This window comes from Cyprinus carpio, unplaced genomic scaffold, assembly GCF_018340385.1.
Source record: "Cyprinus carpio isolate SPL01 unplaced genomic scaffold, ASM1834038v1 S000006753, whole genome shotgun sequence".
NCBI classification, from domain to species: domain Eukaryota; kingdom Metazoa; phylum Chordata; class Actinopteri; order Cypriniformes; family Cyprinidae; genus Cyprinus; species Cyprinus carpio.
In genome coordinates, this window is record NW_024879352.1 from 1,459,337 (window position 1) to 1,603,515 (window position 144,179).

Consider the following 144,179-nt stretch of genomic DNA (forward strand, 5'->3'; position numbering starts at 1 on the left):
TGAGTAAATGATGACCGAATTTTCATTTTGGTCGGACTAGAATATATTTGTGCCATATACTGTAAGTATCTTACACTTTTCCCTAATGAAGTCAGTCTGCAGCCATCTCTTCTCAGAATATTCCCTGTAGATCCAAATGGGCTGCAAGATCATTCACAACGCTGGACAAGGGGGAATATCCTCTAGTCTAGTAGTAAGTATGGAATGGTCAATTGGGACATAAGTACCACCTAATTAGGATTAATATCTCACTCCATGCGAGCTCACAATAAAAATATCAGCTCTCAAGGGACATGAACCAAATCCGACAGGACCAAAGGCATTCCAGCTCTTCCATGTTGACCCAGAAGTATCAAGACAATTGCAAGGTTGTCATTTTTTGCCCTACTGCGCAACGCATCGCATCGAACAGAAGCTGGAGGTCTAAGTGAGGACAGCTGTGCACACTATTAACTAACCGAATGAGTGATCTCAGTGACCTCTCCAACAAACAGCCATGCTTTTTTTGGACATCCATGGGACGGGCCAAAAGTTTAGCTCTAGCCTATCTCAATATGTCTTGTTTGAGCAGCTCATTCCCAGGGACTTTGCCATGAGCGCTTGGCATGCTGAGCAAGGAGCTGGCAGGGACCAGACTGAGGACAAATAGCAAAGAAGAGACAGGTTAGTCTTTTCTCGTCTGGCTAGATCTTAACACTCATTTCTTGCACCCATTTGTACAGCTGGGTATTGACCTGGAAGAGATCCGCAAGCTAGTTGCTTCAGGGGTTGGTCCACAACCACAGGAAAGACTGCCAGGGGTCGGACACCAAGACCCTCTGGTCCCATTTGACCCACTGGTGTGTCCCACACTTGTTCCTCACTGCCTTTTTGAGAAGGCCTAATAGCACAACAATTGTGTAGACATGGAGTCAGATAGAGCTTTAAATCTGTCTTCTCTTTTTTTTCTGCCTGTGCCACTTGCCTTGTAGGTGAGCTGTCACAAATTGAACAAGGTTTCATTTTGACAAAGGCAACCAGCCAAGAAAGATGGTGTGGGGACCATCACGCTGAGAAGGTCTGAACAAACAGGAGGGAGGAACACCCGATTAAAGTTTGTTAGATAAAAGCCCACAGCTCTCCCCGTAGGTTCTGCCACGAGCAGCGTGTGAACATTAGCGGAACTGTCACAAACACCATAGTGCATTAATTGTGAACCCATCACCAAGAAAGTTAATTACAAGCACCCGGGACGAGTCGGCAGTTGAGCACACCCCTTTTCTCTAACTCTGAAGTGTCACCTCTCGTTTCAATCTCCCAAACATTTAAATAGCACACCATGCTTGTTGTCTTTGCAGCTCTGTGTCAATGTCAATGCACGGCACAAACATTACAAGTGCTCGGCTTTCCCCAAACGTACAGCCCAGACCTAGCTGTGCATCACATTGCCGCAAACTTAATTATGGTCTGTAATTACAAGGATCTTGGGGAGTTTGACTGAAAGTCAAATTACAAAGGCAACAAAACACAGGCTGAATTGCGGGAGTACTTGATAGGGGTCATTAAACCGTCATTCACATTCAAATGTCCAAAGTGTTTCGACATCGTTGTTTGGGTTTCGGCACTTTGCCTCCCTCTTCTTGGGATGTTTGCTCAAGGCCTTTGTGGTAGGATTGAAAAAATGTTTTGTGGCCTTTTCTCTGCAGGTCATGAGAAAAACAGAAGTCCAGCCAGCTTCTCCCAAACTCTTCCACCCACCTGCAAGGGCAATTACCATATTGTTTTGTTTTTGTAAGAGAATAGCCATTTAAATAGTATCACACACTTTTTTTGGAGAGGGTTGGCTTGCACAGAACTAGCAAGATCCTTCCAAGAAAAAGACAGAAACTGTGTGTTGATACAGTATAATCTACAGGGCTCAACAATTAAGGATGGCCCTCTGTCCCAGGGCCAGTGTGAGAGTATGAGGCCAGCTGATGGAATGATTGCTTGTTCTTTTGGCCAATTTTGCATTCATTGGTCTTGTACTTCAATTTTTTGGTGTTGAATTGTACTCTGTTCTGCTGATCACCAACACGATGTTAACTAATGAACTAATGACAAATGAAGTTTGTTAAATTAGCAGAAATTAAATGTCTTTAAAGCATCACTAAAACTTTTGAAAATTACGGAATTGTCAGTAATTTTTCGCATCAGTTTTTCATCAGGTATTTTTGTTGATTTATGGAAGAAAGCAGCTATAGGTTAGTAAGAAATCGGTATAATAAATTTCTTAAAAACATATAAGTACAATGAGTACATTCATTATTAGAGTGGTTTCCCACCATTTGTTTCTCAACTCTTTTAACATATATTAAAGGGCATCTGTTATGCCCCTTTTTACAAGATGTAACATTAATCTTATGGCTCTCCACAATAAGCCTCAGAACAAAAAACCATAAATACCATACAGATCGTTTATTATTATGGGTTGAAAAGTGTCGTTTTTGGGGCAGGTCTTAAAAGTGCTGTTTCAGGGGTGTGTTCCCTTACATGAAAATGAGCTGCAACTTCCTGCCCAACTCCAGAAGGGGCGTAGTCTAGATGTCTCTGCTTTGCGTATGCCAATAAACAGAGAGGAGAAACAACATGAGCGAGAGTGAGAGGACTGGTATTCAACCGTACATTTCCTAATCGGACAGCAGAAGAAACAATTTTAGGCTCGTTCGAGATGCATTGGCGCATGACATTAAAGTACCATTAGTGTGAATAGAGAGCAGACGACTCTATGAGGTTTTTTAGCGGTCTGTGCAGTGACGATGCATCTCGAATGAGCCTAATGTGAATGAATCAGAATGTCTTGGAAAAGTAGTTTGAATCATTTACTTACTTGTATAGTTTTTCACAGCCGCTCTGAAACGATGGATGCGACACAGCTGATCGCACACAGGCAAAACGGCAGACATGGCACAACACACCGAGAGCTGAGGATATGGTAATAGGCCCCTGTCAGTCAATAGCGGTGGGCGGGGCTACCGCAATATGATGTCATATTGTGGACAGGATCCAAACTGCTCGTATTTTGATCCTGGTTTGGGTTTATGAAGATTAAAAAAAGAAAAAAAAAAGACTGGATGGATTTTTATCATCCTAAGATGGTTATGTACACACAAATCAAACACACATTTCTGTCCAAACACCTTGTAAAAGTGAATTTTGCATAATAGATGCCCTTTAAGCTTCAGGTGAACTGCATCTTCGAAAAGGAGGGCCTGCTTTGTGATAATTCAGCCGTTATGTTTTAATTGCAGGAATATTAATGATGAAGAAACTTGAGTTGCCTATAGGGACAATCTCTCAAAAGAATAACAGAAAATGTGTTTTTCAACAAAGTAACATCCCTTAAAAAAAATCTCAATCAGTCCCTGCAACTTCCTTCCTGAGTGTCCCAGGACCGGTATTAAGAAATTACATTTTTCGTCATTATGAGAAGAAAGAAGTGTGTAAAATTAGGACCAATTTTCTCTCATTTCCTGTTAATCCTAAATGTAAAGAGGTGCACTTTAAAATTCTGAAACATATATATCCAACAAAAGAATTTTTAAGAATGAGATTTAATGTTGGGGATTCAAATTTATGTCAAATATGTAAGGTAGAGATAGAAACGGTTGAACACTTGTTTTTTCAATGCAGTTTGGTAAACAAATTTTGGAATGATGCATTGAGATGGATGCAACAAAGAATACCTGTAAATACTGTCGTGGGAATTTATTAAATTTGGGCTATTAATAAAGGATAAAAAGGTATCCTATGTAATTAATAATGTGTTGCTTTTGCTGAAATTTTATATACACAAATGTAAATTTTTCAAAATCCCTCCAAAATTAGTGTTTTTTTAAGGAGGAGTTTAAAGTATATTTGGAGACCGTGAGAAGGATGAAAAGTCCTAAAGCAGTGTATTTGTACTCCTTATTGGAAGACTTTGATTTTATAAATTGAATATTGTCCAACTCCCCTACTTTATATATTTATTTGTTCATTTAATTTTATTTGTATTTTATTTTAATTTTTTTTCTTTTTCTTTTAGTTTTATTTTCACCTAGGCTTCAACTTTTCTTGCCTGCTGATGTGAATATGTATATTGTGTTGTAATATTTGTATGTACGCTCAGGTTTGATTGTAAATCTGAAACTTCGAATGACTTTTTTTTGTTAAGGTTCAATAAATGTCAAAAAAAAAAAAAAAAAAAAAAAAAAAAAAAACCCCATTTTAAAACTATTAAAAAAAGCTTTCATCTCTTCCAAGATTTGTGGCTCCCATTGTATTTTTATTTTTTTTTTTGCCCATTTTAAAACTATAAGGCAATATTCAAAATAGCAGGGACATCCACATCTCTAAACAGCTACTGCATTACAGTCATTGTGTTTCTCTGAACTTTTGAACTTTTCTGTCTTGATTATATGATGTTCATTTTAAAACAAGCACTATGAAGAGCATAGAGCAATTGATTATTTATTTGTATGTTTATGAATTTTGGCAGACTCCTTTATCCAAAGATATGCATTTTATCAACTCATGAATTTCCTGGGAATTTTTTATAATAATTGGTGCTGGAATTTATTTGTGCTTTGAGTGTCATGGTGGGCTGACAGGCTGACGACTTTGGTCAAAGAAATATAAACTATGCAGAGTTTAGTAGTTTGACAACTCTTGGATGTGGCGTGCAGCATTCCTCCAGAGTAACTGCACCCTTACACTTCTGTCTGTTCTTAAACTAACTAACAGCCCCACTTTGGGCTTTACAGAACACCACATCCTTCCCACTGCCAACCAGACAGTTTTTAGAAGCAGGGCTTGTGGTTAATTCATTATTCTTTCGAAATATCTCTTAAATGCACTGGAGGAAAAGCAAATACTAAGGGAGTCTTTTTTTGATCCATTGTAATTTACTTGCCAGTTGCCATATTTGAAAGTAACTAATCTTGTGAACCTATCAGATGTTTGCTTCCCCACAGCTGTTGCTGCTCTTGTAGGTAAGCTCACCTATAAAAACTTGACAGCCCACCAGGGACCAGATGGCTTATCACCTTATGTTTTTCTCTTTTTTTACATATAATATAGCTCTTTTCTGCAGTAACAGCTTTTAATGAGAGAGACACATACAGGTGTTCCCAGAGGAGCAAAGTAAACTGATTTATATGCAGCTCGCTGGGTCATTACCACATGCTAACCGCCGCAGAACTTGAGAGGAAGTGATTTTCAGTACATATAGACATAACATGCAAAATGTATCAATCTATACACAGCCAGGCATCATTGTGCTGAACTAGTACTGCTGCTGCAGCAGCACTTTTTCTGCATCTGTTTTCAAAATGCAGAGATCCATGCAGCAGTGTGGCAGTGGCGGCAGCTGACTGACCCAGTTTCCAGACTCCGGCAGAAATTCAAAGTTTTCACTCAGCACTTCTCAGGTGGCCGAGGGGCAGGGAAAAGATCCCAATTCCTATGAAATCCATCCTTCTCTCACTGATTCTGTGTCTTTCCTACAATGTTACTAGGAACTGAGGTATTGTCCTCATGACTAGGACAGGAATTTGTGTGGTCCTGCAGGAACACTGTAGGCCGTTGCACTATGGTTTTGTAACTTCCCTTTATAGTATGCAGTGACCATTCCTCTGCTGTTCTATCCTCTGCGTAATGAGAATAAAGTAACTGGGGGATGGAGACCTTTGTATCATTTGTTGTAATATTTTTGTCAAGATTGTCAATTTAACACTAATTTAGTGCTTAGAATTAATTAGTATAGTAGTAGTAGTAGTAGTAATATAGAATTTACATAAGATATCTGCATTTACATAAGTTTTTCATTAAACATTTATTAATGTTTTATGAATGATAATAACAATAAATATTTACATACAAATGTGGGGCATAATTAACTTAATTTAAAAAATTGTTAATAATAATAATAATAATAATGTCATTGTTATAATTATCACTAATTCTCAGATGTGGTTTAATTGTGTTTATTATTTATTATTTTCATAATTTTCAAAAAAATGGTTTATTAAAATATTTAATGGTTTATTTAAATAATTAATTAATGAGCATATGGGGCGATTACTTCTATTCAATCTTAAATTGATTGCGAGCCCAAGTTTTTATTTGTTTTTAATTAAAAGCTGTAGGGGATGTTAATTATATTCCTTAATAACTAAGCTCACGTTGATTCATTTATCTATAGTTGTTTGCTCAATTCTGTTAATTCTTAGATGCAAAAAAAAAAAACTAATTTAAAAACTTTATGGCTTGCTTGCCACTTGAAAAAATACCCAGGTGCTCCATTTTGAGCTTCTGAGCCGAGCGAAATAGTAATTGAATAACGTCCGAGAAATATTCAAATTAAGTCTTCTGAAGGATTACGCAGGGGCATGTCTTTAAAACGAATCCGCCTCCCCCTCAAACCTATTGTAGAGTGAGGGGCCTCCGCAGGGAAAAACAAGGCTGTGTAATTACGTCTCCTGCAGGCAGGGCGAGTGTGCCTTTGACAAAAGGCCGATTCTCTAGGAGAGATGTGAGGAACTTTGGGGATCAGAGAAATCCTGGGCTAATTATCCCAGTTCTGCCTGGATGTGAGGGCTGCGGAACGCCCTCTCTCATTGGTCAGCTCCGTCGGTGAAGCTGGAGATTAGAGTGAGGTGAGAGGTAGGTGGAGTCACTCCTGCAGTGGAGAAGATCATAATTGAGGACATTCTGAAATTTTCAAGGAATCAGCGGCGCAGTGCCGGACAAAAGTCTGGGTGTGGACAATAACGCTCTGGGTTTGGCTCCATGTACGAGTATGAGTACAAGTCTCTAGATGTGAGTCTGAAAAGGCTTTTGTGAGGAGAGGTGCATGCTGGTAGCAGGGTCCCTGGGTCTTGTCTATGGTCAGCTACTATCCCCTCTTTTGTTGACGGCTTTAGAAAAGGAAGCGGTTACAGAGCGGGTGGCTATGGATTTTATATTTTAATATTCTTGGATATGGCTAATTCGAAATGGGCTTGGAATCCATCAGTGTGCCTGACATCTTTATTCAAAGGCCTCATCCAGACTTCCATCTCCAGCGACCGAGAGCTGCAGTCCTGGTGCTGAGCTCGCTGGCCCCGCTGACCCTGACCCACTAAGCTCCACAGCTGTAATGAGCAGGGAGCTCATGCTAGCAGGTTAATGTGCTTTTATTGTCACGGTGCACCTGTTAGAGCTGCGATGCCTTTCAACCCACCTCCCTCCATTTCTCTAGTAAATGGAGGACAGGATAGAGGGAGAAAAGTCACAGTGAAATCTCCCGGAGGGGATGGAGGCTGTCTTTGGACTGGAGTGATGGATAAAACTGTTTGACAAAGATACATAGCTCTGGGAGACCTGTACAAATTATGAAAAATTTAAAGTGAAATCTCTCTCCCTCTCTTCCTTTCCCATCCATCCAGTGTTGCTGATTTTGGGTTATTGGTGAATATTACATTGCTCAAAGAGAGAATGGACAAATGACACCTCTATACATCATCAATCCCAATCTAAAACTTGTCTGTTAATGATTTTAGCCCAGTCTCGAGCTTTGATACCGAACTCCCACTCATATGAGCACACTGAACTTTTACTCTAATGCACTATTGATTTATCATAATGATTTGCATTAGCTGAATCACAAATATATGCTTCTCTGATGCCAGTTAATGGGATGAACGGGAAAGCTGCAATAACTGATCAAATAAACAACTTTTGAAATGTTCCAGAGGCACATTCATTGCTTCAAATGCCTTGACACTGATAGACTGATTTATGTTAGTTATTTATCTGGAAATGCTGTGGTTATTAACTATCATGTCTAAATACAGGATTATTTACCATAGTAAATATACTGCAACATTATAAATCGCCATAACCAGGGATCCACATAGTATCAAAATTATGGTAGATATGATAATTATTTTGATGTTATAGCTGATAACAATAAATGGCTGCTGATATAAAAAGTCTGTGCTATTTTGTAAATAATAATAATAATAAAATATAAATATGAATTAAAAAATAAATAAAATTAACTTAATATTTGATGAATTGCTCAGGTCATGATCAATTGAAAATGGACATAAACATCGCTTTTAAATAGTTTCCTAGAGAATTAATGCCACAAAGTTAATTGTTAATCACCTAGTAATACAACTCTGACTTTTGTAAATGAGATGCAGAGTAAAATGCTCTTATACATAAAAATAAAGCATGTTGTTCAGACTGAAAAGCGTGGTGCAGCACTATGCAGATGGTGGCTAGGTTAATTGACTAAGATGCAGGTATTTGTCTTGCAATAGTTGGCTGTTCAGTGACTTCATCTCATTATGTTCCATTTAGCTTTACCCATGGAATGCTTGCAGATGTCCTACTGAGATCTACTGTAGCTCAAGGTATTGTCTCGATCTGAACATCTGACAACATTTATTTTTTATTTGAAAAAAAAGGAAAAAAAAGTGTGCATAGAAGTAATAAAATGTTTCCTTAGCCAGTATTTTTGTTGTTACTGTAGTCAGATTGGAATGTATTTAATTTGAGGCTCACAGGGTGAGTGGTAATATGCATTCCTGTAATTAAAGCAGCTCCTGCCAAGAAGGACAGTGTTGTGCATTCCTCTTCCAGCTGTCTTACAATGTGTGTCCATAGACCTATGATTCTCTTGCACACTCATCTGCCCTGGAAATGCATGGAATATTTAAGAGACACTGGTATTCCAAGCCATTCACCCAAACCAGTGTCTGAGCCCAGGAACATCCTCTAATGCTACCAAAACCCCAAATTGTATGAGTTGTGTCCACACCAAGAGTAGTCATATTTTTCTGCAAACTACTCTGATGATCTTGGCTAGTGTTTTGCCATTCAGACACTGGGTTCACACAAGTGTTTACTATGCCTAATGTAAATTCCCAGATATTCTCTCTGGGAAAAGAAATCATCACTAATGCTTCTGAAAGTTAATCATCTTGCAAACATACATCCAAACATTGTGTGCTCAGTTTAATCTCTGCTATCAGTATTGACCTAAAACTTTGACATTTGCAACTTTTTGAGGTATTAAAATCATTCAGTTATTGCTAGCTGTTGCAATATGCATATCACCATTTGTACATTTGTGACATTTCAGTAATTTCAATATATCATGAAGCACTACCCAAATTTGACAAAAATGTTTTTCAAAATGTCATTTTGTTCAAAGTCATATAGGTTTGAAATAACATGAGGGTGAGTAAGTGATGACAGAATTCTAATTTTTTGATGAACCATCCATTTCAATTAAATTCTTATTGCTACCATTTTATGTCTAATCTCTCAAAGCAGAAAAGTTTTATATCCACTTTGCATTCTGACACCTCGATCTCTCTCTGCAGTGCCCGAGCTTCAGTCTACTGAGGAATTCCTCTGAACTGAAGTGGCATTGAGAGTGGTAATTGTGGGAAGAGAGGAAAAAAGGAAAAGGAAAAACAATGTCGGTTTCTCTCGTTTGCCAGGAGTCTCCTGCTCCCTTGCATGCACTCCTGTCCAGAAAAGTAGGATTACGTGTCCACTGAGGCCAGTAAATCTCTAAACCCCAATTACTGTGCTATTTGGTGATTTATGGGTTTACTTTAATGACACATTAAAATGCAATTAGTATTAGTATCCAGAACAAACTATGTGCATCCAATGAAATTCCAGCACTGTAAATGACAGCCGCTCTCTCTTTACACATCACTGAGTGGCTGCTTGGCAGGGTGAATGGGGCTGTGTTTTGCCCATTGGCTGCAATCAAACAACACTTAATAGCTGATATTTTAAACCTACCGGGTAATACTTTCATGGATTAGTTTTATTTTATTTTATTTTATTTTATTTTATTTTATTATTTTATTTTATTTTATTTTATTTTATTTTAATACCTTAGACAGAGAATTCATTCACCCCAAAATTAAAAGTCTATAGTTACACTGGTTAAAAAAAGATACAAAAGCACTATAAAAGTCATAAAAGTGGTCCATACCGTATGATTATTATTATTTTTATTATTTTTTTTTTCTCAGTTGATTCATCCAATTCACAAAACTGGTCAGAATGAATAAATTTCAAAGGCTGATCCAGTTCTTGAGTTCAATTCACTGGTTTGTTCTGGTTGCAGCGGTTAACGGCTGAAAAGAACATTTTTAGTGAATAACATCATATGGACCATTTTTATAATACTTTTATGTCCTTTTTGAAGTTTGAAAGCTTGTGTATTCCATGGAGGAAAAACTCTTACAGGACAGGTTTGGAGTGAGATGTGGGTGGGTAAATCAATTCAGGTTTTTCATTTTAGGGCGTACGATTCCTTTAAAAGGAAAACTGTCCGATTCAAAAGAAAACCAATTTCAATCTCCAACTGACACATTACTATTTGGTAATACAGAGGCAGAGGTGTCCTCTGGCATTGACCTCTGAAATGGAGGAATTAGCTGTGGTTATGTGTGAGGAAACATTTTCTGTCAATATCTCCTTGACCTACAGATGCTGAACCAAAGACTGTCTCCCCGTAGAATGATAGTCATCTTTACATGTGGCAACATACAGAAATTGCTCAGAGATCAGCCGATTGCATTGTGAGATGCCCCACAGCATACTGATTGCTATTCCCGAGCTCCTGTCTGAAAGAAATGAGTTCCCTCAGCATAAACACAAGCTTGCAAAATTAAAGCACTGTTTGTCATGCAGGATGGCTGCTATGATATATTTTCATCTCACTCATCTCATTGATTTCACAATGTGAGAACACGCACATACAGATGTTTACATGCAAGAAGCTGGAGGAACTCATGAACATCACATTAAAATACATTACCGTGATGCAATAAATGGCAAATCATATGAATAAAATCCAAAACACAGTACACCAATTTCCTGTAAAACAACTATTAAAGGAAAATATATCACAGTTTCCAAAGAAAAAAATAAAAAAAAAAATAAAATTTCCAAAGAAAAAAAAAAAAAAAAAAATATATCACAGTTTCCAAAGAAAAAAAAAAAAAAAAAAAAAAAAAAAAAATAAAAAAAAAAACAAAAAAATAAAATAAAAAAAGAAAACTAAAATAAAGACACTAAAACTTACACATACAGTGTAAAAAGAATTCTATTTCACACAGCCACAACAGATACCAAACTCACACCACCAATCGATGGGTCAATATGTTGAGCCTGCTTGCATTTGTTGGGACAGTGTGAAAATGACAGTTGCATTCAACTTGCATACTCAATGAGTATGCCAAAAATCACCAAATATTACAGAAGCACAAAGAAAAAGAAGAAAAAAAAACTTATCTGGATTATTTGACATTGACCTATGAGTATCCCATTGTGCAGGAGAAACATTTATGAAAAAAGGCTGGACTAAATGCAGTCAGGTCAAGGTTTCTTTAGAAGGATAGGTAAGATCTGAATGGATAAATGAAAGAGGACAGTACAGAATCAACTACATGGGGTGAGGGGAGCGTCAGACACTGAGCACAAGGGTTCAGCTCACCCACAGTAACAGCCTGGATGAGAGAAATGACCAGCAGCCAACAGCCCCGTCAGCACAACTGACCAGTCCAGGGATAGAGTCTGAAAAAGTGTTTTAGTTCCATTTATAAAACCCCACACCTACATGTTTGTCAGGATGGCTTCCTGGACAGCAAATTGTTCCCTCGTAGCGATTCTCTCCCACTGTCTCTCTCCCATAAAATAATTAACGCACGCAGAACATATGGCCGCAAGCACAGGGAAGTAATCATATCATATGCAAATCTCAGTGATGTATTTTAGGGGTTTCATTTTGCCTGGGACACATGCCATGAAGCCTGTCACGACAATACGATGAGGAAATATCCGACTCTGCAGTATTGTGTCCATGGAGACTGCAAAAAATATCAAATTATATTTCTCTTTTCCATGGATGGTAAGCCTAGGCCGTATTCTTTAGTGAGAATAGGAAACTATTTCACTAGCCTCTGCACTTATTATATATAGTCTTGTGGAACAAAAAGTGTTTAGTTTATTTCAGAGGATAATGAATGTGACAGTAAGCGCTACATTCGCGACTGTTCAATGATCTCGCTGGCCTCGTTGATAGATGTGTGAGTTCTTGATAAATCTCTGCTTTAAGTGCCGTGGATATGTCAAACTAACATTCCTCCGTTAAGAGCGGTCACTAAACCATTTTTATCATTTTCCAGAACACTCTTCCTTGCTGTAACGCTGATGCACTTACCCTGCCTTGACAGATGTACAACACAGCTGACAGCTGCATTACTCACCAGAACAGAATTAACAGTCATAAACCAAATCAAGATTTCTCCCAAACAATTACTTCTGAATGGAGGCCAATGGGTCAATTTACTAATCATGAAATCTGCATAAATGGGAGCTGTAATGAATTATGTAAATTTGGCAATATTTGCGACACACAGGATGCGTTTCAAGAGGGAATATTTATAGTTGTCGGCCCCTTAGGCATATATAGACATAAATATGGCACCCCAAAAAATAAAATAAAATAAACATGAAACAAAATTAGTTCTTTAACAGGAACCTTGCCTTTCTTTTAGAAATGCAGAGTAATAATGCTGTTTGTACATGTAAACAATCTGCAAACTTACAAAGCATGAAGTCCATGCCAAAGGGAGTTAATTTCTCCAACAGAAAACCTTTGACTGAAACGCCTTGTTTTTAGTCCTGCCATTATTTACGTGACTTAGCAATGTCTCCATGTTTCACATTTGCATAATGCCCCTCTATGGTTGCTTTGGTCTGCCCTCAGTGAACAATTGGATATGTGATTTACATTTTTTTACAATACAGACACCATAGTTAAACAAAAGGGGTTACATTTCTTACACATGCTTTAAGTGGCTTGACCAATCACAACAGACTGGGCCAGCTGACCAATCAGAGTAGACTGGGCGTTTTGGAAAGTACGGCTTTAAAGAGACAGGAACTAAAACAGAATGTTTTTTAACGTTTAGCAGCTGGGGAAAAAAAATCTTCTAAAAATAACTTCAATGACTTTAATGTTATCATTATAGTTATCATTGGAGTGAATGTGCCTTGCGAGTTTGGGAATGTGAACTGCATTGCTTGAAAATGTATCTATTTTCTTCCACAAGAACAAGTTTTGCTGCAACTGTGTTGCTCAGGTTGTAATGCTAGACCTAGAACATCATGAGCTTTGGTCAAGGGGGACGTGGTTTCCCATGATCCTTATCACCACACACAATGTTCCACAGGTAAAGGTGACAATAAGCTAACCCAGTTTACAATAAACACACCACATGAGGTGAGGAGGAGACATGTACACCATATATCATCAAGGCAGTTTTTCAAACAAGGACAATACACTGGAGGTCGACTAAGCACTATAGAGAAATACAGGCTTTTTATGTTGTTGTGGAAGTATAGAAACCTTTCAAGCCAGAAGCATTATATTTTAGTCATCTTAGTCTAGTCTGTTAACATTCATCTTCTTTGGAAAACAAACCCAAGAAATGACAGAAACAGAAATAATGCACACTTACAGAGTCATTAGTTTGGATTTCAATAATAAACCATAAAAATGATTTATTTGCTACCTACTGCTGTTGCTTATCAATTAGCCAATGCACTTGCATACTCTCTATTAATCATGGAAGCATTCATCATTGATAACAACGAGGGCTAAATCTGTAGTATATACGCCAGCAGCGAGAGCCATAATAGTTCCTCCTTGATCTTGAAGATAGCTCAATTAAGGAGAATTTTCTGGCAAATTCCCTCGTGCTGTGGTGGGATTACACTGCCTCATACCCCTGGGAGTAATCGATACTGAATGTCTGTTGTTGCCTCTCAGAACTCCGCTTCACTTCTTAAAGTTCAGCTGTGTTCCCATTTAAACACATCAGTAACACACTGGGACCCAATCAATGGCGTCAGTATCACCACCCCCTACAGAGGCATCAGGGTATCGACCCGCTCCACTCACCGGGTGCTATACAGCTCCAGTAGCCTGTTCTTTTCTTTTTCTTCGATTTTTGTTTTGTTTTCTTATATATATATATATATATATATATAATTATTTTTAGATTGAATTATTAATAATGTTTTGAGGGGTCGCACCACATGACATTTTACAACTAATATGCCTTAGTCAAATTATCTAATATTTTAAGAGACTTAAAGTGAGTGTGAAAATAACAATTCATCAGCATCATTATCATGTTATAATCCTCAATCATCATCATAATAATTTATAGAAGGAATAATAATGAAAGATCATAATATCAAAATGAAGGAGAAAAAAAGCCTCATTAAAAGAATGAAATTATCAAAAAGAAAATCTTAAATTTGGAATAATCCTTTATATAATAACCATAATAACAGTAATAATAATAGTAATAATCTTCCTTTTCATTTTTTCCTTCTTAATTTTTTTATTTTTATAATAATATTTTATATTTTAAATCATATTTTAATTTTTTAAATAATAATAAAAGATAATGCCAAACTACTTGACCTTTATATATATATATATATATGATCAAATAAAAATATATATATATATATATATATATATATATATATATATCTAATAACAAATAACAATCAATCACAAAATCAATCATCAAAAAAAAAAGTTGCACCACATGACATTTTACAACCTGAACTAATGTTGCTTTGGTCAAATTATCTAATAACAATTCATCATCATTGTCATCCTCAATCATCATCATAATAAATAGATTTTTCCTGTAAGAAATAATATAAAGATTACTCCAAGCTTAAGATTTTCTTTTCTATAATTATTATTTTTTTTTTAATGAGCCCCTTTTCTTCATTATGATATGATCTCACCTTGACATTTTTGTCTTTAAAAAACTAAATGAATTTTATATAGAAATGTATCCTAACGTGTATTCAAGTTATTGCATGGATGAATTGCATATTTATTTTTTATTTTTTTATTTTTTAAATAAAAAAATGAATTTCTTTCTTAATGACTGGCTCTTCATCATGTGAGCGGAAGACTGTGATGTTCAGTTGTGATTATTTGCTGCAGTTGAGTTGTTATCAGCTGTTTTTATCCGAACCTGCCATCGGTCCAGAGCATCAGCCAAACATCTGTTAGCACCTCTGCCTCTACTGCTGCTGTGCAGATAAATCATTACACATTCAGCAGATCTAACTTATGTCTGTTTTCCTCCATGTTACTCATTCAGGCTGATTGTCATGTGGTTTTTCGAGCAATGTGTAATTACTGAGATGAGTAAAACAAGGCAAATTGCATAGGGATAGGAATAGCAATACAAAATTGTCAAACAGTTCAGCGTCGGTGTACCAGATGTCTTTCTCAGCGCTATTCAGAGGAATGAAACTCCTCAGTTTGGGCTTTCATCCATAGCTAAACTTCACATGGCGGTATGGTGAAATTCAAGAAGAACGTTTGCCAAGTGCAAGATATAAGATCAAAGAATTGATTGCAAAAATGTGCTTTGTGAATAATTAGCATGGTAACAAGTGATTGGTCAAACTGTTGGGGTCAGATACTGAGTATGTCAACCATTAAAAGCCTAAACACATCAGAATGCATGAAACCTTTACTGTTGAAATGTGAATTTTTATGTATTGATTTATTTGTCTTTCTGTCTATCTACCTTAGTCAAAGTATAAAAAGTGCACTTCTGTGATCAGACTGTCAGATTTTCTTCATTCATCTAGTATCCCAGACCATCAAAGCCTCTGGGATTCTCTGTTGTGCCTATTTTTATTAGTAATATCCCACATCTTTTGCAAGATGAACTGATAATGGTGTCACAATGCTGTCACACATCTCTCCCAAAGCCTTATCCACAATGGGCTATTCTCCCATCTGTTGAGTATGTCATGCTTTGCATGACTGTGCGGTGAAGTCTGAGGCTGAGCCTCCATCTCTGACCCTCTGCATCCAGAAGAGCCCACGCAAATCCAGCACTCAACCTGCTAGACTCCCTTTTCATTTAAACACTGTAAATTCAATTGAAACTAAAATGAGTTTTGTGCTTTTATGTATTGTGGTCAAACTTATTTACGAATACTTAAATATTATGTCATACCCATCGATGTGGCCTGTGCACCCTCATGTTATTAAATTATTTCAAAATAAATGCAAAGGAAACTTACATTCTTCTTCTTCTTCTTCTTCTAATAATAATAATAATAATTACATTTATTTTACTAAATATTAAATTTATTACTATTATTATTATTATTATAAAATGAAATAGTCAGTACTATCTATATATTTATTTGTAAAGCCTTTTTATATTTATATTAAATTACATTGGACACCAGTCTCCTCATATAACAGTAGAAGTTGTAACAAACAAATAAAATAATAATGATAATATGTTTCTTACAACTTTTTCTTTTTTAATTGGTTAACCTGACACAGTCACACAATAACAATCGTTCACAATATAAAGGCAAGGACGAAAATAATGCAATATTTTCAAATTAAAACCAGTCTAAAATTCATAAGGGTCTGTTTTGTTTCTCTGTTCTGGAAATACAGTGCTAATCCATTTATCTTGCTGACCTTTGAAATTTCTTCAGGCCTCAGATGCTGTAAACGCCGTGGTCGCCGCCGTCATTTTGAGCTCTATCCGCACCTGCAGTCATTTCGTCATCATAAATGAAATCTCTGTCCTTCCAAATATGAGCTGTCCATGCCACAGGCCAGCTAATAGCTGCACCCTATTACTCATCCTGCTCCCGCATGCCTTTGAGGAAACCATAATGTCTGCCAGATCCATCAGAGGAGGCATCAGCCAGCCTGTGAAATTGATCATCTGCTCAGGAGATGGGAGAGGATGGCTGAGAGGGGACATATTTTACTGGCTCCTTTAAATACTTAATGCCATAAGGTGCCATGAGCCCGGCCGTAAAATAAAAAAAAAAGGAAATGTTCAGATCCATGGCAGTCAAAGCGCTCAGACTGAAATTGCCTTTAGGTGTAGCAGGGATATGATAAAGAGCATCTGAAAGGCTTTTAATAAACAATACAATATCCCAGAGTCCAGTCACACTATCACTCTCCATTCACCACTAAACCTGATATATAAAAGAGCAAAAGCCATAATATTGACTTTGAATTCCACAATATGTTTGCATTGGAAATGGAGATACCGGTGATCTTGAGCCTAGTGCCATCGGTCAGCGTGTGACCGAGGGGGAAAGATGTCTCCATTCAGCATGTTGATAAGAATGGCTGATTATTAATGTTATTATAACAGGCGCGCTGGATCCCCTGGCAAAGAAAGCGCTCAGCTATCATTATTGCATCACAGTGCAGGGGATGGTAATTACTACCCAGAAACTTTTCTGCACCTTTCCAATTATACGGTACATCACGTTCCCATGGGTATTGTATAACCAGCAAGGAATGAGTATATTAAAAAAGGAAAAAAAAAAAATAATAATAATAAAGGAAGAATGGACAACACACACACATGCACAATAGATGCACACATATATCAGAATGTGTTAGTGTAGCTGCATGTGCTGGCAGTACCATTACTGTAAAAGAATATTCTGGGCTAAGTACAAGCTAAGCTCAGTTAAAGGCATTATAATGTTGATTACCGCTAATAAATAAAATAAATAAACTCATACTTTGTTTTCTTTAAAAACAGAAATGTAAGCATATAATAATAAAAAATAAATAATAATAAATAATTTAAAAAAAACTATTAATCTTTGTTAAAACTTGAGTATTATTTGAGCTGTAAAGCTAATTAAATAATCATTTTTAGAAACATTTTAGAGCTTATGGCATTGTAATGTGAAAAAAAAAAAAACGTGTAAAATTAGATATAACTTCACATAAGGAAAGTTACCAATATATATATATTTTTTACTGACTAAAATCATGTTAACACATTTCTTTCTTTCTTTCTTTCTTTCTTTCTTTCTTTCTTTCTCTTTTTCTTTCATTCTTTCTTTCTTTTAATGTTTTGTTGCTATGCTAGTGTTATTTTAATATCATTGGCAAGTTCATATAAAAATAAAATCATTGACAACTTTTATTTTTGTATGAATTTATGTATTACATTATATTTTAGTTTTAGTAATTTTGGTATATCATTTTTATTATTGTTATTATTTTTAAATATATTATTATTAGCAGTAGTAGTAGTATTTCAGTTATTTTATTATTATTATTATTTTGTAAATGTTAATGTTAATAACCTCAGGCTGTACTATTGAAACGGTGAGTATTTTAACATTAATAGTTTGGCCTATTATTATTTATTTATTTATTTATTTTTGACAATGAGGGACAATTGGAAATTAGTTATTGTGCTATTCAACATCATGCATAAAGGACTGACCTCAGCTTGTACTGAACCCAGAATATTCCTTTAATGAAACAGAATGACTGCTAATCAACTGCCTTTAGTACAGTTTATTCTAACTTTCAATGTCTTAGTGTTGTGTTGTAGAGTGAGCTGGATTAAATCTCTTGGGAAACTTTGAGCAGGTTTCACGCTGAGCTGTTTTCATTAGTGAAAGCTGACATCTGAATGCGTTCAAGTCATGTAGAGCTTGTACACCTGACAGAATGAACGCTATATGACAGCTCCCTCGTTCATTAATGTCAAACACACACATAACTCCACATATGCACTCAAGCACAGTGGGCAGTGTCTAATCTTTCCCCTCACTTTCTCACCTTTATATATATGCGAGGACACTCAGATGTCACATACTGTATACAGAAACTCACAGGCTACGTTCTTAATGGACAATCTGTGGAAGATCTGTGTGAGGTGTTTGATGAGTGTGAGGGAATATGGCACGGATCAGTGTTCAATCCCTACTAAAGTACATCAATTAGTGAAGGTTGGAAATGACACCTGGCAAATTTGTCTATCAACATGATGGCAGGAGCAAAAGAGTACAAGGACTAACACAGCAGTCTTAATCTGAACTTTAAAAGGTATTATTTAAAAATTTTCTGTTAATTCATGTATTTATAAGTCAAAATGTATTTATTCATAAATTGGTATATTTATATCATGTTATGTTTAACAATTATAATTAGATTTTGTCATTTTAAATAATATTAAAGTAGAAATTAAAAAGTATTTTTTTTTCAGGTTTTTTTTTTTTTTTTAAGAGGTCTCATGCTCACTGAGGCTGGACTTATTTGCATTTATCAAAAATACAGTAAAACCATAACTGTATTTTGAAATATTACAACAACAACAACAACAACAAAAAACAGTTCTCTATTTTAATGTTTTTTTTTATTTATTTCTGTGATGGCAAAGCAGCTATTAATTCAGTCTTCAGTGTCACATGACCCTTTAGAAGTCATCCTAAGATGCTGATTTGCTGCTCAAGAAACACTCATTTTTATTATTACAGTATCAATGTTAACAACAGTTGTGCTGTTTAATATTTTTGTGATACAGTTTATTCAGGATTCTTTGATGAATCGAAAGTTCAAAAGAGCAACATTTACTTGATAGAGAACTCTTTTGTAACATTACCATATATATATATATATATATATATATATATATATATATATATATATATATATGTGTGTTTTCTTTCACTTTTGATCATTTTTGTGTGTGTGTGTGTGTGTGTTTTCTGTCACTTTTGATCAGTTTAATCCTGCTAATTCTGTTGTTTGAAACTCTGGATGACTTTACAGAGCTGCATTAACGTCTAGTCAAACTGTGCAAACACAGTCTATTAGTGTAAAGGACAAAGAAACTTGAGACAGACTGTAGTGCACTTTGGAGTACTTGAAATTTGACAGAACACACAAACAACATCTGGCTTAAAACAACAGCTGGGCAACATCTCGATTTGGCTTTCAATCAACTTCCTATCAAAAATATTCTAATGAGATTCAGCAAATCTAGTTTTTCATTACATGCAAATTTATAAAGTTTATAGGGTACTTGATATTGACCACTACAGAGTTCTTCGAATAGCTTAATGAACAGATCGATGTGTACATTAGTCATCTAAACCAGCGGGTCATAATCCTTCATTAAGTGGGGGGGATGATGGAGAGAGATTCCTTTTCTCAGTATTTACCAAGCTGTTTTATCTTGAGGAATTATTTCATTATCAAGGGTTTTATTAAATGTAAATTGCAGGATTATTGAAGCTTGATCTTATTGTGCAACTATTTTTCCTCCCTAAATCTTTCGCAATGCTAGCATTCTTCTTGACCCCTTTCATTTAGTTCTTAGGAAGTATAATCTCAAATGAACAAACACTAAACTGTAAATGTCATGGAATCAGCTGCATTGTTGTGTTTCCATCAAAAAAGCACAACAGCTTGGTAATTGTTTAGCAGGGATTAGGGATGTTCTGTCATCAGAGAAATGGCCCCGCTTGTCCAGAGCCTATCAACTTCTGCCAAAGTCTTTTGTATACAGCTTTTGAGAAACGATGAGGTTAAGATTCCCCTCGAGTTAATAAAATAAATATCAGAGTATCTGCAGAGATATAATCTTCATAAAACCATTAGGGCCTCTTTGTTTAACTCCCAAAGGGGCCATGGCTTAACTTTCCCATGTTGGAGGCTTTGGGTAATGTCTTTTTAATGACACTATCCAAGATCCTGTCATGAGCAGGGTCATCAAACAAATCTCCCACCCTCTCTTCCTCTCACGCTCTGTCTTGTCATAGCATAATGTTAATATTAAAGTCATAGCGCTTTAGCGGGGGTCCAAACAATTCTCAAGGGTCCCATTAGCTCTTTCTCCCTGTTTGTTTGGTGAATCACATAAAAAATACATGAGTTACAATGCAACATTTAAATCATCGAAAATTTGGGATGTGCAAAATTCAGAATTGAAGAATCTCACTTTCATGTGTAAACTTGAACTGAATTGGCTACGCCGATCAGGAAGCTCATTTGAAATGAAATAAGAGGGATTTACTGAATTGCAAATCCAGCCTGGCTATAAATATGATCTTAAATATATTAGATATAGAGTTGAAATCTTCATAAAAAAAATTATAGAAATGTTAATTCTACTACTTCACATTCAAATTCAAAATGCTATTATAGTATCTGGCTTGCTACCTTAATCCAAGAATGTATATATCAAGAAAGTTCAGAAATATGTTAGAAAAAAGCAGAATCAACATTTATGGTCATTTCATGACAGATGTTGTCATTTAAAGTATGTTAATTACATGTGTTAATAATAATGTGTAAAATTGAATTGAATTTGAATTCAGTTCTGAATGGCGCATAACCCTGTAAATCATAGAGCCCAGGCTCATCATGGAGAAACAGAAATTGAAGGCACAGACACCGCTATAAAGATTGCATTATATTTCCAAAAATATATGTACAGTCTATTACAAAGGTTACAAAGCAAAAGCAAAAAAAAAAAAAAAAAAAAAAGGTCTATGTAACAAGAAATCATCTAGGTAAATGACCATACAGTTTCTCAACTGAGGAAAATACTTTTTTTGACCAATGAATACTCTCCATACTCTTGTCACAGAAAAATAAATAATAAATTGACAATTCCTTTGTACTGTACATTTTTCCAACCTAAAAGACAAAAAAAACAAAAAACAACAAACTCTTCTAAAATGGAAACCTATTAGCTCTCTTTGGTCCTAAATGAGAAATTATGTACAACTGAAAGAGTGAGGGTGACGAGAATCAGCTGCATGTGAGATAGAAAAATATAGTGCATTTTCAATGAGCTCACTACAGAGTACTTAAGTGAAAAATAAAGAAATGAGAATTATAAATAAAATATACAAGTTTTACAGCTAAAACATATACAAATTGTCCTCTGGTTTGTGATTACTCTGACACAATCAACAGTGCTGAACTCTTTGGAATATTCCACTTCACTTTTTGTCTAGGTGGGCTCTCTGGCATCTTTCGAGAAGTCTTTAATACCCTGCTGCACCGTGAACTCAATCAATCCACAGCACAAACTGTCTTGACTGAAAACTTCGCTATATCAAACCAGAAAAGTTAGAAACGGCACAAAGCAGAAAAATTGTCAGATTTGTCATTGACCCGTACGGTGGCCTCAATGTGGGATTGATTGAATCCAGGCGTTAATCTCAAATTGGCTCAAATTGCTGTCTCTACAGGGGCCCCGGATCTGAACGGAGAGGGTAAGGGCCTGCGAGGGGCCCCCAGGAGGCCGGAGTGTGAGATCAGAGCGTGCCGGGAGGCTGATCTGAGTGGCTGCAGTTACGAAGCTCGGGAGGTTTGTGCTGACCGAGAGCCTTTCCGCTCGCATTCAATTCAAAGGCCTGGCGTGGGCTCAATGCTGAGGTTAGCGAGATGGAAGGATAGTGGAGCAGAGATGGGCCTCTAACCAGGGTACGATATGATCCGGATGAGACGCACACACAAACCAGCTGGGTTCACAATGGAGACGGCATCGTAAATGATGGCTTTTTTGAAGCACCAAACGTTTAGCTAAATCCTCCAGTGATGCTGCGCTCCAACGGCTCCACTTTCGCTTTCTTTCTAATAAAGAAAAATGCCACGTGTTGGCACGGCTGTTGAGGTTAACATGGCATTGGTTCCCCAAAATAATGAAAAACGTGTTGTGTGGGTTTAAAATGTGTCACATTAAGGTTTTGTAGTAAATAAAACAAAACTGTAAATGGTAGAGTTTTGTGGCAGCCCAGTAAAGCAAGTCTAAAAGGGTCTACAGCACTCCTCAAAGTACTTAACACTAAAATGCGTAACATTTAATTGTCAATGAAACATTCAGTTGAGAGTGGAAGGCTGTTATGGCACTAATACTTCAGTGTAAACCTCATCTTTGAGCTCAGCACAACAAAAGGGTGGAAGAAACACACTGAAACATCGCAGTCTGGGTGAAGAGATCCTTGTATATAAATTCACCAACTCTCTTTGATCAAATTTCACAGCACTGCTGCTGATTTCCAAGCAGTACGTGAGTAAAAGTCTATACAGCACCTCAAATTATTGCTCATATTAGTCAGTCTCTTCCCAACTTAGCTGTGATCTCACAAAGAATCTAAGTACCTAAAAATAAGAGCAATAGTTGACTTGTTTTAAGGCAGTATTACTCCTTTACACCACAACATTGTATGATTTTAAAGTCAGTCACCTGCTAGGAAACCAACTGATACTGAACAAAAATGTAACTGTTGCTTAAACAATTAAATCAAAATAGCCTAACCTTTTTTTTTTTTTTTTTTCATTTTTCCATTCTTTATGGAAACGTATTTATGGTAAGTAATATCAGTAATAAAAAGTACACATTCAACAACAGCACTGATAAATCCATTCATGTGGTAAATATAAAGAATATTGCCACCGTAATAGTTCTTACATAAAAAAAAAAAACACTCCACCTGAAGTGGTTACCAATTCTCTTTGTACTAATTCACATCTGAATTGTCATGTAGGATCATAAAATATACCTAACCATCTGCTCAGGCTGTTCTTAAACACAACCAGCCACTCTCAGGAGCTTGACGTGACCGAGCAGTGGGATATTTCTGCTCGATATAAAAGACCAGGTCGGCCTGACTCTCTGCCAATGCTTCAGTCTGGAGAGAGCTTCATGTAGATAGTGCTGGCTGGAGAAGACAAACCTCCTCTGTCGACTTTCAGCCTCTGGTTCTGTCTCTTTCTCTCCAGATGAGACATTTTACCCTGTTGTCAGTTCCGTAACACAATCCGAGAAAACAAGCTAACACAAATCAATCGAGCAGAAGAGTAACGTCCCACACTGCCTTAGTGTGGATATTACAAACCAAAGCAAATGAACTCATAGCAAATTCACTCCTTATGAACTGGATTTGCTTATTTTTGTATTCACCCTTGATTTAAAAAAGGAATCAGTGAACTTTATAGCAACTATGAGCAAATCAACTTTTTGTGACGATAAAGACAGTCCATACAAAGCATAAAAATCCTCTAGAATGCTCCATCTCAATCACGCGATGAGTTCTTTAGAGCATCCTGAAGTCACTGTCTGTTTAAGATTCTCTCCCTCTCTCTCCCTCTTGCCTGTTTGCATTTTTCATGTCTCTCCATCTCTTGGTTTCCAGCACCTTCGCCAAAATCCTTCGCCGAAAATAACAAAGGAATTATTCTGTTCTGTCAGTTCTTGGAGGTTAAAAACAGAATGTTTTTTTTTTCTTTGTCGTTGAGTTTTTGTTGTTTTTGTTTTGTTTTATTTTGCTGTGTCACACACTTTGCGGTGCTGTGCTGGAGAGTTCTGGTTCATCTGTTCGGGGAGCGCTGCAGACGCCCATCACACTTGAACGCCCGTCCCGTGAAGATGTAGCATCTGGGCTCTCATAGTCTGTATACTGCTCATGATCTTCTTCTGATGGCCCACCAAGGAGATTCCCAAACTCATTACATCCCTAAAGCAGAAACACAACGTTCATAAATCACAGCAATGGAGCATGAAACGCCTGAGAGGTATTTCATTACCTAGGCAAAAGGAAACTGAGAAAAGGCCATATTAAACACAACACGATGAGTCTGAGTATAAGTCAAAGAGATCTGATTAAAATGCAGCGCAATGTCTGGATCGTATTGTGAATGAGAGCTGAGGGCAGAAATTACTCCTAGAAAGATCATGCATTTCTATAGAGTGTGGCAGTGTGCAAGAAAGATCATAGCAAAGCGCTCTTACTCGATAGTCATTCTAGCGACAGATTCGAGCGAGCTGTAGCCCGCAGCTGTGAAGCTGTCCACGTATCTCTCCATCTTGATGGCTTCCAACCACTCACTGACCAATCGGAAAGAGTTGAAATCTGGAGTGTTCTGGTCAAGCAGTGGGCTTATGGGTCTAAGGAAAAGGAAGAGACAAATATGAATGTTATGTAGGCACAGAACCATTATTTTTAGGTACTGGTATATGATACTGTCCTCAGTTGACCTTTTATGGCAAAAGTATATATGTATGTATGTATGTATGTATCTGTCTGTCTGTCTGTCTGTCTGTCTGTCTATCTATCTATCTATCTATCTATCTATCTATCTATCTATCTATCTATCTATCTATCTATCTATCTATCTATCTATCTATCTATCTTATCCTGCCCAGCTAATTTTAATTTCATGCCTTGGCCAATGTATTATATTGTAGAAGAATGCAGTATAGTCCATGCCAATAATGTCAATAGTTTTATATAGATTTGATTACTTTTGTGTTTAATTGTTTATTTTGTTTTTATTAATATTTTTTAATAGTTGATACAGCTGTTATTAAATAATAATAATAATAATAATAATAATAATAATAAAACATTGCTCTGCATCCTTCATTTTTATCTGTTATACTGTTTGTAAATAGTGTCTAATTCAATTACATTAACAACTTTAAGCTGAAAAACTGGAATCTTTACTTAATTGAGAAATATTTGCAGGCTACATGACATTGTTATAGTTTAATTTGTTAAATTAATAAACATTTTAAATAAGAGGTTTTCAATAGCATAATATTCTTGTAGCAGTATTGAAACTGAGAATATTGAAATCTCACTGATATTGGTTTTGTGCCAACCCTAACTAACATTCCAGACAAAGACACATGGTTTATTGTATTTATAGTGATTTAGCGAACTGTTGCTTTGCATTACTTGTGAAAGATGGTTAGGTGGACCAAGGGCTTTCCAAAGTTTTAAAAGTCATATCTTCAGTGTGAGACACAGATCCAGTTATGACTGTAAACACACTTCCTCTGTCTAATACCACACTGGGGACTGGAGTTCCCACAAGGCTTTAAAGTCTCAAACACTCATTATGACAATTGATTTAAAGTCCTTGTTATCGAACATGAAGGCATGGAGGCTGTTTCACTTTATTGATTCCCCGGGATTTATTTTTCATCAGTAAACCCTAGCAGATAAATCAAATGCCGGACAGATAGAATTGTTCACAAATTTACTCGTGAACCTATAAAAGGGCTCAAAGAAACTGCAGGGAGGTGCAGGAGTATAAAACATAACAAGCAACTTTCATGCGTCGTAAAAGCAAAGCTGGTCTGTGAACAGCATCATTTTCCTTGAGCAGAGATGGATAACGGCGGGCAGTAAAAAAAAAAAAATCTGAATGGGCGTCCTCACCTCGTACATGTTCCCATTGGTGTTTTTAAGGTGTTAGGATTTCGGATCATTTTGTCCAGGATGCCGACGATCTGATCGAATTTGGGTCGGTCTGCTCTGTCTTTCTGCCAGCAGTCCAACATGAGCTGATGGAGGCCAGGAGGGCAGTCCATGGGGGCGGGAAGACGATATCCCTCCTCGATAGCCTTTATGACCTGCAAGATCAGAGGCAGAGATGGAAAATTAGAAAAGGCTTGAAAGGAAACCAACAGGTTTAGAGACAGAGATACAAAAAGGCAACGGAAAAACAAGTAGCTTAGCCATTAGCATCCAGAACGAAATGCACACAAAGCCCTGCCTGCAACTCCAGCTCTCCATTTGCTCATCCTTTAATCAGGACTCTGTAAGCAGCAGCTTTGCTGGATAAATCTGTTGTGGTTTACCTCCAGTATTACAAACTACAAAAGAGGAAAAGTAGGCTAACCAGATGTGATTATTCTTGCACTGGTTATTAGAGGGAGCCCGAGTGCAATAAAAAAGGGCACTGCCAAAACTGGATGTGAATGAAGCAAGTGCACTAAAAGCCGTCTGCTCAACAGCTGCTTGTGACTGGCATACTATCATGAGTCTATGTAATTAACTAGCTAACAGGGTTACGGTTAAAACCAAAGATGAACGCATTGTCACTTGGGTGTCTGTGCAGATTACTAGCTCCACATGTTGGAGTTTATGAATGTAAAGGGACCATAAAACAATAAAACTACATGTTCTCTTACTCACTCAGCATGCTGGGCCTAAGAGTTATGTTTACACTAAATATACAGTACCATTCAAAAGTTTGGTGTTAATTTTTTTTAAAGACATCAATTCTTTTTTTCAGTAAGGATGCATTAAATTCAAAAGTGACATGCTCTAAAAAAATCTATTTCAAATAAATGCTGTTCTTTTGAAATTTATACAGTGTATCCTGGAGAAAAAAAAATCTAAATATTAAGCAGCACAATTGTTTTCAACATTGATAATATTAGAATGATTTCTGAAGGATTATGTGACACCGAAGACTAGTGTAATGGCTACTGACAATTCAACTTTGCCATCACAGGAATAAATTACATTTTAAAATGGAAAACAATTTAAATTGTTGTATTCCACAATATTATCGGTTTTACTGTATTTTAATAAAAACAAATGCAGCTATAATGAGCAAAAGAGACTTTCAGAAATGTGAATGGACAACTAGCAGCTAAACTGATAGGATTACTTATATCTGAGTTGACTAAACTAAACAGAGAAAAGGCTTGTCCAGATCTATGATTTTCCCCTTCGTCTACTCCCAAGGAATAGTAGAAGCAGACTGTTATTTTCCCCAAATCCTCATCTGCTATTCTTGTCATGTCTCTCCAAACAAGACTCGAGCTACGGAAAGAAAAGTGTCAAAACAGAAAGAGTTGAAGAAATGTAAATATTTCCTTCTTTTTTAGCAGCCCTCAAGGAGTTTTTCGCCTCCCCCTCAAAAGGGTATAAAAACATCTGACGTTGAAGCCTGACAAGTATCAAGACTCCACCGATGCAAATGTTTGAACGCAACAAAAATAATAACATTAAAGATTGATACAAGCTAGTCACTACCATGGAGAGCTAACGTTCACTAGTGAGCAGAGAATTATAAGTCATCATTAGTCTCACTGATAAAGGTTGTTTACCTTCTCTGAGGATGTTCAAGCTTGTGTAATTTTGACAAAGAATCTGCCTAACAGTGCAGCGTACACAAGACAAGTGCCTACATACAGCGGCAGATTAACAACACTTCCCCTCATACATCTCGTTAGCCGTGACCATATCTGAATTTCAATCCGCTTCAACTTGAAAACCATGCACGCATGTGATCAGAATGATGAACGGCACTTTGCTGTCCCAATTTCTTTGAGACAAAAGCTCGACCCGTCAGAAAGGCTGGGCTTGGGAGATCACTCAGAAGGTTTTGCATGGCTAAGCAGATATCATTGAATTGACTGAACTCTGCTAATGATGAATTTGGCTCGCATTATCATTTCTCATTATAAAGGTTGAAAGTGTAGCAGAATACAAAAAGGAATTCTACACGCAAAACACTATTCGTTTCCGCAGATCCATTAAACCTTTTTATCCTCAAAATGTATCATTAAAACAAGGTCACTGCTGACACCTGTGTTGATATCCAGCTAGAAAATTCAAAGTGTCAGACGTGCTTAACTGTCCTAATACTTGAATACCTACAGATTCTGTTCGCAGAGTAAAAACAGGCCTTTTGGTGCAAGCTGTGGTTTTACAAGACTATAAAGTAAGCTGAACGAATAAGAGACTTGTCTTTTCTTCTAAAAGTGCCTTGATGAAGTTGAAAGGACGTGGAAAGAATTTAAGTTTCCGACTTTTTAAATTAACCCGCATGAGAAACATTTGAAACTGATCAAATATGAATGATGGCTGCATTAAAAAAATATGAATTCATGTAGAAGGAATTTAAAACAAGATGATCACAGAACCAACATATGCCTTGATGCACTGGAGCAGTGAAGACTGATATTGTGATGATGATTGGTTTACTGATGATTTAGTGAACTGATATAAGCATGATTTAAAAATAATTATATTAAATAAAAAATAAATAACTAATACATGGAGTTAGTACATTTTTATTGTATTGTATAATTTTTATATATTTTTAAATATGTATTTTTATATATAATTTCTATGTATTTCTATTATATTATATTTTATATATTATGTTATATTTTATTCAGAAACCATTTGATTTGAATGTACAAAACATTCATCTGTACAAAAAAAGAAACTTACATCTTGATTGGACATGTCCCAATAAGGTCGTTCCCCGTAGGACATGACCTCCCACATGAGAATCCCGTAGCTCCATACATCACTAGCTGATGTGAATTTTCGATACTGGATGGCTTCCATTGCTGTCCACCGAACTGGGATCTTTCCACCCTGTGGAGTAAAATTCGCAATCACTACACTCTCCGTCAACCAGAGAAATCCTTCAAATTCCTTGTGTGTGTAAACATACTTGGTAACAAAGCTTTTTCTGACTTCTGACTTCTGAGAAGAGTTAGAGAGCACTGTATTGATGTTCAGTAACATTCTAGCATCACAATGCAGCACAGACAGTATATATATTTGTACTCCTATCTGATGCACGGATTGATTTGTTTATTCTGAGAGCGCCGTGGGCTTCCAAGGCAGGTACGATGAGACAGTGGTTTAATTGACTCACCGTCGTTGTGTAGACAGCTTCGGGATCGTCGTCAATCACTCTGGACAGGCCGAAGTCAGACACTTTACATACGAGATTGCTGTTGACAAGGATGTTTCGCGCCGCCAGATCGCGATGGACGTAGCCCATGTCTGAGAGGTATCTCATGCCGGCCGCGATGCCGCGCAGCATTCCCACCAACTGAATCACAGTGAACTGCCCATCATGTTTCTGTGCAAGCACAAACAGAGAAACGTTGTCTATCCATCACCAGCACACAACAGACACACACTCCAACCACCACGTGGGGGGGCTGACAGTAACACGGCATGAGAATGAGCAATGAAATGGTAAATCGCAGTGGGTGTAATGAACAGAACAGACAAGATATTGTATTCACTGACCAGATTTTCTAGGGTGGTTTATACGTACCCTGAGGAATGCATCTAATGAGCCATTTTCCATGTATTCAATTACTATCATGACTGGTTTTCCTGAAAGAGCAAAGAACAGACTCCATTAAAGTGAAGTGCGGCCAACACACACACCTGTATAAAAGCAGTAATGAGAAACAATTCACAGAAAATTCTACAACACTGGATTCTCTTTAGTCTGTCGGTGGGGCTTTTTTATAAAGAGTGTACGCTCTCCAAAAATAATAATAAACGACCCTGAGCCACAAATAATATTATCCAAATTACAAGATCAAATCATAACAATATGACTTCACAACTGAGCTTACGGTAAGTCATAACTCTCTTTTAGAAGTTTAGAAGATTAATAGTATGCTTTAAAAGTTCAGTTTCAGTCGGACTGAAACAATGATTTGTCTTGTTTAAATGTCACGTAAACACTTTAGTCTGACTGAAATCGCACCAGTCTGGTTTTTGCAAAGTCAGATTAACAGATTTAGATCACGTCATTCATCGGACTACAGTTGGCCTTGTCATTTTTGATGTGTGTTTAGATATTTAATTTTGCAACCAACCATTCATTTCTTGACCAACCTTTGTGAAAAAGGAATACACTTCAGCATATATTGCTGACAATGAATCACTCTAAATGTAATTAAATGAAAAATTATACTTTAAATTCATATTAAATGCATTGGTAAAAGTAATCAACATTACTGTGATTATTTGATCCATTAAACATTACAGTGCTTTTTTTAAACTAGGATTTAAGTGCATCTTTTATAAAAAATCCAATAACACTACAAATAAAATTAAAAATGTACTGACAAGCATTTATGGTAAATTAAAATATACTTAATGTAACTAATGTAACTGTTATAAAATAGCGTGTCATGTATTTAAATATATTTGTGATTAGACATTTGTAATTAAGCTGCAGTTTAGTACGCTAAAATATTTTACTTTAAATATAATACCAAATAACACTACAGTGCAAATTTATTACAAAGTGCTGTACATCTGTTTTAGTATGTTTGTCAACAATCAAAATAAATGTACTTTAAAGTGCATTTTAAAGCATTGTTGTTGTGCTTTACAGTAAAACTTTCAATTTGATATTATTACAAAATGTACTTGTAAGTGTACTGTAAAAGTGTACTTAAGGATGTCGAGAAACGGTCATGAAGTGAACTTAAACACACTTAAGAGGCTTTTTATTTCATTAATAATATTTTATCTGCATGTACAGTTTTTAAAAAAAAATATACTTTTAAAATTTGAAGTACACTAAAAGTTGAATTGCCCACCTCTGGTGACGACACCCTCCAGATGGACCACATTCGGGTGATCAAACTGGCCCATTATGCTGGCCTCGCACAGGAAGTCCCGCCTTTGTTTTTCAGTGTAGCCTACTTTCAGCGTTTTTATGGCCACCGACACATCCCTCTTTCCCGGCAGCTTCAGTCGTCCACTGCACACCTCTCCAAACTCTCCTGTGAAGCACACAACCACCCGCAAGCTGAGTTCCAGAGATCCGGGCCACATTTGACACCGTTACCTATACCTGTGCTGCTTAATACATATCAGTCACACTAGCAGCAGGATTCAGCATTATATGATGCCATGCATCTGTACACAGGGGAGTGCAACCAAGAGAGCAGATAATTGGATATGCTATATAGAGGACACTCTAACACACTTATGCGGTTTGTAACTCAAAGAGTTGCGGCAGCAATACATCAATGGCAATGCATTTATGAGTATCCTGGCCTTAGGAGAAGACATATTAATTATAAACCAATCCTACAGCAGCACTATCAATAACAAGGGGCTGGAGAGATGCTCCGGCCGCTATCGAGAGTGTAAATATTTGGTTGTCATTGTGATAAATGAGAGAGGTGTGTGACTAAAGCGAGGCAGCGGAGAAGACAAGGGAAGAGCTCACCTGCGCCGATAACCCTCTCAATCTTAATGCAAGAGGCATCCAGCTCCTTTGCGAACTGATGGACAGCCCTGTTTGGGTCTTCGTAGGTTTCAGGGTCAATGTATGTTTTGGTGCCTGGAAATTTAACTGTAGAAGGGTAAGAGGATTACTGTTACGATTAAATATGGATGCCACACTCACACACACAGAGCCCTTGATGGAATGATGCGATTAATGGAAGGTAGAGACATGGGGGTGTGGGCTAAACAGCACACTGTGATGGAAGATAGCATGTCAAAAGGTCTCTTTCATCAAATAATAAAAGCTATGCTTTTATTTTTCCCATATATTTCATGAAAGCGCTATTACATTTTCTTGTTAACCTTCTCACAATGGAGCCGAAGGTGTATTAGTGGTACAGCATGGCAGCAACATTCGTAGCTGTCACTCACTGGATAATGGGTTTCACAAGACTGAACTATTAGTCTGAATGCCGAGGAGAAAGAACATTTTCACTGCGTATGACCATGAAACAAACACAATTAGACTATTCTTCTACTTCTTCACATTAATACTATTAACAGCTATCAATGTTAAGATTGAGTATTTTTTAATGTCATTCATGGAATTAATTATTCATTGTAAAAACTATTATTATTGTTAATAATAAAAAATAAAAAATATAAAATATAATATTTAAAATCAACAACATTAAAAAAAATTAAGTATTATTATTAATTAACATTATTCATTATTATTATGATTGTATTAATAATTGTTATTATGAATAACAATAATACTGATTAATTAATAATTCATAGTAATACCTAAATCATTAATTGTATTATTGTTAATAATTAGTAATACATATGAATTGTATTGTTAATAATAAATTAACAATGTTAATAATTATTTTAATAAAATTATTAATAAAACACTAGTTATATAAATATATTTAAAAAGCCCAGTTAGCAATATTTGACTTTCTTTTATCCATACGCAACACTTTAGGCCCAATTAATGTGTTCAACCAATTTTTTTAAATCTAATCAAATCCTATAAATACATTGCTACCTGTCAACTTCAACATTAAGCTCCATTTAATGAGATGCAAAAACTAATAGGCTACATCACGCTGGGATGAAAACGACTAAAATGGACTGTTGCTAACGAGTAATTTAAATAACTAATTTGTAACAAAAGCAATGCTGAGGAAACAGGGAGAGAGCTTTTTCCTAATATCCCCCAGCTCCTTCACGGCCGTGTCAGACTACACGATGACATAAGCAAACGGTGCTCCAGTCATATGCAACGACAGCTGATATTTCCCTTCTTCTTGCTTGCTATAATTGCTTCGTCCATCTAAGCTGTCAGTAAATCTGATAGAATGTGTTTATCACTGTTGCCCGCACAACACGAGCAACAAATTGGGCATACGAGAATGGTGCATGCCTTATCTGCCTTTTGTCAAACCAGCCAGCATATTGTGCTTTTGCGTAGCTGAGCAGGTTCTCTTTATAAGCAGATGTTGTCTGTAGTGTCTGGTGCTGTTTTTGGCAGGGCTGCGCAGCGGCGAGAAATATGGCAAGCTGTAAGCCTTAGCGTGTGGGCAAGAAACACTACTAAGGTTGAGCTGCCCCTGTAAAAGCAAGCTGTGCCACCTTGAACCTTTGTTTCCAAATCAGCAGTTTGCCTACAGCACTGATCATTAGCAGAGCAAGTCTAGGAGGCCGTCGCCAGTGATATCTCCAGGGGATTCATTAAGGACTGCTGAGAGAAATAAACATCTTACTGGCCGAGAGGCCTGGGTGCAAGGGTTCAGAATCCAAAGAAGTCAACCACCTAAAGGAATATCTTAAAACTGACAGCTCTGGAAGCTCTCTTTAGATGAAGATCGGGAGTTGAGGGCATGTTTCTGTAGGATTATGGCCTAGCTTTACACCACAGGTGATGCTAGACATGTATTATAGTGATTATATTAATATTCATGTATATAATTTAATATTCACTTTATCAGTAAGACATTCATCATTCACTACACCTCACATTGACATACTGTAAGTGTCAACCTGTTTGCACATTTGCCTCTTGTACATTCCAGTGTATCTTATTATTTAAGACTACAGTTTTACTTTCATGCACATTATTTTCCACTATATATTTAATTCTACAGTATATACATCTCTTTATATATTTTTATATTTTTATTCTATATTTTTAATTGTTTACTTTTATTTCATTCTTTCATAGCTATATTTATGTATATTTTCATCTGTGTTGTATTCTTTAATAATTGCACTGTCCATGGAGCGGACCTGACTCACATTGCATATAGTGTATAGTGTATAGAATATAGTGTATGTGACAAATAAAATCTTCTCATCTCTTTAATATAGTGATTATGTAACAGTTCAGAGCATCAGCTGTAGGTCCATACAGTTATTGGTGGACCTAGACAAAATTTTAACACTGGTTTTAAGGGGGAAAAAATGTGTAATGGATTCTCTTTCTCATCTCTTTAATAGAAGTCCATCTAACAATAGGTTTTAGTGTAATTTTATTTTATTTGTATTTTTTTTAACAAAGTAGTACAGATCAGGCTCATTATACTACTTATTATACTGCTACTTAAGAGAAAATTCACAGCTGAAAAGAGGGATAAAATAATAAACACTTGGCTGTCAATGCAGGAGAAAAACATTTGTGAAATCGAAGTTTATGTGACTAGAGAAAGCAGAGAAAAAGGGCTGCGGTGTTTGGCGTTTATCCAACTGTCTGTGGGTGGAGATATAAAAATGCAAAAGTTTGATCTGTAGTAGTTTTAAGAAACCCCTGAAGCGGTCAAAAGTCAGCAAAAATTGTCTGCAAAAGTCAGCTGGATGGTGCAAAACCTATATATTATGTAATTATATATTATATTTATATTTATATTTATATTTATATTTATATTTATATACATAGTTGAAAACTTCTAAGTATTCAAAGGTGCAACCAACTGAAATGCAACTTGAAGCACTAAAAAAAAAAAAAATTAAACTTAAACAGAACTGAAACAAACAACAACAAAAAAAAAGACAATAAATAATATTTAAAAAAAGCACTACAATTTACTAAAAAATAACAAAAAATGAAAACTGAAAATATGAATAAACTGGGCTGTTTGAACTTAGGGCTGCAACAAACTATTATTTTGATAATCGATTAATCTTAAAACTATTATAAATAAAAAACTAGGGCTGCAACAAACTATTATTTTGATAATCGATTAATCTAACAATTATTAGAATGATTAATCGACAAATCATCAGTTATTTCGCTGACTGATCAGTAGGCATTTACTGATATTCAGCTTTTGCAATTAGTTAAAATATTGAGTTTACATATTCTAACAAATAAATTACAGTAATCACTTCAGCTTTTGAAAGTCATTGTATGTAATTACGGTTATACAATTAATTTATACAAATAAATATATTTTGGCACACAAAATGAGATGGCAGGAGCAACTCTCTTATTCACCATTTAATTAGCTATATGAAAAAGTAGCTGAATGACACATCATTCTGCCCTAAAATATCTTTTTGTAAGTCATATGGATAAGAAATAAAATAAAGGTTAGGTGATATAAGACATTTTATTTTGGGATAAACTAATATTCACAATTTGATCTCTGCAAACCAAATTATAAATTTAATGAAATGTTTCCCCCCCCCCCACCACTAATAAAAAAAAATATTTTATCATTTGCTAGCTCCACACTGGACAGCTGCTTTATAACAGAAAATCAAGCTGTAATTCTAAACTGAAAGTTTTTTCATGTTTAATAATACTGTAACGCTGCTTGATTTAAGGTTATCTATTGCATTAAGTACTATATAAATAAACGTGACGTGACGTGACGTGACTGAACTTTACTGGAGTACTGAACTGCAGAGCTCGTGCAAACATCCACATCGTTGTACTCAGATGCATTTAAACTGCTGCTTTCTCACTACCGTCAGTTTTTGATGTGTTTATTTTGTTAGCGTGCAGTATATATTTACATATTCATCCAAATGCTGCTCAGCAGCCTCAGGTTTGGCTGCGTTTCTCTTGATTTGCATCAGGAGAGCTGAATTACAGTCTTGTGCTACAGCGCCACACTGGTCAAACCGTGTTATTGCAGGCTCTTACATTAGGTCATATGAGATCAAACGACTACTCGACAACAGAAAATTTTTGTAGACAATTTTTTTCTTTTCAACATTGTCAATAATGTCGACTAATCGTTTCAGCCCTATTAACAACAGGCCGTTTTTCAATTATCGAGCATAACATGAAAAGAATTATTGACCAGAATTTCGATGTTGGTACATCCCTACTCTTATCGCTAGCTGAAAGCATTAACCTAAAAATTAACTCTGTATATGAGGATTTAAAGGAAAGGTTCTAGATATTTCATGAGAAGGCACAGCTGTAATAGGTGACCAGAACATGATCAATGATGTACAGCATGGCTCAGTCCTGCTCCTCCCCTCCTGTAAAGTTTAGTTCCAGTCCTGCTTTAACACACCTGCCTGTAATTTTCAAGCGTGAGCCCGAAGACCTTGATTAGCTGGTTCAGGTGTTTGATTAGAGTTGGAACTAACTCTGCAGGACGGTTCTCCAGGAGCTCGGCTGAGCACCACTGATGAGCGTGTGTATAATGAGCTGATGAAAGCTGGCACTCACATTGAAAGTAGAGCTCCTCGTCCCCTTCCTGATCGGCCTTACTGTAGCCACAGTGTCTACAAAGGGAACAAAAAGAAACTAATTAAAGGCCTGCAGTGATTTCAAACATACGATTTCAAACATAATAGGACTATGGAGGGCAATACATGTTGGCTCAACCTGAAGAAATGGTGAAATTGGAAAATGTTAATCAGAATGTTTTTCTTGACACGGAATAGAAATGCCATGAATTCCTGTTCTGTTCTGTTCCAAGTTGGAGATAAATTAATCAATTAGATTAATTGTGTGATTGTGTGTGTGTGTGTGTGTGTGTGATGTGTGTGTGTGTGTGTGTGTGTGTGTGTGTGTTTGTGCTGGCAATTTGTCTTTCAGAATGGCTTGAACGAACAGATTTAGGAAAAACAAATCAAGAATAAGTAAGTGATCTGCATTCTGGAATTTCTAGAAATAACATAATGAATTTAACTGATATGGAACACCAAAGCATTCAGAGCATTCAGTGTTGATGGACATGCAGGACAGCAATATGTGTTAGGGAAGGATTCATGAGAATTAGTTTATTCCAGTAATATGACAAACACCATGAGTGAAGTCTTCAGATGGAAAAAAAACACTGGTGTTCTAGGTTCAGTCATGACAAACAGGACAGGTGATATTGAGAAGGGAGGGTCTGCAGTTGTGAATCCCCAATTCTGGGTGTATGCTAGCAGCATGAGCTTGTGAGGGGGGAAATGTATCAGAGGTCACATTCCCACAGTGTACAACATGATGGTGGGTGGGTGTGATCACACGCAAGTGGGCGAGGGTGTGAACTCCACAGCTATGGTGGCCTTTGAGGGACAGAAAGGCAAACTGAGAGAGCATATGAGACTCACAGTAGCGGAGAGTCAATGGGGGCCGCGAGAGCGTACCTTCTCCCTATGATGAAACCAAACACCATGAAGACCAGGATGATAGTACCGGCTACCGCCACCACCGCAATGATGATGACTGGATTCTGCTCACTCGATATGACTGTAGCTGCAATTAAAAGACAAATAAACAACACAAGATGTCAAATCTACTACTGTAAGTTTGTTTATAAAATACAGGAATTCACAACATATAGGTACCATGATGTTCTCAACAGCCAATATTCAAGATTTTTATAAATGTATCATTTTGTATTAATATTTCATGCTCATTTCCCCCATTTTTTTCAGTTGGGTTACCTTTTCTGTCATCTAACACTCAATTTGTCACTTTTTAACAACACTAACAATTTAATAATACTATTGAATGGAATGTGTAGCAAATCTCAAAATTTATATCCATTTTCATACTGTACAATTAAGTTGGGATGCATAAATTCACTTGTTGAAGTAAAAACGATTTATAAGATAGGTAAATAGAAAATTGACATCGCATTTCATGTGTTGGGCTTCATGGTTTTTAGTGTTCTATTTTGAATTCATTTACACAAAATAATCTTGACGTTTTAAAATCAGCTAAAATCAGTCATATATGATAACATGAAAACAATTATCTGCTTACTACATTCAGAATTGCAATATTTGTTCATCTCTAATTAACTATTTAGCAAAAGGAGAAGCAGAATAGCTTAAAGCAAAGCTCCATTGAAAAGGCATGGGGTGGTTGTAACCCCACCTTACATCCTCTCCCTGCTGCAGGGAGGAGCTGGCTCTATTTTAGGTTCTCGCTGAGTGCACGGTTCTACTGTTTCTGAAATTGGGCTTAACAGTCCCAGATGGTAATACAGTGGCCAGCATTTGAAACAATGACACGTTCAGGTTGGACTGTTTCTCGTTAGGTTTGTTTCTCCGAATTGAAAATACTGTGCTCATTGACAAACTGCAGCGGGAACCGAAACAGAACAAAAAGCACAATGTCTTAGGTATAGTCTGGGTCAGAGATTTTATCTGGAAGAAACTGGACCTTGCCTTTAAGTGTAATAGGATAGATCATAATGAAAAACCTCACTAACCTAGAGATAAACTAGTGGGCCAATTAACAAAAAAATAGATTTAAAAAAATAGCTTAAAATAGCTGTTTCACATACTGATTTGCTCACCAGATCCAGTGGATTCTTCCTTGGTGGTGACCTCTACTCTGGGACCGAAGGTGCCGTATCCCGCGGCGGTGAATGCTCGGATCTGAAAGATGTACGCTGTACTTGGCTTCAGATTATTGACTGTGGCTGAAGTAGACTTTGACTTCACGGTGGAGTAAATGCGATTCTTCTGGTCCTTCAGGTTCAAAAGAAGAAAACAAAGTAACAATTTTGTCACAGGGTATCAAAAGCACAAATTGTACAAAATTCTTTACAGAGAGGGGTGGTTACGCTGAAGTGTTTGGCACGCAGCGAATACTGCAGCATTTGGCCCTTTTCACACGCAAAGAGTTCAAGCAGAGGCAATATCACAGTATTTCATCCGTAACCTAGGTAACCAGAAGCAAGCTGTTCGCAAGGACCTGGAGCTTCATTTACAATTGAAATGTCAAAGAGAGCTTGAGGAAACACAAATACATGCACACCCACACAGAGTATATGGCTGATCCCAATGTGCATGCTATCCGTCCTATATAGTAGGCGAGATTAAGATTAGTGTGTCACAATGGAATGCAAAAGATGCCTGAAGATGTCTGTTCTATTTTTAGTAGAATTTTTTTCCACCATGCCTTCTTTTTTTTTTTTTTAAATATTGCCCACATCCACTTGCACAACAAAAAAGAAAGCAGGTTGTACTGTATCTACTACCACAGCTTTTTTAAATATTTGAAATTAGATAAAGAATTTAGTTATTTTCAGATAACATTAAGAATGAGAAATCAATCGTGAGGTGTAAAATCATTAAATAAACTTGAAATTGTAAGATGCAGAGTGGCTATTATGGAAAAATAAAGTTGCAATTAATTGTAAAAATGTATTAATTGTGATAAAGAGGTAATTCCAATATAGTCACATTGAAATATCACATTTGTAATGGTGAAAAAAGTTAAACTTGTTTCTTGAGCACCAAATTAGCATAATTTGAAGAATCATGTGACACTAAAGATTGGAGTGATGACTGCAGACAATTCAGCTTTACCATGACAGGAATAAATCACATGTTAAAATTACATATTAACAGAAAATAGTTATTTTAAATTGTAACAATATTTTATAATATTACTGTTTTATTCTATTTTTGATCAGATAAATGCAGCCCTGGCCAGCATAAGAGACTTAAAAAGAGAAAACATGAATAATAATAATAACTTGGAAATGGGCCTTCCATGCTGTATATGCAACTGATTCAAACCTGCATCCCCTTTTTGAACACCATAGCTACAACATAAGAAAATCATCTGCACCAATGTTGAACCACAGCATTTTCCCACTGATCTGTAAATTATCTCTCATGGACTTCAGAAGAGAAGAAAAAGAAAGAAAGAAAAAAAAAACTCTTAAATGGAATGCCACAGGCTGTTAGGAGTGAAGTCAAGCTTGCTTCTAATTTTCAAACAGGATGGACTACAGCCAGAGAGCACTGCTCAGGAGACTAATTCTGCTTTCACATTGCCTAAGAGACCAGAACCCAACAGGCCGAGTGAACGCGCTGGACCTTTCTGCTCATGCCTGACTAGCTGACATATGAGTCTGAAGGTAGACACTATGAAGCTGTGCTTTATAATGGATGGGAGGGTGGGATTGACAAGAGAAGGAGCCGAGGTGAAAGAAATTAATTGTGTGTATGTGTTTTGTGTTCATGTTTTTTTCGGGAGTACAATTCTGATGAATGTTTTAGTTTGCAGCGTGTGCATGCCTACAAAGGGTTTGGTTTTGGGTTGTTTTTCATTGAACAGGTGCTCAGGTACAATACCAGACGTATGTGTGCTGCTCTTGTGTGTGCATGTCTGAAGTGGTCTTACAAGTGTGGCTGTGGTAAACAGAGACGGTCCTGTGTGTGTTTGTGTGGGATTAGTGAAGGACCTCAGTCTAGTCTAATTAAAATTTTATGAGTGTCTCATTCATTACAGCAATTAGAGGGGAAGGATCCACTCAGACCGGAGCATTTGACTGCGAGCTTCGTGCTCAGAGAATGCAAATCATGAAAAAGACAAAAACAATACAGGATAGGATGGGTTAAAAGGGAATTGGGATGCTGACAGACAGATAGACACACAGACTTCTTAAAAAAAAAGACATAAAATACTCATTAATAGCTTATGCTCTGGAGCAGGTGGTATGTACTCACTTTCTCATAATACTTGATCTCGTATTCGGTGATGACACCATTGGGCTGCTCTGGTTCCTGCCAGGAGAGCTGAATGCTGTGCTGCTGAACTCGCTCCTTTATTACCTCACTCACTTGCGATTGGGGCTGAAAGAAAGGAAACAGGAAAGATACTGAGTTCTTTACACATATTCACCTAGTACAATTTAAAACAAAACAGTATCAAATTGACATGCCGTGCATTTTATTTTATTTTATGAATTGATATTTGTTCAGCTCAACAAAGCTTAGTATTTTGTATTTTTAGCGATTCATATTTAAAACTGCATTAATGTAAATTTTAAAAATGTCTAATTGTCAAGTCAAGTAATTACCTATATTTAAGATAATGTGTTAAAAACTTGTTAACAAAAACATATAAATAATGATAAATAATAGGGAGGATTATTACTTATAGTATTAGATGGTGTTTGGATCAAAGAACTTAAAACAAATCAACCTCATACTGAGTGAACAGCACCTTAATATATTCATATATGCATAAAAAAAACCCTATTCCCTTGCTTTAATGCAAATTCAGTACCTGGCTGGCACAAATACACACAGACAGAATCTTGTGTCACTACTGCTCCTGCTGATGAATATTCACTTGGTGGCTGCTAAATGTTTACATCTCATAATGGAAATTTCAATTACTGAGCAAACAGCAGAAGACAGCCTTATCCCACTCAGAGTAAAACTCCAACGTCTGGCTTATGAATGTCAATTAAGTCAAATGAATTCTGCCAATACCTGCGGAAGCGCATTTTAGAGAAATGTACCCTAACTCTGCCGCTGACTTTCCCGGTGTCTCATTTATTCCCTCCCTTTAGCCTGATCCATGTGTGCCTCCTATACAGTTTCTTATCCAGTGTGCCATAATTGTCTTTAAATTACAAAGTTATTGCACACTTTGTACAACTCGGTATACTATTTCTAAATGCTGTGTGAATTTAAAACGAGAAGCTTGTAGGTAACCCAAATTAAATTCCTTGTTTTTAATAACTTCAGAAATAAGATCCATTCCAATCTCAGAAGGTAACCTTCGTATAAGGACGTTCTAGAAGAAGTGTATGGAAATGTAGCATTCATGCATACACCATTAATGAGTGTCCATTCTCAACGGACGTCTGTTAAAGTAAGAAAAGACTTTACTCAAGTAGACGGGAAGGAAAAAGTGAATAGGCTTCAAGAGAAATTTAACTGATCCAAGCGCAGTGAGGAGGGAGTGAGAGAAAAGCCTGGTGATCTGCAAAGGGCAAGGTTTAGGGTCACAACCTCGTTTGACTCAGGATTTTGTTTTGCGCTGACCTCGTGGTAATGAGCGATTCAGGATTAAAACCTCATTACAGGAGCACGGATGGCAGCACAGATCCAAAACCGCAACAGTCAGATTGTGTTTTGACATATCTAGCGTAATCCACTAAGATAATCTAATTTCCCATCCAGATCTAAAGGTCGGCCAGACCGACTCAGACATGAACGCACACCACACTGTGCCGGCCTACATGCTCATTTGTAACAGCAGCCAAATTCCTGGCTCTCCTTAAGAGGCTATTCAATCCAACCACAGCAATCGTACTGATGCATTTAGGGATGTTACATACTCAGTGTTTTAAACTCCCTCGGTTGGAAACTGTGCTGATGAAGAGGCTGGCTTTTTGAACAGGAGTGATTTCCTACTTTCAGCTGTAGTCAAAGCAGTCCGAACATCTCAGAATCTGTGTTTGTTTTTCCTCTCTGTCCACATTCATTGTATGCAGAGAGTGTCAATTACCCATGAGGAGTGAGGTGATGCAGGCAGGACATAACAATTTAAAGAGCACACTTGTACAGCATAGAACCAGTTGTACTGGAGTAATTGGACTCTTTTGCCCCTTTCAACTGACCGTTTCTTCTGTAGTAGTGTGTATGAGGTGCTTGACTGTCTCTTGGAGTAATAGCCTCGGTCCTTTTAACCTGATCTGGGAAATGAAAGTTGTGACTGTTTCTCTGGAGTTACTTTTCCCACATGAAGTGTTTTCTTGTTATTTTTGTATATCTATTTCCATATCCAGCACACCCTCTGACTTTTGAATTTAGTTACACTATACAAACACAAGTACACTGCTTTTGGGATCTCAGAGGCACATTTCCGTTGACAAGTCAATCTGTTAGTCACTTGTATTTACTTGTAAAAGCACTAAACTTTGGCCCCAAGATAAAAGTGAAAAGAAAGTGACATGACATACACCCAAGTATGGTGACCTATACTCAGAATTCGTGCATTTCTGCAGTTAACCCATCCAAAGTGCACATACACACACAGCAGTGAACACACACAATGTGAACACACACCCGGTGCTGGGCAGCCATTTATGCTGTGGCACCCGGGGAGCAGTTGGGGGTTCAGTGTCGTGGTATTGCCAGCCCGAGACTCAAACCCACAACCTTACGGTTAGGAGTCAAACTCTCTAACCATTAGGCCATGACTTCCCCCTTTAGAGACGTTTGCTAGTTTTGACAACAGCTGGTGGCCACTTGTTAAGAATAAAACCAAATAATAGGACGTTTGGCTTTAAATATGTTAGTCTCTATGTAGAAAGGTGGATGGGTAAATGTTTTTGTAGAGAAACTAGACAAGAAAGAAGTTCTTAAAAACCCTTTCAGATCCAAATAGTCTTTTAGTCCAAGGCTTTTAATCTGTTAAATTAAAGACTATAAGATAGTGAAGAGATAAACTGAAATTCTGTCCGATAATTATATTGAAGTCATGTCTGATAACTGATAATTTTGTCAAAATAAATATAAATATATATTTAAAAGAAAAATAATGATTTTTAATGCTACAAGTGAATTTTACTAGCTTGCTTAAGATTATACTTAAGAGTGTTGATACATATTAAAAAAGTAATCAATATGTAAAAATAAAGGAAATGAGAATAAATATTATTAATTATAAATATTATACAATATCAGCTGCTATTGATTTAAATAAATAAAATAAAAATCTTATATTGGGCATTAACTGATGATACCAAGACATACTGTGTCCCTTCATTGATAACTGAAATTTTTAAATAAATAAAATATTAAATACAATTTTAAATAAAAAAATCCTCAAAATAGAATATTATTTATTAAAAAAAAAAAAAAAAAAAAAAAAAAACATTAAATACTTTTTTAATGGTGTTTTGAAGCTTTTAGAAAAGATAGAAAACTGCCCTCATAAACCAAATTTTTATGGGGTCTGAGACAAAAAAATAAATAATTACATACTTCTAAGAACAACCCTACCACTTTCAAAAGCTCTCCAATGCATTTTATACAGTATATGCAGAGGTATATTTATGTGGTCCAAAATCTTCAGTACATCCCTCTCATGAAAGCTAAAACAAAAATCTTACTCCTGTTCGCATTTTTTTTTTATGTTTGACATCATGTAAGGCAGAGTTCAAATTTTTCATCATAAAGAGCAGCCTCCGTTCCAGCAATGTGGGACCGGCTGCCCTCCCTCTCTCTGCTGAGAACCAGCTGGGTAATTGAGAATTGAGCGTAGTGACAGCCCTCATATCGACTCGAATCTGCAAACTGGAAGAGAGACCCTGAGTTCAGTGTTAACATGGAGGAAATGTGTCCCTCACCCCCTCTCCGTGGAACCTTCCCCATGGTATGTTTAAACACTGCCCTGTAACATCCATTAATGACATGCTTACCTCAGAGCGAGTCAACCCACTCCCACTTTTATCGCACTCCTAGCGCAGAAGAAATTGTATAATTGTTCTGTCTGTCCTGAAGCGGCTGTGCGGGGCGGGGGGCATTTTGTGTGTAGTGGTTGGGTGACATAAAAGCAGATATAGTGACCTTCTCGAGCATCCTAATGCATAAGTTAATTCAAGCAGAAGCAAGTGTCTATCATGTCCTGCATTAGAATACAGTAGGGATACATTATGCATGGATGTTTTTATATACTCTCAGCTCCTTTCTCTTTTTACCCCTTTTGGCTGACTGTGGCGTTTCTAGGGTATCTGAAAGCGCAGAAGCACTAGAATGCCATTATATAACAAAAATCATTTTCTCTGGTTTGCTTGCACAGTATTAACTTTGAAGTATTTTAATTATCCAGCCACTTAAGTCAAGGCTGACACTCTCACGTCACTGATTTCTTTTCATCCACCTCAAAACTATCGAACAACTCTGAGCTCTTATCAAGAGACACCGACTAAAACCGCACCACAAACATGTTCTTAAGTGCTGCATTGCAGTTCCTATTCTTTGACAGAAGCCTGAGATGTAAGAATGGAGGTTTAGCTTTAGCCAAGGGCGTAGGAACGATCTGAGAAGCATATTATAATCTTATCAGCCCAGCTCATGAATATTAATGAGGCGATGTAATGTTTGACCAGTAGTTCTAACTGGTTTGCCGTAAAGCAGATGGTTACTGAGTTTATTTGATGAGTTTGTTTGCTGATACTACTAACATTCGGCAGATGCTTCTGATTGGCCATAAGCTGTCCTTTTTAGGTGGCTGGCTAAATTATTAGTGCACAAAAATCCCTTTCAGGGATGAGTTTTGAACTTTCTAAGCATTGCTATATTCAATAGCAATGGCTTTAAGTGTAATGCAGTGCAGTTTAATAATGTGTAAATTAAATATTTCAGAATATTGATGGGCCTATGAAATTTAGTCACAAAGTCAGTAATTTATTTAGCACAATTTAACAGAGGCTGATGCTAAGTACTGTACAATTTTAAATAAATAAACTAACAAATAAATACTTTTAGTAAAAGTCTGTATTAAAAGTTAGTTAATTAAAGGTTAAATAAAATATAAAATGTATTATAATTTTTGGGGAAAAAATATTAAATTATATTATAATAAATTATAATAAATAAATAACCGTCATTGGCTGTAATAAATAAACAAACAAATAAATACTTTTAGTAACAGTCTGTATTAAAAGTTAGTTAATTAAAAGTTAAATACAATATGAAATATCTTATAAATCTTGTAAAAAAAAAAAATAATAATTATATAATAATATAATAAATAATAATAAATAAATAACCTTCCTTGGCTGTAATCTGTCATTTCATGTGGTCGGCTACATTTATATATATTATTTTTATTTTTTTTCAGTAAAAGCAAATAATCTAAAAATCAAAGAAAGTGACAGGGATGAAATTTTAACTTTCTAAAGTGTTACAATAGTCAATATGGCTTTAAATGTGGGACAGTTTAACGCATGACACACCTGGTGGATGGGACAGCCTCTACCGAATCTACCGATTCCTGTCATTCATTGGATATTTTTTATATTTACGGTCATTTCTCAGCTGGAGCGCAAGGCTTTAATAGAGCTGGGCCTCCCACAGACGGCTTTTCCAGAGCCCTATAAAAACATCAAGATCGGCTACAGAGCTCTCGTCGGACAAACACTAACGAGGACTGACATAATCAACATTACTTAGCTTGACATTTTGACTCTGAGCCGGAAAAGAAAAAATTCCCACAGAAGAGATGGAGCAGTATAAAAAAAACTCAAGGAGAGGCTGAACCAATGTCTGAGAGTGTGCAAATGAATATGTGAACGGAGACAGAAAGAAAGCGCGGGTGTTAGATCTGCCTCATTATTGCCCCTGGCTACCAAAAAAAGTGTGTGTGTGTGTGTGTGTGTGTGTGTGTGTGTGTGGAATGTCCTCTTGTTCTGCTGTCTGCCACTGTTTCACAAGGCCAAGAAAATGGTCTCTCTCTCTCTTTCTCCCTGTGTGTGTGTGTGTGTGTGTGTGTGTGTGTGTGTGTCTGTGTGTGTGTGTGTGCGTGTGTGCGTGTGTTTGTGTGTGTGTGTGTGTGTGTGTGCGGGTGCATACTTATTTAGACTAGATTAACCTGCATAATGAGTCTGTGTGTATATGTGTGTAATTTATATCAGAGGGTCTAAAATGGTGCAACATGACCCCAAAATGATGGACAACATCATTCAACTTTTCAACAATTTTTTTAAATGTTTTCTATTCAGAATGTTGCAGATTACAATGATAATCAAGGCAAGTCAGAGTTTATTTATTCAGCACATTTTAAAGTAAAGAGTTTGACCCATAGTTTTAAATGCTGCATACTTTAAAATAAATAAATAAATTACATAAAAAGTCAAATGAATCAAATAAAAAATATTGAATAATATAATTTTTTTTTTACTATTAATTAATATGATTAAATTCTAATAAACTATGTTATAATAAACAATAATACATAAATAATATATTACATAATATTCATAATATCACTTGATTTTTACTTTGTTTAATTGTGTAAGGTCAAATATAAAATCTGGGTCCTGAAGTAAAACCAGTTGAAGAATGTTGATGTACATCATCATTTGCTCGTGGCTGTGCATGCTGGGACTGGCCTTACAGTGAAGGTTATTCACTCACTCAGTTGACAGTGCATATAGTTGAGTGCAAACATTAGAAAAACTGAGTGGGAAAGAGAAAGAGAGGACAAAACTGAGAGAAATAAAGAGACAGAAACCAGAAAGGGAAAGAAAGCAAAGAGAGGAGAATTCACTCCGTCAGTAGAGGCTCAGTGACTCAGAAAATAAAGTAGGTAGAAGATGATGGCCCGCTGTTTTGATGAATGTTGAGGGAACCGGCAGAATTGCCGTGACAAGGATTTCTCTTTTGCCGTCTTGTGCTGTCTCTCCCTCTCTCGCTCTCTGTCCCTCCACCCACACCCAGCCCCGTCCTCCTCCTGCACAAAACAAAAAAAAAGAAATGTGCTTTTCCAACCACTGTTACCAAATTTGTCACTTTCAGTTAGAGCAGGGCCAGGGGGATGCTCCGATTTGGCGCTCCACACAGGAACCGCTCAAGCTGCTAAGTAACACTTTCATTTCTCTCAGGGATCAAAACCCGAGCTTTTCGGCAAACCGTGAGATGCTTTAGAAGTGAAAAGGCCACTGAAACTCACACTTACAGCTGAATCTGAAAGTATAAAGTACAGTATTGGGTCTAGTCACATTTAGTTTGCTTGGTGTTTTCTTTAAATGATGTAAATGTAAGTAACTGAAACGCTTTCGTCTAACAAACTGTAATATTTTGCTATTATATATGAAAAGCTGAAAGCTTTTTCCTCACTTCTCTCTCCTTACTTTCAGTTCTTCTTGAATACTAATGGCAAGAATTCCTTATGAGAGTCCCTTCTGACACATCCTCTGCTTTAGAGGGGTGTTTTTGCTATTAGGATAGCTGGATCTCAGGATTTTAAACTCTCCTATATGGCTGTAGAGAGTAGTGGAATCCAGTTCAAAAGCAGCTACTGTACCCAGACAGCAAAGGCTGTTTATTCTGGACAGCATGCCTCTAATATCTCTGAAGGAATTCTGATCGGAAAATCAAGCTTCTTTAAATTAAAAAAATAAATAAATAAATAATTCAAATGTGTAGCAGACACTGAAATGCTTCATGCTTAAAGCAAAGCTGGTGAAGTCCCTCTCCAGACTTCCAGACATAAATTAGAGTCCAGCAGTGGCAGCCTATTATCAGCCATCACTGCTCCCGCTGCACCTTATAACCCCAGACAGGGTCACCTGACCCGCATCTAAACCATTCATTTACTGACATATAATCATACACTATTACTCACACAAGATTGCCACTCTCCATATACTGTGAGGTCCATATGTCAAAGATCACTAATGAAAATGCTTCTATCATGCTTTATATTATCAGCATAGCCATTTTAGTTAAGAGTTCAGAATGTCCTAGTAGTTAGTTTCCACTTTAGTTTGACACTCTTTTTGCTTTAATGACAGCAGCACACATGTTTGTGTCAATCCTGATGATCCGAAGAGGATCAGTGGATGAACTAGAGGTCGACCAATATATCGGTCGGCCGATATATCGGGCCGATATTTGTCATTTTTTAATATATCAGCATCGGCCGATATCCGTGTTTAGTAGCGCCGATTTAAATTCAGGCACGTCGGCGGGCAAAGCCCCGTGTTATTGGTGCGGTGGTGGAAAGTGCTGCTACCGCATGTGAAGGACCCCAAGCCAAAACTTTTGGAAGATTCAACAACAGTCCTGGGAGATAAAGGTAGTCAGAGAATTTCACTCTGTAAATGGAGTGGAGAAGGTGGCAGCTCTCACAAACACTGCAGCGTGATTTGAGGGCTCCGTTACTCCGCCCCGCTCACAGACAGCACCGTGCTCGGAGAAGACAGCTGTCCTGGAGCAGCACAGAACGGTGAATGACATTTGTTCGGGAAGCATGGTTTGATGCAGACAATAGCCAGGTTTCCATCCAACTCATTTGCATTTAGGGATGTCAATATTTGATCGTTTCCATGATTGATCGTCGTTTAAATTAACGATTAATTAATAACCTTAATGCTGCAAAATGCGTCTGCAGCGGTATTATGTGCAAAAGCCACTCGGAAAAAAAAAAAAAAAAAAAAAAGCTTTATCACCCGAATTAAAGGGGGTTTAGTCTGAATAAAATGCTAGTAACAGGACTGTAAAATGAATTATGTGATTATGATCATTTGATAAAATGAAGGGAGCGCGCTGTACATTTGAGATCATTTTACTTTGTTGACTGTTTCTCGTCAAGGAGACCGCTGAATGCGCCTCTTTAAATGGTTTCGTGGTGCCAAACGTAACTGTGGCGCATGTGGCTGTGCTGCGCAGTCAGTGAACCGCTTTTTTCACATTAAACATTTTATGTGAGTATTAATGACCAGTACTGTATTTGATCATGTTCTGCAAAATGTTCGATTTTGAATTTTTGCATTCCGGTAGGCCCTTTTTGTTTTTTTAAAAAATCCTGCATTTACATTGCATTAGATCGTGAGAGTGGGTGTGTGCGTGCAGACGAGGACGAGCGAGCGCGAGTTTAACTAGATGTATTTGGAGGTTGTTGCTCACGTCTCGTTCTGCACATATCCAAATGTTTCCATATTCGCAATGTATCTGAATGTTAAACTATAATATTTTTAATTTGTTTAATGTAAACTAGACGGAAAAGATCATCCTCTTCACAAGAGCAAAAATGTCCTTGGCATAACAGCAGAGTGGACCGGTATACTACGGTCTATTTAAACTGACCAGTGTAACCTTTTATATGTTTGTTTGGTTGACTGTACTTAATCTTAATAATAAACAGACTGCGATGTAAGTTTGAAGTTAGAATGCACTTTAGATGTTCTGTGTCATTTATACCAAACACAAATGTTGTTGGTTGCTAGTGTGTTTGCAGCACTACTATTATTTATTTTTTATATATATGATTTTTTTATATTTTTCAGTTTATTGAATTGATTTTATTTATAAAATTGTATTTCTTTTATTTAAATGTATATTTAAGTTTACATTTATGTTCCAACAACTTGAAAAATTATGCTTGATAAATGCTCTAAAACTTTTATGTAAATGATTGACTTTTATATATATATATTACCTGTTTTATATATTTAATACTTGGTCAGTTTATTGATTTGTTTGGTTAACTTTAGATATTTTTTTTATTTGCAATACCGTGCAGTGCACAAAATTAAGATTCGAGAGATGGTTCAAGTCAGTGCTCAATAAATGATGATAAGTTTAGAAATGTTGTGCATTCACTTATTATTAGTGTGACATTTAGCATGCAAATGAGGGGGAAAACTTCAAGATATCGGCCCTAAAAAATCGGCAGCACATATCGGCCATCGGCTGACCCTGACCTCTAAACATCGGCATCGGCATCGGCTATAGAAAAACCCATATGGGTCGATCTCTAGGATGAACACTGGACCATCTGTATAAAATATCACTTTGATTAAATACCTTGAAAAAGAATCTCGAATATTTTGTATTTATTTTACATCATATACAGTTTCTTTGTTTTCTCATTTTTAAAAGTCCCAAAACTTTGTTCTAAATTTAATTTATACCTTGAATGTCAGACTTTAAAGTGGTCTCAGACTTTTGGGCCTCACTGTATATTAAACAGGATTCGTGCAGCACAATCAAAAGTTTTGCCCTCTAGTTTCACACTTTTTGGTCTTTGTAATGTATTATTAGTGTTATTTCATATTTCCTGTAATACAAACACCCATACATCTGGCCAATAAGACTTAATAAGAAAGCAAAAAAAGATTTGGAAGATAACATAACATAAACACAATGAGAAACCATTATCAACACAGATATTACAAAACAAGCAACAGCGGAATTATGTTCTCATTTCCTAAGATGAGTAATCATTAAGGGAGAGAATGAGAGACATCCGTGTGCATCCCTGAGTCTCCACTGTGTGTGAAGAGAGAAGAAATAGAAATTGTGTGATTATGACTTGACTCCCATGTGCTAGAAAAGACAGCACTCCAGATTTTAACAGGCTACCCAGCATCCCCTCCACTCAAGCATGATTACCCAAAACAAAATCACCACATCATCAACACAAAAAACACATCACCACACCAAATCAACAACCAAACCCACCGCAGCTTCCGTGAGCGCTTCTGACATTACACTCCCCACCCGCTGCCACGAGCCGCCCATGTGACTTACCAGCAAATCACAAATCAAAATCAAATGGTTGAAGTTGCATAAATGTAAAACGATGATCTTGATCTTTGATCAGGATTTCTGCTGAAATAAAAAGGTTGAAAATATGTAATAGAGTTTGAGAGGCTTTTTTTTGGGAAATTCGCACATGCTTAGACTGGCCTAATCCTAACCCACACCATAACTCTAACCAAGTTTCATTTATTTTTATATACCACTTTTACTGACGAGAATCTCCTTAAAAGAAGGTCAGGTCAGGTTAAACTCACAAATTTGTTTTCGAAAATATGGTTAAATAGGTACACACACACACACACACACACACACACATACACACAAGCAAGCTTCACTCTAATTACAGACTTTTCAGGAACGCAGAGTGCAGTGGTGGGGTTAAAGGTTGTGATGTAATCATAAAAATATGCCACAGACCCCTCTCTCACTGGGCGTTTCATACAATGATCCTGACCACACGGCCCGTTGGAGCGAACAGCCGACCTCAAAAGTGATGCAATCCAAATGAGGGTTGAACATCCTGGGACAGAGGCCAATTTTGTCCCACACTTCCAGTTTATCTGCTGCCAGCCTGACCTTTGGCTATACAAGAAGCTACATGACTACAAGACATTCTCTGAGTGTTTACACGTGCCATGCCTTTTATCGTTTGTCTTAATAAAGCGGAGGATACGTGACAATTCGCATTTGAAAGCCTCACTAAACAGGCAGAAGGACCTCAACCTTCTCATCTCAGTGAAATGTCAAAGTAATGCCTCAGGCCTGTGCAACACATTCACACTCACATGCCGTGATGATTGCATATCTGAGCCACGGCAGAACTGAAAAGCGAAGATTATTCACCAAACAAGCTGTGCTTTAAACTGATGGGTTTTTCAGGGTCAGAGGCACATAGCAAAAGCTATTATTTTAGATTTTGCATGCATTCAAGGCTACTTATCTTAGTTTTACCATCAGTTCAGTTCCTCTGACTATCTCTTAAAGAAAGTTCAACCATAAATGAAAATCCTATCATTTACTCAACCTTGTGTCATTTCAAACCTGTAGCCTATGAATTTTTTTTTTTTTTTTTGTGAACACAGAAAAAAGATGGTTTTGGATTAGAAACAGACTACTTTTATGAGACTTTATGGTGCTTCTATCCCTTTTAAGCTTGAAAACTGTAAATTAAATTTGTCATTTTATAAAAAAAATGAGCAACCAGAACATTCTTTATAAATTCTCCTTTTAGGTTCCACAGAAGAAAGAAAGTGTCATGCTGTTTGGAATAACAAAAGTAAATGATTTTTGGTGAATTCATCCTTTTTTGCACCACTGAATAACTCGTAAATTTTGCACCTGATCGATGAATTTTAAAATCTCAAACTAAAACTGCATGAGCACTTTGGAAAATGATGCTATCGTAAATAGCCATTTATCCCAAAGTATCTGTCATCAGCAATACGAGTGTATTAATCAGTCATCATATGCTCTTTAATCACAGCTTTGGATGCCGTCCACATGGGTGGAACCAAATCCACCGCTCCGTTTTCGGTATTTTCACTTACATGCATGGCTCTGATCAAAGCTTGTGTAAGTGCCAAGGGTTAGTCACTCACCGAGAGCTGACTAAACTAAAAATCACAGTCATTGATCTTAAAAAAAAAAAAAACGGAAAACATGCAGAATGACTTGAGTCAAGTGAGAAAAGTCACAATCGCACACACCCAAATATGGTAAGATTAGACTCACAGATATATATTTATATATACACATATGTGTGTGTGTGTGTGTGTGTGTGTGTGTGTGTGTGTGTGTGTGTGTGTGTGTGTGTGTAATAACTTATTTTTATATATTACACCACTCTTTTTATATAAAAATACAGAACAACTGTATTTTTAGATTAATTTTAATCTTCCGATTCTAATGGATGCTCTTTCTTTTTTGCATCCCTGCTTTCTAAGACAGTGAGTGATGAGGAGAAAGAGGAGAAAGGCAGAGAGAGAGAGAGAGATAGGCTTGTATGTGATGTTTTATTTGGCCTGAACGCTGCAATCAGAGGCAGGGAGAGGGACACATCTGCAAAAGCCTGGACATGCTCCGCTCCAGCCAAATTGGCATCAAAGCGAGTGAGAGAGGTAGAGAAAATGAGAGAGAGACAGATGAGAGATTGAAGGGTAAGAGAGAACTGCTCTTGTTCAAAATACACTCCAATTGCGCTTGTAGCCTGAGAAAATATGAAATGAAAAACAGAGGAGGCTGCCTGGGCCTTAAAACCAAACAAAGAAAACACTTTTTCTTTCCACAAAGAGGCCAAATTTATTTTCCAACCTACAGTGTCGACCCTGCCCTTGCAGGTCTTCTAGTGATGGAGAGAACATTTGCTTAGGTTGGTGTCACTGTTATACCACACAGATAAGCTCGGACACTCTCTCAGGTTTCGTGTTTAACATATCTGCACAGTGCCATGCCTTATAGGCACTCATTCAGCCGAACACACCTGGCAACAAACAGATACATACCATACAATATGTATGCGTGTTTCCGCTCTGTGTGTGTGTGCTCAGCTGGGCTCGGTCAAACCTTGTTAATATTTGTTCTGGTTATTTAAAGTAACACTCCCGTTAACCATTTAAACAGAGTTACAGCTTCAATAACATATGCCTGGTGTTTTTTTTTTTTTTTTTTTTTTTTTTTAATGTGCACATGAATTAATAAAACATATAAACATTTAAGTCACACGCATATTAAAATAATTTGAAGACAAAATAGGATCTTGATGTATTATTATATTAACTAGGATAATAATAATAATAATTGTATTAATAATAATAATAATAATAATAATTATTATTATTATTATTATTATTTACAATCAAATTCCTTTAATATGTTTCTAATAATAATGATTATTATTATTAATAACATTATTCTCATTGTGATTAACAATAATTTGATTTTATTATTAATATTATTAAAATAAACATATTAAAGGAATTTGATGGTAAAATAAGATCTTGCTATATTAGTAAACTAGGAATTAAATAATTATAAAAATAGTAAATTATTGTTATTGTGATTAACAATTTATTATTATTACTATTATTATAAAAATGACAATTTTGAAAACATTTGTATTATTTTTACACATATAGCATTGGGTTCTCTAGAACTCAACTGGACATGTGTAAATCACAAAATTGCAATACTCCTTATGTATATAAAACATCAAACATGAATGAAGAGAGACTTCAAGTTATAAATCCTTCCAGCCACAACACGCAGTCCCGTGTGGTATGTGCTCTTAGTTTGCATTCTTCAGTTGTATGAGAGTGATCAAAGAGGGAACTGTTCTTATTGGCTGTTTTGTGATTGACTGTTTCACGGCACGCCTTACTTTCATGTTCCGTGTGAACAGACAAATTGCTTGGGAGCAGAATTCTTGTTATCATAGTCAGGCAAAATGGATGACTCAGCATTCCAATTGGCTTGTTTGGAGATGCGTCTGGTTTTGTTCATCTGTGCTGCAGTGAACAGACTTTGATGGAGGTCATCTTAACTAACATGAAACTAATTCCAGACACGCACACCAGCACCAGCTGTCTGTCAGCCACTGTGGCGAACGTTGCGCAAAACTTCTGAGTCATGCGGATGCGGATCGTGTTTGTTTGCATGTATCTGTCATTGCAGGTGAACAACCCTATCATTTTAAAGTCTCATCTGGACTTGACGTCTTCTTTACAGACGCACAGAACCCAGCGTGAAGGTACAGCTGTGTATGAAAAGCCGCCACATCTTTCTTTTTTAGCGTGTTTAGACAAAGCCCTTGTCGGTACTTACAGATGTATTGCCTCCTGAAATGTATTCCAAGTGCTCTTGCTTCTGTTGGCCTGCAATATTACTGTTACATTACAAATAATGAGGCCCAGAAAGACCCACTGCTCTGTTTTGTTAGTGAACAGAAAGTTGTGTTGATTGTGATTAATGTCGAGTTGAAATGGAACCAGAAACAAACATTTGTTAATTAGGCTTTCCTATTAAAAAAATAAATAATAAAAAGACTATGTAAGTTTTTAGTGGTTAGTCAGTAGATCTGTTTTGATCACACCTGAAATGATGATTTGTTATCAGTTACCAGGATGTTTGCATTAGTCTCAATGAGATGATTCATGGCCCAATTAATTCTGCCTCTGTGAAACATTTGAGGGAACCATACTATGCAACAGGGGCTGAAAGTTCAAGCTGATTTCAGTGCTTTTATTCTTCTCTTTGGTTTTGTTCTCTCTGGCCTGAGAATAGGGTGATCAGAGTGAGAAAGAGCTGATTATTCTCTCTTATTGAAGAGAAGAGGATTCTAGTATCCATCTGGCTCGCTTTAGTGTGAGAACCTGAGCGCTGCTGACGGATCCTCTACAAGCTAAAACAAAGCTCTCTCTTACTCAGCTGTGGTTTCCCAAACGCACCCTTTCCCACTAAATGAGTCAAATCGAAAACAAAAAAAACATGAGTCAAACATTTTCGGTTTTAACTCACAGGAAACCTTAAAAAAAAAAAAAAAAAAAAAAAAATACAATGTTTTTACTGTAAGTAATGTAATTCCAAAAGTTTAAAATGACTAGTGAAAATTACTATGTTTTTTTATTTTTTTTATTTTTTTTTTTTTTTTAACTCACAGGCAACCTTGAAAAAATTTTATTCCCCATTAAAAGAGAACCATTTTATTCCCCATTAAAAAATAATTTATTTATTTATTTATTTAATGTAAATAAACATGTCTGTTAGAATAGAGTAAGTCTAAGCCAATGAAAATTTTATTTTATTACATTTTATTTAATATTGTCTTAAATATTACACAAGTAAATATTAAGAGAAATAAATTAAATACACATAAAACATAAAATAACATAAAATACTTGATATTTATGTTAAATATAATATTCCAATAATGTATGTGATCTTATTTAATGACATAAAACAGTGTAAAAATGTTTATATATTTCTTATTCAATTTGCATCATAATTCATTTTCATAATCCTGAAATTCAAACTTTTTTTTTTTTTACTGCTGTTTAAATTCAATTTGAAAGCCATCTTTTTAATGTATTCTCAGTATTCTTTGGATCCCATTTTATAAACTTTCCCTCTCTCTTTAGTCTCAGCTTTCTAGGCCAAAACGTTACACTCAAACATGGCTTTCAGATGACAGACAGTTAAGTATATTCCCCTGTCTCTTCCCTGTGTCCCTTCATATCTCTATATCTCGCTCTGTACATTGCAGATTCAGCCAACTTAATCGCTCCAATTGAAAGTGCCGGTGAGCAGTCCAAGCTCCCTAGTGCACAGTGCAGAGATAAAAGAGAGGGCCAGTTGACTCTCATCCCCCGGACAGCTGGCCCCTGATCCTATTTTCTGTACTTTTATGAAATGAGAATAACAATATTCTGATGGATAAAGCGGTGGTAACATTCATCTCACTGCTGGAAGGGGTCTCTTTTAAAGCCAGGCTCGTCCGGGAGGGTTGAACTCTGACCTGTGTGTAGTAGAAAGCTATTCCTGAGGTAAACATATCAGCTATCACTGCTATAAATGAGTATTTATATACAGTCAGTGTGTGTGTGTTTGTGTGTGCGTGTGTGTTTGTATGTTGATTTGTGTGTGCGTGTGTGTTTGTATGTTGATGTGCACACCGATGTGACGTTACCAGAGTTTGCATATTAAATCTTATCTTCACTTTCATCTTTAACTCTAAAAACTGTATTTTTCCCATATCACTGGTTTTAGCACGGCTTCTGCAAAGTCGCCGTACTCTGTTTCAGTAATGCAGTAGAGCACATTTTTAATAGGTCTAGGATGTGAAAGCCTTCAGTGTCAAATTTCACTAGCATTATTATTCGCTAATAAATCAGCGTCATATTAACATAGTAGTCAGAGTCAGTGAAGACATAAAAGTGAGCTTTTAAAAAGCCCATCTCCTCTAATGGACTAGATACTGACTTCATGTTTTGAGTACATTTCTATTATTTATTATTATTAGTAGCAGTTTTTATGAGAAACACAGCTTCTTGATTAAACTGTCTGACTTCATAAAACCCCACAATGATGTACGATTAACTGCAATATAAACTATTTAGGTCTAAATGTAAGATTTATGTATTTGAACAGCATACTAATAAACATAATGTAAAACATATTTGTCAATCATACATACATAACTGGTTAAGATTTCTCTAATAGCACTAAGAAAATGTGTTTTAAATACACAATAACAATTTATATATACATAATATGGGTAATTTATATATTTATCAATAAAACCAATTTCTTTCAGTCTCACATTCATACTTTTGAATAAATCTAATTGTTCACAATTAGAATGCATTTTGACAATATGATTATTTAAAATCAAATAGATGCAAACTGCTAAGAATAAACTGTGCCAATTTTAAGTATCACATTAAGTTCATGTTAAAACACTGTATTTCAGATGGAAATGAATGTATTAATAAATTAATAAATACATATCAATTCAAACACATAAAAGTCTACTCTGGGGAAGAATTATCATAGTAAACCATTGAAAAGTTAGTTGAAATATCACATCAGGAAATGGCTGGCCATCAGAAGCACAAAGTGCAGCTAACAGTAGGTCGGCTTAGAGCTACTTCACTTGAAGAACTCCACAAATAGTCCTATAAATATGGTGGTCTCTAGATAACATACCTTGTGTCATTAAGTAATTATTGAGGGTACTTGCTGAAATCGCTCCATTAAATGGATAATGTTTTCTAATTTAGGATCAAAGCCAGACTCCCCTGTCACCGGTGGAGGACATTATTGCGGGTTTCTTCAAAACGAGTCAAATAAAATGCCGCTCAGCGTGTAAGATGAATCATTGCCCTTCCCGCTCTCTTTGTCTCCCTCTGTACATCTATAAGTTGGAAAGTATTGAGTTGTGAGGGGTGGGGGGGGGGTTAGAGAGGTTCTTGCGGATCCTTTGAAGTCTGATTAAAGTCTGGAGAATAGCCAGATTCAAAACCTCAAGCTTAGATTAAAAATTCAGCGTTTTCCCCCTGGAAAAGATGGACAATGCATAAAAATGCAGAAGCGCAGAACAACGCACAAAGATGTCTGTGAATTCCCGGTCAGCTGAACGCTCCGTCCATACAGAACTAATCAGTATCCGATGCCGTGAATCACTCTTAATGGCGCTGCCTCTAAAAGTGGTCTGCCTTACATAAGCATCATTAATCAATGTGCACATCTTTAAAAAAAAAAGCTGTTCTAGTCTGGTCTTTGTTTATTGACTTAAATTACTGTAATCCCTCACCATTAAACCAGACCAATAGCCTTTCAAATCTAAAACCCTCCCCCTGTGTCAGACTGAGCCTATCAGGACACAAAGACCACCATCACTGTATCTCCTCAGGCTTTTAAACATACACTGGGTCCTCGTAACAATGAACATGGCCTAGATTAAGGGCCAAGAGAGAAACAGACGTGACAAGCCATAGATCAGGCCACACTAGCAGGTAACAACTTAACTGGTGCTACTATTTTCTCAGGCACTATGTGGGGACCGAATAGCTTTACTGTAATTGGTGATTTAAAATGAGCCTGGTCATAAATGGGGGGGACCAGGAGCAGTGCTTACTGAATAATTTGTGACCAAGTCCGCCCCCAACTTTTCCAAGCACAATGATGGTTAGAACAAAGCTTTGGCCTTTCTTTTGTGTCCTAGCCTTGTTTTCTTAAGGGGGAACTAAATCCACTTTGTCAGCAGTTTAATTGGAGGATGCTGCTTTTCTATTATGCAAATAGGAAAAGTTTTCAATTCATTTAAACAGAGACACCTCTTCCGTTAGTTAGGGGTAAAAGAGTAAGAAAAGTCTTTCAATGCCCCTGCTCTGTTCCCACACCTGCCTTAAGAGACTTTGTGGCTGGCATTTCTATCAATGATATTCAGAGTGGGTGGTCACAATGTACTGCCAGGTTCATGAAAACATGGAATCAGAGTATTGAGATGTTTATAAGTTGTACTTCTCTCTTGTTTGTTGCCATAATGTATATGTCTTCTGGAATGGGGGATATCATTGGCAATTTGGCAACCAGAAACTTGTGAGATGCTTGCCAGATTGTAATCCTACATTTGGAGCAACATTAAAAAAATAATTAATATATATATATTTTTTAAATAATTATTATTAAAATAAATATCTAATTTATTATTTATGATGCATTTAAATAATTAATTAAATTCACATTCTTTTTTTCAACTAGTTAATATATCTTGTTCACATCTGTCACTGATGGTTTGGGTGAGGGGCTAAACCTGTTTACAGTCTGTGATCTTTCTGAAAGAGGAAACACACCTGTCAAGACCACGTGGAAGACCATTTCTTTCTTTCTACAGACAAAGAGGGAACGGTCAGCAAAAACAGACAAAGCAACACAAAGGTGGCGGTTTGTATTTTGTTTTGTTTAATGCCTGCTCTTCATTTAAGCGGGGTGGGGGGTGGGGGGGGGTGGGGTGTGCTCTACATTTTTCGCCAATTTCAGTTTTTTCCTCTGTATTGTCAGGAAAGAAAAATCACATTCCTCTCAGCAAAGGAAAATATAAAAGAATGTGTTCTATAAATAAACCAGAAGGAAACGTAAGAAAGCAACAAAAGAGCATTTAAAAATATTCTTTTGCACAAATCTGCACAGGTACATTCCACATGGCTGTTAGTACAATATCGTTATGCCAAATCCCCTTGTTTGGTACCATTTACAAATTCAAGCATAAGGTTAAATATTTAACCTCTGTATATATTTAACATAAAAATATTTGTTTTCATAACCAGGGCTCAACAATAAGAGAGATTTTATTTCTGTTTAAGTTTAGATTTGTCCTTGCCTTAATAATATTTTCAATGGTCCCACTACAAATAAAATAAAATAAAATAAAAACACTAACAACAAAAAAATGTTTATGTTTTTGTCTGAAATAGATACATTTATTTACATTTTAAATACTTGTTATTTAAAATTGTAAAAATGTTTTTTATTTATTAACATTTTTGCTTGTATTTGCTAAGGAATATTTAATAAAAAAAAAAAAAAAAAAAAAAAATATATATATATATATATATATATATATATATATATATATATAAATAAACGTATTTATGAAATAACATTTTGCTTGTGTTGGTAAGAGATTATTACATCTATATAAATCTTTAATAAATAAAAAACAGTTTACATTCTTTTGGGGGGTGCGTGACAATTTCCTCAACTGGCCCGAGACACTCTCACACTGGCTCCGGGCTATCAGACCTTTCTTACTGTAGAACCATGATAACTAATCCAAAATGACACAAATGGACACAAAAAGATAAAGAAAGCCTCCTGGCCCATATCACAAGTGACAGAGAAGATGTTAATTGTGTGGTGAAACAAGCTTGTCCTAAACAAAAAGCAGCAAGCATCTCCTTGACAGAACACATAACAATGGATAAGACAGAAATAAGTTTTTCAAAGCTGATGGTCACTATCTGCCATCCCAGCATCCTCTCTGCCTCCTGTTACCCTTTTTTACGGTGTCAAGTCCAGCTGTGTTCCCCATCTGTCTGCCAAATAGATTCCTCTCACTCAGTCTGTGGATGCTGTAATCTTTTTATTATTGTTTTATACTATAAACATTAAAAGCCAGGAGAGCAGATGGCCCTCATATCGTCCTGCAGCTTTGATGAAAAGGCACCAGAGTAATATGGCTGAGAGGCACAGTGTGTGTGTCTGTGTGTGTTTGTGTCACATATAGTTTACAGAAACCAGCAGGTGTGAGAGATGAAAAAATCAAGTTACACTTAGGAAACAGCTAAAAGTTGTCAAAAAAGTTGGCGATTCTGTGCAGGTGCCAATCGTGGAACAAATAATTTATTTATTTTTTTCCTATTATATTCTAGTGAACGTTTATTCTACTTCACTTATTCCCATGCCAAAAGTAGCTAGACTAAAACTCATTAGAATTTCTTTGGCTAATGGAGAGAATAGGAGGAGGTGCGAACAGGAAGGGATGAAGACATAATTAGTTTCCTTCTCCACAGGAGACGTGCGTTGATGAGACAATGAACAACAGAATAATGAGGAAAAGGAGAACTTTTCCATCATCTTCTGGCCTTTAATCAAGTAAAAAAAAGGCCAGTCCCTAAAAAAGGGATGCTATTATGTTTCATAACATTACGATTAGTCTGCTTTAAAATCAATAACAAAAAAATGTCAAATGCACAGCTCGACAACAATTTTCATACTGTATGATTAAATGTATCATTTAAAATGATTGTTATGAGTGTTTTGTGATTTAGTCACAGAAAATAGTATTGGATTTTAATATTAGCCATAATAACAATATAGAGTATATTAGATAGATAGATAGATAGATAGATAGATAGATAGATAGATAGATAGATAGATAGATAGATAGATAGATAGATAGATAGATAGATAGATAGATAGATAGATAGATAGATAGATAGATCTTACTTTACCAGCAAAAGGTATGTATATGTATGATTCCTTTACTGTAAGGTGTCTGACAAGCTTGACAAGGCTGTTATAAAGAAGTATGATATCAGATGTGCCAGTCTGCTGGTTCAGTTTGGGCACACAGATTTGTGCTTATCACACAGGCAACAGACAGGTTTAAAGGATTTGCCGCTCTACAGCTGTTTTTCACATCCAAGCACACACACACTTTAAATGCACATGCACACAATTTCTCTCTCACAGTCACACATTTTAAGTGTGAGCTGTTAAGGCGATGAGTTTGTTCTTGAGTGTGGTAGGTTGCGGCAGCTGGTCTCAGGCACCGCTGACACATATCTCAATTCAGTTGCACACTACCAAAGTACTACCTCCCCTATGATTCAATCCTTCAGCAGCAGGAAATGAAACACTCTAACCCCAGAACAGCCTAACACAGGGACACATGTTGCATGTAAACAGGAGGACAGAGTGGCACATGTGCGTTTGTTTGTATGTGCAACTGTGTGCGTGTTAATATTTTCAAAAATGTTTGGTTAAATAATGTCAGGCTTAAGCTGTGGCTTAGCAGTTTAAAACACATGTCCTGACATGTTGGTTGTGTCCAAAATTCCAATATCATAATGAATAAATTATAAAAATAGAAATGGAGTCATAAGTTGGAAAAAAAAAATATGTATATAAAATAAATCCATTATATATTGCTACTTGATATTGTTATTGGTCAGAGTATGTGTTTTAACTTGCAAGATTATTTTATTAATAATATATCTAAATATAAATATAGCATTATATTTTCAACAAAATAAGATTACCTCTTATATTCCATCTTCACACATAAAAATAAATGTGCTGCTACCCTGTACAGAAATGCCTGACGCAATTGACGGCTTCTGGGTTTAAAATATCCTCATAACCTCTTTATATCAGACTCATTGTGAGCTGAAACAGTTTCTTCAAAGCCTCTATGAATTATCCAGTCAGAATGTTCAATTAATGCCTGTCAGTTAGAACTGGCCGTTAATAACCTCCCGCCACGAAGGCCACCAGCATTATGTGATGCTTCCATTTTTGTTCCAATTTATATTTCTCTGCTGACAGCACATCTGAGGACATTCGGGTGAAAAGGCTCGGAGAGTTCAGAAGGGGGTGACAATTACAAGGAGACTAAAGCCTCCAACTTTTATGCATGGTAGGCACCTGGAACTCGCAAAAAGATTGATGGTAATTTGGAAAGTGTCTGATACTTATTTGCTCAGACAGAGACAGCACATTTGATGGCAAAAGCAGGGGATCGAAGAGGTGGGGGGATGGACTTTGTCTGAAAACTTTGTTGCTTTGCCTCACAGAAATCTAAATAATTGAGCGAGTTGGTATCCGCTTGTCTGACAGAGGCACAGAACAATGAAGTGAATACAAATACATACAAGTTATGGTTTTTCATACCTGTCCTACTACCTCACAGAACAAAAAAAAAAAAAGAACAAAAAAATGAAACTTTTTTTTACTATAAATGATGGTAAATAATTACAAAGTAACACATTGTAATGTTAAAGCAGAATGACTAAAATAGCTTTTTCTCTGTGCATACAGAACAAGTCAATTTAACTGTAAAATGGACCAGAAAAATAAATATTTGTTTAAATTTAACTAATATTAAAAAAATAATTTTAAAGCCCTAAACTAAACATAACGCTGTTGTTTATTAGTATTGTAAGTATTTAAGTACAGTTGATCTGGCAAATCTCTGAACAGCTAGTTGTGCTTGATTCTACTTCTTGGATACAAGAAAGTCCTGCTCACATTCAGTCCAACAGGTCCCTTCAAGGTGGCTGGCAAACTTCCCCTCCACCCTCTCGCTCATGCTGAGAGACAAGTGTAGATCTCTCTTTCTTTTTCTCTCTGTCTGTCTCTCTCACTTCCCGTGACAGTGGCCAGTTCAGAAGGACAGACTGGAGCAGTGGCTGCTGGGAGTCTGCAGTCAGTCAAGCAGAGAAGATTCTGGGGGATTTGGGGGGCTTCGTTTGCCAGCAATAAAAGGCTTGCAACAGGATCCTCACTGAGATTAATGACCTAGATAGGCCACCGCAATGCCATTTAAATGGGAAAGTAATTAAAGTGCACCTTCCATGAAAATTATTCAGTGCTGACAGATTGGGTGACGGACGAATCGTGAGGCATTCCGCACAATGCCACAGGTTAAGTGACCAGAGTAAGGCCGCCGAGGCCACTGTGAGCCAGACCACCAGCGATTTAACCACAGCTGTTAAATTGTAGCGACTGGTCCAGCTCTTATCAAATTACCACAGATGGAATTACCAAAAGAGGGAAGACAGAAAGAGAGAGAGTGGCAAGGGAGAAAGAGGAAGGCCTCTCAGGTAACATAAAACGACATACAAATGCTACAAAAGAGGCTTGAGGGATCCGCTTAACTAGAAAATTACACCACCTAGCACTAGCTGACTGGGGAATCCCGGGAATCAATCAATCCATTCTGCTTAACCCCCCTGCAACAGATTAGGATTTTGCCGAGATCAATCAATAGCCTTATTGTTCCCCAAAGTGTGATTCTTCTCGGGGGTATTGAACGGGATCCATCTTGCAGTGATAACGTGTCGAAAAAGTGGCCGTATTAATTACAGGAGAAATACCAGGAGCATCGTCTTTCATTCTGGGGCATGAGAATGCTTTTTCGCACTTTATAATGCTTGGCGCGACACTTTTGGACATCGCTTGAAGGTTGCAGAAGAAAACAAGCTGGTTTGGGTTCTCTATTTTTTTTTCTAGTTCAAGAAGCTGTTTCACTCGGATATGTGTCACATTAGGAAAGAAAAGATCAGTTTCCATTTTTTCCCTGTGTTTAAAAACACAGGAGTGACAAAGCAGTCCCTGCTAATGTGACCAGACCGCACTGAACAAAAGACAACATTTTCTGTTATTTACTTCAGTCATGCAGCTCGAAACACAAAGGTTCTTTAGATCAAAGTACGGTGTGAGCTACAGAGCGCTTCTCCTCGAGAGATGAGAGGAAATAACCCGACTGGAATCTAGTAGCATTGGAAAAAACTGGGCTATGTATGGAATCCATGTGCCTCAACGAATAAAATTTCTTATTTAAAGTTATTTCCCCTCTAAAGCATAAGATAAGAGCAGCGTAGCGGAGTACAGGGTTAATGTGCTTCCCTATCAAACACTTAAACAACTTTGCAACATCCTAGACAGAGTGGGCCACAGTCAGAGGCAGCTATCAGCGGGCAACATGCACATCGTGCTCTTGTGACATGTAACCTAAGCATTAAAAATCCATTTCCACAGCCTCTCGCCTTCCCTCGCTTTGATTCTGTTTACCGCGCATGCTGTTTGCATCTAAAATGCACGTCTCACATCTGGCTGCTGAATTCTGCGGCGTGGAAAGGGCTGTTTGGTGCCTGATTCCATACTGTTTTCCTCAGAAGGACTTTCCTGAATAAATATTAATGATTATTCTTTGAGCTATTTCTGCTCAAGAGCATTGGGAAGAACAATGGGTGTTGTTTAGAAAGACACACAGAGAGATGAAGCGAGTGAAGGAAAGAGAGGGTGACGCATCCAAGGGCATCTCTACAGAGATGTCAAGTGACAATAGAATGCTGATTGAAATGCTCTTCACCAAACTTCCCATGCAGTCCTCTAGAAAGAGGGGGGAAAAAAGAACTGCCATTAAAGAGAGAAAATTTGCATTCATCTGCAGGGGGGATGACAAGGGGCGTCAATGGAGCAAAAAAGAACATAAAAAAAAGAAATGATGATGATGATGAACCTGCCGATACAGAAGCAGTCGCTATTTAAAACCATTTCATGAGAGCAGGGAAGTAATTAGGCTTTGGAGGAAAAAAGAGAACTCTGAGTAGCCCCTCTCTTATATGGACACATCCCTTCTTCTTCTCTCTTTTTCTCACTTATTGTGTCGCTCAGTAGTGGAAGGATAATTAAAGAGAGGATTCCAGAAATCCTCATTAGATGCATATTTAGCCAACCGAACTCCACCCCCACACCTTTTGCTTTCTGCTGTCCTTACCGTTTCTACTCCTACGCTTGGTGCCTGAAGCAACGACTTTTTCTCATGCAGATGGAGAAGAGACAAGAGGGTCTCATTCCCCCCTCTCCTTTTCATCCATCCCTTGTTTTCTCACTGCCTTTTCCTTCCTTGGTGCTTTTTTGCTGGTAATGTTATAGCTCAATATAATGGTCAAAAGTTCAGGGTTGGTACAAATTATTATTATTTTTTTTTTTTGGTTTTTGAAAAGTTCCTCCACTCACCAAGACTCCACTATTTATTCATGTGGTGGCAAAGCTGAACATTTGTTGTGCTGCTTAATATTTTTGTGGAAATGCTGACACATTTTTTCATGATTCTTTCAAGAACAGAGAGTTCAAAAATATTAAACATTCATCTTTTTTTAATATTATAAATTTCTTTACTGTCAGTTTTGATCAGTTTGTGTTCTTGCTGAATAAACATATCCATTTCTTAAAAGTGAAGAAATAAAAAATCATACTGATCCCAAACTTTTGACATGTAATATATTTTTATTACATTCATCAGCAAAGATGAGGAGGGTGATTATTTAATCTTAAACTAAAGTATTTATTAATGTACATTAGATCAGTTTTCATTCTTGCTCATCACCCCAATTGCTCTTCATCTTTCTGTTCTCTCTCTTTATACTCTTTCAGGTATCTTTTCCCAAGGTAATAAGAGTTGGGAAGAACTTAAAAGATGCCATTTTTTTCTGCTCTCTCTGAAGGCCGTGATAAAGTCATCAGTGTTAATGAGTGTCCTGCTCTGTCTGACCAGCCGGCAGCTTACTGTTTCAGGAAGTTCTATTCTCATCCATTATGAGGTAGTCATCCATTGCCGTGGTAACCCAGGGGTAAAATTGCGCCTGTAAGGCTCCAGTGAGCAAAGAATTGAGCATGCTCTGATAGGGTTAAATTTTCTCATCTCGGCTCTAAACAAGGGGCTGACTGTCCAGGGCTCCTATCGGTTTGCCATCACAGTGATCCTGTTTTATTCAAATGGAGCCTGTGCTTACTTATTAAAGGTTAAAAATAAAATACATTATAAAATTAATTGACATGTCATCCATTTCATTTTCATTCAAATGTAGATATGTGCAAAGACAGAAGCAAGGACGTGCAGTTGATTCGTTCCTTTGGTAGTCCTGTATAATTAGACATATTTGCCTGACCACAATCAGATGCATTTCTTAGAGAGACTAAGAAGATTCCCATGTTCAAAATCAGCTGAATGAAGTGCAAAAAGGAAAATTTTATTCTTTATTCCATTTTTTTAGTCTCCATGGCCTACTCTGTAGTTTGAAAGACATGAACTGGTAATACTGCCACTACAGAAAACAGGACTTTACTAATACATTTTCTCAATCTGACAATAACTAATGACTAAATATTGCCCAGGGTGGCTTGTGTAATTGTCTGTTGTCAGTATGCCAGACATAATTACGCATGACTCTCACTTTGAGACAAGGGTCTTTTCCCCCTCTCTCTGTCCCTTATCTTGCTTTCTCTCTCTCTCTCTCACCCGCTCCTAACCTACCGAGGTGTCCGTGTGTCCTTGTGGCTCCTTACTCCAGCGAGTGTCTCTGTCACGATCCCTGTCATGAAACATACATCATCCCCTCTCACCTTCCTCCTCGGCTCCGTTCCTCCCTCATTTTACTGCCTGCTGGTCATTATCGCCTCTCCCTCTGTGTCTCTTCCCTCATCTCTCTGTGAACACGTGCATGCATGAGCTGCTTGTGTTATCCTGTCACTGACCTTGTTTTGTTGGCAAACCATAAAAACAACAAAAAATGCAAATGAGAACTTGAGTTTTGAATGCAGGAGGTGAAACACTAGGGATGTACAAAACTACACACTCTCAGAATCAATGAGTCTTTAAGTTACCTGAATGAGTGGATGACTAATTGGTCTAGATTAAAAATAAAAAAAAATTGTATTTCTTTGACAGTGTTTACATAAAACATGTCCCTGCATTCAAAAACAGCTGAACTAAGCACAACATAATGGAACAGGAAGCAGGATCCTCAAGATGCAATGCAACAGCCAAAAATATCTGTCTTAAAGACCTTAGCGGTGGTGCTTTACTAAGTATGCTGCCTAGATAGGAATAATATATAGTAATCTAGTAAAAGAGAAAAATAAACTACATATATATTTAAAATAGAAAAATATTATGTAGACAAAAAAGATAAACTAGCCAGCATTTTCATGTCAAGATAAAATAATTATATAGATAAAAGATCTAGATAAACTAGTTGACATATGTCTAGATAAAATAATATAGATTGGCTTGAGAAAAAATCAAGATGAACTAGTTAACACATTTCTAGATAAATCCACCCACTGTGACCATCTCTAGATATCTTTTCCTAACAACAACGACTCACAACAAAATAGTCAAATACTGTATTTGTTTGTATATGTGCACGTACAACAACACTACAGTCTATTACTGTATTATCTATTACTGTCTACTAACCTCTTGTTAATAACCAGAACCAGTATGCATTTGAAGCCAAATTGTATTTCATGGATGCTTGGGCATGAAAGAGAAATCTTGTTTTGCAGATCCATAAAAAATAGTTCATTAAAAAACATGCATTTCTCTAGCATTTGCAGTCTCAGAAACAGCTCTTAAATTATGGCCAACTCCCGAGAGAGTGAGCATGACAGAAAGAGGGAGAGCCAAACACAGGCAACCACTCGTCGAGCTAATAATGTTTGCGGCCATGACTTCAGCACCAATGCAAGCATTTGCCACCCATTTAATTTCAGAGGATAAAGTGAAAGCTCAATCATTTTTCAAGAATTCAACAAAGAGTCTTGCGGAAATGTCAACCATGGCGACTGTAAGTGATATTTAAAGGTGGCGGTTCTTCTAGCAGACAATAAAAAAACTAAAGGGGAAACGGGAGAGGTATTCTTCTGCGTGACTTCTATTATTTATCATCTGTTGCTGTTCACCACTGTATCGTCGCCAGAAACCACAAATTATAAACTGCAGGAAAACGGTTGCCAGATAATTTGTTAAATTATCCCAATGGCGGTAAGTACAGAAACATGAATGCAGCAGTCGGAAATTATACAGGCTTGAGATTATACAGGCTTCCAACCTAGCAACACGAAAAACACCAGAACTTCCTTCTAGCGTAAAAAATGCATCCAAAGCACAACACAACAGAGTCTTAAACCAAATGCTGCAAATAAACATATTTAAAATGCAGATTCGGTTGTATGCATCTATAAACCTGCCAGATCTGCAGTCGAATTGCCACAGAAGTGCAAACCCTCTTACCTGCTTGGCTGGTCGCAATGCTGACGGCTGCAAACAGTCGCTGGGTACGGCTAAGGTCGGACACACCGTTCACGGCCTCAACCTCAAAGGTGTAGTTTGCATGAGCTAACAGGTCGGTGATGGTGACGTAGGTGTCCGTTAATCCACTCTGCTGTGGCAAGTAGCCAACGTTGCTCCCGCAAGGAAAGCACTCTTCTGGCTCCCAGGTGCAGCGGCGGCATATAATCCGGTACATCACGTCGTTACGGCCGCCCGTGTCGGCTGGCGGGGTCCACTCTAGGCTGACGGTGGTGTGGTTGATGTTGTAAAGCAGGTTCTGAGGAGCTGATGGTGGCCCTGTGGTAAGAAAAGAGGGGGATGCTTAGATAAACATGTAACATATTTAATAGCACTCTAGATTTTTCCTCTTTCTTTTCTTGAGACAAAAACCCCCACGGAAATATGAGAAATCTGGGCCTTTGGCAAATCCTGACATGCAATTATACCGTAACCTAGATACATAGAGATGTTATGCTCAAGAATGCTGGGGAGTTGAACTTGAGCACTGCCAAGGTCGATGTAGACCAGGGATGTAGCAAAACAATGAAATTGAGAACAATGAGATACTGTTTCAAGGCAGAAAATCTTGAGATAAGACCGTCTTCCTCCTACTTGGTACTCATCTATTTGGTAGCATTTCATTACTGAGCCAGAGAGTTATGAGTTTCCCGTGGAAAGAAAAGAGGTGATACAATTGGCAAAACAGTTTTTTTTTTTTTTGACTGCCAGGATGAAGTCCAAGCCATGGAAGAAAGGGAGTCACTTTCAGAATTTAAGAGTCAGATCATGAGCGAATTATCGCCCTGACAATAGCAACAGCGCAGGATTCCGCTCAGCCTACAATAACCAGCTCACAGACGGATGACCACAGTGGAAAACAACCCATCATCCCCTAATCCCCGCCAGTGCCAAGGAATTTGGCGCGTCTCATAAAGCAATGATTTATACTTTGCTACTTTTATCCAACCACCAAGCCTTTGCTTTTATCACCCTAATGTTTTTATAACAGCATCGCTGCCTGTTCAATATCTCTTTTTATAACAACTCTTCTTTATGATCTTGCATCATCATTTTTTTGCCATTTTGGAGAGGTTCGATTTTTGTACCTCAAAGTGGAGCTGAATAGGTGTTTTCAATCTGTTCTCTAGGGGAGCTGAGCAACAGGCTCGCAAGAGGGATTGTGGGATTGACAATAGAGAAACTGGTGAGCGTTTAAATTATTATTATTTTTTTTTCTTTTTGTAGTTTACAGATCATTTATAAAACAGCCGTTCACACACACACACAAATAAAAAAAAACCTGATGATAGTTGTGGAATTTCAATATTTAAATTACATCATTAATATATAATAATTCAATTTCACATGCCATTTGCCAGCTTTGTGCAATATTAAAACTTTACTGTTTTGTTAACATAAAAACTAAACATTATAACTAAAATCTATAATTTTGTCGCTACAAAACACTGCCAGTGTAACCGCCCCCTTGAGTCGTGTCACCATTGCCGCCAGTCTGCAAAACTGGGGACATTTACTAACAAAACAATTGCTACATATGCATGAGGGGAAAGAGCAAGCATTAGAATTGTGCAAATGGTTAATATGACACTTAAAGTTTACTCCTCATTAAAGCTAATGGCACACACATCCATCCATATTCATCAAAGTAGGAGGGGAACGAGTGAACGGAGGAGATGAAAGGGCCACCTTTGGCAGGTGAAGAGATGTGGTCTGTCTCTCCATCTCTCTCTTCTCTGCATCCATCTCACAAGCTCTAAGCACAACTTTACATACTGATGCTAATGATGTCCATCCTACTCCATTCCCCACTGGGAAAGCCGCAACAGACACACAAACAGGAAAACTCATCTTCCTTCTTTATCATTCTATTTCTATGGTTACCTGTAAGAACAATAATAATAACACTAATGGCTCCATTTGGCAGGGCCTTCTCATGCTGCTCTTGAGTGGAAGAGATCAAGGGATTGTTTATTTTCATATGGACAGCTGAGACAGGAAGGGCTTCTAGTCAAGCTGTGATGGAGCATATCTATTCAAGCGACAAGGTAGCACTGAGATGAATCACTATTCAATGATCACCATGGAGAGGTCCTATTGATTTAATTCTCGCAAAACGTTAAAGCGCTATAATCCAGACATGTCCACAAGTCTGAAGTCCGGGTCAAGTCTGAAGTCTTTGAGGAGACCTGGCTTAGCCCCCAATGAGGGTATATATATATATTATTTAACTTTATTTAACCTCAATCTGTAATTACAATCATTTAATTTTAGTTATATAATTCATATACATATAATTTAGTTATATGATAATAATCATACACATAATTTGATTTAATAATAACCCAATCTGAAGCAAAAACAGAATGTTCTGACAAGCTTTGTGAAAATTATACTGCATGCCTGAAAGAAACAAACAGCAGAAGACCTGAATGAGATGCATATTCACTCTCTGACAGCAGAAGGCGCCTCTGGAACACCAGATACAGACCAGAGACAGCGTTTCCTTGGTTACCGCAGTAAATAAAGCTGTGCTGAGCTGAAACACTGCTTTAATATGAACTATACAGAGACGAGATGAAAAGAAAATACCACGTAAACTTTTCAGAAGACAGTCAACTCCCCTCAGAAACACATTCATATTACCCCCAAATCAATACTGAGGATTTTCTTCCAATAGTTCATGCATCATGAACAATGAGTGATCTGCCTGCTACAGTATTTTTCCTTTGTGCGTCCATCTTCACCGTCTCTGGTCTGTGTTAATGGGCATTTACAGATTTCATATTTTCACATTTTGGAAAATGATTGCATTGCAATGCAGTTTGTGCAAGTCCAGAACAAAGACTTGCAATAAGGCCAAAAACGGCCAGTTGCCGATCGCGTAAAGGCCAAAGTATACTTCGTCCGTCCGCGCACCATCTGCATTACGTTATTTTCATCATCAAGAGGGCTCGCGGACAGCCGCGCACCCCATGGTACTGCACATGTGTCGAGCTCATCCGTCCACGTATACTTTTGAAAGCTGTGTGGCCATGGCTGTGCGCAAGACGGAAAGGAATGCTGAATGTGAAGTGTAGCCAGGCCTTAAGTTCCAGGGGCAGGTCCTTAAGTTCGGCCATCCTACACACACGTGACTGACCGCTCGCTCGCACCAACAGGAGGAGGAGGGGGCAGTGTTACTCTCTACACTGCACTCAGCCTGAGGGATTCCTACTCTTTCAGTCTTTGAGGAGACATGGAAACCAGTGCATAGCGCAGGAACGGTACAATGGAAAATATTAGTGGTTTTGAAACCGTGAAATTTTCTAATCGCGGTATACCTTGAAACCGGTAATCGGCCCATGCCTACACCATGATGTAGCCACTAGATGCTAATCTAATTCTAGATCTAATTAATCGCAAATTAATCACACATCAATTTTAGCTGAGAATATGCACCCCATAATATCACTTATAAACATTGTTTTAGATGAGTAAAGAATTGAATAAGCACATTACAAAATATAGCTTTAGAATTAAACATTTTGATTCAGCATAGCATAAATAATGATAACAGATGGACGTAAATGGTTTTTAAAATTAAGTATTGAAATATGAAAGAATTATAAAATGTTGTGCTCGGTTTAAAGCAAGATTTTTCGTTCATGTTTTTAACAGGACACACTGCAGCTTATATGTCAGTTAATGTTGCTAACCTTTGTGGATGCTTTTTAAGATGTGATACTGATTCTGACACACTAATATAACCAAATGTGAGATCATAGATATAGTAAAAGCATATAAGTGAATTCCAAGTTCTTGCTTTATGATATCAGTAGGTAAGGAAAAAAGACCAGAGGTGTGTTTAAAATATTCACAGGTCCTTCTTTTTGAGTCGAGTCTATTAAAATGCTATTAAAATGCAACTCGAGTCCGAGTCACCTTCTCGCGTGCCCATCTCTGCTGTAATCCAATAACAACCCATGATGTTGTTCTAATTTCATAATTTGAAGCTTTGTAATAATTTGAGGATTTGTGCACTTAATGCACAATGTTTCTGCATGAAGGTGCAGTAGCTTCAAGGGAAATTGGTTTCAAATGGCCTACAAAGCACCACACCAGATGATTTAGAACCAATTCATTTGCGTTTTAGATATCCAAACAAATATTCAATGAATGCAATAGACATTTCTCTATTGTAAATGCATATTGCAAAGGCATAATGTACTTTGTTTTAATTATTATGATTAAAACAGTACAATTTATTTATTTGTATACATTGAATCATAATAGAACATTTGACATTCATGAAACAATTTTCTTCTAATTTTCTTTTCTTTTTTTGGAGTACAGGGTGAAAACAATGAGTATAGAGTAAAAACGGCTGAAGCAAGACCTTCCTATTGAGTGTACATCTGGTGTCTGGAGAGTCATGTAGTCATCTTTTTTTTCGTACACTATTGAGAGCGTCATCGTCTGCTGGTTAACAACAAAATGCTGTCCGAGTTTACTGCTCTTATTTGCTCTTTCACACACAAGTGCATATGTGTTTCAATATATGTAATCTGTCACCTCCTCCGCAGTCTGCTTTAAAACTGATTCTGCAGGGACACTGGAGGAAGTCTGGGGGAAACTGGGACAAAAATCTGCCACAGACAGCTTGATTCTCTACACCACAAACCAAACTATTCTTTTAATGGGTATAGAGTTTGCTTAAAGCCCGGGAACACTCTTTTACAGTTCTTTTTTGCTTTTTTTTAGAGTATGTTTTTAAACCCACACTTTATAGATTATTTAACCTGAAACCTCTCACAGTCTTTTCACGGAGCATCTGATGAAGATTTTAAACAAAGCGGCTAACTTCTATTTTTTCCTGTGTTTTCAGTACAGTTGTTCACGGAAAGGGCCGTGCCATTTGAATGATTTTTTCCACAACGGTCTATTGTTGTGGTATAATCTATTTCGGATAAACCCGCCCTTAAATGGCATGTAAAAAACAAAAAATGTGAATGATTGCTTTATATGCAGGTCTTTCCTTGTCCAAGTAGGCAGTTCTTGGCCAGAATGAGCTGCAATGTGAACCAAACTTTAAGCCTTTAGTCAAAAGTCTGGCAGATTAGCTTCTAACAGTGATTTTTAATAACAAAGGAGCTGAATATCCTTTAAATCCAAAAAATGTGATAATGTGTAAAAAATAAATAAAATAAAATCATCTTTGAGATCTGAAAATGTAGTCAAGATTCTTACCCTTGCTGTTTTCCTGCGAGAGAATGTTAATTAGGTCAACCTGCTGATTTTTTGTGTATGTGTATGTATGTGTGTGTGTGTGTGTGTGTGTGTGTGTGTGTGTGTGTGTGTGTGTGTGCGTGCGTGTGTGCATGTGTGTGAAGCCTGAAGTCTCAGGCCAAGCAGCACTGGAGCTTAGCTCAGGAATCCAGTTGTTATCTGCACAGCTCTTGGCTGTCTTAGTGGTACTCCTCCTAGTAAAGGAGAATTCCCCCCAAAATCATGTTATTTACACCCAATCAATCAAATCCAAAAATTTAATACATAACTTTTTTCTATAGAACACAGAAGGTGAATTTTAGAAATATCATATTTTCAATTTAATTAAAGTTAATGGATTTCATGTAACATTTTTGTTGACTATATAGTAGTATATTGACTATAAAGTAATTGACTAGTCAATTTTGAAGTAAATAATGACTTAAATTTTGGTCTGCTTTTTAAACAAAAGATAAAAGTATATATTTTCCGTTCAAATGATATTGTAATGTTTTTGTTTGTTAGTTTGTTTGTTTGTTTGTTTGCATTTATTTGATCAAAAATACAGTAAAAACAGCAATACTGTGAAATATTACTTCAGTTTAAAATAATTGTTCTATTTGAATATATTGTGCAATGTAATTTAATTGTAATGGAAACAGCTATTACTTCAGTCTTCAGTGTCACACAATCCTTCAGAAATCATTCTAATATAGTGGTTTGCTGCTCAAGCAACATGTTTTATTATTAGCAATGTTAAAAGCAGTTCTGCTTAATATTTTTGTGGAAATCGGGATCTTTTTTTCAGGTTACTTTGATGAATATACTGTTCAAAATAACAGCATTTATTTAAAATACATACATTATATTATATTTTTATATTATATATTAGGGTTAGTAAATGAGAATTTTAATTTTACTAATGAGGGACTATCCCTTTAAGACTCACCACTCTAATGAGGGTCCCAGAGGGCCGCTACTTGTGAACCGTGTTTAAACTGTCTAGCCACTAATCCTTAATCTATAAACATGGTACCTGAACTTTGACCTCACTAGTACCAAGCACCAAGGATTGAGGGAAGGATCTGGAGAGAGATGGTCGAGAGAGGCTGGTTTTATTACTGTACTCCTGTCCCTTAGCAACTGTGGGAAAAAGAAAGTCTCACCCTCAGGGACACGTCAACGAAGAGAGGTGATGGTTCCATGGGGTTGAAGAGAGCTGAAAAGAGAGTATGTAGGTTATGCGCTCTCGCTTTATCTCTTTCTCTTACTTACTTTCTCACTTTTTTAATGTCTCCCGCTCTCCTTTTTCCTCTTTTTCTCTCTGTCACAAAGTCCCACCCTCCTACCGCCCATTCCAGACCTTTGCTAGTCCCAATACCACGCGCAGCTGTCGAGTGATTGATGTCATCTCTGAAAGCTGTCAAGAACTCCCTTCTTTCATTCTATCTAAAAAAAAAAAAAAAGATCTTGTATGCAGCAGGTATAGCCCATTTATCTTGACACCTCACAGGTTGTGGTAAACTGGGTGAATTTATGCTATGCCATTGGCATTATTTTGTGCTGTAGCTAAAAATCTCAAATAAGTGAATATTTCAGATAAACTTTGTGCTATTTATCTTTTTTCTTCTTCTTCCTTTCAACAATGACAGACCTTTCTTCAAGTGAATATTAATTCCTTTCACTCTGGAAATCTGAATTTCATTAAGGCCGCTCTTAATCCGCGTTCTGAGGAGCTGAGTGCGTATTGACAGAGCTTAAGATCCGGTAGGTTTACACCTCGCTCATTTAAAAAGCTGTCCATCAGGGTGTTTATTCAGCGAATGTAAATTCACCCCCAATTACCATTCAGTTCCATGCGGCTTTAAATCCCTCTCAAAAAAAGAAAAACTCTTCAGCCCAGACAATTCAGATGGTCACAATAACTTAATCCTGAGATAATTAAGACAAGTCTGGTGAGGACAGTATGCTCAACACTTCAAAAGAGATACGGTTTATGTTTGTTAAAAGTTTTTTGTTTCACCCCATTGATTTGCATTTTTTCCCCTCCTTTCACATCCTTATTATCTCAAACTCCTGCCACATCCATTATGACTCACTGTGATTTAGAATCCTCCCTTAATTCTTTGTGTATCTTTGTGGATTTCTTCTTTAACATTATATATTTAACGCTGCATGGTATCGTCTTCATATATTACTGTCGTTCTACACTACTTACCAAAAGTTTGGTAAAAATGTTTAAATGTTACTACATTTATTTGATCAAAAATACAGTAAAACTGTGAAATAATATTACAAAAAATAAATATTTTTCTGTTTGAATATATTTTAAAATCTAATTTATTCCTGTGATTGCTAAGCTGAATTTTCAGCAGCTATTACTTCAATTTTTAGTGTCACGTGATCATTCAGAAATCATTCACATAATGCTGATTTAGTGCTCAACAAACATTTGTGTTCTCTGTGAAAAAAAGTGTTAATTTCTCTCTCTCAAAAAAAAATAAATAAAATAAAACTGAGGTGTGTATCATCTCTGTAGTATCTCTCATGCATCATGCATACTTATGCTTCACCTTTAAGGACCTGTGTCATCTTCATAACTGCATTTCCACGTTGAACAACTCGCATGACTTCCACATTAATTTTCCCTCTGGAAGCCATAGAGAGAAACTAGATGACTCTTAATGCCTGCATTCTGTGTGCATTTTTCAGCAACGTTTTCATGCCCAGACAGAGTAACAACAGCCAGACCGTGGTCAGGCGAGTAACAGATCTGATGTGTATTGGGAGGGAAAGAGAAAGCGGAATGAGAGTAATTGTGTGGTGAATTCGAGGCCTGTGTTTTCTCTGTTCTCTGACTGAGAGGGGCAATGGGCAACAATTAGACTATCATGTTTTAGTGTGATCATCTCTTTTGGAAGATAGTGGTGAGACGAATGTTGGGGAGTTACTGTAATGGAATTAAGAAGAAAGAAGAAATGAGGGTGGATACAGAGTGGAAAATACTGTAGAGGTAAAGTGTAGTTGAATGATTAATGCATGACATATGTGTCATCTGCACATTTGCCCTGATCCACAACAGCACAGCTAGGGTCAAATATGTTTCTCTCATCTACACAAATTCATTAGTCATTCTCTGTTGCCTATTGTAGCATCATAGCACAATTAACCAAATTAAAATCATCACCATATGCCTTTGTGTTATGGTTAAAATACAAAAGGGATTCCGTATGTGACTCAGGATAGATAATAATAATAATAATAATAATAAATAGACAATATTATATGACAATAATATAATATACCAATAATTATATAATTGTAAAAAGTAACTGTTGGCAAGAGTAATTTCTATAGGCAGCAGAGTGTGGGCAACATACTGTATAACTTACTTCTTTGTCAAAAGCACTTGTTAGTTTGTAATTTTTGTTTCAATGTAATTTTATGGCGTTTTGTTCACACTGCAGCTCAATCACAAAGCACTAATCCTTGCTTTAATGCACTCTCTCTATTTTCAAATATCATACAGCACTAATCCTTGCTTTAATGCACTCTCTCTATCTTTTTGTCTTCAGGAAGTGAAGCACATCCTGGGATCCTACCTGATTGAACCTGTCCTTGAGCATATTTCCAGGCAGATCGACTCGCCCTGAACTCCCTACCCGCCTCTCTTCACCCTTGTCTGTCTGGCCTGTGTAAATAAGTCATCAATGGCTGTGGAATAGCTGTGCTACTCAAAAAAGAGAGATGGCCGAGGAGAGGAAAGAAGAGGACAGGTGGTTATTAGAAGGGAGGGGAGAGGAAAGAACTGCTGAGACATGCTTCCGTTCATTCTGACTGTAATTACCGGAATCATTATGCCTATTCAAACTGAATCCAAACACCTGCCTACTCAGATTTTTGAGCTAAGTTGATTTTATTATTAAAAAATTAAAATCATGTTACACAAAAATTGTAAGACTTGGATTATCATGTCTGATACTTAAATTAAGTAAAAACTACTTAGCAGTTAAAACATGTTGTTTTTTTTTCTCTCCTTATTTTGCCTTGGTGCCAAGTGTGCCAGGACTGCCACAGTGCAACTCAAAATGAAAGTGACGTGATGTGTGGCCAAGTATGGTATCCCATACTCAGAATTTGTGCTCTGCATTTAACCCATCCAAGTGCACACACTTGAGCAGTGAGTAGTGAACAAACACACACACTGAACACACACCCGGAGCAGTGGGCAGCCATTTTTGCTGTGGCGCCCGGGGAGCAGTTGGGGGTTCGATGCCTTGCTCAAGGGTCTCGGTTTATTCGTGTTATTGAGGGTGGAAGAGAGCGCTGGTCATTCACTCTCTCCACCTACAATCCCTGCCGGTCCCGAGACTCAAACCCATGACCTTTGGGTTACAAGTCAGACTCTCTAAACATTAGGCCATGACTGCCCCTAAAATACAGAGGTGTATGGTGCCTCTGGTAATTAAAATCTCATCTGACATGAAACAGACAATTGCTTAGGAGTGGGAATGAGATACACCAGTTTGCAGATATAAATATATAATACATATATATATAACGGAAGGAAAGAAAAGGAAGATGACCAGAGATTCACAAACAGCTCACTCACTAGTGCAGGCGACTGAAGGGGGGTCGGAGAGGGCTCTGTAATAGCCGTCTTCACAGTCACATCTCCATGAGCCCTCTCTGTCATTATAACTGTGCGCGGGACAACGGGAACACTGAAGATCCTGAGATGAAGACTTGTAGAATCCACGACCACAGGCTGTATGGTGATGGAGAAAAAGAGAGAGAGAATCAGCATGTGTTCATATCTAGTGTTTGGATCAGACTGCCCCTTAAGCACTCTCATAAAAACGAAATAGAACAAAAAAATTAAAATAAAATCAATTTAAGCGTGATTTAAACCCGGATAATTGTAACCACTCTAAGTTCATCTGCCTTGGGAAAGTTAGCGTGTCTCCAACATAGTGATAACACTTGTTGCCTTCTCTAGTGCAGCTCAACCAGGTCTCGTCCCATTCAACGATATTTGTGATATCACAAATCCTGTAAAATCTTTGTTGTAGTCCAAATGAGTCGTTCGCTGTAGTTTTTGAAAAGAGATTTCTGTTAAATAAAATATCTCCTTTTGAATTGGACTGTGAGTTTTGTAACTTTGCAGATCTTTTTTATACTTAAACAGCAACATTACAGACTAACTAAAGTTAAAAAAGTGAAAAAGCATAATAGCACCCCTTTAAGACAAAAGTCAATACATAAATACAAATAAATAAATAATGCATAATTAAGAAATATAAAAGGATCAATCTCTGAGCACTATCATTTTCTGCTGGACCATTAACAACACTGAGTCACTCATATGTGGCATCAATTAGGGGTCTAATATTCCTGATCACCCCAAAAGGACTAGCTTGCCTGCCGTCACAACACCTCTAGAAATGTCCTAGAGGCAAGGTTACTGTGGAAAATAGGAAACTTAAATGGATTATTTCAGTATTTCTCCTTTTATGAGGGGAAAAAAGGACATCCCACAGGCAGCCAGGGATCAGAGACAAAGCAGAAATTAGGGCCAGATCGCTTTAGGCTATGCACAAGAATCACCCTCACACGTTCCAATGACAACGAGTCATTTACTCCCACACTGCATTTCATATGCCCATATGGGCTGAATTGCCAATGAAGCGCCATCATCATGTATTACTATTTGCATTATAATTAGACAACATTAAATACCTAACAAAATGATTTTTCCCCTTTATTCAGTTTTTCATGACTTTATAATTCATCACTACACACTTTGGTGTTAATTAACCTTCCAAAAAAAAAAAAAAAACTGCAGAGAACAAGTGTGGGGTGATTCCACGGGCTGAGGTATTTTCCTGGTTCACATCAGTAAGCAAAGAGAAATAAGCTATTTTCGGTTTGGCCTTTTGGTCGGCACTGCTGAGAGCCACTAATCCACACTTAGCAGCTGTTTGCTTAAAACCCCCTTCAGCCTAAAGAGAGAATTGGGCCCACATGATTTTTCTTAAACCCCAACCACGCCCGCATCCCCTGGATAAATATTACTTTGTTCACAGCTATGCATTTTAATGATTATTACCAGGGACACAACACTACTGATTCCAATTCCAAACCCAGTTTTTAGATCTGAGTAGTTGCATTATTGTTTCAAGGCCTGCAAAAATGGGAGAAAAAATACTGCAGCTTTCCGTGACAAGACTAAAATGGAGGTAGCGCAGGAGGTCAGATGAATGAACAATGAATTCCTCATTTTAAACACCACCTAGTTGAGATGGGGGTGGCTGAGGAATACCATATCCCCATTTCCAGCTTCATGAAAGCCCTGTCACTGTGTATTTAGCTCAGAAGCATGGCATAGTGTGGCCGTGCAACGTAAAGGACAAGAGCCTTCTGAGGCTGAGAAGTGGAGGGAAGGGATGTGATCTTATCTAGGATCTTTCTCAACCAGTAAGGACTTGTAATTGAAAGCAGCTAGTCTAGTTCTTGTTGTAAGGAGGTGGTGCTGGCAAAGTGTACCATGAAATAGCCATGGTTTAATGGTATATGGGTATTTTTCCATTTAGGATTCATTTAATTAATTGTCTTGACTTATTTTTCATTGTGTAAATGAGGTCATTACAAAAAAACATACCCAACAGTGTGTGTATAGTCAAAACATGTTAAGTTTCCTTTCCATTTATCTCTGAACAAGAGATTTCAAACCATTTGAAAGGAGAGGAAAGAAGGATAGGGAAAATTAACAGGAGAAGGAACAGGAAAATTAAATGTTGAATACAGGAGGGAAAGGAAGGGAAAGAAAAGTAAAATAATCTGTAAAAGGGAAGGCAAGAGGAAAAGGAAAAAGACAGTTACAGAAACTGGAAATGCCAGCAAAATGAACAAGAAAAGTAACAGGAAAAGGACATGTAAGGAAGATAAACAAGAGAAAGAACAAAAAGTAGGTAAAATGACAAAACAGAAGAGAAGATGGACAGGGAAGGAATTAAAAGAAAAAGAATAAAAAAAGAGAAACAGGACAGTTAAGGGAAGGGAAGAAGAAAAGGAAAGGGAAGGAATGAAAAGGTAGAAAGAAACCATTTTCCTGGTAGGTTGGTGTGTCTGTTAGTTTTAGTTTTCAGCTCTGAGCCAGTCTGTATGGGGAAAAGATCCCGCCTGAGCTAGAAAGCTCAAAACCTGGCTGCAGACACTCAATGGCTCTCTCGTGAACACACTAAGATTAGTGCCATCGCAAATCACCAAAACAGGAGGACTCTCAACTGCCGACTCAACTGGCTTTTTACATCTCTGACGGTTTATTTTTACATACCAGCAATCAGTATATCATTATCACTAAGAATAACAAGTACAACTAACCCTTATACACAATAAACAAACAACCAAACAACAAATCAAACCAAAAATCAAATGTAGCGCTGACATGTGGGCCTGCCTGAGAACCTGTCTCCACTCCACCTCTCTGGATTTACTATGAGTGACATTCACAAACACAGCCATTTCTGGGGCCCAAATTCCTGTCCTCCCAACACAGACGTGCAGATACTGTCACTGAACTAGTCAAAGAAACACACTACCATTGTGCTAACGCAGTAACCCGCCACTGCAGAGATAAATGATAGCTTTGTTTTCTCCTTCCTGACAGCTTTATTTCTATGGGAGAAAAAGATGAGGCTTGCCCAATTATGCCTTCTTCTACCATGCTGCATAATGCCTGCTAGCATGTAATCATGACTGAATTAGCGCTACACGACCCCGTGTGCCAGCGGCTCTTGAGAGCATGGTAACCGATCTATGAAACTGACACTGAGACGATATCCTCCACTTAACTGCCCATTTCGGTTCTGAATTGAAAACATGTCCTGCCAACATAAACGCTTGGCTGCTAAATTGTGAAGCAGAAAGGAAAAACACTATAGCTTAGGCGGGTTTAAAAAGTTAGTTGAAGGACTTGGTAAGCACAGGCTTATTCGAGCTGTCACTAGCATGAAGGCGTGCTAATGGAATGTGCCTGTTGACATGGGCACGCAGAGCAGGCAACAGCAACCTCATTTACTGCACAAAGAAATTAGTCGGCCCCTTAGAAACACAGGTTGAGGTTAAACAGAACAACAGAGAAAGAGATTAAAACAGCCTGACAGTCGTCCCAGAGTCTTTAGCAGGTGGCGGGTGCCAGCATCTGTAATTTACCATTCAGTGGTCAAGCCCTCTGCTTCAGCTAAAGGGGAAAAAACAAGTCTCTCAGCGTTCCTTACATGGCACTGATAATGCAGAAAGACTTTGCCACTATAGTATTTCAATCTCTTATACAAGCCAGTCACACAAAAAGCATGTCTAGACATTTGTAACGAGACTTCTGAAGGGTTTAGATACTGATTTCCTCAAAATCAGCTTTAATGCGAATTTTGGCCTTTGCAGCAACGAATCTCTCCGCCTTTTTAAAGACTTATTCAAGAGATGTAATAGCAACCCAGAGGTAAAATTCAAGACAATGTCCAGCTGAACTGCACAGACTGCTGACTTGTCTAAAATTAGCGTTCTGAATACAACAGTTCTCCCTCTAGGGAGGTTGAGGAAATGTCCTAATCACAGGCTTTCCTAAAGCAAGTGCTGGTTTTTCTCTTGGTCTTGTGCTGTCAGTTGTTTTCTCTTGATGGCTTTCTTTCGATGGATTTCCTAAAAACCTCTGTACTGCCCTTTTTAGACCTCAGTATATTATTTTCTGATCTCAGGCTATGTTCAGAATGAAACAGTAGTTTGCTACTTACAGGATACTGCATAGTACACACTTTCATGACTATGTTTCTTAACACACTTAAGTACACTTTTAAAACATAGTGCACTTTGTAAAAGTCAGTAGTTTTTCTCATTTTAAGTTTTACTTTATGTAACATGTAGTTTAGTGCAGTTTAGTGTCGCAGTTAGCAAGTATATTAAAGTGTATTATATCTAAAATATATTATATTAATTCCATAATAAGTAGGAATTTTTTAATAGTATGTGAAATAGTATCTGTATTATTTACCTGTAAATGTTTCAAGTATTATGCCACCTTATTGTCACATTACCTCATCTTATCACATGAGTGACATCCTGCTAACATCTAGGAAATAAAACACTATAACATAACTAAACAGCAAAAACAAAATCTAATTTTGAGTGGAAAAGGTCTAAACGTTTGAAATTTAAATAAATAATGAGTTAAAAAGAAATACATCTAATTAAATTCCATCACACTGGTAACAGAAGGTCAAGTCAAGCTCATTGCATTGTGGGATACAGTATTTCATGCAGCGTGCTCTGTAGTATACTGCACATTTAGGCAAATGTAGTAGGTTATCTGTATATTTCATGTATAGAACATTTTCATACTGTGCACAGGACACAAATAACATTTCTGCATTATATAGCGAGGAGCATGCTAGTATGTGATCACACTACATGGAAAGGTTTCGAAATACAGATTATCCTCTCACATCTATGTGAGTCATAAAAACTATATTACATTAATTATACAGAAACTTTTCTCTGCTTCATGCTGTAAAAAGAGTAAATAAACTAGATTAGCAATATATTTTAACTCTTGAATAGTGCACTTTTTGGCTATGAAAAGAAGTAGTTATCAATAGATACTATTATTTCCACCCCTGATGAAAGCACTCTGAGAGAAACTAAAGCCTTTCAAACTCTCAGCCCTTGTGTGGCAAGCATTTTAATCTTTTCCCCTAAGAGGGCTAGAAATCTACCCAACTGCAGGAAACAGGCTGAGAGTACAAAGGAAAGGGGAAGAATCAAAAGGCAGCAAGAAAGCAACCAAGATGGGGTCTGGTTTTGGCCCTGCAGCCTTTGCATGTCTCCTACAACTGCTAGACTGAGACTGGGAACTGTAACAGTTACAGAAAAAAAAAGATGAAAGTTGGATTAGAGGGTTGTGAAAATGTCAGATTAAAATGTTAAAAGATGGATCTTGTTCGGAGCTATTCGCACAGTGCCCCACGCATTACCGGGAGCGAACAGGTTGGATTAGGGGTGTGTTCCTTTACATGCAGACAAGAATCTCATTCATGGCAGCTACCTGTGTGGAGGAGAGATAAGTAGCTTTCCATCAGAAACAAAGAGAAGATTAGCATTTTCTTTCACTGTGCTGAAGGACACACCAGGATGTCCTCTGAAGCCCTGAGAGAGGAACAAGAAAGACTTGTGCAGAAAGAACAGATCAAAGCCTGTCAGAGTCCTCTCCTAAATATAGTTAAAATGTTAGCATCATGAATCGTGCCAAAAAACAGCTGATCGCTTGAAAAAGTCACTTCAGTGCCAGACACACTCATTTTAAAAATAGACTAAATGATTTCTAGAAAAATAGGTCTATGAATGAAACACTGATAAAAAACGTAAATGTGAAAAAATGTGAAAGGGTTAAAGGGGGGGGGGGTAAAAACAAACACTGAGGAAAAAGTTTTTTCTGGCACAAACCTTCAGGAAAAGCAGCTGTTAAAATCATTTGCATGCCGCTAAGCTAAATACATTTGACAACATATTTAATTGTCTCTTTTGTGCACAACACAATGGCACAACAATGCTTATCTTTTACATGTATATTTTAAACAGAATAGAGTAGGAACATTATATCTCTGCAATTACTGCTGAATGCATTATGCTTTGACAGTCACATTTGTGTTGGCTGGAGGTGGACATTGTCGCTGCCAATAAGAGATCTTTCAACTTGCTCCTCATTTTTCATGTGAGGCAGAATGCAAAAAAATGTGATTCGAAATACGGTCTGAATGGACATAAAATTATGGCAAAATACTGTAAGAAGGAATCTGTAAAATGTTATTGCTGTTAAACAGACCAAAAAAGGGAGAGATCCATTTCAGTTAAATACAACAGCTCAACTCATCCCTATAGCATCTGCCCAGATGGCTTTCCTGGCATATGATATGTTCTGTGATAGCGGAAAAGAAGGAAACATGAAATGTCACTTTTAAAGTGAAAAGAAGTGCTTTTAGAACAAAGCAGCCTTTTAGGAAATAAGGTTTTGGGCTTTCACCAGAATTTAAAATGCCTCAGGTGAAATGCTTCCTTCCAAGTGTAAATGCTGGTTGCTTGTTTGCAGCTTGTTGCAAAATAGAAAATGTAAGCACATCCTGAGGCAACTGCACTTCTCATTCTACGTCATTCGTCCTGATTTATTGCATTGATTAGCAAATGGAAAACAAAGAGGATTTTAGCATTAAAGAAATGGCAACACACATCATTAGCAGAACTTTCAGAATCTGAAATTGGATTAGATTCATTCAGATTGACGAAAATGAGTGTAAACGTATTAATTGTTAGCTTCCAGCAATTATATTGACACTTTCGATGACTCTGCAGCTTTGACAGCGGTGACAAAGTGAATTGCTAAATGGGGAATCGGCAGAGGTCCCTCATTACGAAGCCAAACACAGCGGTGACCTGTCCGAACCTGCATGGATGCACACCCATTTGAACAAACGCACATCCACGCACACCCAAAGCCACCCACGCTCACTCTAATGCCCACCTCAATCCCTGCCTACAGACTAAATGATACAGCACTCAATCATGTCCCAGCATCACCGCTGGTGATCCATGAAAAACTAACGTGCGGCACACATTTCTATCTTCCAATAATCATCTCCTCAGACAAATGATCGTTTCATGTAGTCGTGATTACTATGCCGCTCGTAGCTGTCCCCACAAAAGTAGAAAAACAGCATTACTTTCTAATTTTATTGATTCTTCTTTGGCACAATGTGTTCACTTAGAGTTACATTCAGTAATAACTTGGCTAAAGGACAGCGCTCTGTGTGTGTGACATTTCTCCTCCTTAATCTCATTTTATGAGCAGGAGAGAATTTAGTCTGCTTCTCATTAACAAACAGCATCTCGGCCCCAGCAGAGGACCGCGAATGTGGAACAACTTTGAATGGGAATTTGGAAAGTTTCAATAACCATGCTATTTTTTTAAACATTGATCTCAGAGGATTCGATTGTAAAAGTACACTGTAACTTCCAAAAAACGTCAAATTAGTGATGCCTTTTATGCAAATACAGTTTATTTTAAAATTTCTCATTAATTTAATCCTTTTCCATGAGTGCTTCTGTTAATCAAATTGCAGTTATACCCGGTAATAAATAATTATATAAGTACAAATAAAAATAATCATTTCAGTTAATTTAAAACTTAAATGTTAAATTTATATATATATATATATATATATATATATATATATATATAGTTTTACATTTAACATTTTTTAATATTTACTTTGGTATTATATAATAATATATATTCTAAAACATTTCTTCAATGTACTGTGTACAAAGTTTTACATATTAAATTCGATTCACCCAACAGCCTTAAAATTCTGTAACCTTTAGTCTCATATTCACAAAACATCAGATAACAAATAACCAGCCATTTTCTGTTTTAAGATTAAGTACACAAACTCAGCTTTGCTTTTGCATGGGCCTTCATGATTCACCAGCGTTGAAAACATGTTATTTCTGTTATGTTTAATGCAAAACTTCAGTTCACCACAATGAAGCTGAACATGACTCAGTCAGCAAAGAAATATTTTTTTTTTTTGACTCAGCAGGGAAATGCAGCATTAGATCAAACGCACATATTTTTACAGCGAGAACAAAAACGTTGAAGCGATGTGAAATATGCCGAGGTGAATAGCCAGGAATCTTTGTCATTTTGCTATAATGTTGTGATTTCCGTGGTGTCACCGGGGTCGCTCACGGGCTGGGAATGGGGTCAGTGAATATTAACTTCATTTACACATGGTTGCAAACAGAGCAGCTTGCACAATGCAGGCCTGCTTGCTCTGCTTAGTAACGTGAGCAGCCGAGCTGACAGGTGACTGCCAGGCTGGAAGATGGATGAGCTAAGCAGTTGACCCTTGGCTTGCCTGAGGACCCAGCTCTATGGCTTCTTTCCCCTCTGAACAAAGACCCCCTACCAGCAACCACTCTTTCGTTGCAATTCCAGCAGCACTAACAGGTCCCGACATCTCCATCAACCCTTGCATGCACATACACACACACGAAAATAGATTTTGATAGGCTTAGTCTTTTTAGCCCAACACACCCAAGCAAACGCTCTTTTATGCATGCATACACCCTATGGTAGGCTTACCCCCTTTAGCTGCCTAAACGCTGGCACACACACTTCTCTTTTCGAATTGCGCTCTGCTCATCCGTACTAATGGATGCAATTGGACAAGTGGACCCTGTGTTAAAAGCAACAAAGCAGCCATGTGCATGTATGTGTGTGTGTGTTCAGAGGAGCTTTGGCCCGAGGCGACCGGGTGAAAGTGATATGTGACCAGGTTGAAGGCCTTAACACTCAGTGAGCATCAGGGAGGGTCTGTTGTCAGAGTGACTCTCCTCTGGGAGAGCAGCAGAGCAGGAGACTCAGCAGCTCAATCTCTCCCTAAGAGCAAAATCAATAACTTATTACATAACTGAACACTTTTCTCCTTTACAGAGAGAGGCAGAGAGAGAAGGAAGGAAGGAAGTCTTGTTCTAGTATGAAAATGTCCTTTTTTACTGTGCTAATATCACAACCAGGACTCCTGAAAATGACAAGGGAGCCACTGGCTCCAATAATGGATCATTAGGTATCTTTGTTGACAAATTACAAAATTGCTCGATATAGATGGTTGTTCAGAAGTGCTGTTGTCAATGCTCATGTTTAATCACAATTATCTGCTGTGGTCTGGATCCAAGGAGACACAAATTTATGCTTTACAATTGTTAGACTATCAGTTAGTGTACAACAGTTGCAAAAAAAACTGTGTATTCAACTCACTTGATTCAAATCAACCTTGTATTCTCTATGCTAGACAATAACCAATATTTCTTTTGTAACAGAATAACATTTTACAAAAAAAATAAAATAAAAATTAATATGTATCTTTATTAAGTATTATTCATTTGTTTAAATATTAAACTATAATTAATCAGATAAAATCAAAAAATGACTCGGATGACTTGGATTGATTAAAAAAAAGAAAGAACCAGTTCAAAAGAGTAATTTGCTCCAGAATAGGAAATTACAGAACAGTGTTTTTTTTTCATGCTTTTTTTGTTTGCAAATGGTGTGAATGCCATCTCAGTGACTACATTTTATTTATTTAAATTATTTATTTGTTTGTTTGTTATTATATATTATTATTTAATATAATTATTTTTAGAAGAATCTACAGAGAATCTAGTGAATAGTGCTTTAATTATGAATGACAGTTTGTTAACCATTTTGCATTTTAATTAAGAACTTTTTTGATCCAATGAAACAACAGGAAATGTGATTGCGAACATGAAGCTAATACATGACAGCACAACACAATAAAACACAACACAATAACAGCTCAACTCGTGCAAAAACAAAAAATAACTCAAAAAACCGCGAGCAAAAAATCATGCAATGCTCCGGGAGCACGCCGCTCTTCTCCAAGACCCTGGCCAGGCGAGAAGGCCATTATCCATCAGCAGATGATTCTAACCCTGACAGCTTCAGACCCATTGGCCTTCCCCGAGGAACTTGCCTCAGTTTGAATAATTAAGCCCACTTACAGTTCTCTAACGGATGACCATTTGTAGCCTTTACTTTCACACCTTATCAATCACATGTGTGTCAGGGCTTTATACAATCTGCCCGCCCCCAGCTCCTGATAATCATTTGAAATGCAAAGCACGATCTTGCTCTTGCGTCCCTCCACCCCAGCTACTTCTGCAGCTTGTCTACACAACTAGTGCCCTCCTTCTGTGTTCTGGCAATCCATCAGGCTTTGACTAACTTCTGTCCAACTATTTGACATCTGGGAGATGGATGGTGTCAGCGCCTGCCATTGCCAGTACCTCCTCCTGTTAGCACGTTAGCCAACACTAGCTTGTTTTTCCCTTTAGAATAATAAACAAAGACTTGCCTTGTAAATAACGCAAACTGTAAGAGTAGGTCAACTATCGGTTAATATTTGGCATTTCTTTAGACGAGATACGGTTATTAATGTGACGTGATGTGACTGAGCAACATACATTCCACTGATTGTTCGCAAAAGCTTTACGAAAACAAAGAGATCAATGTCTGTCTACAAGGACTCCTTTTCTGCTTCCAAAGGACTTAGTGTCTCCATTTTCTCCGAGTAACCACTGTTGAACAGAGCTTCGCAAATGAATAGACGCTATTTTGCTTGAGCTCTATGCAAATAAACTCTGGCATGCTGCTGAACACTTCAAATTGCTTTTTTTCCAACACTCATAATACTAATTCTTTTTACTGTGTTGAGCGGATCTCTGGAAAAGCATGAAGGAATGAAGACACAAGTGCCACAAAATAAGTATAAAAAAAAAAAGTAATGAGATGAAAAAAAAGAAATTTAATTAACAAAAAACCTTCATTACAAACCTTCATGACTAACACAAAATCTTTATAAACACAAAAGTTTATAATAAGAATTTAAATTTTTCAAAATAGCTTATTTTGTGCTCTACAGATCAAAGAAAATAATTGATGACAAAATTTTCATTTTAGGGTGAACTATCCCTTTAAGAGTTGACTGTTCACAAAAGACAGTTTTAGAGGTTTTTAAAAAGGTTGACATTTTAAAAGTTGGTGGCATCCCAAACATACGGCACTTATGGCTCAAGACTCGTCACAACAGTCAAAACCATCTGCTTAACTTGTGTTCATGTAAACAAACACTTAAAATACTGTGCCAATGGATGCAAAAGTGTGTTGTGCGAATGCCCACTTAAAGGAAGAGGAAGGAAAAAAGGAGGTAGAAATGAAAGACACACAATCCTCCATCAGGCATCTGATGAATGAGATGGTCAAAACACATTTTCATAGCCCTCCTTAGGTTTCCCCACTCAATTTTTAATGCAAGACATTTTAGACTTTATCCCGTATGCATGAGCGTCTATTTGTGTGCATATCCCTATATAAATAGTGCAGATTTTATAACAGAACACGATAAGGTGGTGTAAAAACAGGAGCTTTTGAAGGCATCAGGGTCACAGTACCTTGGCCGAGCTCCTGAGGGAAGAAAGAGAAAGAAAAGATAAAGATAAAGAAAAAGACAGACAGAGAGCTGCAACATGAGCTGTATACTCTTGGAAAGATCAGTCCTCCATATTAAAAAGATCCCTGTCACTCACAGGCCTTCAGCCCCAGATACCGTGCACTGCATTGCTGTTTTCTCTGACAGAAGGGGAAAACACACCAGTATTTTTCAGTCTGGTTGGTGCCCAGGGGGAAACTCTGAACAGGCAATTTAATATCGGGAGGATCGCTAAGAGGAAGTGCTGATGCTGCAGTCTCATGCTCATTTTATTTAGATTAACTACAGCGGTAATATCACAGCCACTTATGCCAGGAGCGACACACAACTCATAAAGTGACAATGGACGGGGTCAGGAATCTAAATGGGTGACAGGGTTTGTTTGTTGCCGGCTTGCCGAGAAACAGGCAACATTGTTTTTGTGGAATGTAAGATGGCTACGTGAACAGCGATTAATTCTCTGGAAAAGCATTCGAGACCTTTCTGAGAGTTCGGCGTTGCTTCAAACCGCATGCAAATTTCACTTTTATTTATTTATTTTTTACTTTGAGTGAGTAAAAATTCTTGAATGTTTAAAAAAGGGTGGAATTGTAAAAAAAAAAAAAAAGACATAAAACGCATCCTTTTATTATGCTTTATGTGTGCCAAATAGCCCATATTACACCAAAGCACCATCAGCTTTCTCCTTTGCTCCCTTTCTGGCTTTTGAAATGGCTTTTTAGCTTTGCAACAACCTCTCAGCGTGAAGCAGCCTTGCCCATTTTAGCATTTGATAACATAATAGTGTTCTGAAGCACCCTTTACATGATAACTTAATAAAGCAGAGGTGTATGTGTACCACATAAAAGCTATCCAAACCTTCCAGAGATATCTGATAAATCATTACTGCTCTGCACACTTGATAATCTATAGAGGTGGAGGTGACCCAGATCGGCAGAAAAAAGGATGGACAGCCCACACCCCCAGAAAAAAAAGGATGGACAGCCACTTAAACCCACACAAAACCAAGAGCTCATATCCCTCAGATCCTAATCATGTGTCATATGACTGCCAAAAAACAACGCTTAGCACCATTAGTGACAGTGATGGCACCTAGAGTGTTTAAGTGTTAATTGCAGAGTATATCAGAGGCAACTGTAATTCCGTTTCCGGTTTAGACACTTCCTAAATAACCCCGGGCCTTGGCTGTTTGTTTCTTCTTTTTGTTTGGGGTCATTTGAAAGGTCCGGAAGAAAACTGGGCGACGGGCTGAACCTCCTCCGGACACAGTATCGTTTTGCGAGCGAATGGTTTTGATCATTTAATTCTGCCAAATGGAAAGAGAACAAAAGAGAAGAAGAAAGAGAGCAGGCTGTTTGTGAGAACTAGGCTGGAGTGCTAGTTATCATTTAATTCCAATGTCAACGTGCATAACGCTATAAATTAAGAGCCCGCAAATCAAATGACTAACAGGGATTCCAATTATTGTGCCAAGGATTTTTGCTCCCGCATTTAATCCATCATTATTATCTCCGCCCAATAAGCATGTTCTTTTTTTTTACTCTGCTTTTTATTTTATGAATCGTTCGTCGTCTGCTTTGTATTTTTCAGCATGGTTTGTTTTGTTATTGCATTGCTTTGCTGTAATTCGGATGAATTACCTTGCTTTGGGATAATTCTATGCTTAGGCACTCAGTCAAACAATTGGAACAAGAATTGTCTTGGTAAATGGACACATAAGCGAGTCTTACACATAATAATAACTTATTAATTGCTTCATTGTCCTTTCTTCTGTCTCACATAAGGTTAATCAGCGGTGCTCTAATACATGCCTACAGATGTGTGCAAATGAAAATAAAGTACTCACGTTCACATGCATCTCCCTTCTGGTGAAATCCAGCTTTGCATATACATTTCCCAATGGGTACAAGCCACTCTCCTTCTGCGCTGCAGTGCATTTTGGGAGAGTTGTCGGCCTCCTCCTCTGCGTCATTGACGCATGTGCCCTCCACTTCCACCAGCGATGAAAACTCAGATCCTGTCACTGTATCCTGGAATGTGGCCAGGTTCTCAATAATCGACCAACACTTCTTGTAATACACTTTGACGGAGACCAAAGCGATGCAGGCACCTACATCCTGAAAGGCCAGGTAGAAGCCTCGGCGGGAGAGGGGCCCGATTATACGCACCTCCGTGTTAAGCTTCATCTTTCTTTCCCCCAGGTCACCCTGAGTGAAACTCTCGTCCGCAGCTATAGTGTCAATTTTCACATACTGACTCTCCCTTATATTCCTGCCCACCTCCACATCGGTTTCCTGGTAGTACAAGTTGAACGTCTCCTTGCAAGAGCCTACCACCCCTGGAAGGCTGTTACAATCCCTCAAGGTAAACTTCAGCTCCACAAAAATCCTCTGGGCATCGCCCTTCTCAATCCAGTTAGTCCGTAGCCAATTGTTCTGATTTGGCTCCATAACCTGGCAGACCTGGTATGTGCGAATGGGTGTGTAGTTTTCATCTAAGCCGCTGATCTCTTCCCACTGAGAAAAAAGCAAAATGCAGTTAATCATCATTATATCATGTGCTTTACTAAAATGCTCAGAACTAACCGCAGGAGAGAATACTACAGCATGTTAAAACTGGCCTCTGTGTGAACAAATGCACAAACGCTCCTCGATTAACAAGATCTACATGAATTCATCTGCAGCCAGGTGCTTAATTTATTTACATATTTTGCATAAACTGAGAATTTGAAATTCTTGTTGAGACTATTAACCTAAAACATTCATTTTTTTGTGATCTACAATTATATGCGCAGTTCTAATAATTGTTATCTGTCAATCAGTGCAAACACTTATATAGTAAGTACATTAAAAAATAAACAAATAAAAAATTCCTTGTGACCAACAGTAACAATGTACAGTGCCAATCAAAATGTTTTCAAATTCCACTATAAAATATTTTGTAAAATATATATAAAAAAAAAGTGTGACATCAAAATTAACTGTTTTTTTAATTCAGTCAAAAAACATTATTTAATATGTACAAGACTTGACTACTGTGGGCTACACCGGCAAAAGTAATTTTCTGGCTTCTTTCAAACTACTTGGGACGCTTAAATTCCATGTATGCCGGACATTTATAGGTTGTGTGTCTTTTACTATTTGTTTTAACTCATTAAAAAGTTTGTAATTTATACAAACACACAAAAAAATAATTTTCTGGGCTTCTTTCAAACAACTCGGGATGCTTAAATTCCATGTATGCTGGACACTTATTGGTTGTGTGTCTTTTATTATTTGTTTTAACCAATTAAAAAAGTTTGTAATTTATACAAACACACAATATTACTTGCTTTGACTACACTGACGAAGTTTAAATATGCAAGTTTAAAATAAAAGTGAGCAGAACTGACAGAAATTATGACAAGTTAAATTAATAAAAACCAAATGTGTTGTTACAAAAGATGAAAACATGTTTAAAGTCTAAATAAGATTGGATGCACTCAAATCACATGACTAACAACATAAAATCTGCATTCTAAACTTTTTAATGTGTTGTTGGATTTTTTTAGTTATGACTTTTAAAAGTTATTTTGTGCACTAATAAATTGTTAAAAATGCCTAAGACTTATAAAAAAAAGAACAAAACATAATTAAGAAAAACAGCAAGTTAATACATAAAGTTCACTTTGTTGGCCTTAGTTGAACGACTCTAAAACAAACGCGTCTGTATTTTACACGCCTTCCTTAAAACTTTTATTTAAAAAACTAGTTTAGGATCGACAAACAACTTTTATAAGGAAACGAAACCACCTTTTGTAATAAAGTAAAACCAAAATACCCATTATTTAGCTTTTCAGAAACAAGCCTCACAATTGGAAAAAGAACAACACATACCACACCACATCATTTTAGGTTGGCACACAAAATGCTACGAGCAGTAAGCGCATTACAGAAGAGGTGAAAATCATAAATGTATTGCTGTAAAGTAAAAAAAAAAAAATGTAAAGTTTTCCAGCTTACCCCGCTTGGAGGAGACGATATCCATTCCAGCTCTGTCTGCTGCGCCTTTGAATCCAGCAGGATCACTGCCGACGACACATAAAGCGCACACTTACAATAATGCATCTTTAATTGTGATTAATGTCTGGCACACATCTCGCTCATATTCCAGAAGCATTTTTACATCGCGAGCGAGCGCAGATACAAACCAAATGCGAGAGACCGCGCGAGTTTGACCCATTTTCAGCAGACAGCGGTGGAGATTGATGGCAATAAGCACCTCGCGCATCTGAAACCTGTGCGACACCTGTTCATGAGTCAATATAACCGACGGGCACGCTTTTCGCTTGAGGTGTAACTAGATCGAGAAATCGGTAAAGTTCCTTCGTTTGAACCGCTGAATATTACGCGGATACGCACGCGAGCGCACAGAACGACTTCTTCGCGTGCAAAATTAATCGCTGTTTTGTTATTTAAATACATTTCGTTGAAGCGTTATCTGGTTTTTGTGTGGTCATATGACTAAATGGAGCTGGTTAAATAATAAAATAAATAATTTGATGAAATATTGTAATTAAAAACTCTCAAAAATAAATAAACCAATAACAGAACCATAACAAACAGTCATAAGATCAACTGGACCTATAGTATTTATATAAACCTCTAAGTGAACTACAACAAACAGTCATAAGATCAACTGGACCTATAGTATTTATACCACATACAGATTTGATCCTTTAATTTCATATTTCAGCAAGGAGGCACGATACTTCGGCTCAGGCTATATGTAGCTAATATATATTTTATGTTGATGTGTGATATACATACTTGCAGTGCAGACATGTATGGTAGAAACGCACTGCTCTTTATACTAAATCTGTACTCGATAACTTGGTAAGCTAATACAGAAGCACTTCTATTGCTTAATGATTGCATTAGATTTTCATCCCGGACAGCTCATTTACTACTACTAACTGATGGTGATCCCATGAGTAGGCTATTTTAAAATAATAAACGTGATACATGTTGCAGTCAAGTTGCAGAATTGACTTAACGGTTGGTTAACAAGGCACTCAAGCGATCTTTTCAAGTTTGGTGTTGCTGTTGTCTCTTTGCAGTAAAAAGGAATGCACGTAGGCTAATGTTTTAAGATAAAACGAGAACGTAATAACGAGGAGATGGGGGGGCTAAAAAGAGTTAAGCTTAACCGGATAAACTGTGTCTATTATGTTTAGTGTGCAGTTATAAATCACTCGTCTTCGTGTGTGATTAGCGAAAGTCTGTGCGTCAAGGAAATACACACTCATGATATCAAACACAGTCAGGCGTGTTTCGTTGTCTTATGTGATAATAATAAAAAAATATTGTTTTTCAGACTGTCGATACTGTATCTGTACTAACTACTGATTTGCTCGTTCTCGCGCTCGCGCTGTCAGGATGCAATGAAGGAAACTTTAGCACTCACCCTCTCTTGTGTTCTGTGCTATTCCAGTGTTCACATAAAAACATAAATGAAGGCAAAATATAGTCCACAAACACGTAACTGAGGTGCAAACCATGGTGCAGTTGAAATTTTGGCTAAACAGTGTGCGCTTTTTCCAACGCGCGCGTTCCCTTCCCATTGACGACGCTCCGGCAACCAGCTCTGTGTGAATAAAACAGCCGTCTCTCACTCAAATAGCATCGGCAGCTGGGAGGCGGGGCTTAGGGCATTCAGCGTGTCACTCATCTTGACTGACAGAGCGCACACCCACATTTGGCGCGCGAAAGGCTGTCGGGGTAAAAAATCGCGGACGAATCATCTTGATGCGAAGGCGGATCCTCAGTTTTAGTCAAAAAACCGACCGTGTGGATTCACAAACTTTATGATTAAATACTTTGTTAGACAATGTATAAAATCTTTTATATTACGAAAAATAGATTATATTCTAATGTTCGGCTCGAAATACTGTACTGGAAATTATGCCTAAATTAACCGCTATGGGTTAAATGAAAAGTGAAAACAGTATGTAGGCTATATCAAAAAACAAACTTTGAGAACTGGTGAGATTACCTTTCCTTGCAAAACACCACTTGCACGAAGCCTACTCTATCAAGATAAGACTTGAACCTTGGTAGGGCACAGCCAAGCTGTCACGACATCCGAGGAAGTTTTATATTTTTCCAAGTCATTGAAGAGCATTGCATCATCAGCAGACAAATCCTTAGCAATCTCATCATGGTGCCTGTGTCTTGGCAGCTGTTTTTTGAAACGCATAGCCTACTCATAGCTTTTGCAATGTCAAGACTTTGTTTTAGTCACTAACCTAACAGCACATTGCAGTTTAAGTTTCAGCAATAAAAACTCTAAAAAAAAATTTAGAGGCCAAATCAAGCTGAAATAGCTTCTCTATTTATTGAAGTACAAATTTCCTGAGAATTTACATCCCAAAAGAAAAAAGAAATGTTAGAACAGATTAGTTTTGCTTTTATGTTTGCTTGTATCTCTAGACACTCACTATTAAGGATTTGAACTAATAAGTTGACAAAACCAGGCTTTGTGTATAAATGTAGCCTACTCCAAAGGGACAAACGTCAAGTTAAAAAATAATGATCAAATTTACAATTTAGTACAATTCTTGAACTATTTGTTTCCTGTACCGTATATATGTGTTTTCCATTGCAGAGGAGTAAAATTAAGTTAAAAACAAATACAGAAATTAAGAAATACGTAGCAATATACAATTAGATAGGATTAAGTTAGTATAGTATTCAGTATTCATTAGGTTCAATTAGTATTTGTGTTATTAAGTAATTTAATTACTTTATAAATTTTTATTTATGCATGCATGCATACAAGTTTAGGGCCTCATATTCCATGACATTTGGGCCTGATAGACAAGGATTTTTTCACAAGTGTTATTTCCTTGTCAAATATACACATGTGTTTTCTGAAAATAAAAGTGAAACTGTGAAGGGGAAGGAGGTCTACATTGACAGACAAACACAGATAAACATTGACTACTGTGTTTTTTTAGAAGGTCACCTAATGAAGGAAAGTGCCCTGCTGAATGGGCAATGGGTGTGGATGCATTGATTCATTATATGCATTACTGCTCAAGAAATGTTCACTGTGAAGATTGAGCTGCTGGGGTTTTAAAGTGGCGCCATGGATCGAGAATAAACACAAAACACAATTAAGAAGTGTAAAGTTAATTTCCTGCTGCTCAGAATGACTTGCCAAATCACTGATAAAGTAAACTGCAATGAAAGTGAACCTCATTACCACCGTGAAGGTATAATGCATTTGTTACAGGTCACTTATGAATCTCCATTTCCTAGAATGAGGTAAAAACACTGTAATTAATGCCACACAAATATTGATTAATAACTCTATGCATCTCAAATGAAGTGAGGTAGACCAAGGACTCATTTCAAGGTTTATTTACCTCTGTTTTCTTATTTTTTTTTATTTTATTTTTTTTGTTGTTGTTTTTGTTTGGTTTTTTGGCCTTTTATTATGCAAATGATTCTAATCCTCTTATACCCTTGATGCACGCTCCTGTGTAGCACATTTCAAGGGGGGGATGTTTGCATATTATTGGTTTATTAAACTAGCTTCAATTAGTAATGTTTTTGGATGGACATAATTTTATTAGCCTATATCTTAAAATAGTCAAAATCAGGCCCACCATGAGTGTGAAGATGACAAAAATATTCCAGCATTTTTATTGGCTCATATGAATATCATCATCTGAGCTGGATTGAAAACCCAGAGCCATAGTAATGCATGGTATGAATTCCATGGTTTAAAATATTTATAATTAACAAAATGTTATTTATTAACATTCTCCATTCAGCTGAGTTCTCGAGTGATCGCCGCGAAGCTTTCCCAGGTTTGTTACTGTACTGCGTTGTACTTTCCTCATTTTAGGAAAAAAAAAAAAATCCCCAAATCTTCACATTGCAACTCAGCATAAGCATTTACACGCAGCCACATTAGTGAAGTCCTCCTCCTTCATCGCTAATGTTGCCATGCTCCATCACTTAATTGAGTTCTTTTGTTTGAATTGGGAAGTTCCACTGTATTAGTCATGTGGTAGATGGAATGGTTTGTGTTGGTGGAGCGACGTTATAACCTTGACTCCACATAGAGCTCTAAGCTGAGCCCTCACAAAGAGCTAATCATTTTAGAGGTATACTTTCATGTCTGCCGTTAGGTTCTTTATATGCGTCTTCTTCTAAGAAGAATTACCATCCATCAGTGATAACACTAACCATTATTGTCATTTTACCAAAATTCATTTGAAATAACCTGGGCATAGGTTGGGGTGAAGTGACCTAGACTAACTAAAAGCAATATTTTCGAAATTACCTATATTGTTCAGTGGTGATCATGCACCACTATGAGGTCAAACAAATTTTTATTTGGGACTTAAAAGGCAATTTCTAATTCCAAAAACTGTGGCAAAACACATGACCCTCAGGGTGATACCACTTCAAGCGAGCGAACTTGACCACATTTTATAAATGTCTGCCTACCACTCAAGTGCGTGTAACTAACAAAGAAGGCATGAAAAACTAGGACATGGCCTGTTCCAAGGTGTTCTTATTATGTCCCTGATCTTTTTGGCATTTATTTGTGGCATTTTTCACAGCACAAAGAGCTATGGTCTAGATCTAGATTCAGTCAGCTGGCGCATAACATGCCATTCTAATTCCTTTAATTTTCCTTCAGGAGTGCATGTTTTTTTAATAGTTTCTTCTCAGTCAATCTGCAGTAGCTAAACAACTGAGCCGAATAAATGGATGGCCCAGGCCAAAAGTTATTATTAAATACTATAATATATTTGTCCCACTTGTTTTGTAATGAGGAATAGAACACCTTCAGAAGCGGCATTGCTTTGGCCTGAATCCCTTCACGCAGTCTGTGTGGAGCACAGCCTGCTGGGCTGGATTCTTTGAGACCTTGAAGAAGGGAAACCACCCGATTTAATATTCCCAGAGGAAACCGAAAGCTTGTGGACGAATGTACTTTGTGTTGAGCACTTGCGCAAATTTTTTGGTCCTTTTTATTGGTGAATATATAGTATCCAACAGATCACCAGACAAAATCAAGGGTGTTTACTCAGGCATTGTTGCGGGCTGACTAATATTGACTTTACATTGTCTGTTGGTGTACCCACAGATCTAGACCTGTACTGGTTATGTGTTGTAAGACATATTCTAAACTGTAAAATAATAATATATATATATATATATATATATATATATATATATATATATATATATATATATATATATATAAGATGTATATATTACACTTGGCAGTTTAAATTGATGTGATACAGTATATAAAGGCAGTGTGGTTTTGGAGTTTGGAGTCAGTAAAAGATTTACATTTATACATTAAACTGATAAAATGTGATGGTACAAATTTTGCAAGATTATGGTTACAAAAAAAATCTGTTCCAAATAATGCTGTTCCCAGCATTTTCCACAAAAAATATTAAGCAGCACAACTGTTTTCAACATTAATAATAGAATGCCAGATATTATCTGAGCACCAAATCAGCATTAGAATGACTTCTGAAAGATCATGTGACACTGAAGTGTGGCTGCTGAAAATTCAGCATTGGTCAACACAGGAATAAATTAAGAAATTTCATATATAATAAAAATAGAAAACAGCTATTTTAAATTGTATTTTCACAGTATTACTGTTTAATCACCATAATGTACATTGAATTAAATCTATTCAATATTAAATCAATTCTATATTTATACCTCTATAAATTGTATATATATATATATATATATATATATATATGTGTAATTGTATATATATATATATATATATATATATATATGTGTGTGTGTGTGTGTGTGTGTGTGTGTGTGTGTGTGTGTGTGTGTGTGTGTGTGTGTGTGTGTGTAATAATAAATAAATAAATAGTGTTAATAAATAAATTATATATTGATAAATTATACATATCCAATAATATACATATCCAATATATCCAGTCTCACAACAAAACATATAGAGAGAGGGAGAGAGAGATTTTAGCCTGGCCTACTATCACAAATAGCCTACCAGCTTTTTCAATTATAGATTGCCCTTTATACTGTACATTTTTGAAAAGCAACCATTGCTTTTCAGGCTAAAAGCGAACTGAAGGAATTCAACTTATATCTCCTTTTTTACCCTTTTCAAAAATAACAATTAATGAAATTTAACATGTGCATCAATTTCCCCAAATGTCTATTGTGGCAGGTCACTCCCACAGTGTTTGTCTAGATGAAAAGACATGACACCTCATTTGTGGTCGATTGAAAGCTTGTTGCAGTGATCTGTCAGTTTAGACAGCAAGGCTGTTTAACTCCACTAATTGTCAGAGTAACATGAAAAACAAAGCTCTTTTTATCTGTAATTTAATTATGTACAGAGCAACAGTAAGCCATGCAGTACAAATCAGAGACAAGAAGAGGGACTGCTATCTTGAGCTATGTGAGTCTGTCACCAGAAGCGACAATAAACTCCATGCATTGATTGATCTAGCGTATTAAAAAAAAAAAAAAAAAAAAAAAGGCCTGCTCTTGTTTCTTATGTTTCATATTTGAGCATTATTATTAGTCAAACAAAAGCTTTAAACCACAGCTTGTATTGTACTCAAAATATGTGTGAAAGAGTAAATTATGCAGTTTTTATACAACATGGGGAGTTTATCTGTCATCTGTATGTACTCTATTTGAAGCTTTACCAAAATATTTATTTTGTCGAGATGAAGCTTCCCCCTCACGACTTTAGAACTTATTGTCCTGCCTCGAATTAGGCACTGTGGATTCCATGTCCACAGGCATGTATAAGCCACTATGTATAACTGTGTCTTTAAGGAAGCAAACTCTTTGCTTGAGAGCTATTTCAGTTTGCCCTGAAGCCCGAAGAGCCACTGTTTATAAGAAGGAATTAAAGGCCAGAAGAAAAAGAGTACCTTCAGATATATATAATTCCACAACAGGCACTACTTTCGTTATTTATCGTATTCAACACTTTGACTATCACTCTATTTCCCTATGTGTATCAGTTTCCTGTGGAATGTCGGACTACCCGAGGACATTTTGCGTAAATTTGCACACAGATTTCATGGATTGAAACATAATGAACATCCGGGTGGCTTGCATTATGAAAGGAGTTAGTCACACACTAGCCTCACTGCGCTAGTCCAGCATGTCCAGAACTAGAAAGCAGGGTTCATGGCAGATTTGCGATGATGTCTATTTTGGCTTTTCATGTCTCATTCCACAGAGCTTAGCATTACCACTTGAGTCCCCAGGATAAACAGATTAAAATCCGCATCTTGAGAGAGAGTATTAAAATGGCGGAAGCATAAGGCACACATCTGGAGAGTATTCAGGCTTTCTGGATTTTGCAAGCGAGAGGTACGGGCTGTCAAGTTGACTGTCACGAAAAGATTTTACTCCAACTCATGTGTCTTGCTCCTTCGCGTCAATGGAGATGAAAGCTGGGAATGGAAAGTAAAACTGCCTGAGTGATTTACTGCACACAAATTCCTTTTTAGCTTAAAGGTAAAACCTAGCACTCATGCTAAAAGAGTATGGAGCCAAAGATTGCATTTTATACCGAGATAGGTTTACTCTCAGATTATTCTGAATGGGAGAAAGTGCAAGTCCTCATCTTCTAATTAACGCGAGCCAATGAGCCAATTGATAAAGTTTATTGTGTCAATGCACTTCATTGCAACAATCACCTCTGACCAACCTGGAAATATGCTAAATTAGCATTAAGAAAGAGCATGTAAAGAAACAACATTTAATGTTGGTTAAATGTGAGTTTAGCAAGCATTTTTGAAATTTTGGTCCTCATTCAAGTGAGAATGCTCATCTTAGAATTGGTCTTTGAATGAAATGGCTGCCCAAAAGCATTGCAAATATAGTTTGCTGTGTAAATGGACTTTCTTTGAAAGAGACTTTGATGTTTCTAGGCATGTTTACATGCACTTTCGATTTCAGATCAGACTAAAGCAATAATTTGGATTCTTTAGAAATGTCATGTAAATGCTTTAGTCTGAATTTGGTAAAATGTACTATTATTTTGTTGCTAAAATGTCAAAGTAATACCAAAAGTAGTTCAAACGTGATTGCATTTGCAGTCAATTTGGTGGTATACAATACTTTTATGCGTAGAGGTGTAGAGCAGAATTGGCACCAGAAGTCAGCAGACAAGAGCCAAAATGTTACAATGTGGTGTTCAGATCAAGGGATACAAGTTAACTGTTAAAACAAATCACGATGAGAAAATATGATTGCCAAGATTATAAAAAAATAGTATCGATTGATTTATTCTGTGAGATTCAGCATTCTTAAGGATTCATACATGCATTTTCAGGGTTTTTCATATATGAAATGATTTATGTTTTACTTGTACTAACAATATTAAAAAAAGGTTAAATCATGTTAATCATCAAGCTTTTGGGTACAAAATTTTTTGGTATTCTTTATGAAGCTATCAAGTACTCATAGTAATCTATCAGACCACACCATGCTGTAGAAGAGAGGGAGCCAAGACGCCGCAACACACACTTTTACACTTTTTTTGCACCTTTTTTACACACACACACACACACAAGAATATACATATACACACATATATATATGTATATATACTTGTACTTACTCTCTCATATATATACCCTTGCTCTTGCCTTACTCTCTCTTACTTATATATATATATATATATATATATATATATATAGCACAATTACAGATCAAAGTTTGGAAGCTGTTGCACTATTTTGCAATGTTTTTTGAAGAAGTCTCTTCTGCTCCTTGCATCAAGCCTGCATTTATTTATTTGATCAAAGAAATACAGAAAGAAACGGTAATATTTGGCAGAAATATTATTACAACTTACCAAAATGACAGTTTTGCCTACTTTGAATATGCTTTAAAAAATAATTTACATTCCCTGTGATGCTGAAATACAGAATTTTCAGCATCACTACTCCAGCCTTGGTATAAAAACATGTAACATCCAGTCTATCACACATACGATCATTTAGAAATCGTTCTAATATTCCTGATTTATTATGAGTGTTGGTAACAGTTCTGCTGTCTCATATATTTGATGAATAAAAAGGTTAAAAGAACTGCATTTATTCAAAATAAAAAAAAATTCTAATAATATATATTCTAATAATATATTTTCTTTACTATCACTTCTTATCAATTTAACACATCCTTGCTGAATAAAAGTATTGATTTTATTTAAAAAAAAGAAAAAAAATACTGACCCCAAATTACTGACCAGTAGTGTATATTGTTATTACAAAATATTTATATTTTAAAAAACACTAGCTTCTTTTTTTTTTTTTTTTTTTTTTATTCATCAAAGTATCCTAAAAAAGTATCACATGTTCTGAAAAAAAATATTAAGCAGCAGAACTGTTTCCAACTTTGATAATGAATCATCATATTAGAATGATTTCTAAAGGATCATGTGATAATGATCTAAAAATTCAACTTTGCATCCACAGAAATAAATGATAATTTAAAGTATTATAAATTTAAAAGCAATTATTTTTAAATTGTAATAATATATCACAATATTAATTTTTTTTTCTGTATTTTTTGATCAAATAAATGCAGGCTTGATGAGGCAGAAGAAACTTCTTTCAAAAAACATTAAAAATAGTAATGTTTCCAAACTTTTTGACCTGTATTGTGTGTATATATATGTATATATATACATATATATATATATATATATATATATATATATATACATACATATATATATATATATACGTATATATATACACACACACATATATATATATATATATATATATATATATATATATATGCTCTATATATATATATATATATAATCACTTTAAAAAATTGATTGTGCATTGTATCATATATCAGAAGAAGGAGCAGATGAGAGACTGTAGCTTGACTATGCAAAAAAACTATGTGTAGCTTCAATTATACTGCCACATGTAAATGCACTTACGGAGGACATTTTAAATAGATAATGAAAAATGGTCACAGCCTATTTTATTATGGGAAAATCAGACTAATTACCTATTATGTATGTTTATGGGTCACGGACATGACCACATGTTCCAAAAAGGATAATGTATATTTTTTAAAGCATTCCAAACACCTATCACACAAACTGTGTATAAGTTATATTAGCAGAATTGTGACAATGTAATATTGTTTCACAATGGTTAATTTTGTATCCAGTTCAGTCTTGCAGTTATGTGTCTTCAGATCTTTACCATGACACAGCTGTTCTGCCAAAATAAGACGGCTCTTAGCTTACTTTCATGTCAAACAAACCTCCTGCCCAGTGTACAGCAGACAGGCATGAAACAAATGTAGCAACAGTCTAACATTACCTCCACAGCCACCTCTTATAAATCACTCAGCATGAGAGAAAGAGAGAGAGAAAAACAGCCTGGTGGGTATTGGGTTCCCATGGTGTGAAATAGTAGACAGTGGCCTACTGTTTGAAATGTGGAAGGATGGCTAGCAGAAAGCGTGTATAATTTCAGTGTTACCCCAGCTGCCTTCAGGCAGCCCTTAAATGCTTAACGGTACTCAATTTGCTGATCCTGACCCACGTACAGCCACGTTGCATCAGACACCTCGCTGTGCTTGCCATTCGCATGCGTGTGTTATCCAGACATCGACTCCCTTGGAATTATGGCTAATTTGTTTGTGTAAATATGCTGTATGATAAGACATCATAAAGGCTTCATAAACTCTCCCCCAGAACATACAAACCAGCACAATATGTTTTCACTTTATGACTACAATTATTAAGCTAAATTTATTATGTATGAACATAATACCCTCAAAATTTATGTAATAACAATAGCTGTCATTATCAGGCTAAGTAGGGAAACTTAGAGTTGTGTGAATTTGCTGGTCCTTTAGAGGCGTGTAGCAAATATGAAGCATATTGATTTTTAAATTTCACAAAAAACACAGACCAATAGTGATCCACAAACCTTCAGCATTATTGTTACAATCAGGAGGGCTAATGACATAAACCACAGGCCCAAATGATGAGCTCAACTTTTAGGAAAGTCTATTGACAACACAAACACACACAACATACAAACTTCAATGACATGCACTCAAGCATCTGTAGTGATGAAAGCAAACAACACTGAATTCCAAGGCAATCCAGGTGTTTTGACGACTTTCATTATGTTTCCATGGGTTCATTACACATCAACACATTGCTTTAGTTTCTATCCAGAGACAAAAGAGATGTTTCATATAAAAATTAATGGGAGACGTCTTAACAGTCAATCTGGAGGCTATAGTCCCACAGTTAAAAAACCAAAACAATTATGATTACACAAGATCAAAATCATCATCATCATCATAAAAAACTTAAACTACTGTGTGCTTAAACACAAAAGGAGATGACAGAGTACCTACATCTAGTATGCTAAATGCAAAGCTGCCAGAGAAGAGCTGTTTCAGAAGTGCTTTGTTTATTTCACACTTTGCCAACAATATTTGACTTCACATTGTGCCAGTATAAAGCTTGATGGACCCTAGCAATGGCCCCTGTTGGCTCAGTCCGTAATCCGTCTTTGTGTAGAGCTTTTTTTTTCTTTCAATTAATCCTTTTTCATAGAAAACAATTGAACAAACTGTCATAATCTTTACAACAGTTATAAAATTTCTTTTTTTTTAATGCCACTTTAGAAGGAAACCAATAGAAAATAATAGTTTTGTGTATCTTCTTGGATCAAAAATGAACACATGAAAAAGGCAGGAAGGCGAGGGAGAGGGGAAGAAAACTGATGTAGCCCCTATTGATAGTCCTGAGGAGAACCCTAATGAGTTGCCAACAGCTCTCAGCAAGTTTGGAATCATCTCCATCATTAAGGCACCCACATGGACTCTTTTGACTTTAAGCATAGGTAAAATTTCCTTGAGGGAAAGACAAGAGGGATTACATAAGCTTTGAGGGGATTGAAGGCACATACATCCCAGTTCCTCTGCCTTGTTTCATCTTTTGATTTAGTTAATTCTTTGCAGGGTAAAGGAGGAGGTGAAAAGCGCTGACTGCCAACTGAATATTACGCTCTCTCTTTCATTTGTGCTCTTCCGCTTCGTCCTTCTCTTTCATTTCACTCTTCCCTCACCCCTTCTTCCTCTCCTTCTGACAGTCTTTCATTCACACTTTCCTCTCTCATTGTCCTCTTTCGCTTGTTTTTGTTGCCTCCTGTCACCTCACAAGTTGTTTTCACTGTTTGCTCTTCTCTGCACCCCACTTTCCATCACAGTGGGGCATAACATACTGAGGCTGACAGGAAGACTCCAGAGTCACATCTGAGTTAGCTGGCAGCTCATTTTCCCAAGGGTATTCCAAACACATTGCTGTGTACAAATAGGCAGTGTTGACCCTGTGCCACATACAGTAAGTGTTGTCAGTGCTTACTAAAAATGTTCAACACAAACAGTACAGCACAAACATCCACTTGTTTCCATTTCAGAAGTTGTGTGTAGGTTTATAGGAAAAGCCAGCTCCAATTCTTAAATTTGTAAAAAAAAAAAAAAAAAAAAAAATTGGAAGTGTATATTTATATATTATAAATAATAAAGCTTTATGTGTGTAAATGAATCCTAAATTCTGAAATGGGTGTCCAGGCCCTGTACTGGTGTGCAGTAATTATGTATTCAGCAGAAAGTGTGTCACAATTCTTGCTGCTGTGTTGGAGCATGGAGCAAGGAATGAGGAGTCATGGAGTACTTCAACAAGGAAGCTTTAAATAAACAAAAAAGAACCCAAGAACCCACCCCCCACACATATCACTCAGGCAAACAATACCACACAAATAGTTCAAAACCAGAAACACTTTAAATACACAACTTACTCAGGGAAGATGAGACACACCTGGAATCAAATGAGAAAACAATCAGGGAGGAGGAACAGGAAGATAACCAAATAAGGGCAAGGAAGGCACATGGGGAGCAAAACATACACAAAACAAGGAAACAAAGTCTGACTGAGTGTGTGTTCTTTCAAAGTGACAGGACAGTACTGTGTGGTGTTAAATTAAGAAAGAGTCTTTTGGTCAATAAAAACATTGTTAAAACTTTGTGCTAACCCCCACATCATTTAAACTCAATATAACATTAGGAGAGTAGGTTATGATGAGTCATAAAAGAAGTAGCAAGTGCAGTATGCTGCAAAGCTAAATTATTAATAGGGTATTTTTGCCCTTGCAGCAGTGCAGACAAACATTGACTATTTACATAGCTGAGGGAGGTTCAGGTTATAGTACTGGAGCACATAATTGTAATGTTATTATCATAAGAACATACTAAAAATTGCATTCAAATTGCACCACCCTGTTCAAAGCTTAGCCTTGGGTACGATTCCTGATCTAAAAGTAGATTTGTGTTTCCTGACAAGGAGAATGTTCTAGAAATGTGATGACAGGCACCGCAAAGTATTAATCTGCCGGACCTTGAGGACGAAGAGATTTATAGGGATGGGAAAAATGATTTTGGTTTAGACCGCGAGTGGCAAAGCTGCTTCGAAACATGAATTTAATTGAAGAAGCATCAGCCGCACAATGATATCAGATAATTAAATCAAGAAACAATTGTGGTTTAATTCTTCTTAACATCTCTGACGTAACAGTCTCTCTGGGAGACACAAAGCTCAAAAAAAAAAAAATCATTTTAAATTCCCAGGGATAACTTAGCATCAGAAGAAATCGGAGAGCTCGTTGTCATGAAGGGCGAGATTAGCAATTATTCCTTATTCTGAGGGCTCTTCAACATCGCTGGCTATGTAGGGTCCTCAAAGTTTGCACTTTGCCTCTGAATAGGTATAAAATACCTTTTCTATCAAATTTTGCTATAATGAATTGAAATTCAGCTCCCCTGACATAACAGATATGGCATCTGAAAAACTTAATAAGTCATTTTCACAGCTCATCAGCCATTCCCCTTCCAGAAGCTTAGTCCTAGCGCCGTGGACATCGCAAGCCTCAGAGGCCAGGAGGATAATGTACTTTCTGTCAAATCTTGACACTTGATTGACATGCGGAGACAGGTATTAGGCCTAATTTTCCACCCATACATCTCTGAGTTAATATCTCTAGATGGCTGTGAGGAAAAGAGGATGAAAATAGATTTATTTGGATAAGTGTTTACTCCCCTGTGGATGCTTTAGAAACAAAGCCCAAAACAACATCCTATCAAAGCGAATCTGTAAGCGAACGATACGTTTGATGACATGAAGTGGAATATCTGACCTCAATCTTAGCAATAGTCACACTTCTACAGGACGGACAAAGAATTTTATTAATAAAAACTATTTGTAAATAATCCTAGAAACTCATACAGCCATGGTCTTATTTTACATCCTTGGGTTCTTTATTTTTGCTATGAAAACAAGCAATTTAAGAGCTCTCTTCATGTTTACATAGTTTCACATGAGTCTGGTTCCATGTGCAGCCATGCAAATAGAAAAAGGAAAACATAAAACAACCTTGTTTCTCTCAGATTTCCTTTTCTGTTCTTTCAGATCCTGATAGCAATCTCTGTCAACATTCATTTTGTTCTCCACTCTGCCTGCGCTTGTGAAAAGGCAAAGGCTGTCCAGAGGACACCTCATTCCACCCCATTATTCACCAAAATCAAATGAATTCACAAACATCCACAAACAGCTTTAAAGCCACGTGACAGCACGGATCATGTGTTAAAAACAGACATGCTTGATCACTCAAAATAATAAACTTTTTTTTAAAGGGATAGTTCACCCAAAAATGGAAACTCTGTCCTCATTTACTTCGACCTCATGTCATTCCAGAATGATTATTTTGGACTCCAATGTTCTTAAAAATATCTTCGTTTTATATTCAGCAGAACAAAGAAAGACATACAGGTTTGAAGCGACATGAGGGTAAGTAAATGATGACAGACTTTTTTAGTTGAACTATTCCTTTAACATCAACTCATCACCATTGCTGTTGCTGTCATTGCAGGAATCTGGATCACTGTATTTATGACGATGTTGAGAGACTGGAGATATGCTGCTTTGAGCAAATACAATTGGATATATTATGTGAAGAGAGAGCAAAAGAGAGGTGAATGTGGGATTTGTGGAATGTGAAGCTACATAAACAGGAGGAATGATGCTTTTCAACCAGCATTGATCCACAAAACAGTAAAGGACATTTAAAATCAGACTGGCGTGGGATTGAGATTAAGTTTCAAAGGGGCCTATTCAAAATAAAAACAAAATAAAATCAAAATAATATCACATTTTACTCTGACCATCTGAGCAAAAATCTTTTAGATTTAAAATTGATTTGCTGTCTGTTTGGCCTATTTAAAATAAAATAAGTGTAAAATCAGAAGAATTTTTATTAGCTACACACAGACACGCACCCATAAATATTCTCACCAATTGTATTTCACATGATGACCTGTACCATTAGAATAAAATGTAAATTTTTATTGTGAACAAAATAACGCCACCAAACACATACCTACAAATAATCAAACCAAAACGCATATTACAGACTTGCTTGGTTTCTCTGCAACAACAACAAAAAAGCATACTGACTACCAAACAGCTATCTATATCTGCTCAAACGTGATGGCATATGACAGTCAGGAAGAGACTCATTTATAATCACACTCCCTTGTGTCTTTATTACAGACCGCTGGAGGCAAGGTTTCAACAATCTGACAGATATGAGAAACTTCAAAGATTTATCAATTTATACGTTCTGCTCTGCTCATTCTTAGCCCACCTATTAATGCTCCATTAGTTTCTTGCCCTGGAACTCTGAAGAACATGGCTATAGCATAACAAATGAAAACAGTAAATATTATGCAGCGCTCCTGGCAAATATGATAATTCAGGCTTGGCAGAAACTCTGTCCAGTTGGAAAGTAGCCACTGTTTTTCAGGTTGTGACTGGTGCAAAGCTGATAAGGTTTTAAAAAAAAATTGGTAAATTTCTGCTCAGTTGAAAAAAAAATAATATGGGTCAATAACATGATGCTCAGTTTCAAAAAGTATGACACACACACACGCACACAAACTTTTAAAACTCATCACCAACCTCAAATCTTTGAATAGTACTACAATTCATATTTTACAAAATAATGAATTATTAATTCATAATAATCATTATATAATAATAATAATCATTATCATATATATTTGCAGAGTAACACAACAAATTACAACTTGAACTAATCATGCCATGTCATAAAAATGTTCAAATTATCTGATATTTCATGGACCCTTTACATAAATTCATGAGGGACTGCATCTGTCCTATGACACAAAAAATATATTTAATGGGGTAGCGGGGAAATTTGATATTTTTCTAGGTGTCTTTGAAGAATATAATGTTCAAAAGAACAGCATTTATTTGCTATGGAAATTGTTTGTAGCATCATAACTAGTTAAAAAGGTGTATATATATATATATATATATATATATCGTAAGATGTGTACACATTTATGTGTATGACAGTATATATATATATATATATATATATATATATATATATATATATATATATATATATATATATATATAAGAAATTGGGACTGCTTTAATATATTCCTAACATCAAACTATTTTTAAAAATTTGTTAACAATGATATGAAAGCATGAACTTGTAAGAAATTGGGACTGCTTTAATATATTCCTTTTTTTATTATTATTTCTTATGATTAACACTCTCTTATATGTCATTATCCCATCTTCTAGCCCTCTCTTGCTCCATAGGCCATATAGTAGGCTGCCGGTAGCCATACACGCAGCACTGAGGCTGTACAAAACAATGCTCCATCTGTGCATCCGTTGGTAGTTTAGAGAGTCTTGCTGCTCTAGGACATGGTGGGGCGTCGAGGAAGTGGACTGCATAAACAGAGCTCCTCCTGCCAGCTGACCCAGCAGGTAGAAATCGCTAAGGTACATTCAGTGGTCTACATCCATCTCCCAACCCCAGGGTTCCTATCTTGCGCTCTTACTCCGACTAAAACCCTGGCTAATGCTCTGAGCTCTGAATTTTCATTCTCATTTTCCAGCTTATTTGTCGTGTCAATTTATAAGGGATGTTGGCGAATGGAGCCTGTCATTTCCTTTGGCTCATAAGAGTGCGGTTGTGAAACTGTGCCAGTATTCGAGTTCCGCTCATGGTTGCCCAAATCTGACTGCTCTTTGCTGACATTTTATGAAATAAAATCAATTTCTGAGCATTACTAAATTCAAAAATTAGCATTCTCTCGACCTCTCTCACTCTCTCCCTCTTTCTGTGCTGGTTTGATTATGTCAAGACATTGAGCCCCACTGTTGCTCGTTCTATCTGGAATCTCATGTGCATGTTTACAGGTAGAAAAGCGGACGGTTGTCAGCAAAGCTTGATTGTTATTTCAGGCACAAGTCCTGGCACCCGCTCAGGCACATCAATGTATTTCATTTTCCTGTGGACGCAACTCTGCCAAGAAGTTCCTGCTTATCTTTCTGTTTCCTACTTTCATCTGTAACTTTAATCCAACTCATCTCACAAAAAAGCATCAGACAGTCGTAAACAGGATGTCAGGATATATTATACCCCTCATGGAGCGAAATCCCCTCAAGAAGGTAAACACACCTAAATTTAGGGTTTATAATGACAAAGAACATGTTTACATCAAGATGTGGATAGTTTGGTGGTTTGATAAGATATCTGGATTCAACAAGGTACACTAATATTAGTTGTGAGAGCGTATTGAAGTTCTCCTTGCCTCAGGTGATTAGTGATCTCATTATAGTGTTGGAGAAGATAATCATTAAACCTTTGCATGCGCTGCAACCCTTTCCCAACCTCACTATCCCATTGTAGCTATGCAATAATCACCTCCTTTAATTAGCCCATAGTAGCACCTTTCCCAGAAGAGCAGTGGAGTCATTTAAGAAAATCACCACCATGAATCAATTATAGGCCACTACAAGCCCAGTGGACAATGAACTGTTTGCACAAATTAAGTATATTGTTTGTGCAAATAAAACAGTTACAGGAGCCCAATATTGTGTTTGTGTCTGAGAGGGTTTTGTAATTACTGGAAGCTTAAACCCAGGTAGAAAATTACGGCATGCAATCTTGAGGATCACTGTCCTACTTTCACAAGAATTCAGATGAATTGATATCTCCACTAAATGAACATGATACCAAACAAAACAAACACTCCAGGTGGAATCCAGTCCCCACGGGTGGTTCATCATTCTGTAAAATATTGTGAAATACTTATTTGATTTATTTGTATTTACAATACTATTCAAAACTTTGGGGTCAGTAAGAATTGTTAAATAATTATGAAAGAAGTGATACAGCATTACAATTATTTTAAATACAGTACGTTTACTGCCATTAATTGGATTTTTCAATAATTGTTGATATGTGATATGCCTTTTCTGTTTAAACTTCTACCTAAAAGCAATGATGCAACTTTTTTAATGTGAATATTTTTAAATATTTCTGTGATATCAACAGTGGAGCATGGCACTAGAAAATGCCAAGGTCATGGGTTTGATTCCCAGGGAAAGCAGTAACTTGTAAAATGTACCTTGAATACATTGTTATGAATTAGATAAAAGTATCTGTTAAATTCAATATATATTTTTATAGGGCTTTATATAATTTATAGGGATATTTTTCTTAAAATATTATTTATAAAATATTATGTGCAAGCTGCTCTTTTTGCCATACAATGACATTAAATCAGGACCACAGAAAAATAACAGCTGGGACATTCTACAAAATGTCTTTGTATTTTTTAATTCACAACAACTTATTCATCCAATTATATTACTTTTGAGTAAACTGTGCCTTTAAACTCTAGGTGTTTTTTCAGCATTTCACCAACTGCCAGATCTTGTTGGGATTGTGTTCACCGCTGGTCTGTCCTTAGTTACATAAGATAGTAAGCTGAATGGAAATTCTCTTGCTCTTTCCATTCAGTTCTCGCTCTGTCTGCCTCTCTGTGCGTGTGTGGAGGGTTTGGTGTTAAAGCGAACAGCATGGGACTCACACGCTTTAGACTCTCATCATACCACAAAATAATTCATACACACACATTACCAACCAACTACCTCCCATAGAAAAAAAACAAATAAAAAAAATCAGAAGCTATTTGGTGGCTGCTGAAGAGCCGTATGTGAGAGGGAGGGTTTCCTTTAATCCATGTAATAGGTTATTGACTTTGACCCTTTGAGAGCTGGGCATGAGCTATTAGGTCGGATTTAACTTACATTACCGTTTAGCCTGTGGGATTATCAAACTTCACTTTATTTCTGTTCTCGCTTACTGTGCTTCATCCCCAGAAAACTATAAAGAGATGTCACTGAATGTACCCTCAAAGATGCTGTTTTGCACTTGGACTACATTTGCAGTTTGCAGTAGATGAAAGAGCCAAGAATGTTCACGGGGTTAGGGGTCGCTATAGTTGCTATTTGAGCAACTTTTAACTGCTGCAGTTCATTAAAGGGACATCAAGCATTTCCCTAACCATGTACAAATTCAACTGATTCATACAGAACTGACATAATCCCTGATCATATTTCTCACTCTGTTCAAGATGGCAAAAGGATTATTAGAAAGCATTGGATTTAAAAAGTAATGAAGATAGATGCCTGATGATAATAAAAGGAATGTGCTGGTATGAGATTAAGTCTTGTTTGATAAATATGATTTAAACCAACTTTTTCAGTGTCAGAATGCACTGTGAGAAACAATTTTGTTTTTTGTTTTGCCTTGTTTCTGTTTTTTTTTTTTTTCTTTCTGTTTCAGCATGTCATATTCATTGCTTTAAGACAATTTTGCTCTTCTAAAATCGCATCTAATCTTAGTTGACTAAAATAACTTTTTTGTTGATGAGAGTACAATATTGTGAATTCTTACTGTACAATACTGTTTTTTTTATACTTTATAGTCATTCATCTGGGGTTTAGTGAGTTATGGAAAGAGCATATTTACATTTGGGTTCATTTGAGAATTAAAGAGTAAAGTGCTTCAGTTTGCCAGTGATTGATTTTGCAATTATTATCAATCCCTAATATTATCCATTACGATTTGACATTAAAGTTAATTGTGACTTCAGACTTTCGTGTATGTGCATGGTTAATATCTTATGATGATATTTTGACGTCATATTTTCATGTTTTATTTAAAATCCTTTCATTTTTTATGATACAATGGAAGTCTGTTCAATATATATATATATATATATTTTTTTTTTTTTTAAGTTAATTGTGACTTCAGACTTTCGTGTATTTCTGAGAAAAAAAAGTCAGGATTGTAAGATAAAATCTAGCACTTAACTTTAAAAAAATAATTATTATATTTTATTAAATTGCAAGAAAAAGACTGAATTGTGTGACAAGTCGTATTTATTTTATTTATTATTCTGAAGAAAAAATCTTCCACCATATACACAATTTTCATCTCATCGTTTTTGTTGACAAAATATTAAATAATCGAAAACCTTTATTAATGAATAGTTTTTACTGACAAAATCAAGATATGTTTGTAGCTAGTTCCTGACTTGCCAACTAATATTGGATTCCAGTAACACAAACCACTGATTTTTTCAAAGAATGGCCAGAGAAGGCCAAAAAGGTGAATCACAATTGGTTTGCTTTAAAAACAACATAGCCCATTTTCACAATGACTCATTGTCAGTGACTGCTCAGTTTGTGTAGATTGCTGCCTCAGGTAAAAGCAAGACTTAATCATTAAACTAGAGCAAAGCTGTGAGAATTGTTCTACAGCTTATTCTCTCGCTCTGTGAGGCAGGAACTATGGAAGCATTGTCGAGGCTTGAAACTGCAATGTTTGGAAATTCATCTATGGGCAGCCATTACATCATCATCATCGAGTTTTGAGCATGCTTTAAGATTGTCTTGATTGCCAAGTCAAAATCCCATGTCAAAGTTTGTTTTAATTACACTTAACAGGTGTTGCTAAGCAAGAGACAGATAACGGAATCATCAGCCACATTTGCAAAACAATGAACGTGAAGCAACAGACTTGGCTGTCATTTAAAATGACTTTGCATAATAATGCATCTATTGAATAACTTTGCATAATAATTTATGTGTTAATGTTCCCCATGAGAATCTAAAGCATGGATCATAAACCTGAAAACCGAGTGGGTTTGCGTGTAATTGCTGTCCATTCTCTTTAACTTGCGCCAGTGACAGGTCAAATGTATTCAGTCATTTGATTAAATAAAACAGTGAAAAAGTGTCTGCAACTGCATTTACACTAATGCCTAATGCACGCATCTGCTATTTTGAGACACATGGAGCATTTTTTTTCATCTGTTTACATTTAAGACGTTGCTATTACGTCAAAGGCAAAACATTAATGTAATAAAAAAGTGGAACCCTATTTCCACTTAAGAGAAAAAAAAAATCTGATTATTTTTCAGAATCACTTTGTCACAATATAGTTTTTTATTGTTTACTTTATCTCACAGTTACCTGCTTTATTTTTTACTCTGATGCAGAAGCATGCTTCTGTACTGATCTGTGCCAAATATCAGTAGAAAAAAAATTTGACAATGTAAATGCAGCCGGTGAGACAAACTCAGCCGGTTCTGTTCATTGTGATGGATCTAATTAGTGAAAAACGTTCACCAGCTCAAAGTCAGACCAAACATATTTTCTGCTATTCTCATATGCAGCATAGTAGAGAGTCTGAGCTGACCCTGTGGCTCAGTAGGTCTGCACTTCTCTCTTCCAGTTTTTGGCAGACCCCAGGGGACCCATGGGCTGAAGCGAGGTGTTCCAACCCCCTTCTGCCATGTCAATTCCAGCCTCTAGCCCTGGCCGACCAGTCAGAGCCCCGTGTTTGTCCGGTGTGCCAACTTCTGAAGGTAAACAACATGCACAAGGGCGCAGAGGTCAGGCTGCCAGACCGTCTGGACAGAGGCGGCTTTTCCCCTAAAGACAGATCCTGTCAGGGGCTGAGGGTGGCCTGTCTGTAGCCCGTAGAGCTTCGAAACCCGCCTGTCACTGTGGCTGACATCACGTCAAGCGATGGGCCTGTGGTTGTCATGGCATAGTGCTGTTTCCTGCATCTTAGAATTCCATAGTCGTATGCTGGTGTGTGTGAGACTGGAGGATCTCGCTGTAATTTAAAGGCGTGCTGTCAGTGAATACTAGCGTAAGGGCTGAGCAGGCCGAGGCTTGAATACCAAGACTGCCTACATGAGAATATGTGTATGGACAACGACAAGAGGGTGTAAATTAATAAATGAGGCCTCACCTGCTGGAAAATCCAGATTAAGTTGGTTGCTGTCTTTCTGGAATATGATAGCTGGTTTCTTGCAGGTCCAAACTGGTTATTAGTTGACAATAAGAAGACTACCAGCTGGTCAAACCAGCTTAAAGTGGTCAAGCTGGTTTTTTAAAAACGTGATGGCTGATTGATCAGCATGACTAGTTAAAAAGCAGCCACAACATTATTCAAAACACTGCTACATGATAAGTATCCCTTTGCCCGGATATATCTGATAGTGGAAAGAAAAAGAGGAAATGAGAAGGCTGTGTTTTCCCAGTCAAGGTTACAATTGAATGTGTTTGTATAATTTGAAGCAGGTAGATCTAACTAAAGCAGAGGAATTAATAGAAAGCAACTGTTCTTTAAATTACAGCTGTACCAGACAATAAGAAGAAAGTTTTAAATAGACAAATGCCAAAAATGCATGACTTTAATACATGTTGATCCACTGGTTTACAATGTACATCCTAAATTTCACATCCAGTCATTTCAGTTACTTTTCTTTTTTTCTTCTTCTTCTTTTTCTTTTTTTTTTTTTTTTTTACAGACACATTCCTTGGTTTACACACAATTCTTGTGTTTTATTTTTATATAGCAGTTTCTAAAATTAGCATCTCTGTGTTTTTCAGTCTATTCAATTTCAATTTTTGGTGCTCTTTTTGAGAAACATCCAGCATGTTTTGTACATTAGCTCTCCGTGCACATATATATAATAATTCAAAAAAACTGACCATAATTGTTTTACAGTAAAAAGCTGTCATCTAGTTTAAAGTTGCATTTACAATTGGACAGTTTATTTTAAATGTATTATGTTTCCGTCTACAACTAACACACGTACAGTAGGCTCCAATATATATATTAGTATTGTATAGATAGTATTGTATTTGTCTGCCTTTTTATTATGTTGTTGTTGTTGTTTTGTTGTTGTTGTTGTTGTTGTTTTGTGGTGTTCAGTGATGTTTTATTTTTGGCATATTTTACCTTTTTTCAAATGGGACAACATGGAAAGTGGACATGGCGAGGAGGAGAGAGGAATGCAATCTGGGACCTGAACCTGGCTGAATTACGTGTTGTATTTGTTATAGGTATACATTTAACATTTTTTATTGGTTTTAAGGAGCTTTTATAAAGTAACTTCAAAGTAAAAAAATCAGATTAAAGTAACAACCTAAACACTACTGATGATTACACAAATGATGAAAACAGCTGTTATCGCATCTGCTTGTTGGAGAAAGTGTTAACAGCAGTATGAACTGACTGGACTTTTCAGATAATCAGCTAACCTTTTTGTTGATTGTCTGTGTTTTATTCAGTTTTTTTAAGATTTGTATGTTAGTGAGAAGAATAAAAAATAAAAATCTTTTAGACATCAATCTGCATATGTGATAGACATCGGTCATGCTCATCTTTGGTAGATGTTTTGAAAGCATCTTAAGTTAAACAGCTCTATATTAAATGAAGCACATACAAAAGTCCTGAACCAGAAGCGATGGGACCTGTTTTACCGTACACGCAAGTCTGTTGCACATAGAAATACACCACTATCTGAGCAATAACTGAGTGCCAACAGCACAACCTTTTGATATAACCACTAAGATATTCAATTCAATGCCGGATATCGCTGGATGAGATAATAAACTCTTGTGAGTGAAAAGCTCTTCTGTGGTCACAGTACTTCATTCACAGAGTATCAAGAATTGGATATTTCGTGCTCGAGGTCACACTCAAGCACTGTGTTACTGTTGGCTATTTGGAATTATTACTGAGTCATAATATAATTCACCCTCTTTGACTCTCACCCTTTTGTGTTTCCTCTTAGCCACCAATTAAACCGCCACCAACGTGCGGTGCTCTTTAAAGTGCTGCAGAGAGACATTTTGACCAGCCGTGTAACTTGACATGACGACCTGAGTGCAGACGGCAGATACTCTCAAGCACTCGTACATACACTTTTGTGGGGTTACGTCTCAATCAAACCAGGCGGAACTGAGAGTGTTTTCGTCTGAAAAGAGATGCTGGGAATTTAAGGAGCCTGCCAGGTTCTCAAAGGTTTCGAGAGAAGTCTGAGGTCTTAAGCTGATTAGAATGCTTGTGAATCAGCTTAAAACAGAAGGAGAACAAGACAAGTGCTCAGGCCCGACCTCTGCTGCTCCCTCTAGTTCTGCCTTTGTCCTGAAAAGCTCCGACATGGCGAGGTGCATGTTTGTGCAAGAGCTCACGGGCTCAAGCAGGCAGCTGGGTCAATTGATAACTTATTAAAAAAAAAAAAAAAAAAAGACTTCAAACAAGGTGAATAAATATAAAAGGTATATTTAAATCTCATATCAAAAATCAGATTTTTCTGTGTAGCCATGGAGGTTATTATGACAGAATCCCAGTTGATTTGTTTTATTTATTTGTTTAGTTATTTTTTTATTTTTTATTTTTTTTTTCGTTTTCATTGCTCTGGAAATTTCATGGATAAGTTAAACTCATCAATTTTAGCCTGTCTTACATGTTTCTGATCAAATTCATTAGGAGAATAAGATTATCTGGAAGAATTTGATTAGAAATGTTATAGTTCATATAGAAGCTCATATATAATTGCATCTTGACATACATGAGCAAGGTTTGGGACGATTTGTGAATTAAAACTATCAATGTACCATTTTCAGTAGCATGCCAATAGTTCATCTGTATTGAAAATAGAGTAGCTTTTCCGGTAACAAGCTAATTTTTCTGTGAGTCACAATAGTCCAAACACGTGCTATATTGCAGTTTTTAATGTCTGAGTAGAGGGAATAATAACATGTAGTGCTATATAAATGTAAGGAATTATTATTATTATTATTATTGCTGGAAAGTCTGCCTTGTTAATTTTGTTAATTTTAGTGAATTAATTACTGGACTAAACAGTTGGAATCATTCAATTAGCAATTCCTAAATGGTCTCTCTCTGTTTTGTAACATTGGACAGTCCAGTTTGTTCCAGTGAATCAGTTCGTTCAGACAGCCCGCTCTCTGATATGCAGCTTTGGAACTTTTTTATTTGTTCTGGGTGAAGTGTTTTTTTTTTGTTTGTTTTTTTTGACAGTTCATGTTAATTAAAAAAAAACTCTTTTCAGTGGTTAATTGGATATTACATTTTGTAAATTTTTGTATTTGTGATATTTATTATAAATTAACCTGTTCAAGTTTGATACTTTCACCATAAGTGAGATTAATTTATTCCAAATATGCATTAATGCATTAATATGTGCTTTATAAGTACAAATAAAGAGTCGATACGCTAGTAATATGCATTGGTCCCTAAACTAAAGTGTTACTAATAGTGTTAATGATAAAGTAAGTGTTTGAGAGGCATGTTTACTGTTCCATTACAATATTATAGAAAAAAAATATATAAATATTTAAATACAGATGAATACATTTTTAAGTAATAATAATAATAAAACATATGTGGCTTATAAGAAGAAATGGGTAAATATTACTTTAAAAAACAACAAGGTTTATGTTTGATGAACTTGAGACTTTAGTTTGTAAACTGAAAAAAATTGAGTTGCCGTTATTTAAAGGGGTAATATGGGCATTGCTAAAAAGAACATTATTTTGTGTATTTGGTGTAATGCAATGTGTTTATGCGGTTTAAGGTTCAAAAAGCACAATATTTTCCACATACTGTACATTATTGTTGCTCCTCTATGCCCCGCCTTTCTGAAACATGCAGATTTTTACAAAGCTCATCGTTCTGAAAAGCGAGGTGTGCTCTGATTGGCCAGCTATCCAGTGTGTTGTGATTGGATGAATGCCTCAAGCGTGTGAACGAAATGTTATGCTCCTTACCATACTGTGATGGCATCTCCCGGCATGACGAGACAAAACCAATAAGCCCATTACAAATGAGGCATATGTTGCATCCAGTGGGGACATAATTACTGATTAAACAAGCGGTACTCTACATTGTACAAAATCATCACAAAAAAAGTAATCATGAAAAAAATGTCTGCATTTGTGATCTGAGAAACGACAAACAACAAGCGGTACTCTACATTGTACAAAATCATCACAAAAAAAGTAATCATTGTCAAATTCCTTAAATATGTAAACGTACTTACAGCCTTTGAGTCAGAAGCGCCAGACTGTTCTTGCATAGCTGGAATTGCCCCACTTTATAGAAACAGCCTTTGTGCACAGAAGCATTTGTAGGCTACTGGTTCAGAAACAGTCCTTGTCCTCCGTAAAATGCACTGCACACATCCGAATATTTGGGTTTAACTGTTCTGGAACAGTGTTGTAAATACAACTTAACCACTGATTTCTAGTCATGTCCTCTTTTGGAAGACCAAACAAAGTAGCTTTGTTTTCACAATGAAACACACAGCATCTCCACAACATGGAGCAGCGGCAACAGCGAGAATAAAAGTTACACCTTCTTTCTTTGCCAGAACATCTGGGCGGCGTTATGCAAATCTTCCCACATCGTGACGTAGACATGTGGGGGTGTGTTAGAATGAGCCGTTTTAGGAGGGAGTGGTTGACTCTTAACTTTTATAAAGACTATCTCTTTGGGTTTGAGACTTTAGTCTTTGCAACTTTACAGATCTTCTTCATGCACCAAGAGCTTGTAACACTCCAAAGAGAAAGGAAAACTTGAAATCGCATCATATGACCCCTTTAAGAGTCCAAGTTTACAACATGTAAAGTCTAATAGAACAAACAAAGATAAAACGAGTTTCAAATACTCAAAATGCTGAATCAAATAGTTGCCTCAATTTTATTGAGTATAACTGGCACAGTATTTTTTTTACAGTGTATAAAATATAATAAAATTAGTAGTTATAGACTAATAAATAAACAAAAAAATACTATTTATTTATTTAGCTTTTTTTGTTGTTGTTGTTTTAGCTTGTGTATTTAACTACTTTTTCAAAACAGTAGTTTGACTGTAATTCAGCTACATTATATTAAGAGTAGCTTGTAGTTGGCAAGCTGCAATTTTAAAGTCACTTCCCTAACACTTGTTGTATTCTAGGGGAGACACATTAATGTTTACTTGGGTGCATTCTAAGAAGAGACATCTGATTTTTAAGAGGCTTGAGTCTGAGCTTCCCATTTAATGAGATCTCAATGATTTTTGTCTTCCTATACTGTTAAACTCACCATTGTTGCCAAAAAAAAATAAAAATCTCAGCTTGTTGTATCACATGATTCTGTGTTGCTATGTTGGAGTACATTTTAATATTACATGCACAAAAAGTCTCTGCATACTCATTTAGGTGATTCGATTGAACTATTCCGCTGGTTTAATGCATCCTCTGTGTTTTTCATTGTGTGTTTTGATGGCCAACAACATCACGACTGTCACCGAGGACCATTGACTCCATCCCGCCCATCTGCAGGTCACATTTGCAATGGCACTCTGGGAGCTTGAGCTTAGCTGAGCAGCTCTCTCCAGAACTGAAGCATTGCTGCTTTCCTGTAGGTGGTGGACCACTTGGCAGAGGATGAGAAGTGGGTTTATTTTGCCTGCAGAGGGAGATAATTAAAATGCAGGCAAGCTGCGCCTGTTTCTCTTCTTAATTTAACCATAATGCTAGATACTAAATAATAACCAAGCTTTAAAGGAGGACACGTCTAACAAATTCATGGCAGATTAATTAAATGTGTTTGTGGCTTGTTTTCTTGCCTCTGGGGGGTTTGTGCACTTTGGCCGAACCTGATAAATTCAAAGTTTTGAACTTTGAGTTTAAGTTATCAGGTGAGCAGTATTTGGGCTGTTGACATGTTTGTGCTGAAGTGTGGCTCACAAAACTAAGAATAGGAGGTGGCAAAAATTGCTAAAATTGCTTTGATGATTGCTTTACCAAAGGCAACAGCTGTTATGTTCCTGTTGTCTTTGAGCTCCTGAACTTCCATGTGGGAGCTGGTTTTGTTTGGGAGAACAATCAGAGGCATTTACAATTGGATCTTGTATCTGTCACCAGTAGGGATGGAGCCATATTGAAATCTGTCTGTGTGATACCGATGAGCTAATAAGCATATTTTTGTTGTGAAAATAAGTAGCTGGCATTAATATTCTATACTACTTTGTCTGAAAAATAAAGCAGTAAAAACTAATATCAGTCATTTTAAATGCAAAAAGGTGAATTTAGGGATCAGAAAATTACAGAGCATGAAAAATGTATATTCTGTGCATTCAAAAGTGTTATTAATTATTTTATTGGTGTTTTTAAAGTTTAAATGTTTAGATGCAAAAATAGTATACTGTTATCTTAATGTAAAAATAAATGAACATGAATAAATATCCAATAGTAGCTGATTCCAATAAATGAAATATATATATATATATATAGAGAGAGAGAGAGAGAGATTTTTTTTTAAAGAAGTCTGTTTTGCTCATCAAATCTGCATTTTACTTAGCATCTGCTATTACTCCAGTCTTCAGTGTCACATGATCCTTTAGAAATCATTATAATATAAAGCTATGTAATGAAGCTGCTTTTTTTCCTTTTTGTGTGTGTGTGTCTGGAAACTGTGATACTTTTTCCCCAGGATTCTTTGATGAATAGAAACTTCAAACAATCAGCATTTATCTGAAATAGAAATCTTTTGTAACAAATGTCTTTACTGTCATTTTTGATCAAATAAATGCATCCTTGCTGACTTAATTTCATTCAAATCTTATATTGAGCTTCTCTGGTCTCGAACCATCTCATGAGGTCCTATCCATCTCGAATGCATCCCAGCAGTAAAAACGCACAAAGCACCCAAGTGTAAACACTCCCAGCAATGTTCTAAGACAACATAGGGTCAAAACAGTTGTTAACTACAACAAAAGACAAGAACAACTTAAAAGAAAATGCATGTTGCAAATATTGACATCAAAGTCCTCTGCTGTGTGCGTTGGTCTTTCAGCTAAATTTAATGATAAGCATATTTGAACATACTCAAGTAGCCCCTTTGTACTTCCCACATAAATTCAGATTTGCGCTTGAAAGTACTGCTTGAAAAGAAAGACATTTTTGAGTGACATGCATGTGCAGAGACCCTGAATATCTGCCAAGAATTGGACTTAAAGAAAAGACATTCAGTGTGGGATTTAGAAAAGATCAACATAAAGTAGAAACATGTCCAGAGGTGCTGTGCTGTTTTGCACGTCACCTGTCCAGATTATTTTTGGGATGAGTCCTCCCCGCTGTGCCAGCTGCACATTCAGAGGCTTTAGGGGACTTCCTGGAGTGTCAGTATCGCTGTTGAGGTGAGAGAGAGTGTGAGGGTGTTTTTCTGAGGAGACTGAGGCTGAGCGCTTGTGTTTGTTAGTATAAGGCATCTGTTCTGGATGTCAGGAAGAGACGAGCCTCTGGCACTTCATCCAGTCCCTAAGGCCACTAAACTGCAGCAGGTCTCCACAGAAAGAAAGCAAGAAAGAAAACATATGAAGAGGATGAGAGAGAAAAAGAACTTAGAGAGAGAGAAACACTGGAATTCTGTATTGATTATCGAAAGATTAGTATGTTTACTCACCTATCCCGTCAATATTACACTTCCCTGAGCCACTGTGAAATAAAAACAGACATTAGGAATGTTTTCACATAGTCTGAAAAAAAATAATAAATAAAATAATAATAATAATAATTAAATAAATAAAACAGACTCAAAGTGTTTGCTGCCTTAAAAACAGGGGGAAATTCACTTAGAAAGAATTATGTTTAATGATATTGCCGTTATTATTTTGCATCATTTTAATCCCCAGTTCACTAAAGGAGTAATGCAAATCAGTAGGGATGCACAATATACCAGTACCATATTGGTTATCATCTGATATTAGAGATTTTTTTTTGGTAACACTTTCTATGAAGCCCATTTTTATAACACATTATTAAGGTATTCTTAGGGCATTATAGTGAATGCATGATGAATTATAAAACACTTATAATATGTTGTTTCATCTCATAAATAACCATTACAACCATTATAATACATTATAAAAACTTATTTGTGGTTATAACTTTTATGAGAATGTTTATATATATAACATGCAATAAACACAATGTTAATTCCACTTAATTTATAATGGATTATAAGTCTCATATCTTGACATTATTTATTTAAGGTCTGTACAGTATACAATAAATATAGTTAAAATCAAATGTGCCTACATATTCATCATTTCACATATCTGATCTTATGGCTGTTCAATAAAAAATATTATTATTATTGTTGTTGTTTTAAGTAAAGCAACACGCATTATTATTTATAAGTGGTCTTTGTCTGTTTTAAGTAAAGTAACACGTTAACAACGGCAAGTTATGAGACTTATAATACATTATAAGTATGGGAAATGTAATCCATTGTAAGTTAAGTGAATGCATTGTGTTCATTGTGCATTATAAATCATCATTATCCTAAAGCTATAACCACAAATACAGTAAGTAAATATTATAATGCATTACAATTATTGTTATGATTACTCATGAGATGATACAACATATTATAAGGTTATTATTTTAATACATTATGCATTCATTATAATGACTTAATGACTTAATACTCTTATAATGTATTATAAATGTGGGCTTCATAGAAAGGTGTTACCTTTTTTATCTGTATCATCAATATTTTATATTTAATTGCACATGCACATATACAATCAATCTAACATTCATTTAAAGTCATAGTTTACCCCAAAATGTAAATTCTGTCATCAAAAAAAAAAAAAAAAATTACTGTGACTCTTATTTTATGTTTCATAGAAGATAGAAAGTCAAATTATTTTGAAATCACGTGTAAATGAAGACAGAATTTTAATTTTTGTGTGAACTAAGCCTCTAATTAAAAATACTAATATTTATTAACACTAATATATATTAAATGTAATCTTTAGCAAATCTCAAAATAAATATAAATACTGTACATTAGAAATGATTTGATCAGTGATTTTTGTTTTTAATGTTTTTTTTATTTATTTATTTTACATTTATTTAGACTAAATAGTACAATATTGATAATGACTTAAATACTCAGCGTACATCTATTATAGTGCATTTAGCATCTGGTTAAACTGGATTGTGGGTGTTTATGAATTATAAAACATTTTTGTGCCAAAATACCATGACACAACTATTTAGTGAATTTGCCCCGGAGTAGCTGGATCTCCAATAACAGATGTTTAAAGTCTTTTACATTTTCTGTCATTTTTTTAATGTTGTACCAACTGTGTTACATTCTCCCCCAGAGCAGAGGCAGTTTTTTACGATTACCTTTACTCTTGATTGAGAATAGCTGAAGGGGGAGGAGGCAGAGGATAATATTTAAATGTGTGTCTGTTTACTCTCAAGCCGGGGCCACAGGAAACATGAAAATCTCAGTTTAGTTTTTTACCTGGAAGACACGTTGCATGTTTCACACACGATATACTGTTGATCTCCCGTGCAGCAATTTCACTGTTTCCCCCCCTCTTGCAGTTAGCCAGGAGGCCCTGGGGCACACCACAACACCACTGTCTCTTTTTCTCACACACATACATACAGAGATACACGACAACCTCTTTTCAAGTCTATTCAACAATTGTTTTCACTGCACACTTGTCACTTGGCAGCTCAACAAAGTAAAAGACGAGCTGGAATCTCATTTTTCTTTTGGCTTTTGTGTGTCCCACAGAATAACAGTGTCCAAAAACTGTCAATCTTAAAAATTTAAAAATGGTTTCCGTTTCAAAAATGGGGCTGCCGGTTTCTGGAATTAATAATTGACTATGAAAAGGAGGAAAAAGAAGCCTTTGAATTACTCAAGCTAAGAAAGGTGTTCAGATAAGGCCATTAGGTTTTCACTCTTGTTTTGAAAAAAAGTGACGAAAGGGCAAATATAATTTTACACAAGTTCCCTCAATTTATCAGCGTAGGGAACACAGTGCGCTAGGTTGGTTGGGCCAGGTTAAGCATTGTGAATGAAAGTTGAAGAAGCTGACTGCTCCAAGGTTGGCTCATAACGGTGGAGTGAGATATGTGTGTCGGGTTGCCGCATTCGGCATCACAGGACGCCTTCCTGGAAAATGTTCTCTAAGTTAGTTTCTAAGGGCACAACAACATTTTAAAGCGATCAAATGGCAATCCACAAAATTTTGTTCCATACGCTGCAGTAAGTTTGAAGAAGCCCCCGGACCCGAGTTTCTTTTCCCATGTCATTCCTGCTGGTTTCCTGTTCTTTTCTTTTCTTATTCTGTTTTCTTCCCCTTTTTTTTCGGTCTGCAACAATGGATGTTTACAGACCACGACGTTGGTGACAGAGCAAAAACACAAACCGTTTCTTTTGACATGAGAGTGACATCTCCCGTCGTTTCGAGTTCTCCTGGCCCCGTCCGACGGGGCACAGGCTGACAACCCACTAAGAAATGAGATCTGCAATGGTATTTTCTGTCAGGTGTACTGTAGGCCTGTTGGTCCACCAGAGGGGAACTAATCTCCGGGTGTTCTTTACCCTTTGTCAAAGGGGATGTCAGAGATAAAATCTGGTTGTGGCCCAAAAATAAATGTTCAAATCTGCAGGGACAAAACGCAAAACCACGCATTTTAACATGCACAATTCTCATGGCGTATCTTTGCTTGTCTTGTTAGTTTGTTTTGTTGATTTATGTGTTTTTTGGGAGTATTTTTTAAACAAATGTTTAAAGAGTTACAACGGCCCAATGTACTTCCAGTTATAGATGGTTAATTATAACTTCAGTTTGTAGCTGCTTTAAAATATTAACAGAACCATAGCAGAAAAATAATTGTAATATATGTCCACAGTGTATCATGTTTTGTGATGATATATTTTTGTAATATATATATTGAAACACTGTACTTTAGTAAATATTGAAACAATTAACAGCCTTTCAGTGATACCAAATTGATATATGAATATATATATATATATATATATATGTGTGTGTGTGTGTGTGTGTGTGTGTGTGTGTGTGTGTGTGTGTGTGTGTTGTGTGGTGTGTGTGTGTGTCATTCACATATATGTCATTATACTTTCTTAAATGAACAGGTAATTATTATGTGTTCAAGCTGTCATTACAATTATTCATTAGATCATACAATGCCACGAAAATGGTGCCTTATAAGGCATAATTAATTCATTAATTGAACTCACTTTTATCCATGCAATTTTAATATACTGTAGAAGCCCTTAAGTAAAGTGATAATACTCCCAGTAAAAAAAAAAGAAATATATAACAATTTCCAAAATCATTGTAAGTAGCTTTTGATGGCGTTTAATTATGGTTTGGGCCCCATAATTTGACATGATTAGTAGCTTATCCTATTTCCAGGCAAACATCATATGCATAAATTGATGTAATATGTGTTAAGTGGTGCCTGGTTATCACTCTGTGCTTTCTTGTCATGTGTAATTAGCCTATAATATACAAATTCACGTTGCCATCATATGATCCAGGTTTATGGTAAACAAAAAAACTGAAAAACAACATTAACAACAGATGAGCTGTGTTTCATCTGTCCCTAAATCTTAATGTATTCTCAGTTGTAAAATCGTGGCACATGGGCTTTTAATATTGAATAGAATGCGCGCGATTTTGCACTGTATCACATTTAATGTTCTAAGCTTTGCATGACTTTGTCGGAAAAAAATACTGAGGTGTTTATGATTGGTCAGGGATATTTATGGTTGATGTTGACAGCTGCCGTGGCCGCCTGATACCTTTTAAATCATCTGCATACGCGGTATTAAATTTCTGAGCCTTCTAAAAGGCCGCAAAGGAGTGACATAATTCAAAATTATGGCATATTGTGTCCTACATAATTTGAGGAAATGATGTGTTTATTAATCATGCGTCACTTCAACTGTATCAACTCACATAATGCTCCTCGTCCCCTCTTCACTTCCGATCTGTCGTCTTAAGCAGGTCAGTCTGCCCTAACAATCGCTTCTCAAGCAGCTTCTTTTCTGATCTTTCTATGGCAAAAAAAAAAAAGGGCCAGACGAATATATAATAATAATAATGAAATAACAAATAAAAAAATAAAAAAATTAATATTAACTATAAATAAATAATATTTATGTGTTGGGCTACATTAATCCGCTTTAAATAATATACTTCCTCAGTTTGGGTAAATATTAAAATTATACTCTGCACATGTGAAACAAATAATTAGAAAAAAAATATATTTAATAAAATATATAAAAAAATAGGTAATTTATAATTAAAATGGCATAATTATATATCCCACATAAAAAATAACTAACTAAACTGAAAAATTATTAATAGCTGTGGGATAGTTAACCTAATAATAATCTAATAAAATGAATAAATTATGTATATAAAATAAAAAATATAAATAAAAATGGGGATCCCCAGATATTTTAGTGGTATTTGAATAAATTATATTACAGCATCCAAATATGGCCCAAATGTACCCTTTATAAATCATCCTGCCGTACGCGGTAAATTAAATTTTCTGACCATAAATGCAAATGATAAAAATATCAAATTAATAATGGCAAAAAACCGTCCATAACGATCCTTTGAGGAATTATATAATGATGTAATATATTAAGATGCCCCGTCACTATAACATAATCCTAATATATATATAAACACCATAAATCCCTCCCCCCTCCCTTAATAAATTCCCCTCTGTAAATAACACTGTAAAAAAATATCCCCCCCCCCCGGCTGCCCCTAACCAACGCTTTCTCCCTCAAGGCCCCAAAAAAAGCCATGACCCCTTTGTTTTGTTGTTGTTTCAGAAGGGGAGTCAAAACTAAACAGGAGAATCTGAATTTAGTTCAGCCCTGATGAGGCCCACAGCACTCCTCCCCCCTCTCAGACAATCTAATATTCTCACTCACCTGAGTAGGGGCTAAAAAGGGATCCTGTGGGCCGTTTTTGGAAAAACCAGAGTTGTTATGAATGGAGGGCATTTAAAAAACCATGCATGCAAAAAGAAAACCATTTTTTTAACGCTCCTACGCCCAAGGTGTTAAAAGTTCCATACTCTCAGGGGAGCCCAGCTGTAAATGGCGCATGACCGGGCGAGGGCTCCATTTCTCCCAAAATTGGAATAAATAAAAGTCGCCTTTTTTTGGCAGCGGACTTACTGTTTTTGTTCTCCATCTCGTTGTCGGGCATCCCTCCTCGGTCACGCTTTGTGAACTCATTGCTGTCCTCGGCCAGCTGCTTGGTATTTCATTCCCCATTCCATGGAAGATAGCAATAGCAATCATGGTGTTGGCTATTTCATATATATCAGTGTTGCTAAGGTATAAAGTAGCCCCAGGAGTTTTGGCCCCCACGTTTCACTTTAAGAATACCCCCTTGTTGTTTTGTAAATATGTGAAGAAATATTTGAGGTGATTGGTGGGCATACTAATAGCTAAATGGATTAGTTTACGCCATGCAGACAGCACCCCTTTTGGACCCCATAACCTCCCCATGATTCTCACTGGCAAGTGGAAAATTCAACCTCGGATTGGGCCAAAATTATTCTCCCCGGAATGGAGAAGGAACGCCCTGGAGGTGTGGTGAAACCCCTTTTCCCTGGCCCCCTCAACTCCATTATACCGAAGAAAGAACTGGCCTCACCTCCCCGAACATGTTCCCGGAGTGTGAGAGATAACCACAAGTCATTTCAACTGCGGGAGGACTGTAGTCCCAGTGTCTTTCGCTCTCCCCCCCTCCGGGAACCGACTCCTCGTTTTTTTGTGTTGGCAAGGTCAAGGTAGCTGTAATGAGCACAGTTGTAATGTTTTGTCAATAATCAAGGTTGCAGCCTGTACGAACGAAACACTGTTTGTGGGGGGTCGAACCTGCAAAAAAAAAAGCAACATTTTTTTTTTTTTCCAAATAATAAAGATGAAAAAAGACATGGTGCTAAAGGGCAAAACAATTTTTACAATAAAAACATAGGCTTTTTTTATATATTTACAATATTTATATACTACGCTTTTAATTTTATGTATTTTTATTAGTTTTTTTTTAAAGAACACTAACTAGCTGTTTATATATTCAGCAAGTTAATGGCAAATGTAAATAATTGATACAGATCAAAAGTTAACAGTAACATGTTTTCCAAAATTTTATATTTCAAACACTTTAGTTCATTCAAAGAAATCCTGGACAGAAAAAAAAAAAATAAAAAAAAAGATCATGGGTTTTTTTTGTCCACATATTATTAGCCAGCATTAACTGTTTTCAGCCACGAACAGTTTTATAAAGAATCAATGTTTTCTTGATCCTAAAAAATCTATGATTCTCGCAAATTGGTTGGTATTGATTAAGTTGATCTTAATTTATTGGATTACAAACTGTTGCATAACATTTCACGTGACTAACTGTAAGAGAGCCAAATTATAATCATAATAAATATAGCCAATTAAGGGACTTTTGTTGTGGACCAACACACCCAGAATATGGCTACGTTGAATCAGAAACTTTTTCCCAAAATGCTTCGCCCGACTCCCTTAAGCTCCCGTGGTGTGGGTTTGGCAGAATGGTTTAAAAACACTTTGATGAAATATTGGGGTAATTAGGTGGGTAACTTTTGTACATAACAAATTCAGGAAAAGGATCATCCCAAATGAGCAGACCCTGGACAATCCCTAAAATAAGTTTTTTAGAGCGAGGTGGGTTGGACATGGGTTGTTGGCTAATGTTTCTAAAAAAAAAAAAAATTCTCTATAGTCATGTTGTAAGTCCCCCTGTCTTTGATACCAAATCATTGTCTCGCGCTCCGGCGGCTTTTTTTCCCCCCCATTGTGTGGCCCTGTCCCCCAGCCCAGATGCATGGCTGTTTGGTATATGAGTTGTCCTCACTTGTCAAACATACAATCATTATTTGGAAAAAGGGCAAAAAGCGGCCCACGCATAGCATCCGTTTAGCACGGGCCGGGTTAAGGGACGACACCCTTGTTCTGAAAAGAGAAGTTTCACTAACGATTCCATATTAAGCTAATCCTTTTGCCGCTTTTGCTTTTGCCATTCACTGGGGGGTGAGGGAAAATTAATCATCGTTTTCCCCAGTTGTTATTTTTGTCCCTTTCTTTTGGATAAAACATTACCCTTGTACGTCCTTGTTGTTGCGTCAGCTTGGGATTGCCATTTTTGAAACAAAGTGTAGGTCTACAGGTTAAGTGAAAGATTATTATTCAGAAATGCTACACACAGAAATTCGCATTTACTGCTCTTCTTCCTCTCCTTGCCCTCCCCAGGGAAATACCTGAATGTATATTAATGATTTTCGGAAAATGTGCCCCTGAGAAGCCGGCTTTAAATATGGCTCCAAGAGTTGTGGGAAACTCTATTTAACATCGTGTTTCTGCTGTAAACAAGTCCCCCCTGGGAGTTTTTCTGTGTGTGGTTTTATGTCTGGCCCGTTTTTGTTGAGGGTATGTCTTTTTTCTTTTAATGTCTAATTCTGAACTCCGCTAACATGGTCCCAAAAAAAGGGAAAACTGGTCCTGTCGGTTCGCCCCCTTTTGGGGCAAAATTGTTATTGAGAAATATTATAAAGCAGAATTTTCTGAAACCCTAGTGGGATGGGCAACTTCCAAAACTGGGGGTCAAGAAGTAGGGTCTGGAACTAAGGTATTTCTTCCCTGGTGCCTGTGAGTCCTCTAAAAAAAACTACCCCAGACAGACGGTTAGACTAGGGATAGACCTTCCAGCGCATCCCTCAGCAGCCGAATGTTGACATGCGCTGCCGGGAATTAGCTGTGAAATCCTCTTCCGTAAATTCGTGAAAGAAAAAGAACGTGACATCTAGATACAGATGAGTTTAAACCTATCATTTCCCCCCCCCTTGAACCCGTGGGGGGGTATTTGGAGAAGGCGCTGTTCCTGTGGTGTTGTGAGCTTTGGTGAAGTTACCCGTGTGGTTGACGCTAATAAATTGTAGATGATATCCCAACTATATTCAAGGAAATTGTTTGGAACGGGTGCCTTGTTATCCACACGTGGGCCGTTTGGACTTTGAGGCCCGAGGAGACACAACATTTCCATAGATAGTGGGGAAGATTTTTGGTTGTGTGGTGTCCCCGTGTTTGTTTACATGTGGGTGGTTCTCTTTCGTTCCCCCCGGAGCGTATTTATAAAAATACATATGAAATCAAAAACAAAAACCCTTAGAGCTGCCAGCCCTATTGGTTTTATGGCCAGCAATTGGCTTTAAGGCTTAATGGGAGGTGAATCTTCTCTTCGTTCAAATCTGACCTTTTGCCCTGCCCTCACTTATTTTTACCCTGTACCCTTTTATTCCCTGCTTACTGTTCAGTTAACTCAATAAAAAGTCACCACACAATGGGCTAAAACATGTACAATAAACCCCACATAGAAACAAAAAGGACACAACAGGTCCCCCCCTTTAATGCAATATGGAGGCTCATTGTGCAGGAATTTGTTGAGAATTGGAATCTAGTTTCTTTTCCTCTGAATGATCAATCATTCCTGTCCCCCCCTTGTCCCCCCTCCTTTTTGCTTTGTTTGTTAGTATAAATAGAAAGTTGACCAAACCAACAGGCCCCAAAAAAGGAAGAAGATGCAATGAAATTGTTGGCAAGAGAATTGAATGCTTTTATGTAAATCCAGAAAAACCAAAGGCAGACCTGGCCCTATTGCCCCCTTTTTTTTTTTGCCCACACACATTTTGTGCTCATCATGGAGAAAAGGTGACTTTTTAATTTGAACTTTCCCACCTTATTATTCTTTCCTATTTTCCCCTCCCTAAAAACAACTCTTGATTTATTTTTTTTTCTGCATGTTTATTTCCCTGTGTTGTTTGGTGTTTGTAACCAACTTTTACAAAAAAGTTGTTGTTTTACCCACAATGTTTGTCTTTCCCCTCCTAAAAAAAAAGACCCAATGGCCCCCCCAAAAATAACAATAAAAATTAAATAATATTTTTTAACCAACAACAATAATAAGAATACAAAATAAGAAGAAAGGAATACCCAGAAAGAAGAAGGAAAAGAAAGAAAAAGCAAGAAACAAGAATATGAATGGGTAGAAGGAAAAATAATTAATGCATGGCCAATATGCCAAAATCCCAAAAAACAAACACTTTGGGGGAGACCCTTTGGGACTATAGATTTTTATTCAACATACTGAACGTACGTATGGCTAAATGAAGTTGGGTTGTCGAATCTGAACCGTTCTTCGCCTTCATACCCTTTGTTCCCCAGTCCCTTCGGCTCTCATGTGTCTTCATAAATTTAACACTGAGAAAAAAAAGACAAAAAACGTTTTCTTTAAAAAAAAATTAAAAAAAATTAAAATTGAAAGGGGTGGTGTGCAGGTTTGGGAGTAAATTAATATATGAGGTCCCATCCATTGGCGCCCATACTTGTCAAGATGAACCATCACACCGTTTGGTTAAAAAATATTGGGGGGTGAGTGTGCATGTGTGGATTTAAACGTGTGGTAGTCTATGCCCCCTGTTAAGGTTTGAGTGTTTTAATATAGCCTTTTTATGCATGAATCCCCACTTGGGGGAAAGGAAAGGGGACAAGGCGAGCCGTGGATTGTAGTTGGTGCCGCCTATTTATGTAAAAGCATCCAAAACATGAAGGGCACACACTCCACCGTGCTGTAATGGGGCCTACCAGAATAGAAGAGATTTAAAGATCAAAGTCCCCCCTGTTTGTTTTAGCCCCTTTTCACTGCACCTGCCATTGGGGGGGGTTGTGTGTGTGTGCTGTTGTGTGTGGTGGTTTGTGTGGGTTTGGGTGTGTTGGGGTGTTGTGGAGGGGGTGGGTGTGTGGTTTGTTGGCTGTGGTGTGGGGTTTTTGGGTTGGGTTGGTGTGTTGGGGTGGTGGTGGGTTGTGTTGGTGTGTTTGGGCGTGGTGTTTGTTGGTTGTCACTGCTTGGTGTTGTTTGTGGTGGGTCATTGCGTTGCCGTGTGTGTGGTGTGTGTGGTTGTGGTGTGGTGTTGGTTGTTGGGGGTGTTGGGTGGTGGTGTGTATGTTGTTGGGTAATGTGTGTGGTCCGGTGGGGTTACTGGTTGGCCCCCCTCCATCAAATAGCAATAGACAAGCAGGGGGAAGGTCCCAAGGCCGTTGTTTTTTAGTTGCAGCCGGTTGGCAAACGACAGCAAGACGATCAATGGAAATACATAATAAACCCAGGGCTGTACCGAAGAATTAAGCATCAGCCCCCTACAACAACGTTAAACACAACCTTTTTAAATATTGTTTAATCCCCATTTTCCTTTGCGCCTCTTTTCCTCTCTGGTCTTCCCCCTCATTAAAAACAAACCATTCCTTTCACATCAATTTAGAGCCCCGATGGTTTAAAAAAAGACACCCCTCCCCCTATGTTCCCAGCCCCCCCAATGCTTTGGATACTTCTGTTTTAAATTTATACGATTTTTTTCTTTCCTAACCGTCATAGAAAATTTCCCTTCCCTGGTCCCCCTCCCCCCCCATTTTTCTGTCCCAGATTGTTTATGCGTACCCCTCCTTTTTCTTTTTTTATGTCCCTGTCTTTTTTTTTTTTCCCATCAAATCTCCCCTCTCTCCCCCGCTACCCTACATCTGTGTATGTTCCTTCCCAATACGAAATATCCCCTTGCCCCTCAGTCAAAAAAGCTTTAAAAAAATAAGCCCTCTCCGCTGTTTAACCCCCCTTTATTGAAATTACTTTGTCACTCCCTGTCCCCCCCACCCACCTGGGTGTCCCTTGTGAGGAATGGTTGTCTTATGTCTCGCAAGATGTGTTTTTTTAATTATGTAAAATGCCTACTAAGGAATTTTTTAAAACGGAACCACAAGACCCTGGAATTGGGGTGAAAAATGAAAACCCATGTGAATTACAGGTTTCAAACAGTCCCAGAAAACATTTTAAAATGTTTTGTAATATTATTAATGTTTTCCCTCCCCAGATGGAATTGAAAAAATTGTCTTTTTGCCGTTCATGCCTGGTTTTCTGAGGGTAACAACAAATAACTAATTGCTTAAACATTATTGTGGTGAGATTTTTCCCAAATATTCCAGTTTGGGGAACAACACCACCACTTTTCCTCTATTATCCTTCTTTATCGTTTTCCCCTCACCTTTCTATATAAATTCTGACCTTTTGAAGCCACTCTCCCCTTTTGTGTTTGTTATTCCCCCCCCCCCCTCCCATCCTTTTTAAAATTTTTGGGTCATCCATTAATTTTGTTTGTTAGTCCTTTCTCCTTGACCTAATGCCACCCCAATGGGCATTTTTTTTTTTCTTGTCTTGTTTTACTAATTTCCCTTATTAACATACCGTACACTTTTACAATACTTTTCTCACGTAACAACTATCCCTACCATGATTTTCTCATAAATTACACACATTTAACCAGACTCGATTGCCTTTTTATCCCCCCAAAGAAATGTATGGAATTGTTTTTTTACCAGTACCTCTTGTATTTTTCCCTTAGGGGACGCCCCCCTTAGGCACTCCATGAAAAACCCTCCCCAGACCCTGTAAAGGGCCGTTTTTTAAGCGGACCTTTAACTTTGTTTTTAAGCCTAACAGTGATTGCCCCCTTTGTACAAAGTAACAAACCATACTATTAAATTACAAAACCTACTTTGGAGCATTTAATGATTGGACCCCCCCCGCACCATGAACCAAAAAAAATATAATTCCTAAAAAATTTAAAACCAAAGAAAAAATAAATAAATTAAGAAACCTATTGTGTTTCCTAAGAAAACCCTTTTATTTTAAAATTAAATGTGTTGCCAAACTGTCTTTATTAAATAACCCTTCCTTTGTTTTGTTATACTTTACGCCTTTATTTTATGTTTTTTAAAATCATAATGCAATTGTACTAACTTTTGTTCTTTTGTTTTTTTATTTATTTAGTTTTTAAATCATTCTCCCCACAAAATTTAAAACTTGGTCCACGATTTATACCTTTACACTGATGTGACCCAATTAATAAAGTCGTTTTTTCCCCCCCATGGTTTAATTTTGATTTGTTTTGGTATGTGTTTGCTTTTTTGTAATTTTTGCCCCCGATGGCGTGTTTTCCCGTGGTTCAAAATGGGGTGTATAACAACATTGGGTGATTTTAAAAAATACTTTTGGGTAAATTTTTATGCAGCGCACACCCATGTTTTGTTTTTAGTTTTTTTTTTTTTTTTTTTTTTTATTTTTTTTTTTGTTGCAAATGACACTACTTTGTTTTTGTTTTGGCCCATGTTAATATTTTTGTTTTTTTCAGTTATGTTTTACAAAACCCCTGACTTAAGAAATGCCATAATCTAAGTTTTTATTAAAATGGCCCTTTTTAAAATGAAACTAGTACTTAGGGCAACAAGGAAAGTTTAAATATTTAAAAGCCATTAAACCAATGTTTTCTTTTTTTCATGTTCCAAGCAATTCCAATTGCCCCCCCCTTGTTATGTAAATCAGGCCGTTTCTTTAGATTTCAACGTTATTCCACAAGTAGTCCCCAGTATGTTGTTGGTTTTTGCCTGCTTGTACAACTGAATGTGTCACCATTAAATCTTTACCAGTACATATTTTTTGTGCCAAGAATACATTTTTCAGTCTCTTGGCAAAACAGCAAATCTTGCACTTTTTACAATTTGGTTTTTTTTTCAGTCGCCCTGGATTTGTTGAGCCACTAACCAGAGGAAAATTTGTTCCTGTTTTTTTCCCTCCCCCAGCCTGTACACATTGTCCAGAAAATTCCTTACATCTTTTTTTCCTCTACTTTCTCCGCTCTGGGGTCCACCCCTTCTTTTCCATCTCCCTCCTCGCTCCGTGGGGGTGTATTGTTCAGCCCCACAGTACACAAGCGAATAGCAACCCTGAACCTCCACAATCCACCCCGTCATTTTGTCACGCTTGCTCCAGGGTGTGGTGCCTTTGAGTTTTTTTTAACAAGGTACGCCATGCCAATGCCACATGTTTTGTAATGGAGGAAAAACATGTTGTCCTAAAAGAAAAGGGAAAAAAAAGAGCCCTCACATCCTTTTCCCCTGACAAAAAAAGAAGCCTGAAGATATTGTTCCCCCCCCCCCCCAAAAGGGTCACCCCTGCAAACTTCTTCCCCAGTCTTTTTCATTACCAATACAATCATTCCCCAATCCCATTGACCCGTTTTTTTTTTTTTTTTATTTTTTTTTTGTGTTTTTATCTTCTTGTATTGTTTTTTTTTTTTTTTTCCCCCCTCTTGTTCTCCTCTTCACAAAAAAATCCCTACTTAACCCCTCTCCCTTTTATTTTTTCTTCCGTAATGGACATTTTTAATTAAAAACCACAATGTGCTGTGTTTGTTTTCCTTAACATTAAAAAGGGCCTGGTTTATTTTCTTTTGACAACCCCCTCTAAAAAAATTAGCCAGCCCCTCTCCCCGCTTACCATCCAAGAGACCACACGCGGGCCCTCCCCCCAACGTCCCCCGAAGATTACAACAACCCCACAAGTTGGCCAAACCTGAATATCTGCTTGAAAACCTGCAAAGGGGCCGGTTCTTTCCATGGTTTTCCTGCCCACGGCCATCCACACAATAAACACACAATTTTGCCACCACATTAAACGAAGGGATTTCCGAGGGGCCCCCGGTAAGGCAACCTCGTTGCCAACCACAAATACGCATCCATGGTTGGACCCCCCTTTTGTGTGGCCCAGCAACAAAACAGCCACAATCAGGGAAAGCGAGTGGTTTGCCCCCAGTAAGCCAGATGCGTATGCTGTTGAGATGTACATGTTAATTGAGAGTCAAAGTTAATCAGGGACCTTCACAGTGAAAGCACAGAGGCTCAAATTTTAAACCAATGAGAGAAAAAAAAAAATTATTGTGTGGATTTAGAGAGCCAAAAAAAAAAAGTGTTCAAAAAAAGTGCTTACGAAAATTTAAAATTTGTTCAAACACAATAGATGGGTTTCTCGGTGGGGCCCCCCCCCCCCCCCTGGTGGTAGACTTTCCCCAGGCTGTTTTGTCTTGTCATTAGGGACTGTTATTGATTAATAACATCCCTGGAAACCTCAACGGTATTAGCCGAATTATGGATGACCGGGGGGGGAATTCAGAGGGAAGAGAGGAAAGGGGGGATAAACCTTGCACCAGCCCAGGTGCTCTGTTCTCAACTGTATTTCCCCTCTCGTACGATGATGAAATCAAGCCTGCCTAGGCACCCGGTCTCTTCCCTGAAAAACCCTAATCCAATATCATTAGTATGAGCCCCCCCCCCCCTCTCATTTTTGGCTTGGCAATGCCTTGACGTGATTTAATGTGGTGGCAGTGTATGTTTGACAGAGAGAGGAGAGATCATGAGCTGTGTTGATGGTCCCGCTTCACATAATCAGATGTGGGTGTTTGTGCAATTGATTCTTTTGTTAAATTTGCACACCCCGTCCCTCCCCACTGCCTTTCACTTTTCTTTTGTTTCTTCCCCTTGTGGATTTTGTGTCATTTTACTTTTTTTCGCCCCCTCGTTGGTCACTACTTGTGTCCATATTATCTGGCACATTCATGGTGCTGAAATGCACCTTCCAGTTGTTTATTGCGCTTATTGTGTACTTATAAAAAGAGTGTGCACATCTGGAAAAGTACACAAGAAACCCCGGACATTTTATTTTAATGTTTTATTTTATTTTATTCTAATACAGTCACTATTGTCCCCCCACGTTGGGGGGTAAAAAAAAACTCCCTATAAACCACAAGACCATTGCCTAGGTGGGCAATCTCGCTATGCCATCTTATGGGGTTTTTTTTTTTGCACAGGACAAAAAGCCACCACCCACCTCACTCCCATTCCTTTTAAATAAATATTTAGGAAAACCCTTGGTTTTTGGGTTGTTTTTGTGGTTTTTTTTATAAAGATCTTTCTATAAGTACTGGCCTTGATGTCGACGATTTTACCCCCCCCCCCCCCCAGCCACTTTTATATTTAACTATTTCAAGTTGGAAAAATATTTTGTCATGAAACACATTTTTTAATCATCAACTCCCAGTAAAATTCATCTCTCCAGGAGTATTACCCGCAGAACTTAACGTCAAAATTTTGGACCTTGAGCTGAATATTTGGTGGACAACCTTATTAGGTATATATGAAAGGGCCAGCTGTTTTCGTTCGAGGTGGGTTCACTGCCGAGTGGGGACGCTGATGAAAATCCAGTACCCCGATTAATGAGCGCTAAGCATGCTGGAGAATACACACACATTTCAATCATTACAACTCAAACACCGTCCCAGGGAGAGGGGAATGTTCAGAAAGAGAGAAAAAATGAAGGGGGAAATGTCCCAAGGGCAAGGGAAGACACAAAGGATCCCTCCCCAACAGCAGAGTGGAAAAATCTTCAGTTTCCTCTACACAGCTTCAGCACTGCGAGCCTTAGCATTAGACAAACGGCAGGTTTTTTCCCTTTTCACTTCAACCCTTCCTCCAAGCTTGGCCCAGGCTGTCGCTACCGCTCTTCCTTTACGCTTGAAGGAAAAACACTAAACAAAGCTGAGATGTTTTGTCTGTCCCCCCCCCCTATGTATGTGTGTGGGTTTGGTGTTTTACTTGACAGCAGAAATAAAGCCAGTGACCAGACGTTCCTCTAAGGAAGAAAACCGGATCCCTTCTCATCTAGGGCTATGGACGGGACCAGGACACGGGGACCACAAGGAAAACATAATAAATGAAAACGGATGGTGCCCCCAACTGATTGGACATCCGTTGATCTTGTCCGTGAAAAACGTTAAAGTGGGTTTTGATCCTCTGCTTTTTTCGTGTCCCTGCGTGCCCCCCGGGCAGATTGGATACACAAAAGGCAGGCTTGTTTGAAAAAAAGGTAAAAAACCGATCCCCCTAATCACCAGACACCTGCCCTATTTTTCGGCCAGCTCCACGGGTCTGTCCACCCCTGCCAGAAAAAAAGTTTCTTTTTTTCCCTGTTATTCTTTGCTCTGAAAGAGGAAGAGGAGGGAGTCGGACTTTTAACACACACACACGCACACACACAACACAACAAATAGCCCACCTTACAGTAATACTTTGTTTTCGGACACACACAGATATGCTTACTTACTGCTTTGTATTGCACACATACCTTCAACAGGCCGTGAAATTGAGGGGCCCCCCCCCTTTTAAAAGTCAGGCTGATGGCAATTTGAGATGTATAACGGTCTTAGTATGCACATTCCCTGCCCTTGTCATCCTCCTCACAGAGCATCCCATTCCCTCTTAGTTTATTTTCCGATACAGGAAAAAATCCACATGATTTTCTCTTTTACATTTTTTTGTGTCAAAAAAAACAAAAAAAACCTATATGGTTAACTCTCTATATGATTCTAACAATTTTAGCTGTAAACACCTCCCCCATTTTTATATGGGTCCCCAGTTTTAACCTGTTTAGTTTAACATTTTAATTCTGTATAATAATACTCATGTAAAGGTACTGAGTAGATTTATTTGATCCACTATTAAAATTATAATAACCAGTTATTTTATAACAGTTTTTGTCTAATAATACTAATTTACTGTATTGGTGCTATGTAAATGGTTGTTGCATAACATGACCTACCCTATAAAAACCATTACCCATTACTTGGTATGTTAGTGCGTCCTGCTCCCTATCAAGCAACATTAACATAAACTTTTACTATACCCATATTACACCACTACTGGGTTACCAAAGGTTTTTCTGTTAGTTAAATATTTTCGTAATATTTTTTCTCTTAAAGAGTCTTATATGCAGATTTGGTCAGCTGAAGAAACATTTCTGATTAGCATCGCAATATACAAACAGTTGTGTGGTTTCCACAAATCAAAGCAGCCGCTGCTTAATATTTTTGTGGAGATGATAAGAGTTTTATTTTCCGGATTCTTGGATTTTACTTCAGGATTCTCAGGTTTTTTGTTCCATTAATAATATCTAGTTAAAAGCTTTTTCTCCTAAAAGCAAGGATTACATTTATTTGATGGCATTTTTTGTAAGACTTGTTTTCCGAATACTACTACACTAGGAAGAACAACCATGCCAACGATATATTATTGATTTAATAGTTTGTCCTAATTTAGCAACGTTTAGTGTGGTTTACTCTGTGTTGACAAAGACTTTTTTTCCTTGTTGTAAGCATACAGACTTACAAAAATGTTGTTAGATATCTGCGTTTAAAGTAAGAAACCCAAACGACCCCCAGCAAGAAATAACAACCACATTTTTGCCAATGGGGTAAGATCACCCCCCTTTCAAACACAAAACTCTTTTTAAAGTCGTATCAACCCTCATGTCTTTAATGCATTGTTTACAGAGTGTTATAAGGTGTCAATCCCCAAAGGCTCTGATCCAATTAATTGTAGACCATAATTTGCTCTGTTTCTTAAGTCTTGTTTTTTCAGAAGACACATTTTAGGTGAACAAAACACAACAAAAGCCGCTGAGACAACTGAGACCTACTTCCAGACCTGCAACAGAGATGTAGGTCATTGTCGATGAGTTCTGACCTTCCGCATCGACTGACAGTCAGATTCACGCAGATACCTGGATATTTTAAATCCTTAATTGATCAAAAAGCTGTAAATGATATGGGAATGACTGTAGAGTGTGTCCCAGCTATATGAGTGTGGAAAAGTAAGTGAATGAGAAAGAATTCAATGTTGAAAAATGGTGAATGGGGTCGCTTCATCTATGCTTACGAGTTAGATGACTACTACGAATGAACTTATACCCTGTGCAGCCTAGCCAGAGACAGACTCAAGATGGACACAGGTCATTCTTGGGAAGGGCCATCGATGTCGAAACCGAGCCTGCCCTAGTGACGCAGACGACGAAGTGATAACATCAGATTTTGATGGCCTCGGCTCATTCGACAGACGCAACTCACACTATGGTTAGCTCTCGTGTCTCTGTTCATATTCATTCTCGTCTGAGAGTATTGTGAAATAGGGTGGAACTGGTCGGAACATGGTTGAGAAGCTCACAACTGTAAATACTGCAGAATTTAAATATCAGATAGTTTTTACATTAAACACATTAAGAAATTTTTTAATATTTATTGTCTTTCTTGAGTTATAGCATGTAGATATAAGTGTCACCATAGATTAGAGAGATTAAGATTTAATTTTTATTGTAATGTTGCGTATTTGGCAAGGATATGAGGTATTTACCAGCTTGTTCATTTTTATGTCATGGTTTCCCCTCCTTTAACTCATTTGTTTGTTGTTTAGTTTAAATCTTCATTTCTGCAGTTTTTCAGAGACAAGTCTCCAGGTAATCTATTGCATAAATCTCTTCATAATTTTTGTGTGTGTGAGATTATGTGAGGAAAGAGAGAGGACTGTGTGTAAGAAGTCCTTAGCCAACATCAAGACAGTAGGCCTATGCGATGGATGTGGGAATGAAAGATCACATCTGTGTACTTTCCATTCGTCAGCGATGAATCAAACACATCTGTTATTAATTATGGCAAATACCAGACCTTCTTTCAGGAAAATGCTGTGTGTCTTGGCACTGTTGTCCTTACTGAAGATATGAGTGGGATTAAGAGCTACACTTCTGATTGGTTGTTGATCAACTTTACTAGGGCTGTCAGTCATTTTTGATCAAATTAATTCAATGATATGCTGATTAACCCAGTTAACAATTTTTATGTTCTGAGAACATTGTGTTGTAGTATTTCTATTGGTGTTGTATAAGAAATGTTCTTTTGAATTTTAAAAATATCCATTTTTTTGTAATGTTATAAGATAGTGTTTTTTCTTTGGTTTGTTCTAAAATATGTTAAACTTAAGAATGTTTGATCAAAACTATTCAAAATGAATCACATGTATCAATGCATTTGATGCCAAAAGTCCAAGATATAACCTTATGTGTGGCTTTAGAAGTCAAATTGTTTATGTCCATTTCATTTTGCTGCTCAAGTCCAAAACACGAGGTAAAATACTCCACTGTTTCTAGGGCTGTCACTCTGTAAATTAAATTAATTAATTTAATTTGATCAAATGCTGATTATTATGATTAGGACAAATTTTATGCTCTAATGACATTTTCTTACCATTCCCATTACGTTATTTGAGACGTTTTTGTCTTTATTTATTTATTATTTTTAAGAATATTGCTTTTGGTTGGGTGAGGCATTCAAAACAAAAAGTTGCATAATGTTCTATCAAATAATCAAATGAGTCATACTAATGCAGTTGCTGAGAAAAAAGCCTTCAAATGAAAATAGTCAAAGATAGATATACATTATTGTAGTCAGAGGAGCTCATCATTAAATAAACAAAACTTTAATCGTCACATTTTTTTATTTTTTATTTTTATTTTTTTCATTGTAAATAAAAATCTATACTGGTCGGCAGTTCACAATGATCCATTTTGCTAATTAAACCCAGCGCATAAGGTAAATATGGGAGGAGGAGATACCCCCCCGGACAATGTAAAGCGCTTTGCTTGCCTAAGAAAAGCGCTATAATAAATAAAAGGAAATTATTATTATTAT

The 144,179-nt window shown here is 36.9% G+C and overlaps 2 protein-coding genes across 2 annotated transcripts; both read right to left on the reverse strand.

Annotated features, from left to right (window-relative positions):
* Positions 1 to 21,335: 21,335 nt before the first annotated feature.
* Positions 21,336 to 39,717, reverse strand: LOC122144713 (ephrin type-A receptor 7-like). Its single transcript, XM_042755852.1, has 12 exons — positions 39,694 to 39,717; positions 38,463 to 38,637; positions 37,303 to 37,411; positions 36,392 to 36,447; positions 31,703 to 31,816; positions 31,065 to 31,250; positions 29,777 to 29,838; positions 29,366 to 29,575; positions 28,930 to 29,079; positions 26,116 to 26,309; positions 24,681 to 24,836; positions 21,336 to 24,405 (listed from the first exon to the last, which is right to left on the reverse strand). The coding sequence occupies exons 1-12, from the start codon at positions 39,715 to 39,717 to the stop codon at positions 24,291 to 24,293; spliced, it is 1,551 nt and encodes a 516-aa protein (XP_042611786.1). The 3' UTR covers positions 21,336 to 24,290.
* LOC109080795 (ephrin type-A receptor 7-like) lies at positions 38,502 to 96,069 on the reverse strand. The gene is made up of 7 exons (XM_042755892.1): positions 95,920 to 96,069; positions 94,476 to 94,540; positions 92,321 to 92,990; positions 78,969 to 79,124; positions 69,053 to 69,388; positions 40,630 to 40,755; positions 38,502 to 38,637 (listed from the first exon to the last, which is right to left on the reverse strand). The coding sequence occupies exons 1-6, from the start codon at positions 96,011 to 96,013 to the stop codon at positions 40,736 to 40,738; spliced, it is 1,341 nt and encodes a 446-aa protein (XP_042611826.1). The 5' UTR covers positions 96,014 to 96,069; the 3' UTR covers positions 38,502 to 38,637; positions 40,630 to 40,735.
* Positions 96,070 to 144,179: the final 48,110 nt, after the last annotated feature.

Coding starts and splice junctions, on each gene's coding strand:
- LOC122144713 (XM_042755852.1), bottom strand. CDS start 39,717: ATGGTGTTCAAAAAGGGGATGCAG. Junction 29,839..31,064: donor GGAGGGTGTCGTCACCAGAG/GTGGGCAATTCA, acceptor TTGCTCTTTCAG/GAAAACCAGTCATGATAGTA. Junction 29,576..29,776: donor CATTAGATGCATTCCTCAGG/GTACGTATAAAC, acceptor GTGCTTGCACAG/AAACATGATGGGCAGTTCAC.
- LOC109080795 (XM_042755892.1), bottom strand. CDS start 96,013: ATGGTTTGCACCTCAGTTACGTGTTTGTGGACTATATTTTGCCTTCAT. Junction 94,541..95,919: donor AGCACAGAACACAAGAGAGG/GTGAGTGCTAAA, acceptor TGTCGTCGGCAG/TGATCCTGCTGGATTCAAAG. Junction 92,991..94,475: donor TATCGTCTCCTCCAAGCGGG/GTAAGCTGGAAA, acceptor CTTTTTTCTCAG/TGGGAAGAGATCAGCGGCTT.